The sequence below is a fragment of the Acomys minous genome (genome assembly GCF_964271855.1).
Source record: "Acomys minous genome assembly, chromosome: 1".
Classification (NCBI taxonomy): Eukaryota; Metazoa; Chordata; class Mammalia; order Rodentia; family Muridae; genus Acomys; species Acomys minous.
The window spans coordinates 58,843,988-58,986,232 of NC_140483.1; the positions used below are offsets into that span (position 1 = coordinate 58,843,988).

The window sequence follows — 142,245 nt, forward strand, 5'->3', positions numbered from 1 at the left end:
GTTATTGTTGCTAGTCTTTTATGGTGCCCAATTTATACACTAAGCTTTATCGTAACTGTATGTATGTATGTAGGTATGTATGTATGTATAGAAGAAAATGTAGTATCGCCAGTCTTCTGTACCTGAGGGTTCTGTACATGCAGATTCGACTAGTTGTGAATAAAATCTTTTTTAAAAAGCGCATTAGTATTTAATTTACATAGGATTTTTTCATCTTCATTCCCTTATAGTCTCTCATCTATTCACATGGCTTTTATATTATATTAAATATTATAAGTAATCTAAAGATGGATAATATACATAGGAGATTGTGTGTAAATACTTTGCTATTTTATTATGGGAGTTGAACATCCTGGGGGAAGAAAGCAGTCTGGAAAATAGTCTTCCATGAAAACTGAGAAACTGTAGAAAAGGGTCATAATAATTATAGCTTTAGTTATCCAGTGGTGGGCTTGTAATATACTCTTCAAGAATAGTAGGAGGAGCCTACTGTAGCTAAAATGATTGCTGTTATTCGGTGCTTATTACATGGGAGGCGCTGTAATGGCAACTTTGCATACATTATGCTGCTTGCGCCTTAGAGTATCCCTGTGAGGGAGGCAACCTCATCATCATCTACAAGTGAAGATGTGTCCAGAGATGCTCACAGGAAGCAGAAGAACAAAAAACATAATATAGGCATCACAAGTTCATACAGCCACTGGTGGCAGGGTAAAATACAGCTGCAAGCAGGAGGCAGAGAACCAACTCACCTTGGTAGATGGCAGAACACCCAAGGCTTAGACAGCGCTTGATCAAACCGTGGCCTTCGGCACTCAGGAAGTGCTGAGCCTTCCCACCGAGGTGTGGATACAATCACTGATTTCCTGGTGAAACCCAGCTCTGCAACAACCAGTCATGCTGAATTTCAACCTCCTGTAGTTCTAAACATGCCTCCTCAACAAACAGAACCCAAGTGGGTTTCTCTGTAGCTCACAGATGTATGCTCAACTCAGGACGACCTGTCAGGTCTAGTGACAATGAGCTGTTAGTCTGTGGATGAACTACATCTCCTCCCCGCTTTAGTCTCTGATGAGAAGCTGCCATGCAAACCGTGGCCAGACCATACAGAGCTCTTACCTACATCTGCAGCCGCGACTCCAGGAAACCAGCTCCAGCCTGAGGAGCCAGCCGGCTGTCAACTCTACGTCAGTTTGCTAGATCACTCTCTCATCAACAATCTTGCCAGAGAATAATCCTTGTAAGCAACTGGCTCCAAGTGACCAATTTATTAATAACTGACAAAGAAATCCCAAAACACAATTTCTAACCAACCACACGGGACACCCTGCTTAGACTTAGATCTCCTACAGCTCCCTCAGGCCGACTGCTTCAGCGCAGAGCACATCCCATAGCGTCCATTTTTTCCCCCACAACAAATCTTCTCATGCCTCTGCCCACTCTGGAGTTTCTGAGAAAACACAGTGGATGGGGGCAAGCTCTGAAACCATAGCCTCTCCCTGTCTTCACCTGGTCAGTCTACTTTTGTTTGAACCAGTTCTACATGGCTTTAAAAATTTTTATTTTATTTTATTGAATGTTCATCTTCAGAAAATTCATTTATTTTATTTTATTTTGGGGGGTTCTTTTTTCTTACTTAAATAATTATTCAGATTACATCCCGATTGTTATCCCCTCACTTATATCTTCCCATTTCCCACTCCTTCTCTATTTCACTCTATTCCCCTCCTCTAGGTCTGTGACAGAAGGGGACCTTCTCCCCAACCATATGATCACAGCCTATCAGGTCTCATCCTGGTAGCCTGCTTCCCCTTTCTCTGAGTGCCACCAGGCCTCCCCAATAAGCAGAAGTAGTCAAATAGGGGGCACCAGAGTTCACGTCAGAGGCAGTCGCCACTCTCTCCACAATTGTGGAGAATGCGCTGTCCATTGCCTAGATGTGAATAGGGGGTCTAGGTTTACTGCATGCATTGTCCTTGGTTGGTACAGCAGTTTGTCCAGGCCTCCCTGGGTCCAGATCCACCAGCCTTGATGGTCTTCTTGTAGGGTTCCTGGACCTTATGGGTCCTTCTGTTCCCCCATTGCCCAATACCAGTCTCACCTGGAGTCCCAACTACTCAGCAGGGGATTGGGACAGATGCTTGGACTTGCTACTGGGACTCTACATTGCTCTCTTAAAGTGAAAGTGGTAGTATTAGTGAGTCTGGATTTGTTTTCAGACATTGGATTCTACCACGTCTGAGGCATCAGAAGTGTCTGCTGTCATCGCTGCCTTCCACGGCCCAGAGGAGTCTATCCATCCAGTTCAGGACCTGAAGAGAGTGTCAATGGTCAGGCAGGCCGGACTGATGGCCCATGCTCTGGATGCCTGGAGGCCTAGATTAGTTTCCCTCTGGTGAGGGGGCAAGCTCCCTCTCAGAAGGCATGGTGTCCCAAAGCTAGGAAGGAGGGCCAGGGACTGGTGATTCAAACAGTAGGAAGGACCTGCCCTCATTTAATCAACATGGCTTTGAGGAAAAAAAATCCTCTCTTTTTTCAAAGAGTCAGGCCTGTCCAGTATAACTTGCTCTAATGTGTGTGTGTCCTTCTCGGTGCAGACAGACAAGACTTTCATTTCCTTGCTGGACCTTCATTTCCTAGAAGGTCAGACTGTGTTTTTCCCTGAGATGTTGAATCTTTCCTATTCCATCTGGCTTAGCATAATTCAGTACTACACTCTCAACAACTGCCAGATCCAACACTAAGAAAGGACAGTGTGGGATAACAATTGAGATGCAATATGAATACATTAATAAAATATATTAAAAAAGAAGGGACAGTGTTTGAATAGAATATTAAGATGTAAACAAACAAACAAACAAATAAAAAAACCCAAAGCACCCCCCCTCTCCAAATTCAACTATCTTTTTGTTTGTTTGCCGAGTAGCTTGACCTTAGGTAGAAAACCCACTTTGCTTTGCAGACAGCGCGCGCAGCACAGCAAACGGCAAAAGCGAGATGAATACAACCACTCCCTGTTTCACTGGAAGGCCAGGAGAGCAGAGGTTGCACTCACCTCAACCCTGGTGATAACGGTTGAGTCAACACTTAACGGGAAGAGGAAGGGGCAGAGCTCGGAGGCCTGGAGGCCATGAGTCAGGAGAGCCCGCACACCACTCAGAGTGCACTCTCTGTCTTACTCAACGTTAGAACCAGTCACAGAGACTGTGCAGATTAGTTCAGATAGTACTTGGGTTGCAGAGAGGGAAAGTGACTTGTCAAAGGTCGCACAGTAAAATTGAGGCAGAGTTGGCACTAAAGTTAAGGTCCTTGTGCTTCCAATAAATTTAACCTCATTTCTATTCAAGAACAAATTAGAAACAAAGATTCTCTGCATTTGCAGAGGACATTCTTCTCTAGGTTGAGTGGCCAATGAAATCTGTCAAAAGCCACAAACATAAGAAGTCTTGGTAAAGGCAGGCAGATCGCTGTGAGTTCAAGGCCAGCCTGGTCTACAAAGTGAGTCCAGGACAGCCAAGGCTACACAGAGAAACCTTGTAAAAACAAAAACAAAAACAAAAACAAAAACAAAAAAGTCTTGGTAAGATGGGAGCATATAAGATTCATGTATAAAACCCAACTATATTTTCACATTTCAGTAACATACTAATGGAACTTGAAATTAAAAGAATAGAAAAACAAAAAACAAAAAACAAAAAATCAATTGCTAATCGCAATGGCACCAAAGCTTCAAATAGTTGGGGATAGAGATTTGAAAGAGCTTAATGGCTCAGCGGTTAAGGATACATTATGTTCTTGCAGAGGACTAAGCTTGATTCCCAGAATCTGAGTTGGGTAGGTGGCTCATAACAGCTTGTAACTCTAGCATCAGGTCATCTGATGCCCCGTCCTGACCTTTTTGGGGCACTGCAGTCATGTGTACACACACACACACACACACACACACACACACACACACACACACACTAAAATTAAAATTAAAATAATGAGGCTGGAGAGAAGGCTCAGTGGTTTAGAGCACTTACTACTCTTGTAGAAGACCCAGGACCAGTTCCCGGAACCCACATCATGCTCACAATCATGTATAATCCCAGTTCCAAGGATTCTGATACCTTCTTCTGGACTTCTGGCCTTATGTGTAAACTCACACAGGCAAACACATATGCACATAAAATAAAAATCTTTTAAAAATCTTTTAAGTTCAAAGGATCTATTTTCTTCATCTTTCTATGTGTGGTAGAGCATGTGCATGTGTGTGGGCTCACATAGGCGGGAGTGCATGTGTGTGAAGACCCCAGGCTGATATTGGGAGTCTTCCTCACTTGCTCTCCCACCTCATTCTTTGAGGCAGGGTCTTTCTGTCAAACCGGGAAGCTGCTGGTCTGGTGGCTTGTTCCATTAGGCAGTGTGCTCTGTGGCTCCCTCTGTCCACTTTCCCAGGCTGTCATTTGCAGATGGGAAGCCACACTCACCAGGCACTGTGTGGGTTCTGAAGCTCTGAACTCTGGTCTTCAAACTTTCACAGCAAACACTTCAGCTGCTTAGCCCTCATTTGGGCCCTAAAAGTGGTACTGAAATCTGAAAGCAATTGTGGGGGAGAACCGTGTCATGTTCATGAGCAAAAAGACTCAGCACCACAAGAGGTCAAAGTTTCCCAGGTCGACCGGTTCAGTGCAATTACAGTAAAGATTCCAGATGCCTCTTTTAGGTAGAAATGAATAAACTAAAAACTTCTGAAACAAAACACAACAGGTCTAAGTTGTATGAAGTGCTGGAATTTGAAGAAGAACAAGACGATACGGTTAGTATTTTCTGACCACCACCTTACGCGAAATGCTGACAACCAAGGCAGTGTGTGAAACTGGCATGAGGCTAGACAGACACAGGGCACCGGGACAGGCCAGGAAATTCAGGGAAAGGGCTGTACGTATATATCCAATTAATAGTCAACAATTAATAAGAAATGGTGTTACAATAGCTGTGGCATAGGCCCTTTCATCCCAGCATCTGAGGCAAGAAGGTAGACAGTTCAACGGAGCCTGAGGTACAGTGTGAGACCCCGTTTAAAGAAAGAAAGCCTGAAAGGAAGGGAGGGAGGGAGGGAGGAATAGAAGGAGGGAGGGAGGGAGGGAGGAAGGAAGGGAGAGAGGAAGGCAGGCAGGCAGGCAGGAATAAAGCCTATCCCAAGTGTTGAGGGGGTATAGAAGAATAGGAACGGCCCTACATTGCTGTGGGAGACGCGAAGGGGACAACTGAATATCCATACAGAAGGAACGGAGATTCATACTTCATTCCACACAATTCCAGTCACACTGGACTCTAGCTCTGAGGGTGCAACCCACAGCTGTAAGCCTTCTTAAATGAACCTTGAGTGTTTTGAAACCTTTGTGGACTTTGAGCTGCACACATGTGCCTAGATGTGACACCGAAAGCACAAGCCAGGAGTGAACACACCCATAATCCGGACTTCTCAAGAAAATAGAAAAATCAACTGTCTGGAGAATCTATTTGAAAACCCTCGATTTGAAAGAACTTACGTCCTAGAAATGAAGTAGTCAAAATTCAATGATTAAAAAACCAAAAAACAAAAAACAAAAAACAAAAACAAAAAACAAAAACAAAAAAAACCCCAAAAACCAAACCAACAGTGCAATAAAAATTAGGCAAAAGATTTGAACAAATCCCAAAATAGATAACCCGATGCCAGCGCAGAGCACACAAGAGGCACTCACTATTGTTTCCATTTACGTAAATGCAAATTTAAACCACAGTGAGATAGATGACACGTTCCTCCTATTAAAACAGGATTAAAAAGATTGTCTAACTGGATGTGGTGGCATAGGCCTGCAATCCTGGCATTTGGAGGATGATGTAAGAGGGTAGGCAGTTCATGAGCTGCTGCCTGAGACCCAGTTTTAAAAGGAAGGAAAGAAAGAAAGGACAAAAGAAACAAACATAGAAAGATTGCTTATCCAAAGTGTTGAGAGAGGTCTGGAAAAACAGACATGACCCTACACTGCTAGGAAGTGGTGGTGTGGGTAGGGGGTGGGAGGTAGAGTGGGGGAGGGTTGTTGTAATGCCCAAAATTAACCTGTAAGTCACTGTAACTTCCTGGAATGTTGGGAGTTGTAGTTCTTTAAAAAAAAAATAACAAAGCCTAATGGGAAAGAATGGTGGTCTATAGGTTTGTCCTTAAAAGCCCCAGCAACACGTGGCTTGAGGCCATTCTAGCTGGGAAGTTCTGGGGAATTCCTGACCAGAGTCCGTTCTCTTAGTCAGTATTTACTGTTTAATAAAGCTTGCCTAAAATTGGACCCAACATGGGGGAGTTGGTTTTCCTGACGAATCTCAGGATCAACAATGTGAAGGGGACAGCTACCTCAAAAAATCATTTGGTGGTGTTCTGTGCAGTTGGCAATGGTAGTGCTTTCAGTTTTGAATATATCCTAAGTTTATTAAGAACGTAGCAAGCAAAAGTAAAAGCATAATTAACAAGTAGCAGATAGAGGGAAGGCAATAGACAGCAAAATCCAATTGGCGGCCGACAACACTCAGGGGAGAAATTGGAGTAACCCAAGTGAGACAGCGAACAAAAGGCGACTGGGAGCTTCCAGGCACCCAGCAGAAGCAGAAGGAGAATGTGAGAGTCCCCCCCTACCCCCCACCCCTGGGAAGACAGTCGGGGTTCCTTTCTGGCATCTCTGAGCATGGGCTTCCAGCCAGCAGTTCCCCCTGCGGGTATTTTATATTGTGGAAGAAGCCGTAGTAACTTCTGTTGGAAGTGGCTTACCTCTGAGCTGTTCTCAGGGTCACAGTGTCTTCACCCTAGGGCTGCTCTGCTGTACTTCCTTCTCTCCTCAGAACACTTAGGGGCCCGGCTTGCCCAGGTTGGCAATCACCAGAAACGAATGTGATGGAGCCTGGGACAAAAGGGCCCTCCTTCTCCCTGTGGTCTGCTTTCAACAAACTTAGACAGCATGCGGCAATTTATCAGCATGATATATATTATGGACGGTTTCTCTAACAGTCAAGCAAACCTCTTCCACACCACCAGCCACTCACTTTCTAAGTATTCATCCAAGAGCAGACGCTTGCATCTGACTGCTTATTTCAGCTTCATTTTTAATCACTAATTATCAGAAACAACGTACATGCTCATCCACAAATAAATGGTTAGGCTGCAGGGGTGTGTGTGTGTGTGTGTGTGTGTGCGTGTGCGTGTGTGTGTGTGTGTGTGTGTGTGTGTGTGTGTGTGTGATCATGATGGTGGTGCAGGTTCTATAGGGCCTACCTATGTTAAAACTAATCAAACTGTATGCTTCGAACATGTGTATTACATGACAATTATAACTCAGTAAAACTGCTAGAAACAGCACAACTCAAGACAAAAACCGCAAGCTACTGGGGTGGTATCAAGACAACCGAGCTGTGAATCTTTGAGACTTTGCACATACGGAGGCTGGATATGGGACATAACCAACCAACCAGGAGACAGAACTGTGATCAAAAGAAGAGGTAGGGAAGACATGGAGAAAGTGTGATTGTGAGAGATATAATCTTCAAAGGAACTCCGACAAAAGTATGTACAATAAAAGACAAGATTGCTTCGTATAATAGTCTTGAAAAGGAACTGTAAAAATGAACAACAAGTTTCAAATTCTAGAACTAAAACCATTCAGAACTTTGGAGTCCAATGGACGAGGCTGAACTGAAGATCAGGTGTAAATAAGGAGAGAGTGAACAGACAAGGACAGAGTCCATGAAAATATCTAGAAAGGAATAGAAAACAGAAAAAAAAAAAAGAATTATACGAAAGACTTCATCTTTGAAGATTAAGAGTGCCCTGTGCTCCTCCATGCTCCCATCACCCATGTCTGTGGGAAAAGCACACATGCCAGGTGAACCAGCCCAACACCACAGAACCGAGGCCCTTGAGGGAACACCAACACTCCCCAAAGCTGGCTGAAGGTGAATGTTAGAGCTTCAATGTGAAATGACCCCATCCGTAGTCTCATGTCCAGCTGTTGGCCCTGTTTGGAAGGGTTAGGAGGTGGGGCCTACCTACAGGAGGTCACCCCTCTCTGACTTACCACAGCTAGGAACTTGCAGAGCGAGGGATATTCAGACAGAGTGTGACTTCATGGTCTGCGTGTTTTCCATGCACTCTACTGTCTCCTGTCTGCCTGGAATTGGGGCTGGAGGCCTAGGATTGGTTCCAGGTAGTGCCTGGTTTAGCTCTGTGAGTTTAGGATAGTTAACTAAACCTTGCATTGGCTTCTAAATCCAAATAGGCAAACATGGTCCATCCGATCTGTTTCGCAGGGTGACGCTTATTCTGTAACTGTTGTGTAACTGCTGGCTTATTGGAGTAGAGCAGAGACTCCCGCCCACCCTCCCACAAAGAAATCCTGCCAGTGGAGCGAGGCAACACTGACTGAGTTAGAAGGCAAGCAAAGAACTTGAACTCTGGCACACCTACGGCTCAGACACCCACAGACATCACGCATAGAAGCATACAGGGGCCAGACTGAAAGGGGCTTGGTGACAGCCTTCATCTTCAAAGATGAGTTACCATGAAAGAGAAAAGAGTTTGGCATGGCGGTCTTGATCCAGGAATAGGAACCAACGCCACCGATCCTGATTGTCTTAGTCACTGTTCTATTTCTGGGAAGAGAGATACCATGACCAAGGCAACTCTCATGAAAGAAAGCACTTCAACTGGGGCCTTGCTTATAGCTTCAGAGGCTTAGTTCATTATCACCTCGGTAGGGAGCATGGTGGCGTGCATGGCCCTGGAGCAGTAGCTGAGGGCTACATCCTGGTTCGCAGGCACAGACAGACAGACAGACAGACAGACAGACAGACAGACACACACACACACACACACACACACACACACACACATAGACAGACAGACAGAGACAGAGACAGAGAGACAGAGAAAGAAAAACAGAGATATAGAGAGACAGAGAGAAATACTGGGCCAGGTGAGGGCTTTTGAAGACCCCAAAGGCTACCCTCAGTGGCACACTTCTTCCAACAAGGCCACACCCCCTAATCCTTCTAATCCTATCAAGTCGTTCTACTTCCCAGTGACTAAGCATTCAAATATATGAGGCTATGGAGAACACATTTCTTACTCAAACCTCCACACCGGGCCCAACTGCATGCTATAGTGCACAGGTGTTGAGTATAAATGGGGAAGTGGTTTCACTGACCTCTGAAACACTGAGCTCAAATTCGGTGTGCACCTGGCCTTGGGACATCAGCAAGGTGGAGAGCCCAGCTCCATCTTCACCATCAAAGGGGTGGGGGGTGGCGAATGGCACTTAGAATAGCTGCTTGTATTGGCCCCAAAGCACAAGCAGGTCCATGGATTTATGAGCACCATACTATCGGGAATTCTCCGAGCAGATAGGGTGACTCGGCATGAGCCTGCTGTATTAAAAAAAAAAAAAAGAAAAAAGAAAAAAAAAAGATAAGACTACAGAAAAACTTCATTTTTCATGTTTTGTATTGTTTTTGTTTTTCGAAACAGGGTTTCTCTGTGTAGCCCTGGCTGTCCTGGAACTCACTGTATAAACCAGGTTGGCCTCTGCCTCTGCCTCCTGAGTACTGGAATTAAAGACGTGCACCACCATCAATGAGCTGATTTCTATATATGTAGTGTGTGTGTGTGTGTGTGTGTGTGTGTGTGTGTGTGTGTGTGTGTGTGTATGTATGCCTGGGGAAGCTAGAAGAGAGTGTTGAATACCCTGAAGTCAGAATTACATGTGCTTTAAACCACCGAGACAGCTCTCCAGCCCCTCAATTTAAAATTTAATCACAGGCTACACAAGTTGTTCTAGTTATTATTATTATCATCATCATCATCATCATCATCATCATCACCATCATCATCATCATCATCACCACCACCACCATCACCACCACCACCACCACCATCATCATCATCATCACCACCATCATCATCGCCATCATCATCATCACCATCATCATCATCATCATCATCACCATCATCACCATCACCATCATTTTATTGTGGGAAAACATTCACTGGAGCAGATGACACAACTAGATCCAGTGTGCTGTGGAGCCATCTCCAGGGCCTGGGGTGAGGGGGTGCTTTCCTTTCCAGTCAGGAAATCCCCAGTGGATGAAAACAGCCTCTCCTCATTTCATGGGTAATGGCGTTCTACAAGTTGAAGTCTGCATAGAGAAACTCCCATCCATGGCTATTTCTCATCAATTCTTTGCTTTCCTAGGTCTGATCATGCAGATATGGGCAAAGGCTAATGCTAAGGAGCCATGAGAAAGTGGGAAAGTTATTGCCTATGAATCCATCAGAAGGCTGCATTTTGAGCCTCCTATGTGAGACTTTCAAGGTACAATCTTCAGTTTCTCTTGTTCTGGGGCGAGAACAGACCTGCTTGGCTTTAGCCTGGTTTTCTTTGTTGGTTTTAAAATCCGTGGTGTGTGTGTGTGTGTGTGTGTGTGTGTGTGTGTGTGTGTGTGTGTGTGTGTCCCTATGTCACTGTCACCATAGCAAAAGGCTCTCTCCTGTGGATCAGCTTGCATCCTTCTGCCACATGCTGTGCAGCTGTTGTACTCTGTGTAGCCCTGAGTGAACTGCGTTAGCAGCTGCTAGAACCCCCTAAGTGGTCATCATCATGCTATGTGACCTCATGTTGCTGAGTGTAGCCCTGGGCACTGTGCTCCAGGAGAAACCTGTGCTTTCCACTAAAGGAGAAATGAAGAGTCTCTGACTCACAGCCATGTATGTTAATAGTGTACGGAAATACAGGTTTACTCACAACAGAGCCTAGGTCTTCCAGATCTTGAGGTGCAAGACACACCTTCAATCTGGGCCATACCTTCTTCTGAACCATGGGAGAAGGAAGGTTTTGTTCCTTATCTGCTTGACCTTGCCTTGCTAGCACACTCATTCCTTCAAGAGCATTGGAATCTACTTCTTCAGGACTCCAGCATATAGAAAAGCAGCTAAGATATCCTGGATGGTGGGACTGAGCAACTATTAGATTCTTGATCTTTCCGTCCACAGGTAGACATTTTTAGGTTAATTGGACTTTGACCTTTCAATCATTCCAATAAATTTCTAATATATATTAATTTCTGGTTATATATATATATATATATATATATATATATATATATATATATATATATATTCACTCCATAAGTTCTGAGACACTAGAGAACCCTGATTAACATAAAATTTTGTATGTAAACTTTTTATAGAGAAACAGAAGCCAAGGATTAATTTTTTAAGAACCTGGAACAGGCATTTAAATTAGCCAACATCTTCAGTATACTATCACCTAAAGCTCCTGAAGCCTCTCCAGCCACTCCCTCTCCTGGGAGCTAGGAGAGTAATGACACCCCACGGCATAAGCTATACTACAACTTTAAAGAGATTAATGCATTTGTTCATCTTGATTCACCAATTGTGCATGGCAATGGAGTTGGTGGTCTTATATATTAAGCTTTTAAGTTTAGAAAAATAAGTAAAATATTACTGCTGGTTGGTTGTTCTTAATTGATGGTGTTCTTAATTGATGGACAAATTGATAAAGGAAACAACTGAGCTCTGTGTTAAAATTAATTAACCTTAGAATTTGCTGAAGGACAACAATGAACTCATTAAAGCTGACCAGCTCCAGAGGTGCATAAACAATCTAAGGATTTCTAAATGAGCCCCCAGAAGATGATCATCTCACCAGCTTGAATTCTGGAAAATCACACCAAAGCCCTCCTTCCAAGTTTGACTGAATTACAGCAAAAATTGACATTTCAGACTTAGAGGGTGTTTGAGCAGTCTCTTGTGTTGTTTATAGCACTCTGAATTCATTTCCCAAAGGCAGAGTTGAAATCCACTTAGAGACTTTAAGAGTGTTTCAATTCTTTCTCCCTCTGACATCCCTTCTGCGTTCCTTACTTTAGGGCAACTTCTGCCGCAGTAGCTATCACTGCTCCTCTTTAGTAGCTTATTACAACAAAATCGTGTCTTACTTTTCCTACCAGTGTGACAGTTATTGGCATGGAAGGCTGGCTTGTTTTCAATACTCAGGACTCGGGATGAGTAAAAGCAGGAGAGGTCAGGGGACTTTGGGCATTGGCTCCAGCTGGGACGGCATGCGTTGCCAGTATTGTCACACTGCCATACCTAAGTGCAATGCATAGTTTTCCCTGCCAATTTAAAAAGAGGAGATTTGTAAACTTGTGGGAACAAGTGCAATGTCTGTCCCACACTCATGCGGATAGGAAAATTTTAAATGTATCCTTTAAAGTATCCTTTTAGTTAAATCTGTGACACAGTTGCCCTAAGTTACCCAGGCTGACTGGGAGCTCACTAGCGGCTCATCCCCACTGCCACTGCTGTGACATCTCCCCTGTCTCCTCTTTGTTTTCTAGCTCACTCTGCTCTACTGTAAGGTGCAAGAGTAGACATGAAGATATCTTTTTCTACTGAGCCAGATGTTGCAATCTCAGGAGCAGCACAGAAGGGTAACTTCCACCAACTGGAAAAGTAAGCAACTTTGAAGAAAGGGAGTTTACTGTGTCCCACAGTTCAAAGGGTCAGTCCATCTTAGTGGGCAAGTCAGAGCAGCGTGAGCTTAAAGCAGCTCCGCATTCCATAGCCTCAACTAATAAGCAGAGAGCAATGAATGTGTACTGGTTGGTACACAACTTCTTCTCCTCCTCCTCCTTCTCCTTCTCAGTCCAGGTTCCATGCCCAAGAAATGATGCTGACCTCCTTCAGCTCGGATCTTTCTACCTCAATTAATCCAAACAAGATGCTCTTTTACAACTATGTCCAGAGGTTAACTCTTCCTTCACAGGTGTGCCTGGAGGCTTTCCTCCTAGTTGAGTAGAGGTCCTGTCAGGTACACAGCGAAACTAACCATCACAAGACAGGTCCCTCTGATAGGGCTCACCCTCACTTCAGCTGCCGTTTGCAAGTCCAGGCTACCACTCCACTTCTGAGCCAACACCTACAGATTGGAGGCCTTCATTAGGGTCTCTGTCTTTTTATGGAATCAGTCACAGAAATCAGGAAAGGAGTTTATTTACTAGATCACTAGCTGGTAATTCTGTAATTCTGTCAAGTGGAAGAGATACCTAGGGAGGAGGCATGAGGGAAGGTGCTCAGAGCCTCCACGACACTACTTTCTGGTGTCTGCAGGTTTTCCCACTGGGAAACTCCCCGAACCCTGCCCCTTGGGGTTTTTCATGCAAGTTCCATTGCATAGGCATGAAGTGTTACCGTCTGGGGCCCTGAATGGATTTTTCCCCCTTGCCAGTTAAAGGATTAAAAGGCGGTTAGCAGCAGCGGAAATCTCACACAGCAAACGGGAGCAAACAGAAGCAGCAGATGAAGAAAAGTATTTATTCGCAGTGAGGAAACAGGTGCATGCAGCAGACACACAGAAGAAAAGACCCTCCTTAAAGCAGATCTGGATTGGGGAAGTAAAAAAATAACACAGCCAGGCCTGGGGGCTTTTAAAGTCTCGGAAGAGTTCCTCCCCTAATTTAGTATTGGTCAATTCGAAGAAAGGCAGGATAACTGATTGGCTCCCAACTGCTGTGTAACCATATCCTGCTCCTGGCTTGAGCTGGCTGAGCCTGTTCATCAGCAAGGGACCATTGGTAGAAGGAAAACCCCACAAGGTCTTTGTTTTAAGCTGCCAGGCTTTCATCTCAGGTCAGGAGAGTGAGGAAGAAGCCAGCCACCTTGGAAGATTACCACTTTTACGACCTAATTAGGGCCTGTCTCCCTGTCTATATACCTGCTAGGAAGTGTGCCTAGCTCCGAGGGACCTGGGCATGGGCCCTGAGTGAGAAACTCAACTGTCAGGTGCTCTTTCTCCCCAGAGGTTCACACACAGGCTAGAGGGCTGAACTTCAGTTCTCTAATGACCTGGTTGGTTCCACAAAAACAGCCTCCATCCCAAGGCCTATCTCTTCCGGTATCATCAAAAGAGACAACTGTCATGTCAGGGATTCCAAAAGGTTCTTTAATGTTTGTAAAAAAATTTTTTAATGCCAGAAAAGAGAAGGGATGATCACACCAGTCATATGACATCCCCTGGCCCACCAGTGCTGACTAAACTCCGGTTACATAACCAGAAGGGAATTCTGAGGTGGATAAAACTCAGGGCCTGGAGAGATGACATTGATGATACAAAGATGAGCGGTTGTTGTCCATAGGAGCAAAGAGAAGGGGAGGCATTGCTCCCCGAGAGTCTAAAGAGTAACTTGTAGGAGGGGAGAACAGATGGAACACAAGATTAAAAAAAAAAAAGGGGCACTTTTTGACTGATCTTAGTGATTAGGAGAAGGAGATATATATCTCATTTCCACTGAAGCTTCTCTTTCTTTCCCCTCCCTCCCTCCCTCCCTCCCTCCCTCCTTCCCTCCCTATTCTTATTCTTTAGAAAAAGCAACTTGGAGGTGACTTCCCTCACCTGTTATAGCACAGGATTTCATTGCTTTAAAATGTGTTTAGAGTCTTGCAACCTTTGCCACGCTGCAAGTTGAGACCGTTTTGGTTATCCCCATTTTGGTTATCCCCGACATAAACAGTTTACTCTTTAGCATCCGTTCGCCACACCGATTCCACCCCCCGCCCTCCAGCCCTGGGCAACTAGTCTGTTCTCTGGCCCTGCTTTGCCTTTTCTGAACACTTCACATGACTGCTACTGTAGCAGTTCTAGCATTTGGGAACCCGAGGGGGCAGAAACATTAAGAGTTTAAGGCCAAGCTTTTTGATCACTTCCCCCTGGAGGGACTGCCTTGCCAGGCCACAGGGAGGGAGAATGCTCAGTCCTGGTGCGACTTGATGAGCTGGGGTGGATTGGAAGTGGGGCTCCCTTCTCTGGAGGAGTAGGGGGAAGGGGAAGGGGGGAGAGGGAGCGTGGGACTGGGAGATGAGGCGGGATGGGACTATGACCAGGATGTAAAGCGAATAAATTAAAAAAAAAAAAAAAGAGTGTAAGACCAGTGTGGAAACTTAGCGAAACTCTGTTTAGAAAGAGAGAAAAGGAGAGGTGAGGAGAGGGGAAGGGAAGAGAAGAGAGGGGAGGGAAGAAAGGAGAGGGGAGGAGAGGGGAGGGGGGAGAAGGAAGGGGACAAGAAGGAAGGGGATGGGAAGGGAGAGGAGGGGAAAGGGGGGACAGGAGGGGAGGGGAACAGGAGGAGGGGAGAGGCGAGGGGAGGGGAAAGGAACAGAGGGTAAAGGGAAGGGAGGGGAGGAGAAGAGAGAAGAGAGGGGAAGTTGAATAAAAATTCAAGACTTGCGCTCTTGCCATAGTTCAGCCGAGACAGAGCAAAGGACTCACAGGATGCCCACGAGTGCCACATCTATTTCCCATCATTGGGGAGATTAACATCTGCCTTAAAATAATGACTAAGCTCAATTCATTGGAAGAAAAATGATGACATAACTTTCTCCTATCTTCTGACTTTCAAGAAATTCTAATTAATGTAATCGTTACTTCCCTCTTGAAGGGCATGTTTTGTTTGTTTGTTTTTTTTCACTCACTGGAAAAGGGTCAGTTAAGGTTTATTGGGCTTTTATTGCCTCCTGAAGCGGAGAGGAGTTGTTTTCTCCTCCTTTGTGGCTTTAGAGGAACTCAGAGGGGGCATGAAATGGGAGGCGACTTACTGTCTAAGGCCTCTGGAGAGCTATGCAGGACAGCACTAGTGGTGTTTAGGGTGACATCATTCTCCCTGGGGGGCAGGGCAGGCAGAACCTGTGTCCTGTAGAAGCTGAGCAGCTCTCCCAACCCACCCATTCCACCACACCTCAGCAGCACAAGGACAGCCAAAAAATCTTCCCAAACATTACCCAGAGCCCTGGTGACAAAAATCACCCACCAAGAACTCTGGTTTAGTTCTTTCTCCCTCAACTTGGACCCCTTGGTCCTAAATGGTTTCTATATGGAAGACATAGGGACATGCCCTTCAGATGCTTGATGTAGTCACTTCTCAAAACATAGTGAAAACCACCTTGAAATGAGTGTTCTGACATGGTAACTTCAGGACAGTCTTGGCACTGTGCAGCTCAATCAACAGGTGTTGGTGCTTGCTCATGGACCACACTCTGGGTCAAGACTGTGCTCCACCCTGTCCCCGTGGCCCACTGGGGCCTCTGGTCTGAAGATGAGGACAAGGCTGAGGAAACACTTCAACAGCTCACATGAGGAAGCCAGGTCTGCTGCTGCTGCTGGAGGCTATAGTCGGAATCAAGGGGTCTGGACCATAGTCTCTGTTTTCTCTTCTTGCCTTCCTTCTCAGGAAACAGTATAATGACCAGCTCACCTGAGACTGCACTCTCAGAATTACATGCTTCCTTCCTTAGACAGAGCCATGCCTGTACCCTGGAGCCCTCTGCCTGTAGTCCAGCCTTTTGCCCAGGACCAGCCTGGTTCATCTCCCCGCAGCCCCTCATCCATTAGTAGATGGTGAGAGCTGCAGCAGGCCCTTGTTTCTCAGCTTCCTGCCTTGGCTGTTGCTCCCACTTCCTCTTTGTCTATTGCTTCACTTCTTAACCTGGCTTCTTCCTCCAAAAGTGGGAAGTGGGTTTTAGGAACAGTGCAGGGATACATGGAAAGTAAATTATGGCCTAGTTTTAGCTTCTCAGGTATGGGTTTCTTTTTTTTTAATCACAACCAGGGGAAAATTATTGAATTATTTTGAGAGGAGGAAGACTGGTATCCTGAAGGAGGGAAAAAGGAGTGTGGTAGAGTCTCACCAAGACCATGACACTCAGCATCTCCAGAGACAAGAGGACTTGAGCAGGGAACAGCAATAGGAGCGCAGGCTTCTGGCCAAGGGTAAGACACAAAGCAAGACGGCCTGTGTGCGGTGAGAAGTGTGGCGCTGTTGCAGCAGGGTCACATCCCCAGCTGGGCCAACAGTCTGTGACTTGTCCTGTCCCCTCTTCTCCTCTCAGCTGGACAATGTTATCCTGTTTCCTGTGTTACTCTGCTCCCCATTTCTTAAGGAGATGCTTAGATGGAGCAGGAGAGTAATACTTAACACAGTGTGGCAAACTTTCAGCACAGTGCCACAGAGTGCAAGCTGTAGGCTTTGTGGGCCCTCTGGGCTCGATTGCTGCTATGTAACCTCTGCTGCCTTTCCAAACCAGCCCGACGAAGTGTGGCTGTGTCCTACTGACACATATTCGAAATCAGAATTTCACATACCTTTCTCCCCCCTCCAACTATCACAAATTAGCCAGGAATGCCCTTGAACCTCTGATCCCTCTGCCTCTACCTCTCAAGTGCTGGGATGGCAGGCATGTACCACTAGGCGTGGTGTTGTACTACTGTCAAAATCAAATTTTGTAGCTGTAGGAACCGCGGTTCTCAGAAGCCGGGAAAATCAGTCCCAGGTCTCACCTCACCTGAGGGCTGATGCTTGCACTTCCCCTATTGTCTAAGAGCGAAGGGTGACGAGGCGGTGAAGTAATTCTGTAAGGAAGCATGACCAATTTCCCTTCCTCTCCCTTTCTCTCCTCCTCTGCCCCTCCCTGCCAGACCCCTTATATACAGTTCTCCAAGCCTTGCTTGCCTACCTGTACATGTGAAGTCACCTCCACAGCGGAGACAGGAGCTTTCTACCTACAAGAATGCCTTCTTCTGTCAACGAACGCTGAGGGAGCTTGCCCAACTCTTCCTGCCACGTAAACTACCAGCCACCTTCAAACAGCAGCCTCCAGCGTCACTTCAGGACCCTAGGTGAGTGGCAGGCCTTCCTATATACCCTCTGCTGGGAAGCACTAAGCTGCTGTCTGGATTGGGAATAGGGGCTTAAGGGCAGATTGTCACACATCAACCCTTTGAATGTTTATATAGGGGGAAAGCTGCTTGAGAAGTTGCTTATGCCAACTCCAACTTAACACCAAGAAGCAGTGGGGTTGGATGGGATAAAAAAAAAAAAGTCCAGGGATGAACTTCAAGAGAAGCTGCAAAGCCTATAGCATCTGAAAGAAGAGAAGGGGAAGATTTTTTTAACAATGAGTTCTGCCCTTGGGCACCTGTCCTTAATCCCAGGTGTTAATACTCTTTGCAAAGCCAGTTTCTCTGTCAACTGCCCCTCCTCTCCCTCCCAGCCCCCCTTCCCTCTCTGAGCTCCCGTCTCCCCCTGAGCTCCCCTCCCCCCTCCCAGCCCTCCTCCCAGCGGGGCCCCCCCAACCCCCCCAACCCCCCCCAACCCCCCCAACCCCCCCCCCCCCCGCCCTTCTTGGGTCAGAAGACAGTTTCTTTAGGTGTGAGGAGGGTATGTGAATAAGAATGCTCTTATATGGTTGTAGAGGAAATGGGGCAGGGGGAAGTGCAGAGGAGAGAGAGAGCCAAGCGGCGGGGTGTGGAAAACAGTTCTCTGTGGTAGTCATGGGGTCAGGCAGGGAGCTGACTCCTTCTGCCCGTCAGGCAGCCATTCCTAGTTGGCACTTCAGAGAAGGCTTTGAAAATGACTCACCTGGAACTCCAACCCCTCTTTCTGGTTTCACTTACTGGAAAGATCCATTCTTAGAATTAGGAGTGAGTCTGCCAACTGAGGTGGCAGACTTGAGTACGTGACCCAGACTTGCCTCCTGTGCCTCTCCCTACTGGGCCATGGATAACCCTGGGCTACCTTGCGTTGAGGCATGAGGGCTGCTTGCCTTCTGGAAGGAGAAATAGACCGGCTTAGGTCAGCCAGGTGACTCAAAGGCAAATCCTAGAAACTAAAGGTGAAAGCGAGCTCTTTCTCCTCCTGAGTTGAGACTCTCGTGAGGTACTCCCGGATGAACTTTTCTTCCTCCTTTCTATTGGTGGCCAGGAGACATGTGATAGGGAAGGAAGAAGATGCAGGTATGTGGAGGCAGATGACTATGGCAGGGGAAGACAAAGGGATAGCACCAGCTGCAGCTATGCAATGGGAGGAGGAAAGACCCTTGCTCCGTTCCAGTGCACCTGGCACGGTTTGCGGTGTTCTTGTCCGCATCTCGCTTGTCTTGGGACTTTTTTGTTGTTTCAACGGGACGTCAGATGCTGAGTAGCTTATAAGGAAAAGATGTTTGTCTCACAGTTCTGAAGGCCAGCAAGTATTAAGGGGTGACATTTGGTTCGGTCCTTTTGGTTGGTAGTCCCTAAGCGTAGTCTGCATAGTCCTAGACATGGTAGCATGTGACAAGAAGGAGTGGACAAAGCAGAACGGAACTGGCTTTCACAAAACACCTGCTCTAAGGCTATGCCACCAGCCAGCAATCCGCACATTCGTGGGTTTACTCAAGAGGGCAGAGATCTGGGAACCTAATTCCCTCTTAAAGGTATGTAGAGATAGGCTCTACACACCTCACAGGAGGGAAGGAATAAATGTGAGTTTTGGTGGAGCCATTCAAACCACAGCGTCCCTCCAGCTGTGTGCTCTTAAAGGGGGATCTGTAGCAACCTTGGGAGCATTACTTGAGGGTGTGAAGTTCCAGGTCAGAGGTTGACTTCAGGGTGAATCCTCTCTTTTCTCAGCAGGAGCACTGGCCCCTTTCTTCAACCCAGATGAGCTCAGGACTACAGATTCTCCCCTGCCTGAGCCTCATCCTCCTTGTCTGGAACCAAGTACCAGTGATCCAGGCTCAAGAGTTTCGATTTGGACCTTGCCGTGTGGAGGGGGTGGCTCTCCCAGAACTTCGGGAGGCCTTCTGGACTGTGAAGAACACTATGGTGAGTAGAGGCTTAACTTGGCCCCTTTCATGGTGCTCCCCGCTTCCCCTCCCCCGTGGGGGAGGGCACTTGTTCAGGATTGTGGTTCCCTTTTTGGCTTGCTTAATCAGTTTCAAACAGAAGAACCCTGATGGGTCAGGAGGCTCAAAATGCCCCCTGTTATATTTGAGGAAACTGAGGCTCAGTCCTCTGTGGCCAGCCTCCAGTAAAGAAAGTAGAGCCTAAAAGGGAGGAAAGGAGCTCCCGCGTGCTCACCCTGGGTGGGCTCTGGCTCTTATTTCGAGGGGCAGGAGGAGAAGCAGGGCTTGGGAGAGTCCCCCAAGAGCAAGAGACAGCTCCCACAGGCACCCTGTTTCCATCTGCTTCCCATGTGAGCTATGGGGACGAGCGCTACCCTTTGTGGCTCCTAATGCTGAAAGGCTTATTTCCTCCTGTCTTATTTGACCAAAGGAAGCAAATGTCCCTTCTCAAGTCTGTGGTCAAGGCTCTAAGAAGCCCTGGGGGTCCATGTGCCCTTATGGGGTGAGTAAGCTTAGTGGTTTCCTGTAGGCCAGACCTGGATCCCTTTCCCAGGATCCAGCTCGTGATGTCACTTCCTGGGTCCTCCTCTGGTCCCTCCAGCCTCTGAAGTTTCGTTGAAGGGATAGATTTTGGAGTTGGGGATAGTATATTAGCCAGACTGGCTCCTATGAAGATTCCCTAACCTGGAGACCTCTTTTCTTTCTGTTCCCAAAGCAAACTCGGGATGACGTCACAAGTGTCCGGCTGTTGAAGCCACAGGTTCTGCAGAATGTCTCGGTAATCAGTGGGGAAGGGGATAGATCGCCAAGGGGGACCGATGGGAGTCCTTCCCTTCTGCTCTGAGGTGACCCTACCCAGGGCAGGGCTGGACATGAGGCAGGCTAGCCTCTGTCTGGGGTTATTTCTCTGTGCGTACGGGGAGGTGGAAATTGAAGTCTATAAATAGCATTTTCCACTAAGGCAGACACTTGCCAGGCATCTTTCTTTTGTTTCTGGAAATGCACTGAGCACCCGCTGAAGTGAGCTGGCCTTCTACTCCCATCCTTTCCTCTCACCTGGTACTATCTTCTTCCCATCTGTCTAGACAGTCTGTGAGCATGAACAGACTGATCCTTGAGAGGCGCCAAGTTTCAGGAGCAGAATAAGCCAGGTAGCACTTGCTGCGTTCTAGGGCATCAGGTTTCTTACTCCTTCCGGCCAAGTTCCCTCTAACTCACAACCACAAAGCCCAAGTTCCAACGCTTGTCAAGACCCATCGTGTCAACGCAGCCACATCTACTATAAATCTTCCCTACTAGACAAAAGGGACTGTCGTCTGGGCGGGGAGCCAGGCTAGTACCTGGGATGGCTGTGTTTCCTTGGGTGGGTAACTTCTTCCTGGGGTCTGAGCTCCTGCTGCGAATCACCAGCTGCCCCACACGACTCCCTACCATCCCTTCAGAACTATCTAGTGCCACCATCATTTCCAAGGCGCCATGGGTAGTGCACGGGTTTTCCCTTTAGGGCCAGGATTGTCAGAGGCCCTCGGTGATTTGCTCCTTCCCTAGGGTGCCGAGAGCTGTCACCTCGTCCACAGTCTGCTGAGGTTCTACCTGAACACCGTTTTCAAAAAGTACCACAGCAAAATAGGCAAACGCAAGACCTTGAAGCCATTCTCCACTCTGTCCAACAACTTCGTTGTCCTCGTGTCCAAACTGCAGCCTAGTGTGAGTAGATCGCGGCTGGAGCCTGGGGAGTGGTGTGCTTCAGACTATGCCCCCGCATTTATCCTGGAGTCTATTTCCAACAAAGAGTCCTGTGTGTCACGGGAAAAGGCTATGGGCTCAGGTCTCCATCTGCCCTGATCAGAAAGGAGATCCTTACAAGGTGTTCAACCTCTCCCTCCGGGCTTTGGTTTTTGTCATCTATAAAATGGGGGTGACATTTCTATCTGTAGAGACATCTACCTGTAAAGTAAAGATACAGCCTTGCCGTATGCTGGGAATCTGATCTGGCTCTGGCTTCCTTGAGAGTGTAGGACTCAGCTCAATCCTCATAGGATCTGGGAACCCTGCCCTGTGTCACCAGGACAAGCAGGGGGCGCAGGAGGTCGGGGGAGGCATTAGCTTCCACTCTGATCTAACTTTGGGAATACTTTTTTTCTTTCACGCAGAAGGACAGTGACATGCTTTCCACTAGTGAGAGTGCACATCGGCGCTTTTTGGTGTTCCGAAGAGCATTCAAACAGGTAAGGCCAGGAGCGGGGAGCCTGCCTACCCAACGGAATCAGGCTAGCTCGAAGAGTCACAGGGGACTACCCTAGACACCTGACGCAGCACTGACTGTAGGCACCTCCTTTGTGCTTCTATCAGACCTACCTGATCTAGGAGAAAGATAGGTATATGTGCAAAAACAAGCATCTGTTTTGCATAAGCCAATGTCAGTTTTTCCCCCCTGTTAGTTTTCAAGTGGAAATGCTATTGCATTTCCTTACAAGTCGATTTCACAACTGAAGGTGTTCCTTACAAGAAAGCTTTAAAGGTCCCTGGTGTCAGGATTGAGAAAGAAGGTGGACAACACTCCCTCAAACACATCTGCTTAGTTTCCACAATGTACAAGTGGTCTCGTTTATGAGTAAAAGACATAGAGAAATATATGACATCGCTTTAAATTAACACACCAAAGGAAATCCAAATTGCAACCCCACTGCCCTCACCCTCAAAGGAAAAAAAATCTTTGATTTTGGATCGCCATATGGAGAAGCAGACATGTCAGTCTACAAATATGTGGAGGAATGCAAACTTGGACTCGTTTCTTATCCGCTCAGCGAGTCTACCCCATCTTGTCCGGCCCTTTTCCTTTACTCAGTGGCCTCTTTGTCCTCACCCTGGAAACAAGTGCACATAGATGGGGTGCAAGTGATGGGTGGAGCCATCTAGCAGGGGATTCGGCTAATCTGGAGTCAGGTCTACTTCAGGCAAGGCATGCTGCGAGGAAACTATTGTCATAGGTAACATACCTGACCCCCAACTCTCCATCTGCTGCAGATGGACACAGAAGCAGCTGTGGTGAAAGCCTTTGAGGAAGTGGATATTCTCCTGGCCTGGATGCAGAAATTCTACCAGCGCTGACTGTCAAGCAGGATAACTTACGCCCTCGTTTGTTCACTGTGCCGTTTTAAGACGTAGTTCGTGCCCATGCAGCCCTGGGGCACTTTAGGCTCGTGGCCACGGACCCCATCGTTGGCTCAGGCTTTCTCTTCAGACTTCATCTTTAGCAAACGACAGTGATGGAAGGCAATTTTGGATGCTGTGACTATCCCACAAGGTGCATATTTATTACAACCCTATTTAATTATTGTCACGGTTTCAGAGGAAACCATATTTATTTGTAAGGCTGGGGGTTCCATGAAGGCAGCGGAATGTAGCAGAAGCCCCATGTTTCCACCTTATTTCCTGTGATCTGCACGGGGGCAGTGGATGGTTGCTCAGTAAATATTTAAACTGGACTGATTTTTGATTGTTTTGTCTGTTTCAGATTATTTGGGAACAATGAGAGATGAGGGAATATAAAACTAAACTTTAGTGCACAGAAATCATGCAGGGAAGGACAGAGCGCTGGCAAAGGGCACTGATTTGAGATTTTATTTATTCTTCTATGTATGGGTGTTTTGCGTGCATGTATGTCTGTGCGTTGCACTCATGACATGCAGTACCATTGGAGGCCAGATGAGGGTGTCAGATCCCCTGGGACTAGGGCTAAATGCAGTTGTCAGCTGCCATGTGGGTGCTGAGGATCGAACCCAGGTGTTCTGGAAGAGCAGCCAGTGCTCTTCACCTCTGAGCTGCTGCTCTAGCAAAGGATCCCGATTTGAAGAATGAATGACGAACGCTGCCATATGGGCTAAACCAGAGCAGCTTTGTACCAGACACGTCACCTTATCCCTGATTTCCCACCCATCCCACTCCCTTGTCTCCAGGTCCCCCTCTCTGCCTGCGGTGCCATTCGTTCTGTATCTGTTTGATATGGTGTGTCAAGCAGATGGTGACACTGTACTTGGATGCACTGTCCACCCTGTGCTGAGAGTCCCTGCTCGGACTCAACTCAGGTAGCCACCCCATTCTACGTTTAGGAAAGTGTCCAGGAGCATATGCTGCATGTCTAGGGAAGGCCCTTCTTCTCCGAGGCAAGAGCCGCCATTCTTTTGCCTCATGCTATGGTTGAACTTTGCAGCTGGTGTCAACTCAAAAAGTGTCTCTGAACTTTAGATAAGAATTATATGTAGAGGTGGGGGGGTCTCCCTTCTTCCAGCATTCTGGTGCAGATCCTCTCACACTGTGGGATCCCCCAGGGTGCTTCTCTTCCGTGCCTTGCTATGTGTTGTCTGGATGACAAGGGGAGTGGGTCTATTTCTGAAAACAGGGAGAGCTGATAGTTTGGCATAGCTGAAACAGATCGACGTTAAGATACCAGGATACAGAAGAGGGTAGGGAGACTTTTTACAACGGGGAGATGCTGGAGTCAGGATACCTCTACCAAGTGATGGGGAGTTAAGGAGGATTCATGCGTGTGTACATCACAGATACCAACAAAAGCCCAATTCTGAAAATTTAGAATAAATCATCATATCAAATAAGTTACCCTTTCCATGAGACTCAGGAAAAACAAACGCTCATATGCCCTTTGGATCAGTGGCAACCACCAACCATGATGCCACATGAGCTAGGGTTGAGGCAACAAAGGCCATGTGACCATAGATAGTGATAAAGCACCTTTGCAGGTCCCATAGGCTGTTAGGTGATACAGAAAGGACCGGAGGCATCATGACAGATGAATGCTCTGCATATCCAGAGATCTCCCAATAAATGCAGGGGGCTTCAATGGGGTGAAAAATTAGCTTGTAATTGACCATTCTCAAGGCATTCATGTTGGGGTATGGGACCCGGAAAGTCAGGGATCCTACTAAGTGAAGGTGCTAGAAATCAGCAGACAGGCAGGATTCATTGGCATGAAGGTCTGGGCCCTGGGGCATAGTCGGGGAGACGAGGCAGGCCAGGAATATTGACGTAATCATCCGAATCCGCATCTTCCTCATTGACAGCAGGAAGCTGCTGGCCCAAGCTCACGTACTCACAGCTCATCTGCAGAGATGGGGTCTGGGGCCAAGGAGCTTCAAGTACCTGGGAGCAACGAAAGGAGTGTCACCAGCTCTGGCTGGGTGCTTTAAGCACCTGTTGGGTGGATTTCCACTGCAGGAAATGAAGGACCATGGGCATGACTACCAAGGCCACAAAGATGCGGAATCAGCTCAACTCCATTAAGTGGGGGCCAGGCCTGGGGTTTTTTTCCCAGGGTGCAGTTTCACCGCAAATAACTGGGAACCGCTTCATTCTAATGTGGGCAGGATATGCTTTCATGGGGTTCAGAATGAAGTCATAGGGCCGAGCAGGAGTGTGAAGGAGGCACAACTTCAGAAGGCTCCCTCCCCTCGGGGGATAAAGGGATATGACATGTGAGGAAAACATGCATCTTCTCAGGCAAATATTCAGAGGTAGCATGACTCATTTCTTATACCCCTGTAAGGACTTGGAGAAGCCATGACACAGCACAGGAGTGCATTCCTGAAAGGGGCTGGGTAGCAGAGGAAAGAGGACTGCAGGCCACACGGGGACTATGGCCGCTTCTCTTCCCCAGAGAGATGCTTCAGGACTCTCCCTTGACGGCAGTTAGTTCTCAGAAAGACAAGGCTATGTCAAGAGGCTGACAGGGCACAGGCACTGTAATACCCACAGCGCATGGCATGGCAGAGACCGTGATCAGTCATCTAAACAGAAGTTCTAAGAACTAGAAGGGCTGTCCTCTGAATGCAGGAAGCATCCGTTTAAAGGAACCTCCACATTTTAATATTTTACCCAAGAGAGAAACAGCAGAAGCTCGTTTGAAAAACACATCTCCCTCCGAGGGTCTCAACTTACTTGGCCTAAACAAGAAAAGTATTCACTATGAAGATGGTTGAGCATCTGAGGCCTATTTAACCCTAGTTGAGGGAATGAGGGCCTCGTAGAAGGAGGCAGGGTTAGCTTTCGGCAAGGGGCAGCCCAGAAGAGGGTCTGTGTGAGCCTAGGGGAGCCCCACAATAAAAGTCTGGCTTTTGGGTAAAACAGACAGGCTCTGCTGGGCCATTCAGTCCCAAGCTTTGACGACTGCTTGTTTGGTTGGTCGTATGTTCTGGGAGGTGAGAGGGAGGACACATTCAAAAGGGTGGAGGTAGACTACAGGGCTAGGTAACAGTCTTCCGGTTTTTAGCCAGGCACTTGGTCATTTAATCAATGTATTGCCAGCTGTGACTGCCTGACAGCTAAAGGCGAGTGGAAATGAGATGTGAAAATTCAGGGCCATGGGCCTAAAGAAGCAATCGTTGCTGTGAGTAGAAGTCAGAACTTGGTTCTGGTGGCTGAGTGCTGACCAGGGACCGGAAGAGGTGGAATAAAATGTGCCTGGGTGACTGGGTGGATTAGGCCGCTTCTTCCTGTCACTCTGGTTTGAACCCTGACTTCAGAGGAAAATTGACTTCTATGTCTTGGGCTCTGTATTTTGGGGTCTGTTGTATTTAATTAACTCACACTAAATCACACACACACACACACACACACACACACACACACACACACACACACACGGTGCCCTTATTAATTTTTTTTCATGACTACAAAACCCAGTGTCTTAGACATTGAGAATGCATAAAGAACGCTTTCTTAATTTGTGGAAACAAAAGGACACATCTGTTGTCTTGAATGTCTGCATCTCTGCCCAGTCACTTTAGATAAAGCCTAACGGTCACGTTACTATTACTTCTTCTCATTTTAAGAGTTGTCTAGAATGTCCTTCCTCACACTGAGGTAAAACTGTCAGGGTGGCTTCCACCCCCTCTAGCCTTCTAGAAACCTAGCGTCCTTTTTACATAGTATTCACTATAGAGTTACCGTTCCTACTAGACTAAAGCCATCCAGCACCCATTTGTCCAAAGAGAAATGCTTGGCCTGGTAACTTAAGGTAACCTCAGATCTTGGGAAGTCAGCCTCCAGAAGGCCCAGATACAGGCAGCTGGGGGGACCCTGGCCAGTGAGAGCACACTAGCCTGGCTGAGCCAGGCGGAGCTTACCTGTGGCTGGGCAGAGGACACTGAGGCTGGGATGCTGAGAAGTGGAGCCTCCGGTGAGCCTATGGGGGCAGAAGAAAGTTGTGAGGGCCGGGCCTCTCCAGGCCTGGCCGCCACTTGTCCCTGGTGCCCTGCTGGCACCAGTCTCCACGCACGCCTCACTCGTGTGTGCACTCACCCACGCTGTCGGGGCCCGGTGCGCGCCGTGGGCAGGCGCTGTAGATGTTGTTCTGCGAACGCGGTCTCTGCGGAACACCTAGGCGCTGTGCACGGAGTGGGCGGGATGTCTCCCGGCCGCCGCGCATCCTCATCGCCAGTCTGCGCCTGGAGAAGGCTTCAGAAAGTCACCGGAAAGAGAAAAGACATGGCATCAGATGCTGATGGCCACCCGCCTCTTTTTCCCTAGACTGAGGGCTACACACATCTATGATACTTGTCATTGTATGGCCTATGCATACATGCCCAGGGTGCAGAGCACCTGAGATGGAAAGGCATCCGGGTTCCCTAGGAGTCCAAACTGAACCTGAAGTCTCTGGGCTCCTTCGGTACCTCAGCTCTCCCAAGCCACGCCCAGAAACCTCAAGCGCTCACCTTTCCTCCTTTGAATGGCTCTTTTTACCATCACTCCCAAAAGAAGCAGCAAAAGAAAGCCCAGGAAGGTCGGAATCAGAATGTGAAATTCTGGGGTAGAGATGTGAAACCCTCGGTCTTGTCTTCCATACTGTGGGTCGTGGTGGGGTGTTCTTGACCGGGAAAGAAAGAGGGAGAGAGAGAGGGGGGGAGACAGAAGGTAAACGAGAAAAGGAAAATTAAAGACTCACCCTTGTGTGGCCACCGTTTTTTGGAGATGACTCAGAGTTGACCCTTTGTTAACGGAATTCCCTCCATCAACCCTCAAAGAGGTTTGGTTATGGGGTCAGGAGTCTTTGGTTCAAATTCAAGTTCCTCATTTTATTGGTTATATGGTCTTGAGTTGAGTCTTAGTTTCCCTGACTGAGCCTTATTTCTTTATAAATAGGAATCATAAAACCTGCCACAACAAAGGAGGTAGAAGGAATTGGAGGCCCCTGGTCCATAGCAGGGTTGGATACGGCTCCTTCGTTAGAAACCTTTACACAGTTAGACTTGCATTAACCAGGCCTGGACATTGCACATTTTTATCTGCTTAGCATCTTAAAGACACTGCGCGGTGGCAGGCACATGGTTGACTGTAAAGAAATGTTTATTACATGGATTTCTGAGAAAAAAATGAAGAGTCAGTCCTGTTTTCACTAAAACCACTTAGATTTTATTGCCTCAGTTCCCTCACTTATAGGATCCAAATGATTCTGAGATTTTTTTCAAGACAGGGTTTCTCTGCATAGCCTTGGATGTCCTGTACTCGATTTGTAGACCAGGCTGGCCTTGAACTCACAGATATCCGCCTGCCTCTGCGTCCTGAGTGCTGGGATTAAAGGTGTACACCATCACGACTGGTTGAGAGAGTTTTTTTTCCCCCTTACTAGTAAGTTTGTGTTTGCTCAGACAAAATACTTGTGGGTTTTCTTGAGCACGTGCTGTAATGCTGCCCCCTAGTGGTTCATTGAGGTCCAATATTTAGGACAATGCTAAGCAATAGAAACATTTGTCACATGCAATTTAAATCGTGTTCGCAGCATTAGGAAGGAAAAGAAAAAGATGAAAGTAATTTTAACGTTTAATAATTGGCGATTGGCATTAATTACTTTATATAAGGTCAGAATTAGGATGTTTCACGTGCATTACTTGTTGGTGAGAGTAATGCATTTATATATCACACTCACAAAGAGAGCATCTTTCAGTGCATTTACAGAGACGAAGCCATGAAGGGTGCAGGACGACTCCAGGCCCTAAACACAAAGGCTCTTACCTTTGCCTATGAGGTCTGGTGTGGTGGCTGTAGCTGGCCTCTAGGGGGCCGACTGCTTTCTGAGCTGAGGTCTTCGGAGCTGCGGTAGCAGGTGGGAGGGCTGGGGACTCCGCAGTTGTTATTGAAGACGTTCTGGAAACTCTGGGATGGCGGGTCACTGGCGTGATGCTGGAGGGCTGGCGAACTGAAGGGACCTCAGTCCTTGGAGCTGGTGTGGTGAGTTCAAGAGAGAGGAAAGACTACGTTAGAGGTATACCGTGTTCTCCCGTCTCCAGAGTCGCTCCTTCCCTTTAGCCCACACATACTACTTTTGTAGTATTCCTTGTGGTCTGATGTGCCTTTATAGCATGCCATCCATACTGAAAACATTCAGGCATGCTTGTTTCAAATGTCATTTTCTCCCGGAAGCCTCTCCTGACATCACAGGCAGAAGTGCACCCCAGAAGCACATTCTTGAGGGGAATACATTGCTTTTTGTGTGTGTGTGTGCTCATCTATTCCCTGCCCCCTACCCCCAAGTTCCATCTCTGTGAGTCACACTCATGGAACTACCATCTACCCAGTTACACTGTTTCTCTTGAGCCAGGCAGGGCCTCTTAGTGTAACAATGTTCAATTAGTGTACCCAATTCATCTGGTATATGTTAAGATGCAGTGGAAATGTTAGTATAATAGTCATCTTTTAATTGCCAAATAGAGCTGTTAAAACCACTAGCTACCAGCTTAATGACCTCTAGCTGGGAACAGGCTGCCCAATCTTGGTTTCCAGTTATTCATAAAGGAGCTGGGGTTTGTGAATTGGGCACTTTGTAACTTGTGGTGCCACCTGGTGGTGCTATGTGACTCCTTCAACTAGGGACTGGAGTCCTAGCTGTCCTCTCTTTTATTATTATTTTTATTTTATTTTTATTAATTTATTCAGATTACAACTCATTTGTTATCCCATCACTTGTATCCTCCCATTCCTCCCTCCCTCTCGCTTTCACCCTATTCCCCTCCCCTAGGTCTATGACCGAGGGGGACCTCCTCCCCCACTATATGGTCATAGGCTATCAAGTCTCATCTCGGCAGCCTGCTTATTCTTTCTTTGAGTGCCACCAGGCCTCCCCACCAAGGGGACGTGGTCAAATATGGAGCATCAGAGCTCATGTCAATGGGAGTTCCAAGATGGCGGCGCCTATCATGCACAGAGAAGGTCCTCACTTAAGGCAAGGACAAAAGTGTGGGAAAGCCATTTCTGCTTGGCCAGCCACTCTGTGAGCTGAACAAAACATCTCTCCCCTTTCTCCTGCTCTTGACTTGAGGACTGACCTTTGGATGTGAATTCGGAATAACTGACATGGTCAACCACATCGAGCCAGCTGGGAATCTGCTGCTGCAGAAATCTGTGAGACCAGATTTCTGGTGGAGGCTCGGACATTGGTTCACCTTCCAAGAACGGTTCATACTCTGTTAGCGGGAAGAGGGATACACTGGTGATCATTCGGGAGGGGACAGGACAGGAAGTTCAAGTAGAAGCTGGCTCAGCCAAGGCCACGAGGAAATGAACACGGGCCACTGAGAGCAGAAAAGGAACTGGCCTTTCCCACCAGCACATCCAGCATTCCCTATAAGACCACCAGGCTGTCGGCATTATAAGCTGCTGAACCAACCATGCCCATGTTAGGAAGTTGCTGAAAAGAGAAACAGCCAGGGTTAAGAAAAAATGAAGGACCCGGCCATATAGTAACACAGGTGGACTAGATAGATATAGCTTGGTCACTAACTGTTTCTTATTTTTATCTATCCGAGACCTTTCACGAGGTAATGGCATAGGACAGTTGTGGCCTTTCTTCGAATCTCCTCAGCCTCAAAACTTCTTCCCTGCCTGATGTTTTCCTCTCCACTCACACCCCAGGTAGGATGGGCAGCACACCACATCCGTCTCATTCCTTTCGTCCGCTGTGGCTAGACGTTTCTTGGTCAACAGTGAAGTTTAGCTGTGTTGATTTGTGTTGTTACTGGCCCAGGTACTACGGCAACAGCACAGGACAGTTATAGTTAGATGCTGGTCTCAGTTTTCCTAACTGGGAATGTGTTCTGAACACCCACCATTATGGACGTTCAGGGTGATTTTCCGGGTCTTGCCCCGGTCTGTGTTTATGCCCACACCACAGGCATAGATTCCGTTGTCATTTTCAGTCAGCTGTGTCATCTCCACCAGGAAGAGATTCTCATCCAAGCACGGCGTTAGGGTGACTCGTCTTTCATATTCCTTCTTGACAAAGCTGCCGGACACCACGGTGGTGCATATTCTAGGGTCAGTCATCTGTCGGCACAGATACATCCTCACGGGTATTCTAGGGAGTGGGCACTCGATAGTAATAGATCCGCCCCACTCGGCGTCCAGCTGTACTTCTGGGAGGACTTTCAGGGACCCAGACACTGCAAGGAGAAGAGATGAATGCAGAAGAGGCCCCATTATCAGACGTATCTCAACTTCAGCCACATCCTCAGCCTCACGCATCTCTCCGATCCTAGCGGTGGCCCCAGGCCACTTCACACTCATCCTTAGATCTAGCGATATCCTTGACCTCAAACCCAGCTTCAGGCCTTCAGGGATTTCCACCTGTTGAGTCATGTTTAGTTTCTTCAAGGTCCTATTCTCATTTGGGCGTACTCTGTGCGCATCCGACGTCCTCAGCCTCATAATTAAATCTGAGACTGTAAGGACTTGGACACAACTACAGTGCCTACTCCAAAGAGAAATAGTATGCCTGGAGTGACCCCCCAATGGCACACAACCCCCAAGTGACTTCAGCATGGGGGTGAAAAAGGTGACACATGCTTATAGCACATTTTCCTTTGGAGTTCTTTTTCTCCTCAGGTCTGTTCATGTACCCAGTCCTCCTTTCAACTCTATTAAACCTTTCAACCAGTGTGCATTGGATGCCTTTCATGTGCATCCCTGTCTTACACAACAAGTCATGACAAATTACACCAGCAGATAGCTACCATAGCAGAATGTAATAGATTCCATGAGAGAGCCAGCTCAGGGCTCCCTGAAAGGAGCGAGCAGGAGCAGCTGACTCAAGCCACTGAGGGGATGGGGTCCCTGGAGGAAGGCTTTCGAGAGAAGTGATGTCCAAGCTGTGCCCTGAGGGCAACTGAGAAGGTGACACTGGTCACTCGTGTAGAGAACTCACGGGAGGGAAAGCTGGGGTATGCGTGAGTGTGAGTACACGCCTGGGAGGGAAGCGGATCAGGGAAGGAGTGGGAACTGTGGGCCGCAAGTCCCTGACCTCAGAAAGCAAAGGGGGATAGTGTAGTGTAACCCAGCCCGCTAGAGGAGAGGGTAAAGCCACAGATGGTGACGTAAGTGGGTCCCAGCAAGTGCCTCCATACACTGAGAAGAGGGTGTCCTAGTTACTTTTCTATTGCTGTGATAAAACACCATGACTAGACAACTTCATTTGTCTAGAGCATTCCATTTGGGGCTTGTGATTTCAGAGGGCTAGAATCCATGACCATTGCTGTGGGAGGCATGGCGGCAGGCAGGCAGGCGTGGTGTTGAAGTGGTAGCTGAGAGCTTATGTCTTGATCCACAAATAAGAGGAAGATGATGCTGAAGAGAGAGGGACAGGGGAGGTAGCAAAGCAGTGGTGTGGGGTTTTTGAAACCTCAACGCCCACTCCCAGTGACACAGCTCTCCCAACAAGGCCACACCTCTTAATTCTTTCCAAACAGTTCCACCAAATGAGGACCCAGCATTGAAACATATGAGCATATGGGAGGGGCATTCTGATTTAAACCATCACAAGGGTTGATAGGGTAAAGTGGGCATGTGTGTGTTCAGGTGGGCCTGGAGGGCTACGGCGGAGAAGCAGAGGGCCTTTCAGATAACAAGAACATGCTGTGTCCAGACGGAGACATGAGAGAACATGGCAGGGAAACCTGCTGGCGTACAGATGTTCATCTACAGACATTCTGAATAGCTCCAATGAGCTTAGTCAAATTAGTTAAAAAAAAAAATTAGAACATCAATGGGTTTAGGGGTTCTAGATTTGGTTATTTCTGGCAGAGGGGAGTGTTGAAGGGTAGGGAGGTGGAAAAAAAAAACCCATGAGCTAGAGGTGGGGGTTAGGTGAGGGTGGAGAGGCGCTGGAAAACATCCACTGGAAATGTTGAGATCAGAAAGTTGAAGCTATGTTAACATGCTAGAGGGAGGAAGAGGCAGAGAGGGCTCAGCCAGGAGCACGGGGTCTGCTAAGGAGCCCTGCACAGCACACACAAAGCCCAATACGGCTAAAAACTGATGCCAACAGAACTCAGGAGATGGTGTCACTCCTGGACTCAGCCAACGGAAAAGGAACATAATCACAAAGTTCCAGTCAAGGGTGAAGACCTCGTCCAGAGGTTGAGAGAATCATAGAAATGACCAGATTCCAGGACAAACTAACAGGTACATCTGTGGTTCAGGACTACAAAAACAGGCTGCCAAGACAGAGAGAAGTCGGGTACAATCTCGTAGTTTAGAAGTCTGAAGTGCTGTTGTTCACGTGAGTCATTCAGGGGGCTTGCAGATGCCTGTAAGTAGTCTTGTCCTTGGGCGGGCTGGCTCCCTATGTCTAGGCTGGTGCTGGGACCTCACCCTCCTTAAAGGAACATTCCAGATGCCATTTTTTTTTGGCTGTTTAAAAGTGACTCTTGGGAAGAAAAGGGAAGAGGGAGAAGGTATCTAAAGGACCCCACCCATTTGATATTAATGTTGTAGAGGCAATTAAGTGACATCTAGTTTGTAATCTCTAATTTGGCTGGACAACCTCTAAATTGCCGGTAGAAGAGGAGGAATGATGTAGTTTGGAAAGTCATTGCCAATGTATAGTCAGACGAAAACACATGTCTGAGATGCTAATTATGTCCCCTCGCTTTTTCATGGTGCAAAACGAGGTGAAATAAGATGGTAGGGCCCTGAGGGCCGAGGACACACTGGAGATTCTCTAAGTGGGAGTGGGATTCAACCCAGTGTGGAGCAGAATGCTTGAAAAAAAAAGGGAGACCCCTGGCTTGAGATTCTACATTTATTGAGAGGCCTATAGGCGATGAGTGTGTCTGTGGGGCAGGCATTCTCTCTAACTGAACCTGCAGCTCACCCATTCACCAGCAATCCTGGGTGTTCTCTTGTTCCTGCCTCCCCAGCTCCGGGCTTGCAGGTGCACATCGCTGAACCTGGCTTTTTATGTGAGTGCTGTGGCTCTGAACTGAGCTTCCCAAGTTTTTGTGGCAGGCATCTTGTCTAGCTATCCAGCCCCTGACCGTAAAATTTTAAATTCCATTTAAAGGACGAGAGGGCTGGTGAGGTGGCCCTGAGGTGGCTCGGGAGGTGGAGGCTCTTGCTGACAATCCTGGCCAATTTCAGCTTGATTCCCGGTGCCCATGTGATAGAGAAAGAGAACCGGTGCCCTCAAGTTGTCCTCTGACCTCCATATGCATGTGCCCCCCCAGATAGACAAGCAAGTAAACAAACAAATAAACGTAGTAAAAAAAAAAATAGAGCCGGGCGTGGTGGCGCATGCCTTTAATCCCAGCACTTGGGAGGCAGGGGCAGGCAGATTGATGTGAGTTCGAGGCCAGCCTGGTCTACAAAGCAAGTCCAGGACAGCCAAGGCTACACAGAGAAACCCTGTCTTGAAAAACAAAACATGACCTCCAGCAGCCTATGTGTGTACGGGCCTGGCCTCAGCATCCCATGCTGACCTCCAGCAGCCTACGTGTGTACGGGCCTGGCACTTGTCATTAGTTCTGCTCCAGAAATGGCTTCTGTTTTCTTTCACAGGACACCCTTTCAGCTGCAATCTGATTCTCTTGCTTAGAATATCTGTCTGCAATGATCCCCTCTTTCTGTTGCACCGTTGGCTTAAACCTCTCTTCAGCACTGTGATGTCGCACACACAAGGCCTGGTATTGGCACCTTCCAGGCCCTCAGATGGTGTTTGCCTCTCCTCGACCTTTTCCTGTTTTCTTTCCCAAATGCCTCATCAGATGCCTATCCTCTCCTTCACTTTCTCTTTGATCAACTTCCATCAAAAGTTTGTCTCTAAAAGTCCACCAAAACCGCTTTCATCCAGTTCAGCACACTGTCCTTGGTGCTGTCTCTGGTGAGCACTTACTTGTTTGGCTTTATCTCACTGGTCCCCTTTCGAGTGTTTGACCCCTACCCCGCCTCCGAGTTCTCCTTCCTAGCCCGGCTTTTTGTGCCCCCCCACTGTGCTGTTTCATCATTGCTGTTACTGTGATGGCTCCTACATCCTCACCTTCACCTCCCTCTCAGAGCTGGGCTTCCACAGCGTTTGGGACCTGACCTATTCTTTCTGTCTTCACTTCTCTTCCCACACTAGATCATTTGCTCTAACCTTTCCATACAGAGGCTGATAGGTTAGATTTCAACTAAACACTTTTTATTTTTTATTTTTGGTTTGTTTGTTTCTAGTCTTGTCTGAGCTCCAAACTCAGACCCTTGGCCCTTGGACTCCATTAATCATCTAAGATAATATCAAACAACAGCCAGGAGAGGACTCCCCATCTCTCTTCCTCCTCATTCATAAGGGTTTTCAGCCTTGGGAAATAAAACACACCATCCAAGCGCTGAAGCCCAAACTCATTCTCACGTTAACAAATCAAGATTAAACTGCTACAGGTCCAGGGGGATGGCTCCATGGGTAAAACTGCTAGCTAGACAATCCAAGTCCAGTCCTTGAACCCATGTAAAATGCAGGAAAAGTGTCTGTAATCGCCTCACGCCTATGGTAAGATAGGAGGTGGAAAAAAGAGAATTGCCTGGAAGTTCATAGGCCAGCTTAAAGTATGTAGCACAGCGGCAGAAACAGTGAGAGAGATCCTGCCTTAAGTCACAATATGTGTATGTATTCTTATTAGTAGCCTAGATAAAAAAAGATTTGAAGTTCGTATCTCATGATATTGCCTTGGTTCATGAGGGAAATTCCCACAGGGCTACATTTAATATGGGTCTATAGTTGTACTGAGGGCTAGGGCTAGGCCCACCCCAATAGTTGTAGGTGCGAGGGCAGTAGTAACAAATAAAGGCCAAACAAACAAATAAACTAGTTATTTGAAGTTATTATCGAGGGCTAGGTTGCTGCAGTGCTAACCTAACACACACACACACACACACACACACACACACACACACACACACACACACACACACCCCTGGGCTTGAGTCCCAGTCCTATATAACTAGGCATGGAGGCCCATGCCTTTAACTCTAGCTGTTGAGATCCCCTGCAAGAAGATCAAGAATTCAAGGCCATTGTCTGCATAGGTCATTAGGAGCCAGCCTGGGATACAGGAGGCCCTGTCTTAAAAACAAAAAACAAAAAACAAAAGAGAAGTCACAATAAACTGCTAATTAAAATATTTTGTATGTTCATAAGTCCATATATTCCTTCTCCGTTGCTTATGGCACATGTGACCTCCCTCTGGGCAGCCTCTACTTGGTGCCTACAGCTTTCCTCATTGATATAGAAATGTCCTACATTTCTGGAACCTCCAAACCCGTGGAGTCTCCTCTGATTTACTTTCACACCTACACCTGTCCTCTTAGGGTCTTCATATAGAAACCCCAGCCCCGCCACACTTTGCCTGGCCTCAGAGGCTATTTGAAAACTAGACGATGGCCTTCGTGAGCCCTTCACTCTTACATTTTATCCATCTGCAAAGGCAGATGCATGTGGACAGTGCCAAGTCCTGCTGTAAGCTGAAGACGTAGTGTGGTTTCTTGGACCACAGCTAAGACAAGATCTGTGTGTCCTTAAGGATAAACCTGAACAAGCGCTTCCCAAGGTGGCAGCATTCTAGTCTTATGCCCCAAAGATTCTCATTTCAAACGAGAGTTTTTCGAATGAGTTTTGCATCGCTCCACTCTCTGGTTGGAGAGCGGGAACCGTTCACTCCATGCAACGTTCCTATTGTCCCCTTGCAAAGTCTGAGGTTTCTCCTTGTGCTGGCTAGCTTATGTCAACTTGACACAAGCTAAAGTCATCTGAGAGGAGGGAACCTCAGTTAAGAAAATGTCCCTTAATATTGGCTTGTAGGCAAGCCTGTAGGGCATTTTCTTAATTAATGATGGGTGGGATAGCGTCCATCCCATTGTGGGTGATGCCATTCTTGGGCTGGTGGTCCTTGTTTCTATAAGAAAGCAGGCTGAGCAAGCTATGAGAGCAAGGCAGTAGGCAACATGCCTTCATGGCCTCTGCGTCAGCTCCTGCTTCCAGGTTCTTGCCCTGCCTGAGCTCCTGTTTTGACCTCCTTTGATGATAAACAGTGATGGGGAAATACGAGCCAAATAAACCCCTTTCTCCCCAACTTGCTTTTTGGTCATGGGGTTTCATTGCAGCAATGGAAACCCTAACACATTCCTTAATTGTACCAGTCTCTTAAAGAATCCTAGCTGCTTTGGCTGGATCCATTTTGTCTTTTCCTGTCATTGTAGCCTGTGCTCTCACCAGAATGGATCAGTTACCTTCTGCTTATTCTAGACCTTCCCTAGATCGTCTGCTGTTTCAAAATTCCTCCTGGAGACTAGGCCTATAAACTGCAAGCTCAGGTCTCTCACAGCAGTAAACCCACTTCTTGGTAGCAATTTCCTGTATTAGTTACTGTTTCTCATTGTTGCCACAAAATGCCTGACAAGGAGAAACTTCAGTGAGGATTTGGTTCACAGTCTGAGGGTATGGACCAGTGGTTCCCAACCTACGGGTCATGACCCCTTTAGGGGTCAAGTGGCTGTTTCCCAGGGGTCACCTAAGGCCATCAGAAAACACATGTGTTTACATTGTGATTCATATCAGTAGAAATACTACAATTATGGAGTAACAATGAAGATGATTTTATGGTGCGGGGGGGGGGGTCACCCCAACATGAGGAGCTGTATTAAAGGGTCACAGCGTTAGGAACCCTGAAAACTGATACAGACCATCATGGTACGGAAGCTATGGTGGCAGAAGTGTGAAACTGCTCGGTCACATCTCCTGGTGGATGGTGGCGGGGATCAAGGAACAGAGGAAGGAGAATCCCAGTGCTCCTCGGGCATTCTCTCTCTTTTTTCTCTTTATTATGATCTCAGTCCATGGGATAGTGCATGCGACGTCAAGGTGTGTCTTCTCCCCTCCATTAATTTTCTTCAGAAACAGCCTCACAATCACGCCCAAAAGGAAGCCTGACTAATATTCCAGTGTTTCTTAATCCCCAGAATTTCTCAAGTCCCAAGCAGAAGATATTATTGATAAACTAAATAAGATAAGCACACTGTATGTTTGCGATAGACTGTGAAGAGCCAGTTAATGGGTAAACTGGGATGTTCCCATGGCAGGGACAACCTGAGAGAGGGCATGGTAGCCGAAATCTGTAGTATGTGTTCAAAGAAGAGTCCCCTTTTCTCTGGACAAAGGTACAGGGGAGCATGGTGAACTTGGAATATAAAAGAGAAGAGTGCGTTTAGGATGGGGGCCAATGAAGGGCATTACAATGTTAGAGACGCTTAGGACAAATGTGGTAACTGGTTTGTATGGCAACCAGCGATGTATAGCAGGCAAGGCATTGGGCACATTTGTATTCCAGAGCTTGGAGCTCATTCAAGAGGGATGCCCGGTAGGTGGCTGTAGGTAGGGATAAGAAATTTAGGGAAGCAAGGTGATGGTGGCGTGTGCGCCTTTAATCCCAGCACTAGGGAGGCAGAGGCAGGTGGCTCTCTAAGCTAGAGGCCAGCCTGGTCTACAGAATGAGTCCAGGCCAGCCAGGACTATCATACAGAGAAACCTTGTCTCCAAAAACAACAAACACAAACCAAAAGAAAAATATATAGGGACTAGGTTAAGGAGTCTTCATCTGAAGTCGAAAGCTGCCCATTCAAGAGAGGAAAAAGATCTAAAGAAGGAGAAAATGTGTCCACAAGAAGAGCAAACCTTGGAGACACACATTTTACGATCCTGTATTAATAAGTGAATATTTAAGATATATGACACCTTCAACTCTTAAAAATTTAACATCTGTCCTGCGTGGAAGTCTGGAAGAAGGTTTCCTGAGTGGGGAGGGGCCAGAACCTCCCAGATCTCCATCTTTCTGCCCCGAGTCCTGGCTGCGGCTGAGTCTGTCCAGAAGCATCAGAGCCAGAGATGGCTGGCAATTGATTGCCTCTGGCTAACTCAAACCAAGCAGTTAGTCTGGAGTGTTTCCCCATAGCACTCACCTGGCAGGAAGTAGAGAAACCAAAGCCAAAGGTCCATGATTCCTTGGAGGTCAGATCCCATCCCAGAGGCCCCTGGAGTGAGGCTGAGACACACCGATCACCTGGGAGCCTTCTCCAGCTGGGTGCTTGAAAGAGATTCTGACCTCTGAAGGCCTTAAAATGAGGAAACGATCATCAGTCTTGTTTGCTAACTAGCCTTTGTCTAAAAAAGAAAACACCAGCAAACCACAGCGGAAATCAAGAGTTGAGAAATCATGTGCGGCATTAAAAAAAAACAACAACGAGTGATCAGGTTTCAAAGGGCCTCTCAGAAACTCGAGACTGGAGTAGCTAGCTACTAGGCTTTGGCCCTTCGTCTCCAAGGGACCTTCTAGGATTAATATGAACTGATTGCTTTTGAGCTAGAGCCACTTGTTTTTTCCCCCAGCAACAAAGGCTTTGTGGACCAAAGCTGGGCTTTGAGTCACCAGTTAACCTCTGATGGATACTTGTGAACACCTACTATTTGCAGTGATTTTTAACCATGGATTTTTGAGCACTTCACTATTTTTCCCTGAACTTTATCTAAAAAAGCCAAATGAAGGCGAGGCGGCCTCCGGCACCCGACCTTGCAGAGTATCATTTCTGAGATCTTCGCCACAGCTTGCCCAGCACCCCGGTTATCTTTCAGTCTGCGTTCTCTCACAGTGGTCTCCCAAAGGGGCTTCCCTCTGGCAGAGGCACAAGCCACTGGCCAATAAGCAGAAAGGCAATGCTAGGAAGAGTCAGGTGTGACATGTCACATAGCAACGCTGCCTGAAGTGTCAGCAGCCTGGTAGAGCCATTCTTCAGGACACCCAGAGGCAAGGGTGAGGCCCATGGATGGAGAAGAGAGAAACGAGGCCTGGAGGGATCATGAAAAACAACTTTGGATTCAAGACAGAACGCTGGAGGGTTTGTCCAGGCTCCATGCTCATTAGCCTCGGGCAAGCTTCCCTGAGCCTGTGTTCTTGCTAGGAACTTGGAGATGGTCATTTGCCTTGCTTGGTGCACAGCAGAAATCACTGACGTGGAAATGCTATAAAAGCCCTTTAACATGGGCTTTATAGCTTTATGGCCTTTAAGATATGGGAAGCTGTAACATATTAGAAGAGGATTCCCAGGCTTTCCTTGGTGGTGGTGCGGGTTCATTGGTTCATTTGCCCACAGCAGTTCCCAGGGCCCCTAGTCTAGGCTTCCCAGCCACTTGCGCCCACACTATTTTAGGATCATTGGTGGCCTGGCTGCCTGTGCACCACTCCCCACTCACGCCCACACACCAGATTTGTCACATGTTCTCCAAAACACAACGCAACAATGTCCTCAGCCCTGGAGGTTGAATGTGAGCTCGCAACAGGTGCAGAGGAAGAGGAAAGAGGAAACGTGTGGGTGTGGGCTGCCTGCCTCTGTCATGCCCTTCTCTCTCCAGGACTCTACTAGCTAAGAGCAATCGGCATGTGATGTCCTCCAGCCAACAAATAGGCCAAGAGGTCATAGGGCAGTCTCGGGCTTCTGTTTAGAGGGGCTGACTGAGGGCAGTTTCAACTAGCATCAACGTCAACACTTTCTTACTGAGAGAGCTAGCTGGGCCCTCCGTTTACTTAGCTAGATGGCTGAGATCGCCTTAGAGTCCTGGGGTAGGTGAGAGGAATGGAAGGAGAGAAGGGAGGAAGGAGGGAGGCTATTAGTGACCATGCAAGGTGTGATGGTGGGCATGGTGGGTGTCAGTGTGCTGTGAGGTGTGAGGTCAGTGTCCTGTGCAAATGTGCTGCATGTCGTAAGTAAGTAGGTTCTGTGCAGCGTGTAGGCATGTGATCTGTGTTCTGTGATACGTGGTGTGGCATGTGATGTGTGAGTGCATGACGTGGCATGAGTGTGTATATGTCATTATTCTGTATATGTGTTACATTTATGTAGTTTTTGCATATCTATAAAGTTCAGGAACTGGCTCTGTGCTTGAGCCAGTGGGTCTGGGCTGAAGACATGTGGGTGACAGGACAACATTTAACATGTTTAGCCTTTAAAAGGGATTCTTTTAAAAAAAAAACCCATATGAGGGTAAAAGCAAGAGTTTGTGTTTGGGGCTGGAGAGAGGGCTCAGAGGTTAATAGCATTGGCTACTCTTCCAAAGGTCCTGAGTTCAATTCCCAGCAACTGCATGGTGGCTCACAACCATCTATAATGAGATCTGGTGTCCTAAAGAATTTGTGTGTGTGTGTGTGTGTGTGTGTGTGTGTGTGTGTGTGTGTGTGTGTGTGTAAAGAGGGAGAGAATGAGGGGTTGGCTCCCTCCTTCTCTCTTTCTTTCTTTCTCTGAGAAATGTTTTCTCTTTGTAGCCCTGCCTGTACTGAAACTCTCTCTGTAAAGCAGGCTGGCCTTGAACTTAGATCCACCAGCCTCTGCCTCCAGGTGCTGGGATTAAGGGAGTGCTCCACCACCCCCCAGCTACTGTGGTTTTCTTTATCTATTCACCGAACTAGTTTTAGTTTGAGGCCAATCTACTTAGATATCAAAATAGCCAAGGAAGCTTATTTCATTTGATTGACAGGTTGACTCTGATCTTTTGATCTCAGGTTCTTTGCCAATGAGTATGGTTTTTGTTTTGTTTTGTTTTGTTTTGTTTTGTGTGTGTGTGTTTGTTTGTTTGTTTTTAGATAGCAGATAGTTGCATTGTGCTTCTTATTGCACTCAGATAGCCTGAATTTTTAAATGGGGCATTTGTGTTAAAGGCTGGCTTTTGAGAGATGTTTGCTAGTGCTTATGGCTTTGTTGGCTGTTGTTCTGGCTGGCTGGATTGTTGTTCTTTGTCTCATGTTCCTGTTAGTTTGGTTATGATGGATTCTTTCCCATCTCTGCTTTGCTCGGCTATTCATTTCATAAGATCATTTGCTTTTGTGAATGTTTTTCTTTTAGTGTGTTATCCAATTAAATATTTTTCTGGGGGGCGATTTAAAAATTATGAATGTATATGTGTGTGTGTGAAAGTGTATGTCACATGTGTATGGGTGCCTGTGGGGGCCAGAAGAGGCTGTCGGATGCCTTGGAGATATAACTGGCAGTTGTAAGCAGCTAGTTGTGGTGGGAACTGAGCTTAGATCCTTTGGAAGAGCAGGTATGCTCTTGGCAGCTGGGTCATCCCTCCAGGCCCCTTTAAGTATTTTCTGAAGTAGTAGCACAGCTGTCGTGAGCTGCTCTAGTTTGCAAACGTTCTTATTTCTTCCTCAGTTTCAAGAGATAGCTTTGCCGGACGTCGCCATCCTGATTGGGATGTGTGTACTTGCAGTGCACAGTACAGCCGTTCGTCCGTCCTTTCCAGCTCAGTGTTGCTGGTGGTAGATCTGACGCTGTTCTGTTCTGTTTGCCTTTGTAGGTGGCTTGGCATTTTCCTCTTACAGCTTTAACATGGGTTCTTTGCTTTGTAGTGTTGACATCGTGACTCTGATAATGTTGGGGAGAAGTTCTTCCTATTTGGGTCTCTAAATGACTCTTGTGTTTGTGTGTCTGTTTCTTTCTGTGGATTTGGGAAATATCCTCCCATAAGTTTATTGAAGGAACTAAATTGTTTTTAGATTTTTACCTCACCCTTTTCTTCTTTCTTGAGGATTCTTGGGTTTGGTCATGGTGACCAACTTTTCTTTTGTGTATCTGAATGGATTGCCATCTTTAATTTGTCCCTTGATAGCCTTTCCACTGCCCCTCCCCCTTCTTATCACCTTTGGGGCTTTGTTTGATACTTTCCACTGGGCTTTGTTTGATTGATTGCCTCTTTGATTCTCAGCATTTCTTTTCCTTCTTTCTTTTATATTTCTTCATCTAAGTCATTTAACGAGATAGATTTCTTATAGCCACACCCTCATCTCCTCCTAGAAACAGTGCTCTGAAAGATGCTTTCTGGTCTAGCCAGAAGACCTTCTTGGGATCACTGTTGCTCATATGAAAGACTCCCAGCATTTCTATTTGGCGCTTTCTCAATCTCGAGCTGAAGTTTCCCTGTATTTCTGCGTGTTATCTACATCGCTCGCCTTTCTGTCTGCTTCACTAACTTTCTGTTATAGGTCCTGTGCTCACTTTCCTCACTTCGCTCATCTGCTTATTTGAGTCTTTTATGTAGTTGCTGATTCTTTAAAAAGTAGAACTCTGAAATGTATTTTCCATCTACCATTGCCTTTGGTTTCTGGTTTGGGGAACTGTGATCTTGTGGTTGTTTTCTTATATTTGTTGGGTTTTTTTCCCCCCATGATGATTGTGACACTTGGTTGTTGTTGTTGTTGTTTTACATTTTGAACACTTTTTGTTTGTTGGTTTGTTTGTTTGCAAGTCCCCTCTGGTAAGCTGTTTTTGCTTGTGTTTATGTTTCCTGAACTATTTAAAAGGGATGCCGGCTATGGTAACAGATATAAAGACTTGGCAACATTCTTGGTGTGAACTTGCATCAGTGGGTGCTTGGTCCTTCCCCTGTGTTTTCAGTAGGGTTCAGAGTCAGTGGCACTAGGGTACTGACTTGGAAAAACATAGTTAATAGGTTTTTATAGATAAGTGAATTGGTAACTAAGAAAAAAAAAGTCAGAGGAAATAAATAAGATGTAAAAGGAATGGGAAAGGAAAAAATACAAAATTTGAAAAAGGGGATAAGTGTGGTTTAGAGTGACAAGAAATAATGGAGAAAATGTTCTAGAATAGGTTCAGAAAAGAAAGGATGTGTGGTGGCACACACCTTTAATCCCAGCATTCAGGGAGGGTTCGAAGCCCAGGAAAAGCCAAGGCTACACAGAGAAACCCTGTCTCAAAAAAAAAAAAAAAAAAAAAAAAGGATAGCCATAAAAGCCTATTTAGATAAGACAGAAGCAAAAACAAAACAAAACCAAAACAACTAAGCAACTAAAGAACTGAAGCAAATATTAAACATTAAAGTTAAACTGCATGGCATGGACTCGTAGTCCCTGGTTCTTTGTGGTTGGGTTGAACACTGCTCCCCCTACCCCTCGGTCATCGTTTACTGCGCCCACCTGTTGCAGGTGGGTTACGGCTTCAAACAAATTAGATCAGTATGCTGCCCCTCCCGAAAGGGGCTGTAGGGAGTCTCCTTTTTCAGCTCCCTGCCTGTGCGCTGCAGCTTCATCTCCAGTGTGGATGCAGGACTTCCTGTGGTGGGGCGTGGAAGGTCCACCCACACTTGGGCTCACCATTGCTGCCGGGCCCTCTCTTTCTGGCACATTCTGGCTGTTTTAATTCCTCTTCTCTGACTGCTTTTTGCCAAAGAATGTTTGTGTCCAGTAGGCGCATTTTGGCCAGGGTCAGCACACGGCTCGCAATCCTACCTTCTCCCTTGCCTAGGCAGTGGTCCCGGAGCTAGCCGCCCTCAGCGTACTTGCAGGGAGTCTCAGCTTAAGGCTCTCACGTGGTACTTTTACCGCAGTCGCCATAGCCCTGCGTTGTTCTGTCCATCTTTCTGTTCATATTGTGTCTAGCTCCTGTTTGCAACTCGGTGGTCTAGTCAGTCTCTCTTCAGCTTGTCTTTCTTACGGTAGCCGAGTTCCGCCGGAAGCAGTGCCTCCTGGGAGCTACCTTCCGCTGTCTCCAGCCTGGCGTGAGCACTGTAGAGTGGCTGTGTGCCTGCCGCTGTTGGCTATTTTACCATGATGATTTTCTAGATGTCACCATGGCTTATTTCTTATTTTCCCACTGCCCTTTGTGTATTTCTGATGTTCTTCTGGTCTTTCTCTCATAAGACTTCTAGTCACGTTTATCTCTACCCTTCTCCTTCACTAGGGCACATAGAGGCAGCGACTCCTCTGTCACCATACCCAGAAATCTTATTTATTTATTTTTGAGACAGGGTCTTTCAATGTAGTGTAGGTTGGCCTGGAACTCACAGCATTCTGGCCTCAACTTCCTTAGTGCTCTGATTATAGGCATGTGCCATTACACCCAATGACCTTGACAGAGACTCTCTTGACTACTTGTGGCTCATATGTCTAGGTAATCTTTTTTCTTTATTACTACTACTACTACTACTACTGTATTTGGTTCATGGCCAACTTGGCACCATTAGTCTCAGTCTTATACTTTTTATCTAGTGTGCCCCTTTCCCACTTGAATAGTCCTATTTCTGAGATAATCCTTCCTCCTCCTCCTCCTCCTCCTTCTCCTTCTTTAATGGTCCAGCCTCCCCAGCACAGGTAAACATTTCATGGAAGCTTGGGTTGGGGTATACTACACGTTTCTTTGCCTTGGGGTCCATTCCTCATCATAAATGCTTCATCTCTAACCTCATATTAGTGTCTAGTGTTCTTCAAAGAATTGTTCAGTCTTGAGTTTTAGAAAGGTCTTAAATGGTTAGAGATTATTTCAGTTTACAAAGTAAAGTCAACTGCTACACCAAATGTCTCAGAATTGCTAGGTAGATCTTGTTAATGTATAGTCATATTAGTATGTAACAGCCTTTCAAAGAAAACTAAACAACCCAGGCAAGGTTTCCTTGTCATCAGATAGGTAAGTAACTTTCTGAATGATGGTCGTTGCTGGTTTGTTTATGTTCATCAATCTCACAGTTGATCGTTACTCTGCAGGGATGCATGCCATCCAAACAAAGCACAGGTCCACTTGTGACCCAGCTTCCTTCTTGTAAGGACTTTCTGGAGAGAAGAGGGCTTTCATGTCCTGCATTTACTATCACCTATTGATAATATAAGTTGGGAGTAAAATGGCATGGCCTGTGGCTTTAATGACATTTCTTGGTGTCTGAGTGCAGGGATTAGGGTAGGTCATGTGTGAAGAAGGCCAGGATTGGGCTTCTGGCTATTGACATGAGTGCACACATTGACTCTCAGCTTCTGTTGCACGTGGAACCCTCCAGTGACACTGCAAGCAGCATAGGGACTGGCGTGGGATGAAGATCATATTATGGTAACAAGTGACACAGCTTACAGTTAATTATGTCTCTTCTGGGATGACTTTCTATCATTACCAGAGAAGCTAGATCTGCATCCCTATGACACAGAAAGAAGACCTACTTCCTCATTGTCCTCTCTGCCCCTTTTTGCCTGGGAGGGAATCCAAGACTGATCTAGGCCAGGGACAGGGAACCAAGGCTAAGTACTGCAGTTGGGAGCCCAAGCAGAGAGCAGAGGAGGACTGAGCTCACAAGGAAGAGCCAATTAGTTGGTATCTGTCCCCAAGGGAAGACCTCTTCAGCTCAGCCTTTGTGGTGGCTGAGCTTGTTGGCTTGAACACATACTCTGGGGCACACGTAGGAGCTAAGGTGTGGGGAACAAATGCAGTCTGAGCCTCCTCAGTAACAATCATAGACTTTAATTATTAATGGACATTTCTGATTTGTTGATTTCAGCCTGTAGGTGCTGGTTGAAGTTCAAAGCTCAGAGAGAGACAGTCTTAATTTGACTATTGGGAAGAACAGCTGCTCTCAGGCTCCATCTTCTTCTTGTCTGCTCAAAACTCTCCAAATTTAAGAGGTTGAGAGTATCCATTCCCTTATCTAAGGGCCACATGAGTGACAGGAAGGAGAAAGGTGAGACCAGGGAAAGATCCATTTGCCATTTGTATTTTCTCCTCCTTGTCCTCCCTCCTCTTTCTCCTCCTCCTCCTCTTTGTACTCTTCCTCTTCCTCCTCCTCCTCTTTCTCCTCCTTGTCTTCCTCCTCTCCTCCTTCTCCTCCTCCTCCACCACTACCACCAAATCCTTCTCTTCTTCCTGACTTAAAACAAGGCCTCATGTATTCCAGGCTGGCCTCAGACTCCCTGTGTATCCAACAATGACCTTGAATTTCTGATTCTGTTTCTACTTCCTGAATGCTGGGGTTGTAGGAGCACACCACAGTGCCCCTTTAACTCATTACATTTCCTTTTACTTTTCTTGATGTTAAAGTAAAGACCTCTAATAAGAGCAGAGGTCTTGAAGACAGATCCCAGGCCAAGAGCCATGACTTGTCAAATCTAGTTTGACACTAGTTTATCTCACTGGGTGCCCTAGAGAAAAATCTCTTCCCATGTGAGAACCATGGTGCCCTTATGTCTTGCTTATGCCTTAGACTGCAAGGATTTCTTGTGTTGCCTATGAGATCTGTCTAGTGAAAAGACAGAATCTGGGAGAAGATGGTGTCTTGTCCAGTGATATTTGCAGAAAGACTGTGGCCTGGCCTGCCTCTTAGCACTTAGGAGGCACTGGGGTTCTAGCGCATTTTCAGCTGTGTCTTTTGAATCAGGATGAGAGGAAAGGAGAGACGGAGAAGAGGAGAGTTATACTGACATCCCATCATAAAGGTATAAAGAGGCTTCAGGTGGCTCTCCCTCCTGAGATGAGCTCCTACTCCGAATCCTCTTCTCTCGGAGATGTCTCTCAGGTCTGGCTCCTTAATTCCACCTTAATCTCTCAACAGAGAAAAGCTGCAGGTCAGAACTCCTCACACCTTCTCCTACATGGGCACAACTAGGGCAGGCTTGGGTCACTGAGGAAAGGCCCAGCGCACCTCTGAGAACAGGAGGGAAAAGCCTAGGTGATGGGTAAATGCAGGCTGTGAGTGGATCAGTGTGATTCTCCAGTTGATTGTCACAGGCAGGGGTAGGCTGTCAGTGCTGCCTAGACTTCCTTGGGTCCATCATGGACCTGTGCAGCGATGTTGCTGGATTGGAGCAGGAATGCTGAGTAGGCCATGTCAGCTTCCTCCTTGGATGACTAGGGAGCAATAGGAGAGGCATAAGATGGCGGGCTAGAGGAAGGACACACACACTTGATGTTCGGAGTTCACCTCACCATATCTACTGGAGCAAAACACACGTTTGAGACTTTGCTCTTAGTCCAGCCCCCATCCTCAGCAGGAAGACATCAGTTTTAAGAAATGGAAAGTTGCAGCCTCTAAAAATAATCTCCCACTGTCTCACTCCCCTTGTATGCAAAGCAGGATGGAACCACCTTCTGTTTGTGGGCCTGTCCCCAGAAGCTATGCTCTCGTAGTCCACAGGCAAGGTGGCCTAGGGTGTTGTCAACCAAGGTGTTCTCTTTCTCCACCACCCTAGACAGGTAGCATTTAGCACTGTCCACATGGTAGGGACTCAACTTTTGGACTTCACTTCCACATCCTGATTGTGCTAAATGCATGATCTCAGGTGTCATAAGGAGGAGCAGATATGGTTAAAAGTGTCAGTAACCCCAGGATTAGGAGCGGAGGAGCATCATAAGGAGCCTTAGGAAGGCAAGAAAGGAGGGAGATTTGCAACCCAGTGGCAGGAGTTGCCTCTCCTGGGGTTTGGTGATTCTGCTTGGGGTGGGAAAAGGCTTCTAGCGATGACCAAGATGCCCACCATGAATGAATATCCTCCAGCCTCAGGAGAAAGGACAGTCCTGAGGAAACTCTGAAAGGAGGATGTGTGACCCATGGAAAGGCCATAGCTCAGGAAGACCACCCACCTAGCCCCCCCACCGTTAGCATGTGACCCTCTGCCTGTGACCACATCTTTTGCAGGCTCACAGCCTACAACTGAGTTCCCCTCCTTACTTCAGCGGTATTGGCCAGTACCCACAGCCAAAGGAAATGTCTCCTCCTCAGAAAAGTCCTCTCAAATACTGTATTTATGCCATTTCCCCTGTTGGGGGAGCCAGTCTCCACACGGGGGCGGGGTGGGGGGGTGGGGGTCATTTGCCCTGCTATCCAACTGCAGTTTGAATTCCCTGTCATGTAGTGAGAGATCTTTCTTCCTTACCCTCTTTGCTTTCTTGGATTCCTCTGGCTCAGTGGCGGTCTCAGTGGTAGTCACGATTTCTGCATGGCGAGAAAAAGTGTTCTTAGCCCTAACCGATCTCTGTTTCTTCCTGGGTTGGGGCAGGTCCAGGTCTGCTCTCCCAAGGCCTGGGGCATGCTCAAAACACATACCGTCTCCTCTTTCGAGGACTGTTTCCTGAGTGTCTGGAGAGGCCCCCAGGTTGTCATTGCCTCCCAAATCCCTGGAATTCTGGAAGTCTGCCATGCTAATGTCTGTCCTGTAGCTGCTGATCGACATCCGGTCTGTTTGGCAGAAGAATCAGAGTGGGGGTAGGGTCATGGGTAAGAAGAGTAGGGAGCAAGGAGATTAGGGTGTGTTGCTCTCCCTGAGAGGACCTGACCCAGGCCTAGGCCCATGGGATACCAAGGGGTGGTGCCTTTTGATGCTTACCTCCAAATTAAAATGAAAATAGTCTGACTCCCTTTCTTGGGTGGTCAAGACTCTAGGGCCTTTGCAAATCTACGACTCAGTTCACAGAACTCCATTATAGCTTAACTCAGCCCTGTGCCGGGGTTGTTAGTCTTGAGCCACAAGGAAATGGAGGAATGGAATGGGCTACACCCCAGTCACTCAGCTGATTAGCTGAGCTGGAGGTGGGGTGGGGTGCGTCCTGGGTACTCACCTACATTCTTCCTGTGCCGGACTCTTGCCACCCACACAGCCACAGCGCCCACTGCCAGCACCAGACCCAGGGGCACCATGGTGGATAGCAGCACTTTGGAGCTCCCTTGTTGTCCATCAGCACTACAAGAGGGATCAAGTCAGCCCATCACCGAAAGGGAGCTGATCAGAATGTACTGGGAGGCTGCCCCAGCCAGAGTTCCTGCCATCTATCTTTTTGATGCAGTTCTCAGTTCTGTTTTGCTAAAGACAACCCCTGCCCCGCACCACCCCCATGAACCGGCAAGGCAAGGACCTGATTCTCTATATTCCAGGCCTGAGATACTGCACTAGGCAGTCCCATCTATGAGAGAAGGGCTGTGCTCCCTCCCCTCCGCTGACAAGCATTAGCCAAGGCTGCGAGGACTGACCATCTGCTGGTCTCTATCACACTCTGCTACTTGGTTCTAGTGGTCCAGACTCGGGGCTCAGTCTCTGGAGTGTTCTGTGAGTGGGGAGGTCTGGCGGGTGGGGGAGGAATCTACTCACCCGCCAGCGTCCGCAGCCGCTCTGTTCTCAGGAGCTTGGTCTCCCACACTCTGTACCTCCTTTTCCTCTGCCATGAGCCTGGGGTTCAGAACGACATTGTTCTCCTGCTCACCGGCACTGGATTCCACTACCTCTTCCTCGGGAGCAACGTTTGCAGGTACCTTTGCATCTGTTGGGCTGACATGGCGTGGCGCTGAAACGGATGAAAACAAAGCTGGTTATGTTTTTTTTTCTCTCTCCCTGTGTTCTTATATCTGTGAGTTAGGGGGGCAGTCACAGGGTGAGACCTCAAAGCTACCAAGGAAGGCTGAGGCTAGCGGTAGACTTAATAGTGAAGACCTCTACTCTAGGCCTGCAGATATTATTTCTACTCTTCCTGCTTCCATACCATGATTACCTCTGCCCGACTCTCTACCCTATGGCCATCAAGTTCATTTCCATGTCAAAGATCTATGAATCAGATCCACCCATCACAGCAGGTTCACAGGGAAATGTTCACAGCACCAAAATCGTGTTCCCAGGAACAGAGTGAGACGGGCCTTCCTCAATGGCTTCTATGAGCCATTGCTGAGCAATGCTGTGCTCAGACTTCCTAAAAGGCCATCATGATACAAGACATCTTCTATGACAAACAGAGGCTGGGCACACAAATCTACCAGATGAGTTTGTATTAAGTATTGTCTGTCCTCTTTATCCTTTTGGTGTCAGGAACTAAACCTAGAATAATGTGCATGTTAAGCATGTACTCTAATCCAAGCTGTACCCCAGATCCGTGCCTTACTGTTTTTCATCAAGATGTAGGTACCAGAGCATCCTTTGAGAGCACTCTGGTGCAGATGCAGGAGAATACAATGTACTGATATGAACATGACTCTGAAATCGCTATGTAGGATTTCCGGATGGAGAGGGGGCTTCACTCTGGTTTGAAGGGCACCTGTGAGACTCTTCATAATACTGAGATTAAACAGAAAAGCCACTACGATTTTCTTCCCTACTCTTATAGCAAAACCCCAGGATTGTCGTTGATGGAGAAGCTTCCAGGCAGGGACTTTCTGATAAGGCCTGCCCATCGGGTGCTATTGGGTGCAGGCGCTCACTGCCCTTGGAGACTCACCCCCTGTCCTCTCTTCAACTGCTACATAGATGGCTGTAGTTTCTCCATAGGCCTGGCCTTGTTTCAGCCCACACCAGTACCAGCCTTCATCTTCTTTCTTGACTGGGTCCAGGGTCATGGAGACGATCCGGTCACAGGTCACAGAGGCCTGGCGGGCACCTTCGTCATGGCTCGGCAGGACGTGGCAGCCTTTATTGGTCCACTTGCACCAGTATTTCTCTTGGGAGTAGAAATTGCATGGGTAGTGGCAGGAGAGCGTGAGGGCCTCTCCTGCTATAGCGGTCACGTTCCGCGGTGTCACCTCGAGGTTTGGCTTCCCTGTAGTTGGGAATCAGGAAGATAGAGACACAGAAAGTGAGACTGGGAGCTGCCCACAGGGGAAGGAAAGTGGTGGTTTTGATATGTTGTGAGCGTTTCCCCCCTGAAGATAGCATTGCTATACACCACCCGAGTACATAAGAAGCAGAAGGCTATGCTAACGGGTTACTATTGATGACCACCCTATCAGTCCAGAGTTTGATGTACAACTACAGCCTTGCTCACTGGCTTCTGTTTGCCTCCCTCACTCTCCTTTACTTAGTTACATTTGGGGGGGGGGCGGGGCTTAGTACAAGGAGCCACATTCAATATTCCATCTATCTACTGAAAATGAGCCCAGTCTTTCTGATATCAGGAAGTGTTACAAAGGATGATTGAAAGGACACAGGGTGCTGGTCACAGGTATGGAAATGCGACCTCTGGCCAAGTAGGTCCTTCCTTTGGCCCCCATGGATGGAGGTGGCATAGAAGGAAAGATGTCTACGGCATGAGACTGCTGCTGTTAGGATGGCCTTCAGCCTCCTCCCTCTACCTGATCCAGGTCATCAGTTCTCACCTTCAGCAACCTGGAGTTCTATTGTGGATCTCCAGTTAGAGTCATCGGTGAGGCACCAATAGAAGCCAGAATCCTGGGAGGTGAGCTGGTTGAGGATGATAGTGTAGGTACCAATGCCTTGCCCATCAAACAGGGCCAGCCGGCCCACATACTCTTCTTGTACCAGCCCCTGGCTCTCCACAAGCACCGGGCAGTGTCCATTTCCATCCCCTTCCCAGCGACACCAGTACTTGAGGCTGCTGCTTTCCTTGGGGTTGTAGGGACACACGAAGGCCACAGAGCCTCCCACGACACCCTTCACAACAGGACGACTAGCGGGAATGGTAGATTCTGGAAATACAGATTGAGATCATGTGAGAGGACAGAAATACCCAAAGAGCCTTACATGCCCCGGGAAACTTCTCTCCCCATGATATCCACCATGGAGAGAGGAAAGTTTAGACAAACCACCAACCCCTCCTCAGAATATGAAAACTATTTTATTTATGTCCGAATCTATAGCTAGAGTCTGGGGGTCAGAGTCCAACGACCCCAGTGTGTGTATCTCCTTCCTCTCTCCCCATTCTAGTTCTCAGCAGGGAACAGAAGACATTTAAGAGAGAATATTGAACGCTTTTCTTCAGCTTCTTATAAAATTTCCATCTAGATAATCATTCAATCTGTTTCTTAGCTTATCTTTAAAAAAAAAAAAACCCTGCTCACTGTATTGTACCTAAATTAAGAAAACATATTTGGGACGCGTCTACTTTAAAATATAAACTAAAACTGGGCTGGAGAGATGGCTCAGAGGTTAAGGACACTGATTGCTCCTCCAGAGGTCCTGAGTTCAATTCCCAGCAACCACATGGTGGCTCACAACCATCTAATAATATCTGATGCCCTCTTCTGGCCGGCAGGTGTAAATGCAGGCAGAACTCTGTATACATAATAATAAATAAATACATTTAAAAAATATATATATATATATAAACTAAAACTATGTGGTATGAGTTTGTTAATCAAAAACCCCGAGAGTCATCCTCCAGCGTGCAGAAGCGAATGCAAAAACGCAGAGAGAGCCCATGGTGACTGAAGGTGTCGGGGATGTGATGAGGACCCTCAAAGAAAAGTCATAGCGCGGGTACTCTGAACTTCAAGTGCTGGCTTGCTGCTTCTCATGAGGAGGAGCATGTTCCCTGTGCTCTAGGGTGAGAAGGAGCAGGGAGGGGGTGTTGAGTCATTCTGCCCCACCGATGGCTGGGGGAGGTGTGTAGCTGCTACGCCAGATGTGCCGAGTAACGAATCACCCTAAGAGCTGTGGGAGTGGAATGTTTAGATGTGAGGTGTTGCCTTTCCCGGAAGCTTTTAAGTCAATGTTTTTCCATCTGAGCATGAGGCATGTGGCATGCAACTTGTTCTGGAGTTGGCTGGGGAGGAGAGGGGACATGGCTCTGAAGCCCGTCTAGTGATCATGCCTTCAGCAGGGGCTCTACTTTCCATATTCTTGCTGCCCAGGGATAATCATCCATAGGTCCTCAGTAGCATGGGAGGATACTTGGGAACGGGTGCCAGGCAGACAGAGGCTGCATTTTCTAGTTCTCCTGAACTGTCCCTGCCCCCGACACACATCGTACTTAGTTCAAGACTTTCCGGGTGAAGGTTTACTGCTGACTGACATGAATGGGCATTAATGACTATAACAGAGGAGCAAGCTAGTGCCACATCTGCCATCCCATGCCTCCCCACTTTGCTTCCCTCCTGGAGGTTCTCACCTTCATTGATAAAGAGCTGCCAAGCCTGGATGGGCGAGACTTCCTGAGGCTGAGTGGAACTGTTGGCCCCACACAGGTAGTACCCTGCGTCTTCCTTCCTCAGGCCTGTGATCAGCACACTGAAGCGGCCATTGTCATCTCTTTGAGTCAGCAGGACCCTGCCCTCAAAGGCTGGATCCCTCTGCCCCAGGGTGTTGATCACCACATCACAAGTTTTGTTGTTCTTCCGGCACAGATATTTGGCCTGATCTGCCACCTCTCGGCCCAAGGCACATTCAAAAGTCACAGAGGACCTCAGGTCTTTATAAACCAGCTCTGGTTCAGGCTCTAGCACCTGGAGGTTGGCATTCTTTTTATCAGCAGTAGGATCTTCCCCAGCCTGGCAAACATACAACCCAGCATCACTGAGTCTGAGGTGAGTAATGTTGACACTAAAGGATACCTGGCTGGTCCCTTTCATAAAAAGTGTGGCTCTGCCCTTATACTTAGGGTTTACGTTCTCAGTAGAGTCAATGACAAGTTCGCAGGTCTCGCCTGTCATCTTACACAAGGATTTCTTGCTGTGAGCGTTCTCCCGTTTGAAAGGGCAGTCGATGGTCACATTTCTGCCCAGGTCCTTTGTGTAGACGTGAACGTCAGCTGGGAGCTCAGGAGCTGTGGAATTGAGGACAGGAGTAAATTATAATTTTCGTTTTGTAACACGGGGCCATTTTCTATACCCAGTGAGGGCTCTGGGTGGCCCAATGACCTTGGATGCCCTCCTCCCTAGAGGAACGCTGTCAGAATTTTTCTGTTGGAACTTACCCAATGATACACCAAAGCAAAGGCCTCTAAAACAAATGTTTTACTTTGATTTTTTTCTCCTGCCCTTTTGTTTTTCATGCCATTCTTCCCAAAGGCAAGCCAGAAAACTCAGCATACCACTTCCCAAAGGAGACCTTAGGAACCCTGACCTCTTTATCCCAAAGCTACCCACAAACCCTAAAAATATTACTTTAACCTACCAAATTTTCTTTGTAACCAGGAAGAAACTCTTGACTTACTATTCTACATCAAGGTCTTCACTGCTGTGTCTGTCTCACCCCCCAAAAGAAGCATTACAGCTGGGGTTCCAGGAAAAACTTGAACAGATGGGCCTTGCTGGGTTTTCCACTCAGGTTACTACCACTAGCTCACACTTGTTCTGTCCTGTTTCATCTCTGTACAGCCACCCACCCGTGCTTCATGGAACCCAAGATAAAATCAGATCTTTCTATGGCCCCTGTGAAGTTTCCTATGAATGTAAAACTTCAGTAAATGAGGTAAGAGGCTGGAGACATGGGTCAGCAGTTAAGGGCACTGGATGCTCTTCCAGAGGACCAGGGTTCAGCCCCAGAACTGTCTCCAACTCCAATCCCATGGGATCTGACGCCTCTTCTGGCTTTTGAGGGCACCAGGAACACATGTGGTGCACAAAAATATACGCAGACAAAACACTCATGAACATAAAATAAATAAATTAACGTAAAAACCAACTTGCTTAAATGAAGCTATGTGTTCTCTTGTTACCCTGTCTTTTGTTGTGAGGGTGTTGGCTGTGGCTTTTATGAGTAATGACAGCAATCACCCATCCATCTCCTCCATCTTCCATGGGTCAGGCTGACTTTCATCTCCATTGGAAGGTTTCCATAAGCTGGTACTAATTTCTCCCTTCTCGGTGTCCTCCTGAAAAATCTTTATCAGTTATTATATCCACTTTATATACCTCTATAGATTTCAGGGTGTAGACATTTGCTTTTTTTCTTTTTTCCTCTCTCTCTCTCTCTCTCTCTCTCTCTCTCTCTCTCTCTCTCTCTCTCGTAATAGCCCTAGTTCTCCTGGACTTACTATGTATACCAGCCTGGTCTTGAACTCATGAAAATTCACCTGCCTCTGCCTCTCGAGTGCTGGGATTAAAGGCGTGTGCCACCATTTTCTTTACATTTGCCCTCCCTGCTTTGATGTGCACAACAACTGATTTTGGTAGGGGCCAAATTAACATGTGTAGAAACGAACAAGATTGAGCATGAATTATCGAAAACCAGTAGTGAAGCAGAGCCGGCTGTTGGGATGGTCCAATCAAAGCCTTTGCTCCCAGTATCTGCAATATTCTCCTAGAGATGTAGGTGGAGTCAACCGAGAACACCTGCTCTCCCCCTGCCCCTCCCCCTGCACCCCAGCTCTTAGTAACCTGTGATGCTGTGCCTCACCACGAGCATAGAAACAGCCTTCGTGTTTGGAATACAGTTGATGGCGCCCATATCCCAAAGAGCAATGCTTCAGAGCCCCTCCACATTTCATTCCTGGGGTTTTCTCTTTTCACTTTCTCTGAGCAATCAGAAGTCCCCTCAGTGGGCACCCTTGTCAGATAGCCATTTTCTCCCTAGCTTCTATTAGCTACAGCAGGTTTGTTTGGAGGCCCACCTCTTCAGGGGCCTAGATGTCGGTCAAAAAATTCAAATTCATGCTGATAATTCTAATAGACTAATGTATCTCACGAAAATCCCACTGATAAAGGAGACTTCCTTGGCTGAAAGCCTCAATGTAAAGGAACATTACGGTAGGAGCGTAAGGAGCTTTAAAACTCTCTTGGTGCATTTTCTACCTCATCGGATGTTATAGATGCTCTATAAGCTGATGACGTCGCTGCTCCAGGGTGTGATTAAGGGGAAGGTGTTAGTTGTAGACATGAGGGAGAGAATAGGCATAGGCATCTGGAAAAGTACAGAGCAGGGAGAGAGAGAGAGAGTGGTAGACTGAGCGTGACCAGCAGACTAGGAGAGAAGCCCGGAGCAGGGTAGAGTGTGGATGGGGGTGAGGCAAAGAAAGTCTGAATCAAAAGGAGGGGACACAGCCCAAATAGCAGGGATGAAGGAGAAATGAGTAGCTGTGGGGCGGGAGTGAAGCCCGTGAGCATGGGAGCTGAAATGCCTAACAGGTACTTGTAATGCTGAGGGAGCCTGGAGGCTGGGTTGGGCTGCAGCAGACTAGTAGGCACCACAGGTAGCCGTTTGTCCCTTCTGTCAGTGGTAAGGGAAATGGCTCCTTTGGGGGAACTGGCTTCAAAATTCCTATGGAAACTGGGCACAGTGGCACAGGCCTGTAATCCCAGCAGCACTCAGGAGGCAGAGGCAGGCAGGCGGCTCTCTGTGAGTTCGAGGCCAACCTGGTCTACAGAGTGAAACCAGGTCAGCCAAGGCTACACAGAGAAACCCTGTCTTGAAAAACCAAAGCAAACCAAACCAAGCAAACAAACAAGTTCCTGTGGAATGCTGGCTTTTATCTGTCCTTCTGAATTTGGGGAAAGGGAGTTTCTTTTGGATGAGACAAATATCATGTCTCAACTCTATCAAATACAACAAAAGCTGTCCTCCTGTACCCGTTTAAGCCAAAGAAGCTTGTTAGAGACCCAGAAAATGAAACATTTCCCCCATTTCTCCCAGATATGCCTCATGTCTTGATGTTCTATTGTAGAAAGTCTTTGCCTCAGGAGAGAGGAGGCTTGAGACGTCGTGTCAGGATGCCCTTCAGTAGAAGGCATCGCCTTCCGGCAGACTCTCTCATAGTACCTAAGTTGGTTTCATCTGCTTTCTCCAGAAGCCCAGGGAGACTGGATTCTTACCCTGGCTGACCTCCAGGCTGATGTCAAAGGACAGGCCTCGGTTACTGGTGCCCAGGCCACACTTGTAGCTTCCAGTGTCATCCTGGGTGAGCTGTTCGACGTTGATCGCAAATGTGTTGTTCTCTGGGAAGTTGATGAGGGTGGCTCTGCCTGCGTACTCCTTGGAGATGAAACCATTTGAGGAGATGAGGGTTGTGCAGAGACCACTGGCTCCTTGTCGGCACCAGTATTTCCGGGCGTGCCGGTTGACAGAGGTGGCTGGGTAGTAGCACGTGATGGAGACCGATTTACCTTCCACTGTACTCACATCCTGGGGACCAAATATGGGGCTTTTTGTGGACACCACTGTGGAGACAGAAGACAAAAATTCTAAGACGTGATGGAGGAGGCCAAGCGGCCTGAAAGGATCCACTTAGCTCACCCTGAGGAATGAAAATTTCTAGTTAACGTGTACTCTCTAGTTATTGAAACGATACCACAGCCATACAGCATTGTATTAAATAAAATGGTTGTTTAATTATAATTTGGTTCAATTTGAATTGTAATGTGATAGGTAAATAAATTCAATTTTGCATCTGCTCTAAAGCTGTTGGCCTCTGACCTAAGTTTCTAAAAGCTCTGACACTTTGCCTCCTTCCCTAAGTTGTATAGTTCTTAGGTTTGTGTAAACACACTTATCGCTATACTTTCTGCAGAAGTGGAGTGATTGTGGCGTTTGCCTTTAAAATCCTTTCCCCCCATCCACTCAGGTGAAGCACATTTCTGATTTGGCTTAGAGATAACTGCCCTGCTAACAGAAATAATAAATTTGGCTAATTATAATCTGTAATTGAGTTGTTGGTCTTTTGCTGTTGGTCTCAAACTCCACAACTCGGGACAGACTTGGGGCTAGGAATCCAAGCAGGGGGCAAGGCTGAGGCAGGCTTGGAGACCCAGGGGCACCTGAGACCATGGCTACCACAGATGAAAAAGTCACTAGTCAGGGTCAGGCCCTGAACTAGTACCACAACTTAGAGTGAACAGCCCTAGATGGGGGCAAGTGCTTTTATGGATTTAGGGGCCCTGGGATTAGGATTCCTTAGACTATGGCTACTGCAATTTTACAGACTGAAACAAAATGGAAGGACTGTCGGCTGATGTGTGCTCAGGACAGTAATGATTAGTGAGTTGTTCTAGGGAGTCCTGACATCTGGGGGGCACATGGGGAAGGTTGAATGTGATTGTAGACTCACTCTCCAGGGACAGAGGAGATGTTCCCTGTACCCCTGGGGTTTGTTTTTTGTTTTTGCTTTTTTTTTTTTTTTGGACATATGAGTGAAGGTATTCAGTGTATGTCTGTGGCTGACTCCCTCGGACTGTGTAAATGCTTTGTCTTTGTAGGTTTTTTTTTTTTAAATTTGTGTTTGGTTAATTTGTATTTTATGCTGTGCTTGTAAGTTTTGTTGCAGAAATGTGGAACAGAGCACAGACCAGTCTACCTTGAGCTGCTTGCTGCCACACATTCAGGGGTTCTATGAGGCCGACTATGGAGTTAAGAAGTTGTTTAGAAAGTTCTGCATTCTCTGTGAACTAGAATCCCCCCCCCCCCACTTTCTATGTGGGATGGCCAGATGTAGGGCCCTTCAACTCCAGAATTTCCAAGAGAAGCTGGCAAGTGGTCACAGGGAACCTTAGCCATCCAGACCAGTTTCCTTATATTGATGGCTAGCTCTCCCTCATCCTTGACCTGTCTCCATGGCTGCAATGTGCCCTTAAACAAGGCTCCTCTGTTTTAATTATCAAGTCAATAAGTCAAAAACTCAGTCAAAGACTGAGTAGAAGCCTAAGTAAAATGCCTGAACTCTCTGTGCTGGCCCCTGTGGGAGAGGATTTTTCCACTGCCTTATAATACATACAAGTCCAGGATCCAACTGCGTCTGAGGGGTACCATGCACCATGCATTGGCAGCCCCGAGACTCTATCCTGCCCTGCCCTCACCTTCTCATACTTGGAGTGGGCTAGCTTAGCAAGCACACATGCTAGCCAAGCAAGACCCCAATTGTTATACCTCTTAGAGAGGCACCCCCTAGTGGGCTCCAACCCCAGCCTGCGCAAGGAGTTTGTGGGGAGCAGAGGCCCACACCGCCTTCTCTATTTTATGTTTCTTTCTCGACCAGTTACTTATGTAACTGGAAGACTCAGAACCCTCCCTTCTCTGAGATTTCTCAGACCCTTATCAGTCTGTTGGAAACTATTTTCTTTACCCACCAACTCATCTGCACTGATTGTAGGCAACTTCTAGGTACCATTTTTTTTTTAATGCTGAGAGAGGGATAGAGTGATGTCTGAGGCCAGGAAGGCTGTGATGATAATCAGGGAAGATGCAGAAGAAAGAGCTGAGCAAATATTGTCCTCATCTTTACAAAGCTGGGATCCAAGATAAGGGGGCACCATTGCCAGGCCTTAGTGACTAGAACAACAGCAGCTGCTCCAACTAATCTCTCAAAGATATAGGAGGTTATTTAGAGAAATCAGAAATCTTCTGCTGGGTTCCTGGAGCACCTCTGGGGAGCTTACCAGGAGTTTAACTCTATAGATCTGATGTCCCCTGAAAGCCAGCTCCATATTAATATTGCTTTTGTCATTCATCAGACCCAGGTATTCACAGGAAGTTGCAGAAATGAGAAGGTCTTGATGGGATGAATAGGCCACAGTTAGAAACAGGTCAGAAACTTTTAACATAGAAACCCAGATGAGAAGAAAGACAGAAGACTGGCCCCTGTGTTCAGATTAGAGGCTGATAAGATCCAAAGGGTAACCACCTTAGGTGATCAAATCAGCCTTGATCCAGATCGGAGAAAGGCCAAGGGGCATATCATAAAGAAAAAGTAGACTGGAAAAAAAATGAATGTCCTAATTGCCATCAGGAAAGAGGGACAAATGCTCATTATGACAGGAGTGGATTGACAAGAGGGGACTCCATACCAATGATCCCCCAGAAGTCCATGGTCACAGGAGAAGTAGGGGGCAGACTATTGGTTCCTAGTGGATATGGACACAGCCTATTCAATGCTAATTCACCCCCTAGGTCCCCTTACTAAGGAAAGACCCACCATCCAAGGGGCCTCAGGGATTGGAACCTGAGAGGTGGACCTTGGACAAGGTACTGTGACTCATTTTGTTGTTGTTGTTGTTGTTAAGCCACATTTTTCTGAACCCCATGATTGGTAAAGACTTGTTGAGAAAACTTGGCGCCACCATCATATTTAATGAGAAGAAAGAAAGCCACTCTGGACCCAAGGAGTCTTTACCCAGTGATCCGGTGACTTGCCCTTTGTTAGAAGAATATAAATTGGCAGAAATACTAATGAGGGACTAGGAACAGATGAGCCCCTTCTAACAGAATCAATGCTAACATTCCCTAGGGTGTGGGCAGAAACCTCCCCTGGACTGGCCTCACACCAGCCATCAGCTGTTCAGCTCCTGAGCTCAGCCTCGCCTATAAGAGTGAAACAGTTCCCTGTCTCCAGAAAGCATGTCAACTGCCTCAGAGATGCAGGTATTTTGGTTCCCTGCCACTCACCTTGGAACTCTTTTCTGATCTCCGTCATTAAGGCAGGCACCAAAGACCATTGTACTGTTCAGATCTTACGCGAAGTAACTAAGAGAGCGGAAAGCATCCCCAGACAGTACCAAATCCTGGTGCTTTGCTCAGCCTACTGGATCAAGGAAAAACTGTATATACTCTCTCAGCTCTGACACAGCCAGTGAACCAGCAGAGGAGGCCTGTGGAACACCTGAGCTGCTTTAGGCTTGGATCTTTCTCTACCACCTCTTCCCTGGCCTGACACAGCCAGTGAACCAGCAGAAGTGAGTTGGGCATGGGCCGCCACTCACACTAGCTGCCATCCCAACAAGGCCTGTGAGACACCCCAGGAGCTTTGGCCTTGGGCCTTTCTCTGCCGGCTCCTCCCTGGCTTGACTCATCTGGAACACAGCCTGTGAACCAGCAGAGGAGGCCAGTGGGGCACCCGAGCAGCTTTGGGCTTGGATCTCTCTCCACCTGCTCCTTACCGACCTGGCCCATATGGGACACAGACAGTGAACCGGCAGAGGTGAGTTGCATGTGGGGCCACAACTCCCATTAGCTAGCTACCATGCCGAGGAGGCCTGTGGGACAACTGAGCAGCTTTGGCCTTGGATCTTTCTCCACCCACTTCCCACTGTCTCAGCCCTCTGGCACCTGGGAGCCAACCAATATTTGCCGTTGAATGAACAGACCCTGAGTCAGGAGTCAGCTGCCATTTGATCTGGACTTGACTACCCACAGGGGTTTGAGAACTCCCCTACTCTGTTTGAAGAAGCTCTTACTGTGGACCTGCTTGAGTACTTCCAGGGGCCTCTTGACTGTTGCCTTCTTGCATTATGTGGATGATCACTAGGCGCACCCTCGAGGAGTGCAAAGAAAGCCACCAAGGAACTACCTGAAACGCATCAGCAGCTGGCCTACTATGTGTCTACTAAAAAGGCCTGATTGTGCGCTAATAAGGCAACTTGTCTGGAGTATTTCTTTGGGGGTAGCAACAAGAGGATCCTGTCTTCAGTCAGGATTAAAGCTCTTCTGAATATCCTGAGCCACAGGATGAAAGGCAGGTGAGAGAATTCTCCATTACAGCTGGATACTGCGGACTATGGATGCTCAGCTTTGCAGAAGGAGCAAAGCCATTATACCAGACTCTTGGAGGAAATGCCCCCCTGAGTTGGGAGGGCAAAGAAAAGGTGGCGTTCCAACCCAAAAGCTCAGGGAAGCCTGATGCCAGACTCAGTGCTTGGGCTACCTGATGTTGATAAGCCCTTCCACTTGTTTGTGGATGAATGGCATGAGGAGGCACAGGGCGTACCAACTCAAACTTTGGGACCCTGAAGAAGTCCTGTGGCCTGTTTGTCTATGTACCTAGACCCTGCTGCAGCAGAATGACCAGCTTTCGTCTGGGCCACTGGGGCCACAACGGTATTGTTAAAGGAAGCCGATAAATTGACCATGGGACAGGAAGGAGTTGCTTGCCACTGTCTGCCCCTTCCCCCACACCTTCCAGGAGCCTCTGAGCACTGGATGTCAAACACATACCTTACCCATTATGAAGCTCTTCTTTTAGATGCACCCACGATCAAATTCTTACCTTCTCTAGGGTTAAACACAGCATCCCTTTTGCCTGACCCCCAGTGAACTATGATGAAGTCATCAGTCCCCTGCAAAATGGACTATAGGACCTCTGAGACTACATTCTGGGGAAGACAGACACAACCTTGTTCATCTATGGAAGCAGTTATGTATAGGGTGGGTTCAGGTATGTAAGAGGGGCTGTAGTGACACTCACAGAGGTGATCTGGGTGCAACCTCTTTCTCAAGGGACTTTACCCCAAAGGCAGAACTGGTAGCCTTAACCCAGGCACTAAGATGGGGAAATAGCTGTGCTGTCAACATCTGTACCATAGCTGGTATTGCCTTTGCCACATGCCCATGGTTCCTTGGTCCAGGAGTGGGGCCTGCTGACCTCTACAGAGAAGATAAAAAATAAGGAGATCTCTGCTTTCCTAGCAGCTTTGTTTTTGCTGCCAGAGAAGCTTGTGATTACCTATTGCCCGGGATTTGGTAGAAACACAAGGCAACAGATTGGGTGGTGCTAAAGCGAGAACCACAGCCACAGCCAGTGGGGCCACCACAAACATTAGGGCTTCCATGTGTATACACAGTGAGGGAGAAAACTGGGCCAGACAGTAGGGGTTCACTAAGACTGAAGACTGATAGATGCTTTCAGATGGGGGCCCCATCCTACCAGAAGCTTTGGGATTCATCCCTTCTCTCACAAGTCCATCAGAGTATATACCTGGGATTGACCAAATCAAAGGAATTAATCAGAGACAGGTACTTTCTGTGCCACGTAGATGAAAGGGTTGAACCTATTATCCACTGCTATGCCATCTGTGACCAGATGAATCCAAGAGGAGTCAAACTAGCACCTATGGGTGTTGAGAAAGAGGGATTAATCCCAGAAAACACTGGGAATTGGACTATACTGCGGTTACTCTGCGTTTACAAGTTTTTATAGATACCTTTTCAGGATAGAAGGCTTTCTCACAAGGTCAGAAACAGATAATGTAGTCACTAAAAAGTTACTAATGGCGCTTATTTCCAGATTTGGCCTCCTCCCCTCTTTGGCCTTGTGTTCCGGGGCAAAGTTGCCCATTGAATAGCTACAACTCTGGAATACATTGGAAATTACCTTTCACCTGTGGAGCCCAGAGCTCAGGACAGGTAGAAAATGCTAGCAGGGCTACTGAGATAGTAATTCAATTCTGGGAAGAAACTGGCAAGAGGCGGATAGAGCTGTTTCCTATCGCTCCTTTTAAAATCAGGTGTCCGTCCTACCGGGACAAACGCCACCATTTGAATAATTCTTGGCTGCAGCCTCCACTTATTCCTGCAAAGGGAAGGCCACGGGCTGTTGAAGTGTCTAATTGTTCTTCCTCAAGCCCTTACAGGCATCATAGCAGACAATCCGAGACATGCGGAGTCCTCTATCACCCGGAGGTTCCAACTCCGGAGACTTGGTGTGGGTCCATTGCCTGCCCAGCAGAAGCCTGGAACCTTCCAGGAAGGGGCCTACAGGTACTGTATCAACCTTCACTTCAGCAGGAATCAAAGATGTGACCCATATGATCTTAACCCAATGGGAAATGTAGTCGCTAAGAAAATTCCATTTCATACAAAGCAACGACTTTAGTAGCTGTTGACTTCTTATCTAAATTCCTTGTCCACAGAGGCCCCTCTACCAGAGTCCTGCTCTCAAAAGTAGGAATATTCTGTCCTGTCTCTGATTACCAGTGCTTATCAGGCCATTTTTAGACAATGCCTTTTGTGTATTGGCTCTGTGTGACTGTGTCTCACGGGGATACACAGTTTGTGAGGGACATCGCTGTGGGTCACTCTGATATCAGTGACTCCATGGAAAAGGGTTTGAGCTGGAAGTTGGGACCATCAGACCTACCTGGGAAGGCAGCTAATAGGACGCTGACCAAGAAGAACCTCATTGCTGGTGGCTTCCAAGGGGGCTCTGCCATTCAAGTTGTCTTCGTGTGTGAGATGCTGAAAGACAATAACGGAAGGAGATGAAGTTTCTCTCTGACACCTATTTGCTTTCTGTACCCAGGAACTGTTGTAAATCCTCTTGAATAAGCTAAGAAATGCATGAACAGTGCTTCCTTACTGCTAAGACTCTCGGTTCTCCCACCCCTCTATCTGCTTTCTCTCGTCTACAATAAAAGCCTTCCTCTCAACCAATAGGCATTCTTAATTGCTTCAATAATTATAAATACCTTTATCTTCTTTTACCTAAGCTGCATGTTCCTTTGCACTACTGATATGGACGGCATTTCTTTGACGTCACCCAGGATGCCGTATTGGGCACACTGTAACACGGGCCCCTTCTTTCTGTGTCAGTTCCCTTCCCTGTATCCCTGGAGGTGGAGGAGGCTGACCTGGGTTTGGGTGAATGATGAGTAAACTGAGACGGAGAGGCACTTTAACAATTGTGGTGTTTGGAAAGGTATACAGAGGCTTGCAGCTGTTCCACGAGGGTTTCTGTGAGGATGGGCAGAGTGGAGCTAAGGGAATCTGAGCCCTGGCTTGTCTATACTGTCAGTCTCTCCTTCTTCAGATTCTCACAGTATGCTTAGACTGGATGCCAGAATGCCTTTGTTTATCAAAGTCTGTCTTTGATATTGTTTGTATAAACTGACAACATGACCTCTCCATGGAATGGTTAAGAGGAAGGTTTTTTATTATAGGAGAGAAAGGGGTGGGGGTGGGGGAGGGGAGAGAAACAACAAGAATAATAGCGAGGTTATAAGGAGAAAGAGTAGCTGGAGGGCGTTTAGGGGCGGGGAGGGGTGAGAAGGGTAGGGTGCCAGCAGGGACTTTGAAATGTGTCACAGGGACTTGTGACAATGAAGGAGCCAGCATGAGCTTTGATACGCTAATAGGCACGGAGGGTAGCATAAGTTCCTTCTGACAGAGGGAACGGGAACGGCTCCTCTTGGTAGAGGGAGCCAGCTTCCCGTGTCGCCCAGGAATGCCGACTTTCATCTAACCCCCAGGAACCGTCCATGTGGTCCAGGCTGAGCCCATTTCTGGGTGTTTGGATTGCCCTTTGGGAGTTTGAGGAGTTACATTTCCTCTGGAGCTGACATTTTTCATTTGAGTTTTACCAAGTACCCTTGAAATAATACAGACAGACAGACAGACAGACAGACAGACAGACCCACAAGCAATGAAGAGATTGAGATGATGCGTTATGCTCAAGGCTTCTAGTGATTCCATTCCAGGGTCAGAGACAAAATCTAGATGTTTTCATCTTTCCTGCCAGTTGAGTTCCAGCAGGACAAAGATGGAGAATCCAAGCAGCCCATGTGGACTTTGTACACAGTCCAGGCTACAGAGGACTGAGGCCTGGCCCATGGTAGGCTGTACTATCTCAAGGACCCAAACTATACCGTAGATTCTAGGGCCTAGAGGAAAAAGGGAAGAGAGGGGAGTCCCCACTTTCCAACAGACTTTGAAGACTTTGCTTGACTTTAAACTTTGGAATGGATTTGATGGAGCTTTTAAAGGAGAAGAAAAAACAACCCAATGTTAATAGGCCCTACACAGTAATGAGCACCCATAAAGATAAGGAAACTGTGAGCAGGAGGCAGCCTGGACACTATGTCTTCTCTGCCTGTCCCTGACTCCTGCTGTCCAGGCACTTCCTTCACTAGCTGAGCCAAAGGCAATAGAGTTGTTTATCTTGGTTATTTCTTTTCCTTAGGGGAATTTCCCAGCAAGAAACCCTTCTATTTCCTTGTGGAGATAAAGGTATTCTGTTTCTCTAGTTCTCTGGAAGAAGTGAGGGCATGGGGTTGGGACATAGGTGTCAGATGGCAACTAAAGGCTTTTTTTTTTTTAAACTGGGGTTAATGGCCCATGATTTCTTACCAAGTGAATGATAAACTCCTGGAGTGGAGCCTTAGCCAAACTCAGCCTAATTTGGATGTGATCAGGTGCTTGCGGGTCATCTGAGTGGCTAGAAGTTTCCGGGTAAGAGCTGCCATGAGGCCTATCTGCTATGTAACGGTTGGGATGGGTGGCGCCAAATCCCAAGGGACGTGGCACCTGCCCCTTGTGCTGGTCCGGGGTGCAGTCATGGGGGGAGGGGGAGGAGAAGGCCAAATATTTCCAGCTTTTAAGAGCCTAAACTAGCATCTTTTATTCTCCTTCTTGTCCTTGAGTCTAGAAAAGCAATCTTCTAATAGCCACGAGGCAGAACTTGGTCTTTTCATAGGCTCAGCTGGGGTACTACCCTCCTCTTGGGGGGTTGATGGCCTTTCCAGAGAACCAGGTGCCAGGCTCCCCATAGTGGGGGACCTGACTTTTAGCCAGAGCTTATCATCCTTTTTGTGACACATTCAAATGGCTATCCCAGTCAGTTTGCAAGCATGGAGACAGGTGTGTATCTTCAACTTTGTGTGTAGCTCAAAAATTGGGTGTGAGAGCATCCGGGTACTTCTATCTGGTGAGAAAAACCAGGGTCACCATGAGGAGAATGACAAGAGCCAACACCCAGGGCAGATGTTGGGCAGGAGATATTTTGAAAAATGGGGACTTTCCTTTGCCTAGAGCTACAATTTAGATCCTTCCTTTGGTAAGGGTTTAAAACATTTTTGCCTCAGTCAGACTTTTCCCAAAGTCCAGGCAATCCAGAGTTCATAGGAGCCTCAACAGCAGAGTTGAGTTGAAGAGAGGAATTTAAGAAGGGAAGGAAAGAGTAAAGCGCTTACTTGCCCCACCCCCACCCCAGCTGTTTTGCTAAGACCCTTTCTCACGTGGTTTAGGGTATTGCCTATTGCCTCAGGAACCCTGGGGGTAGATTCGATCACTTTAGTGTTGCAGACAGAAGATCTAAAGCCTAGGGATTCTTAACCCCAAGACCTATATCAGACAGAGTACTGGGACCATGAGTCTATTATCACTTCTTGCATGAGCCCAGAGCTCAGTTCTATGGGGTTATAACTATTCTAGAGACCTAGCTTAGGAAAGGCCAGGTTGTCCTGACTCCTAACCTCTCCTACTAGAGAGCCACATTTTGCCTGTAAACAAATGGCTTCTCTTGCCTTTTGATAAAGTGCTTTACAGCACCAGAAGGGCCCTCCTCAACACTGAGACAGGGTCCTGATCTGTAGAAACAGTTTGGTTCCTCTAGAGCAGTGGTTCTCAATCTGTGGGATGTGACCCCTTTGGGAGTCCAAGAACCCTTTTCACAAGGCTTGTATATCAGATACCCTGCATGTAAGATACTTACATTATGATCACAACCATAGCAAAACCAACATTATAAAGTAGCAATGGAAATGATTCTATGGCTGGGGTCACCACCACAGGAGGAACTGTATTAAAGGGCCGCAGCATTAGGAAGGCCGAGAACCACTGTTCTAGAGGGTTGACCTTGGGGGATATTTTATAAGATCAAAGGCTATAGTGTAAAGACCCATAGCCTACACCAGGTCTGATGTGATTGTAGCCTTTTGACTTTGAAAACTTTACCCTCCTTTGTCTGGGCACCAAGAGTCTTTTCCCTGGCAAGGCCTACTCTTGTCCAGCTCACTAGAGGACTCCTTATACTCTTAATTGGCTCAATAAAGTGTGGTGATTTATAACTTTCTCGAGTGAATTAATTTCACTAGTGTATGTGCACTGAAACCAGGGTTGAGCTTTTTTTTTTTTTTTTTCCTGCTGATGAGGCCGAGATGTTCCAGGTTGTTTGCAGTCCGCTGGGTTAGTTTCTCAATATAATTCTAACCGATATCCCCAAGCTTGCAGATTGGGGCAGAAGTATGGGCCGCAAGGGAGAATAAAGTTTATCTCCTTATAAGCCCAGTTTCGCTAGGTCCCCATTGGGTTAAAGTGACTGCTTTTCAGCTTTTAGGACAAACCTTTGTTCATCTAAACTCCACTGTGCCTCCTTGGGGGAAGAGACACCTGGGCCCGGGTCTTAGCTCGGCTAAGCTATCTATTCTTGTAACCCTGAAACAACCCAGCGTCTTCACCTCCCAGGAGAAGGTAAGATGGGATGCTCAAAGCTCCAGGGGCTTCACGGGGGACAGAGGACATGAGCTAAGATCAGAAGAAGCCAAGTGTCTGTTTCTAACAGCCTCGGCGTATGAACTTGGAGGAGTAAGTTGCTGTGGCGTTAGGAAGACTAGCGAGGGCTTTCTTTGCGTTTCTCCTTGGCCTGACCCGCACGGTCGGTCCCCTCTCCCGTTCCAGGAGCAGCCCTGTCTAAGTCCATTTGGGACTGTTACTTTGTCTCTCACAGACCAAGAGTTGAGCACAGAGTAGCGTGAGCTTGGAAATTGTCACATGAAGAATGGGGTTAAGGATGGAAGAGAGCCTGGGTGGGTGGGGGTGTCCAGGATTCCCTTCTATCCTGGGGTATAAGGAGCATTCTCACACTTGCGTGGAAAACACCAACGTGATGTTTTCATCTATAAAATGAGCATATGCGTTTCTGAGTCTTCTAACTTGAAAGGTGAGTGCCTTTGGCCCGGCAGAACATGGAGAAAGACAACAGAATAATATGTGCTGACACATTTTTAGTGACATCAGATGTTCTCCAGCCAAAAGAAGTCACAATAACTCTAAAGGGCAGGGTTGGGTGCTGCCTGTGTACCTACCCTTCACGGTAGCTACGCACTGGGCTGAGTGCTAAGACCGTTTACTTTTCCACTTGGCTGTCACCTCTGTCACTCGGGGACTGGGCCAGCTTTAGAGAAGAGAAGAAAGGTGTCCTTTCCTCCCCACCCACCTTTCACGAGAAAGTCAATTCTCTTGAAGAGTTGCTTGGACCTAGAGGTGGTGCCATGAGATCTTTCTTCCTGAAAACACTAGTTGCCATTTATTTAGCACCGGGCATGAACGGGGAGTGTTTCCCTTGTTTCCCGAATCTGGATGTATCCATGCCAAAGCCCTGTTACTGCTGCCATGCTGTGTCACTGCCAGTGAGCCTGATATCCTAGCTTCCTTATACCTAGAGTCAGAGAAGAGGAGGATGTGGATCATGTTTTCTGCTGAACCTAATGTATAGGTTGAGCACATCTTATCCAAAATGCTTAGGATCAGAAGTGGCCTCCATTTTAATTTTTGAAATATCTTCAGATATGTGATAAGGTATCTTGGGAATAAGACCCAAGTCTAAATGTATCCTGAAGGCAATTTTATACATATTTAATGTGACTATGTTTTAGATTGACGCCTATTACCTGAGGTCTGGTGTGGAATTTTCTGCTTGTGTAGTGTTGGCTCTTAAAATGTCTGGGTTTGGGGCATTTCAGATTTTAGAATTACAGTTTCAGGAATACTCAACCTGTAACTTTATTTGTTTGTTTGTTTGTTTTTGGGGCAGAGTCTCTCTATTTTGCTGAACTCACCACGCTGCCGTTCTCCCACAATCCTAGCCCCACAAGTGCTAGGATTATAGGTATGTCCCAGTTGTATACATTTTTTCAGTTAAGTGGTTTGCTTTGCTAGGTGATATATAGGAGTATTTAAAACCATACCAGAAAGGCTGTAACAGCATATTGTTTAGACCTCCTGGGTGACTTTACATCATTTGTATAAACTCATCCAGTTTTCATTGCCTCAGCTGTGGTGCGGGACTGTAGTGTCTGCCTTTCCCAGCTCCTTGGTGATTCGGGGTAGGAATGAGATAAAGCTGTGAAGTCCCAGAGTGAGCCGGTTTACTTTACTGAAGGGAAGCCGAAGTGACCAGGCTTTTTGTGAACGAACCTCACAGATCTACAGGTGCGCTATGATGCCATGAAGCAGATGGTGGTGACAGAGCTAGGTCCAGTCCTTTGAGATATAATGCCACATCCAGGCCAGGCAAACACATGAGTGCAAGGTTCCAGATACAGCTCAGAGCCGAAGCCTCTGTCTTCAGCTACCAGAGAAATGCCGTCTACCCAAATCTCCGAATCTGGCACGTCCCTCTTTATACAGTAAGACATCTCTAAATCCCTTAGCGGCAGGGGAAAGTGTTAACAAAAACTGTCATTCAAAATATGTGTGCCCCCGCTGCCCCCAGGTGTGGTGGCAGTTGCACAAATGGAGCTGGTGCAGAGGGTGAAGTCAGGCTGCCAATGTCCTTTTGGACCGGCTTTGGAATATTGTCAGAAGGGATAAGGCCAGGACTGATGGCTGCCTGGGTGCTGTGTTAGGGGGGTACATCCCAGGGCTGCTGCCTGTGCCTAGAAGGTGCCTGTGCTCCCCCCTTAAGTCTATTACTCCCCAAGGACACCGTTTTCCCCATTCAGAGCAGGGCAGAACAACATCACAATGCATACTTGTTTCTAGTGGCACGGATCTGTGGCGGCAAGTCTGGGTTGCAATTGGAAGTGACTTTAAAGCCTCATAGAATCCCAGAAAAAGGACCCGAGTGTGGCCTCCTTGGAAAGGCAGCTGAGGCAATGTGTGTTTTTGTACTATCTGAACCCAGATCTGCCTGCCGCCCAGTAAGTTCTTGAGTAATTGGACTAAATTATGATGCACCAAATCGTTGCAATATTGCTGCACTTCACACATATTTTCTCATTTGAACCCACTTTGACCTGCAGTGATTAGTGTTATTTTTAAATCCTCATTTTGCCGATTAAGACTGAGGCTCAGAAAGATTAGATACTGTGCAAGGTAGTAACTGTAGGAGGATAAGGGAATTTGGGGACTAAGGGTAAAAGGGAGTGCTGGCAACACACTTTTCTCACCCATGATATTCTGCAGGAAAAGCACAGCGAGGCATGCCCATGCATGTGTCTCTACTCCCTTGTGGCATACAGGCACACAGTATGCCCTGTTTACCTCACCCTCTCTGTGAGGCTGGGAGCTGGAGGGCAGGGGATCTTCAAAGCTAAGATCCCAAGGAGCAGCCTATCCCAGGATCCCAGGCAGCACACTTACTTTTAGCCACTTCCTTCTCTCCAGATGATCCAGTTTCACAGGCTGCCAGTCAGTGTGTGCCCCTTCCCTTCTAGAAGCTTCCAGCAAGGCACAGGTTACTGCTGCCAGAACCGAAACTGCTCTGTGCTTGACCCGCACCTGGCTCTTAAAGGGCCGTTGTCCCACAGACAAGGTAGCCAGCCCCGGAGCACGTGACTCCCACAGATCCTTGCTTTCCTGGCTGGCTCCTTTTGTTCTCTCCCGTACTTGGAGAGACTGTGCCACTCACGAATCCTCCATTGTTGCAGCTTCAGGATATGGGACTGGATGTCCCTTACTGTTTGGCCACTCGCCCCCGGTCAGTAGGGATTGCTCTAGTCTCATGACTCCCTAGCACATGGGAGCCTGAAACGCCACTCCATAAGCACCATCTGCAAAGTTTCCCTTTTCAGCCTAGAGTTTCCGGGACCGTGGCAACTATGCTTCTCCCCTTTCCACCCCGACTCTACCTGAGCTCCCTGAAGCTGGCCTGAATGGGGAGCTGTGTCAGAGACCCCCCGACTTGGGACATTCAGAGGAGAACTCCCACTGGCTGAGTTGAGATAGCAATCTCCTTCCTCACTACAATGAGTTAGTCCCCGAAACTCTCCCAGGTCATGATCTATTTGGGTCTCCTAGGTGTTCCCCAGATGAGCACAGGCATCATGTGCCACACAAATGAAGCCCATTGTCCCCATGCCCCCATGGGGCATGCCCCCATACCCTCACAAGCTCCCCCTTGCCGTTGAAGTTCTATACACTGGACTGGGCCTGGGCAGGGCTCACCGGCTCTTCCAGGAAGGGGAAAAGGAGACACAAGGGCTAGAGAAACCAGAGGGTCAGACATGCCTGCGATCTCACTCACGGCCACTAACCCCAATACAACCACAGCTTTTCATTGCAAGAAAAGAAACTATGTTTTATTATGGAGCTCAATGAAAGGTCATAAATCCACAATCTTGATGCAGAAGAAAAAATAATTATAAACACTTCCAGGAAAGCCCAATCTAATCCAAAATGCTATTTCAGATAGGGTTTCTTTTTCCATTTGTCTTTTTTCCCCTCTTCTTAGCGGCAACATTGTTGCCGGCAGTGGGGAGTGGTGTTTGATTTTGGTCTTGGTTTGATGCACTGTTCTTCAAAAAGACAAAGCGGTTCTGTGAACTTTCATCCTTACTCATTCCAAATGCTCTGGGTTCACTCTTGAGGCTGCTGCTTAGTTCCTTCGGTGAGATTTCTGGGCTTCTTGACCCCCCCCCTTTGCTCTTCTTCTGGCTGCAGAGTGGACAGGGCCATCTGTAGCTTCCTGAGGTCTCTGAGAGAACCTTGCTCCTCCAATGCCTACACATCCTTTGAACTGCAGAACTCTCTTGGGCAGTGGATAATGGCAAGGCTGTGGACCACTGGCAGCTTAGAGAGAACAGGCAGTGTTCAGCCCCTTGGCTCTGGACTTTGTAAACTGGTTCGTTAGACATTGTTAATCTCTCCTCTACTGGAGCTCAGGCTCAGAGCAACGGTGGCAAGCGGGAGGTTCACAGAGACACACTCATAGCTGACTTCTCTTTCTTCCTTGTTAGCAATTTCCACCTTCCTATTCCAGGGTGGTGGATGGATGTCAGGAGATGTGGGAGGAGAGGGAGATGAGTAGGTACAGAGATGACACAAACCAGTCTCTGCCATCTGAGAGCTCCTTACGCCATTTTCTGTTCTGGGTCTCCTCCTATTTAAACTCAATAGTTAAGGTATTTGTAGGATATGTTTGCTTTTCCCAAAGCAGGGAACAGCTTGTGTCTAGTTCTCTGGAATGGAGTATATTCTAAGGAGGCTCCTGAGTACTTACACAGACATTTAATGAAGAAAGTGTTGAGGAGAGGGAAGGAAACACACCAGCTAAGGCATCACTTCTTTTGCTGCCTGGAGGTGGGGCCCAGACTCCTTGCCTTCTCCATAACTCCAAGATGGTGGGTTGCTCTCTAGATCACGTACTGCGTGGTGCATATTCCCAGTGGGGCCAGAAGTCTTTAAGCAGACCGTGTTAAACGCATGTGCCCATAGAGAAACATCCTCGGTCCCCACATACCTAAAGCCCATCTCTCCCACGTAGGGATCCGGCTTTGGGAAAGAGGAAATATAAAAGTAGAAGCCAAACGAATAAACAGGAAGTAAAACTCCTGTGGCCACGTCTGAGTTCAGCCACAAGCTGGTGGTGTGAGCACAGTTATCGGCTTCCTCCCTCACAGGGTAATTTCCCTCTCTAGAACCCAGTGAGTGACCCCTGGAGCCAGCTCGGAGGGAGGAGAAACTGGACCACAGTTAGGCAATTTGTCTAATGTTCAGCTTCGTAATAATGACGACAAGAATGCTTTCCAAATCTTACTTCATTTGCTCAAGTCAATCCTCTTCTAGAAATAAGAAAATATGACCTATTTTCTTTCCTTTTCTAATCTTTTTTTATTCTTTACATATACATTTATGTTATTACACATATATACAACAGATTACCTATAGCAAGAAGAACCATGACACAATCAGGAATTACATAAATCTTACATTCTTAGTGTTTTGGCTATTTGTATTTGATAGCCTTGGAGAAAACATCTTTCCTATCTTGGTGCATCTAAAATTCTGAATGTAAATCAATCTCCATCACATCTTGTCATTATCAACTTAAAACATCTATCTAGACCTAAAAACATCTTAACCCCTAAACAACTAAGCTTCATTGTAAAACTAAGCTACCTGGTCTACAACTCCATCAGAGACTTGAGAAGGAATGCCGGAGTGCAGGTTAGTAGCTTTCTAAATTAGAAGATGACAGAGACAGTTTGCTACCTGAATAGTCACCCAAAACTCTCTGTAATGTTGGAGCATCTTCTTCAGCCTTCTGGCCCAATATATTTGATAGACACGTTTGTGAGGCAGAAACTATTGAAAGTACTTGCTTACTCTGTTTTGGCAGAGTATGGCCATTGACTCTTCCTGCATCCAAGCTTGCCCTTTTTTAGGCAGAGAATTCTGTCTATGGTAGAAAGGAGGACATTTTGCACAGTGGCTTGTTTGCCACATTTGAAGCCATCTCCATAAGGAGGTTCTTTGATGCTCATCATCCTCTTGGGGGTAGGCTGGGTGTTGCCAGGAGCTAACCTGTCTCATAGTCAGTGAATCTTTAAAATAATAAAAACATTTTTTAAAAAAATGCCAAATAAAATATGACCTATTTTCATCTTGTGTGTGGAGGATCAGAACCACCGGATCTGAGCCAACACACCTGTGTCTTTAGCTTTGGCTCCATCTCTAACTTGCCAGATCACTTCCCCTGTAGGCTTGCAGGCCTTACATAATTGAGTGGGCACAGCTGTTTCCAGTTCTAGGCTTCTGTGTGTCAGTTGAGCACTGTCTGCTTTTGTTGTGGGAGCTGTAACAAGCAGCCCCACAATCTTAGTACCATTACGCAACAGAAACATATTTCTCTTCAGTTCTGAAGGACAGAAATCCAGAATCAAGGTGGCAGCAGGGGCCACCTCCTAACAAAATCTTTAGAGGAGTATACGATTCTGGTTTCTTCCAGTTTCCAGCGTGATGTTCTTTGATTCACAGATGAACCTTCCAGGGTCTTCCTTCGTAGTCACTAGAGTCATTATGTCCACTGCTTTTATGATGACACTTACCACAGCATTTAAGGGCCAATGACGTACTCTGGGAATATTTCATCTGATTATACAGAATTTACTTTTTATCCACAAAGGTTGGTTTCATAACTTCAGCCACACTTACAAGTTTCTGGGATTAGGATATAGACACAGCTTTGAGAATAGGTCTGTTACAGGCATGTACTGTGTACCACAACTTGTTAGAGACCCGGGGAAACTGGAAATACGCAGAAGTGTGTATTGTTGTTCCCTTGGGGTGAGTCCTCGCTCACATACCACACCGTCCCGCACGAGCCAGGAGGTAAAAAGCATGCGGAGGCAGTACCACCTGTGAGGAGGGGCCGGCTCTGTACTTAGACTGTCCTGGATTCATACCCAGGTCTTTCTATCTGTTAACCAGGAACCCTTGGACAAGTGGCTTAATGTCTTTGGGCCTGCTTATCCTAAATCCATAAAGGTGTTATAAAAATTACCATGGATAAGGGCTTATACATAGTATGTCACAAGCACTATGACAAGTGCTTCTCAGTCAGTATCAGAACTGGGGCAGAACAGGGCCTCAGCGCTAGAGTCACTCTGCACTAAATAACAAAGAGCCATGGGCACAGATGTGGGATGAAGGAGATGACAGAGGCAGGCCTAAAACCAAGATCTTTCCGCGTTGGATTCCTGCTACTCTGCCCCCCCCACCCCCCCACCCCCCGCTGCTTACCAAAGCCTTCACATTAAGGATGAACATTTTGAGTTACACTTTCATGGACAGCAGGCAGGGGGTGGTTTCCATTTACCCCTTTGGTTGGTCTAGTGGATTTTAGAAGGTCAAAGCCCATACAGATCCAACCTTGGGGATTCATTAACTTGATGCTCTAAGTGTTAGGATTCGGATTCAATCCGCTTACTTGTGATGTCATCACTTACCTGACATGGGGGAGTGACCCCGCCCAGGGCCATATAAAAGAACAGACCCTCCATGTGGCCTCTCTCTCTCTCTCTCTCTCTCTCTCTCTCTCTCTCTCTCTCTCTCTCTCTCTCTCTCTCGGAATCAGGGGTGTGAGGAAGACGCTGAATGCTTGCCATCTTTATTCTCTACTGGTGGCCTTTCTCTCTCTATATGTCCGCCTAACAGGCATCTGTGTAACAGGCATCTGTCTTTCACATCTGGCAGGGGTTGGCCCCGTGATTGCTGTAAGGTGAATGAAAACAAGACTGAACGGGTGAAGTGCTGTTTGCCATCAGCTCTGCTCCCATCTGTAGGCCTTTAGCTAAGTCAATATTTAACCCTGGTCCTGGAGTCAATGTTTAATCTCAGGACAGCCAGTTCTATAATCCCGCTTTTCCTACCAAGCCGAGCGTATGGACAGTTTGATATTAATCACTGAAAAAGTAGCACTGAGACAGTGAATCCACCAAGACTAAATTGCATCCTCTCCACCTTTGGAAAGGTTATCAGCTGTTTAGAATTACTCACTCCACATCTGCAGATAATGATACAGTTTGTGACCTGGTGAGAGAATGGTGCTCCTTCTCCTTGTTTCTGCCTGGGCTTAGTGGGGAAGAGCATGGGGTGGGATTGTGGCCTCTGTTTGTCTGTCTGGCAACCAGAATGCTGCTAGCTGGTGACAGACTAAGTGGCTCCTTGTTTTGAATCAGAGAGAGAGAGAGAGAGAGAGAGAGAGAGAGAGAGAGAGCGAACTGAAAAAGTCCAGCCGGCTGATGTTGAGCAAGTTTGCTGAAAGGTGCTGAGCCTAGACTAAAGCCTAATTTCTCCGCCCCCACAGGCAAGTCTTCCTTTAAACGGGTGAGCAAAATAGAAGGGAGGTTGATTATAAGCACCCTCTACTTGCCTGAATACTGGGGAGGGATGTATAAAGTGAGGGCATGACTGCTCCAAGGTTTGGCTGAAGAGAAGGTTTTTATTGTAGATATGAGGGAGGGTAAAGCCAGAGGCATCTGGAAGAGTCCAGAGCAGGGAGAGACAGTAGCAGAGTAACCATAACTGAATGTGGCCATGAGGAGGGGGCGGTAAGAGAGTACAGAAGAGGGGGAGAGAGAGAGAGAGAGAAAGTGCAATGAAGAGAGAGAGGGGCCAAGAGAGAGGGAACCAAGAGCCATGAGAGAGCTGAAAGAACCAAGAGAACACATGGCAAAAAGGTCAGGGTTTTTTTATTTTTATTTTTTTTATTTTTAGGAATGAGAAGCTGAGGAAGGGAAGCCCGGGAGTGGAGAAGGTTAGGGTAGGGGGTCTAGGTGAGAAGGGCTGAGGGAAGCCAGGATGCCAGCATAGTCTCTGAAAGAGGCATTCACAATGCTGAGAGCACCTGGAGGCCATCGCGAGCTTTGATACGGTAATAGGCACCACAGTCAGCCATTTGTCACCAGTTTCCTTTGGACAGGCAATTATTTAGTGGCTCTGTGAAGATTTGCCTAAAGATCTCCAGACATGGAGTTTGCCATCTGGAGGTATCATGCCAAGGAGGGAGAAGGGGCTGGCCAGCAAAGAGGTGGGGTGTGGAGGAGTTAAATAAGGGAAGAAGACTGTTGACAGCGTAGCGGCTCCAATATTAGATGAGTCGTGCCCAGGCCAAACATGCATTCCAGACTCGGGGTTTTGTTTTGTTTTGTTTTTGTTTTTTCCTGCCCAAATGAACACCCGAGTTACCTCTTCAGTGACCACCGCCTGCTGTGTGCTCACCTGATTACCTAACGTTTGTCCTTCACCGTTTGCAGAGCACTGTTGACTCCTGACAAGTCAATCAGAGAGTACACAGGCATAGCTTCTGGGGCCCGTGGGATGGTGGCACTGTGGGACCCTTTATCATCTGGGTTGAGAGAGAAGGGAAGGAAGAGATTGTGGCAGGGCCCCTGAGGGGGGAGACTGTGGACTGGAGGCAGCCTTTGTGGGTACATAGAGCAAAGCGGAATGCAAGAATATAGAAATGGAAAGTTGGCCATGACCCAACAAGGTCTCACTTCCCCTCTGGGGATCTCCCCAGCTCTGAGAAGCTTTGAATCTACTATTCCACTTGTCAGGAACAGGTGAACAAGTCTTTTCTGAGATTAACAAACCACCCTCCACCCCCATGCTTGGCTAGGGAGAAGGAGGAAGAAGTTTTGAGTAGACATCCAAAGTCAACAGGTGAGTGCCAGGTGACAGGGCCCAGCCCCTCTCATAAGCCACTAGGGTCCCCTGAAGATTGGCTGTTTCCTTGTTCCTGGTCTGGGATGGACCTGCCTGTAGCCCAAAGTGTGCCATGCAGGCTGACACTGGGAAATAAAAACAGCTCCTGTAAAACCCTGCAGCCTGTGTCCACTGGAGCCTGAGTGTTCCCAACTATTAGGAGAATCTTTCTTTCTGGTGTTGAATACTGTCAGTAATTTTTGATCTGTCTATGCTACACTATGGTGGTCGGGAGCTGGTTGCATCTTTTAACTAATTTATCTTTCTTGTGCCAGGTTCTAAAGGAGCAAATTTTATAACCTTTGCCTGCTGTTTTGCTTTGTTTTGGTGTCTGTCTGTCTCTGTGTGTGGGGTGTGTGTGTGTGTGTGTGTGTGTGTGTGTGTGTGTGTGTGTGTGTGTGTGTGTGTACTCTTTGAGGCAGAGTCTCGCTCTGGAGCCCAGGATTTGCTCTACAGCACAAACTGACTTTAAACTTGTAGCAACCCTCCAGGTTGAGCCTCCCATATCCTGGGACTACAGGGAAAAGTCACCACATGCAACTTCCTTTGCCTGAACTTAACCCAAACCATCTGGGCAACTTGTTCAATACCTTCAGATCTAGTACCCTGGATCCCAGCCCCTCCCTATTCTCTAAAATACTCTGAATCTGATGGCAGGAATTTGCAACTTGAGAGAAAGAAGTGATCCGAAACGAATGCACAAGTGCGTACCTGCTTCAGAGCTCTAATTCCCATGGGCCTCTGGGGCTTAGGGGTGGAGTCTTCCTGTGGCTGACATCTCTCTGATGGGTTTCACCAGACTACTCAGAGAGTGGACAGTTTAATTGTGCTTCCTGCTGACAGTGAGGGGAGCAGGAGGCCAGTGCCTGAAGCCAAGCTTTGGCCCTTTACGAGCGGAGAGTGTGGTGATACTGGTGACAGAGTTCATTTCCAGTGTAGAGCCTCCAAAGTGCGTTTGTCAAACTGTGAACTCTGGGGTATCTCCACAGTGGAGGATGCTCAGAAACTCCTCATCTGTTTGGCTCGTGCATTCTAGTGTGCCTTTCAGTGGAGGAAGCTTCTTTGCTGGCAGCTGTGAAATGGATTCAGTATCTCTCAGACCATCCTAGGAGAGGTGAAAAAACCACCACAGGAGTGCTAGTGGTCATACAGTCCGGGGGTCTTGAAATAATTCAGTCTCGGGGTCCTGATTGGGTTCATTTTCTCTGCTAGTTAAAGGAATTAAAAGGCAGAAAAGTCTGAAGGTCTACAGGCCGCAGCAGAGAAATCTCAAGCACCGCAGACAGAACCGACAGTTGAAAAGGCATTTATTGGGGGTGAGGAAGCATGTAAGTGCAACAGACACACAGAGAACAATTCACAAACCCTGCCACTTCTCTCCTGGAGCGGGGGATTGAAAGACTCTGAGGAGTCTTCCTCCCCTCATATAGTGTTGGCTATATACGGTGGTTGATTGGCCCCAAACTGTTGTGTGACAAGCCCTGAGCGGGCCTTGAACTTGTTGATCCACTCCCTCAGCAGACAATCTGCTGGCGGGAGATGGAAGCCTACCAGGCCTTTGATTTAAGTGGTCAGGCTTTTGTCTCTGGTCAGGAGGGTGAGGAAGAAGCTGGCATCTTGGTGCTTTGCTCCCTTTATTAGCTAGCTGCGGCTTCTCTCCCTACCTGCCTGCCTGCCAGAGAGTTTGTCTAACTCCGAGTCTGTCAGCAGCATGCGGTGAGAAGCGTTTATACCGAATTACCTGGGGTCCATGGACTCTCTTAGAGGTTCTTGACGTTTGCGCCCCACTGAGCTCAGACAAATATCAACACTAGTTAGTGATTAAAGAGAGCAAATGGACGGAAATGACTGTGCAACTTCTCACACAGGAATCTCAAGGAGAGAAGCAAGCAACCTCATGAAACTCTAAGTAGGAAAAAGACCTGGCCAGAAGACAAGATCGCTGTCAGGTCTGGAAATGACAGGCTCAGCTGCGCTGGGCTGCTGGAGGATCTTGGGAGGGTACTGTCGGCATTCCTCGGGAAGCCATGTAAGTGTTTCTGTCCACCAGAGAGAGGTCCCTACCTACCTCCCCTTCCCCTGGAGGATCAGAGAGCCCTATTGAGCTGTAACTATGGCGCTTACCAAAGCCCATGCTAGCCCCAGGCTCCTTAGCCCTATTCACACTGACTTGTTATGCATTTCAAAGTCAATGTTAGCCTCCTGGCCCTTCTCACCTCCTGACTCCTCCTCCACTGGGCTAGCTGGCAGGCTGCTGCTGTGCACATGCTCCTCTCTTCCTCATAACTGTCCTGTATACAAGGGCAAAGTTTTCCCTTACCCCAAGCCCAAGCATGCTAGTTTCACTATTCTCTTTTGCTCTTCCCTGCTGCCCTGCTTCTCGAGCTCTGGCATGTCCAGTCTGTTCCTCTCTCTCCCTCTCCCTCCCTCCCTGCCTCTCTCCCTCCTGCCTCTCTCTCTCTCTCTCTCTCTCTCTCTCTCTCTCTCTCTCTCTCTCCCTCCCATTTACCTTCCCCAGTCATGAAGTGGTCATTTCAGTGGTTTTTTTTTTTACTGTGTCCTTGAATACAGCTATCAATAAATACAAACAAGATGCCAGAACAAAATAGTAGTGCTCAAGGACAGAGGCTGCAGGTGGGCCATGTCTCCTTGTTTGCCTTTTCCTTGGAAGTATGAGATGTTTCCTCTGAATGTCGGTTTCCCCATCCATAACATGGGAACGGCCATAATGGCCTTAGAGACGTGGCATCTAATGCACATAGAACGAGGCTGTGTAAGCAGAAAGAGGAGTGTTGGAGAGCTGTGCCCAGCTGCTTCACTTTCCGAAAATCAATGACATCTCTCAGTCCTGGAACGGAAGTGCCTCTGATTCTAGCCTGGTAAGGAAGGGTTCCCTGCCCCTCACTTCAGTAGGCGGCGGGAGCATGGTGCTAGTGAAGTTGACCTGCTCTATGGGGTTTGTGTCTGGCCCTTTAAGCATGGCCCACCCATTCATGTTGGTCCGTTGGGCCATAAAGGACCTCCTTCCGTCTGCTGGCATCTGCTCAGATCTTATTTATTCCTGCCTCTCTCTGAACTCCAGGGCCAGAAACTGATCTCCTGCAGCTCCTCCTGGTGGATCTCAGCTTCCTCTGAAACACCTCTCCTTCTGGAAGCTTTCCTGGCTCCATCATCACCTTACCGCAGAGACCCATCCCTTCCTGTTCCCCTCTCCTAGTAAGATGGGCAGTCCGACAGGACACCACAGCTGCTCAGTTGAGGACAAAGAGCATCCAAGCAGTTCAGAGGAGGGAGAGGTTCCTACAAGGGGCAGCAGCAAGTTCCTGAGGAGACAGGTCTGATCTTTCAGGTCAGATCTATATGTATATACTGTCTTGTGGAGTCTCCTGGCTTAATGCGGGCACTGCAAATTATGGTTGAAGGCCAAAGGCAGCTCTCTATTTCTGTGAAAGTTTTGCTGGACTGTAGACTAGCCAGTGGCTTGTGTACCCTCTCTGGCTACAGAGGTGGAGCTGAGCGACTGCCTCAGAAGCTTCTGAGTTGCCAAGTCTAAGATATTTGCTGTGTGGCCCTTGGAAGAAAAAGTGACCCTGTCTTGGCTTAATGGATTAGCTTCCCCCAATGAATCATCTAAGGAGATGCAGTTCCAGGAGATTGCTTTGCTAAGCATAATAGTCCAGCGCACATCACATCTCTGCTCTCAGTTATTCACCATTTTCCTCTGGATGATTAATGCTTTGAGAAGCCCTGAATTTAAGAGTCTGTTAGTTATGCCAGCCAGTGATGGGGCACATGTTTAATCCCAGCACTCAGGAGGCAGAGGCAGAGGCAGAGGCAGAGGCAGAGGCAGAGGCAGAGGCAGAGGCAGAGGCAGAGGCAGGTGGATCTCTATGAGTTCGAGGCCAGGCTGGTCTACAGAGTGAGTTCCTGGAAGCCAAAGCTACACAGAGAAACCCTGTCTTGAAAAGACAAGACAAGACAAACCAAACCAAAGAGAAAAAAAAAGATTAACCTACAATTTCCCAAACTTCTTTGAGCTACAGTTTAATTTTCTCTGACTACCTTTTAATATCCCAAAAAGCCGATGTCTTACGGAGATTCCTGGTAAAGGCCAATTGGTTAGGCAGACCAAACAGCTGGAACTTTTGACTGATTTCAGTCATCAGTAAACTAAGTGGTCTTGGCTGAATTATGTACTTGGCAGAACTGCTTGCTCATTGATGGAAGGTGGAAATAGTGGCTTCTCTGTCTCTCTTACTGGTTTCTCAGGCAGGCTGAGATAGTGGACCCTAAGTAGCCTGGAGTGATGGCTGTGGTGCAATGCAGCTTTGACAAGCTTTGCTTTGCTGATGTTGCAGTGGTGAGGTGGAAAGACACTAGGCCAAGGCCTTACACTCTCCAGTCTCACTCTGATTTCACTAGCTTGGTACCTGAGTGACTTCAAACAAGTGACTTCTTTCACTGGGCCTCAGATTCCTTCTACATGAGCGGCTTTCAGCCTTCCTAAGGCCGTAACCTTCTAATACAGTTCCTCATGTTGTGGTGACCCCTAGCCATAAAATTATCTTCATCACTACTTCATAATTGCAATTTTGCTATTGTTACGAATTGTAATATAAATATCTGATATGCAGAATATCTGATGTGTGACCCTTGTGAAAGGTTCATTGGACACCCCAAAGAGGTCAGGACCCACAGGTTGAGAATCACTGTTCTGGATTAAGCATCTATAGCTCAGAAGTTCTGTGTTTCCACCTGGCTAGATGCATTTGATCTGCCAACTTATCTAAGAAATGTCTCTCATAGGCCCCTCACTGCTCTTGGCTTTCCTGGTATAGTATCTGGGGTCACAATCAGATATGAAGAGGGATTTCTAAAGGACTTAGATGCCCCTGACAGCTTAGAGGGCAAGATCAAGCCTTCTAGAAATGCCAATGTTACAGATCTTAAATTGGTATTGGGACTTTTCTTTTCCCCACATCATTTGTTGCTCAATGCCTGTATTGCCCACGCACAGATAACAGCTCACTTGCAAACATATCTGACAAAGAGAAAGACCAGATGGGGCTCCTGAAAAGATGGTACGGTCAGCAGAGGGCAAAATTCCCCAACAAATATGGGTTTTCATAAAACAGACTCTACATAAAATTCTTCTCATTTGTCTCGTTTTCCACTCCTAAGCCGTTTCCAGATTTGTCTACAGTCTTTGATATCAAAGATTTATAAACAGTGGAACAAGAGGAGATTGAGGATGAGAACCTAGTGAAAAGTACCCTCTCCTTCCATCATTTAGGAAAATCCCAGAAAATCTTGACCCAGCCAAAAGATCTACAGTATAGTGAGGACAGGGTCAAATGGGGAGATACCATGTGAAGAGTAGGTATTCTCCCCGATCCACTGACACGGTCATCTAGTGAACTCTCAAACAAAAGGGATGGAGACCCTAGGGGATTCAGACCTCTTGTCCAGGCAGATCCCTAGTGTCCACCAAGTTCATGCCATCCACAGCCAAACAGTCACGAGTGTTTAATTTGCTGGAGTCCCACTGGAGATGTAGTGAAATGGGTAAAGCACAATTACTGCCCTTAAGCTCTGGCTGTGCTTGCTCAGGTGAGCCTGGTATATGAGGATACTATTGAGTGTGAGCAGCAGGCTTAGTACTAACAGGCACAGATAAGGAGGGGGACTCAGGGAGGCAGTGGTGACAGCACAGAGCTTCTCATTTTCCACACTGCCAAGAACGGAGATTCTGTATTCTCTCTTCTCCCCCCTCTCTCTGAAAGAAAAACTTGTAAGGGGCAGCAGACTAGGCAGTTAAAAGACAGCTAGACCATGACCCCTTTCTGGAAGCTTTTTTTTTTTAGTCATTGTACTGTCACCTTTAGCTATGGAGAATGCCTGGCCCTCTGAGGCCTAAGTTGCTAGGCCCCTGTGGCCCCAGGTGGAGGCTGAACTCAGTTAGCTAGTCGCCATGTGGGCGAAGGAAAGTGAGAAGATGCTGAAGAAGCCAGGGAACTGTTTGGTCTTGGTCCTCCTTCCATGGTGACTGAGCTGTTTATCTTCCCATCCTCAGGGTCCTGGGTCCTCCAGGACAGTCAGGCTGGCTTGAGTAGGAGGAAGGTCATCCTGCCACAAGTTTGTCCTCACATCAGGGAGCTTGTCTGGTAGGAAATGTGTCATTTGAATTAGAGTGATTCTTGGTACCCTTTCTGCCTCCTGAGCTGCAGAGACACAGAAAAAGCTGTGAATATTCTGGGGGTGGACATACACACTGATTTGGCTCCCCTAAGAACCCAAGGCAAACTTCTGGGAAATTCCCAAGATGGAAGTCCAGTAGCTGGACCTTGGGACCATAATAATTGGTCCAGAAGAGTTGATTCCTGGCCCTGAGAACCATAGCCTCTCCTATTGGCTCCCAGAAAGCCGCAATCTCTTCTCACCAAGACTGCACACCATGGCACACTCACACTGGGAGTCTGCATCCCTGGCACGTTACTCTGAGAATAACGCAAGCTGTGCAGAAGGGTACCCATGCAGCCTTTGGCCGCAGGGCTTGTCTGTTCTCCTATGCCAGGGTTGCCAGTGTGGTTCCATGCCTACGGTTAATAGTTTTTTGCCATTCTCCAAATCTCCTTAAGCCAACAGATGCCACTGAGGCAAAGGTGTAGAGAGAGTTTTAAGAAGCCACAACCAAGCATAGTTAGATGGTTCGGAGTGGAATGTATCTTTTCTACATCCAAAAGTGGGGCCACTTGGTCTTACCCTGACCCAGCCCTGGGGTATCAGGTGGAAAGAAAGAGCCATTTCTTTCCCTAGATTTGGGGGTTACTTAAGCTCAACTCACAGGTCCTCTCTCTCCAGACGCTCCTTTTCAGTAGGACCAGAGCTGCAAGCAGAACCAGGGCCAGCACGGTGAAGATTGGAGTCAGGATCCAAGAGTTGCTTTCTTCACCTGTGGAAGCACTGGGGGAGGGATGGGGGGCAGGGGAGAGGAAGGGGGAGGAGGAGAGGGAGGGGGAGGGGAAGGGGGAGGATGAGACAAGCACAGAATCCAGCAGGTCAGAATTAGATGGACTATTAAGACTATGACAGCCTACCTCTCTCATTTCACAGAGGGACAAGCTGAGTCCCAGGCTAATTGGTCACCCCTGTCCCTGTAGCTGGCTCCCAGCAGAGCTGTTTTCCTCAGCTCCTCAGGCCCCAGCCCTTTGCTGTTCTCCACCCTCCTGGGCATGGGCCACAATGTGCCATATTGAGAAAGAAGATGAATTGGAGCCAGGAAGTTGGCCTTGGCACTTGGCTCTGTCACAACTTTGCCTTGTGCCTTCAACAAGTTATTTACTTTCTCAGGAGTTTTGCTCCCCACTTTGAATGTAAAGTCCCGAGGGTCCCAGACTATTATTTAATTGTGTCATTTGGAATTTTGTTTGCAGCCCACTGGAAACCCTTCAGATAGCGTTGTCACAGCACAGGCTCTGAGGTGTGGAGGATGGTAGCTGAGGCTTAGATACCCCATCCTACCATTTACTAATTTGTAGCTACAAAGGGAAAGAGGGCAGCAGGAAAAAAAAAAAGGTCTGGCCAGGAAACAGGGCAGATGTGGGTCCCCAAGTCAGAGAAGGGACCCAAGGCTTACCTCTTCATGGATGACCCCTTGCCAGGGACCCACGTAGAGCCCACTGCTGAAAGCTGGCTTTGTGTGGAGGGGCTACGTTCTTCAGCAGTGTTTTCTAGGCTCCTGTCATTGCTTCCTCCCCCAGATGCCACCTCCATATGTGTAGTGTTCCAGGTCCATACACTTGGAGCAGGGGGTGACCCCTCCTCCGTGGAGGGCAGCATTTGTTGTTTAGAAACCTCTGTTCCCTCTTGTAGAATTTCCTGGGTCACATGTTCTGAGTGCAGGACCGGTGGTCTTGTGGCTCCCGTGGTCTTCCTGGGTGTGTCTGGAGACGTATTGGCCTCTGTTTCCTCCTGTGGCCCAGAAGCCTCTAGAGTTGTGCCTTTCTTCCTACCCTCATGAGCGCTAACACTAGTCGTTACTGAGTTTCTGGAGCCCCATATCCAAACGCCCTGTGTCGTACTGAATACACTTCTTGGTTTTTGAGCTGGACTCTCCAGAGTGGAGACTGTTGCCTTGATAGGGTCATCCTCTCTGCTGCTTATCCATGGAACCATTGTTGAAGTTTTTCTTAGGGTTTGCCTTCCATTGGCTGAAGAGGTAGTGTTGCTTATACCTATAGTTGGAGCTCTTGGGCTCCATCCTGAGCCTAGGTCTTCTAGACGCTGGGTGACTTCTGAGGTCCATCTGTTGGCTGCTACAGAGGCTGTTCCAGAGGCTGTGATGGGCTCAGTAGAAGCTGGAGCTGCCGCATAGGTGGTGTTGGAAGGACCTGTGTGTTGGGGGAAGAGAGAGAGAGGGAGGGAGGGAGGGAAAGAGAGAGAGGGAGAGAGAGAGAGAGGGAGAGAGAGAGAGAGAGAGAGAGAGAGAGAGAGAGAGAGAGAGAGAGAGAAGGATTTCTTTCTAAGCTAAATGTTTCTTAAGTAGGATGCACCTCACTAAGAGATGCGATGTGATCTTCTGCTAATAAGTCAGATAAAATTTGAAAAATGAACATCTCCACGTGCTTCTGCTCTTTTGCAAATATTCACATTTTATATTCTGATTTCCTTCCCTTGGGCTTGCATACTCCCTATCTGGCTACCCAGGAGCCTGTGGCACTACTCAGCAAAGGAGCAAAGGAGCCTCCGATTGCAGCAGACAGTTAGCTAGCCTGCAGCCTTCAAGGGATATATATACTCACCAGAGAGGTCAAATTCTGGATAGGTATTCTGCAGAGCAGCCTTTACGGGGCACCGCCCCTCCCCCCACCTCATGCCTCCGTGCCTCCAGAACAGAGACTTGGGGCTGTCAGATGGCTGCAGAGGGATCAGCAAGGGGTTGCTACAGAGAAGCCTGGGTGCAGACCTTCAGTCCTCCCAGGTAGTGCTCCATAGTGCTCCTTTCTCCTCAAGTCAGGAACCAGGGCAGTCACCTTGTCTGGCTCACAGCATTTTTGGATCTTGGCTCAAACATTCATTGTACAATATTCAAGGCAGGAAGTACTGGCCAGAGACCTTACGTGTATTCTGTTGGACACTTCTGAAGATGACTTATATCCAAACCAAAAGTCTGCCTCCTAGAGCCTTTCTCCTACTTCCCCTTTTATTGCCCAAGGCTTAAGGCTTTCTCGGGCTCTGGGCCTTCTCTTGTACCTATTTCTTTTGAACTTAGGCTTTACAGAAACTGGCCCATCAGCCATCAGCTGGCTCCTACCTGAGGACACAATCAGGTTCATGCTGAAGAAGAGCATGTCATTCCGGTCTCCTATGCCGCAGCGATAAAGTCCCGTATCATCCCGGGACAGCCGGGACAGCCTCACCAGGAACAAACCATTCTGTGGAAAGTCAGTGAGAGCCACACGCCCACGATAGTCACGGTGAGTATAGCGGTTGGTGGATGCGATGGTGTGGCAGACCCACAGCGGAGGCCGCAGGCGGCACCAGTATTTCCTTTGATGCCTGTTGACGGAGGAGGGGGCATAATGACAGTGGATGGTGACGGCTCCCCCAGTCTCTCCAGACACCAGCCTCGGGCCTCTCAAGGCATTTGCATCTGCAGGCAGAGAAAATAGCCAAAGGAGAGGGAGCAGTGAGGACAGTCACTATTAAGGGAGTTAGTTAGGAACCCTGAGTGCCAGAGACCGCAGCTGTAAAGGTGGCCCGTGGAGCTGAAGAGCGAGCGTAGCCACTGAGGAACTGTGGACACATAGTGTCCTTTCCTCTGAAGACAAGAGGCGTAGTCTACTCCACTTGGCTGGTGCAGCTTCTAGATCAATGGCTGACATTTTCCCATGCTCCCCACTTCTCTGTAGATCAGGACATTGAGCACACATGAACCACAGTGGGTATGAGAGCCCAGGTGAGAAGGATTGCAAACATACCTGCTTTGGCAATATTTAGGTGGACCTGAGTACGTAGAAGCCAGCACGAGGGGGACTTTAATTTGATAAGGCATAAGCAGAAACAAAGTTTATTGTTTCACTGACCTTTCACACTACGCCTGTGGACTTATCTGCTCTTTAGTGAGACACGAGGCACCACCTTGTGTATAGTAGATTTCACTGTCTCTCTTGGCACACACGGTCTAATCTAGTCCAGCCTAAAATTATGTATCTAGCCTGATGTGGTAATGGGCTGAAACTTGTGTCTCCTTTAGCTGAAGGCTTTTCCTTTGCTCCCACTAGCCTCGGAGACTGTCGTGGAGGGGATGTGCAGATTGGATCTCCTGTTTTGCTTTCTTCTGTGGCTTCCTGGACTGGCACAGGGAAGGGAGCTGTGGTGCATGACACCGCGCTTTTGTGCGTGGCTAATGTTCAAAGTAGCACTGCCCCTTACTCTCCCTCCCCACATGTCTGACTGAAGTTCCCTCCTGTGGGAACGGCTTCTTGTTTTGTTGGCTTTTTATAGCCACCAATAACAACCCTAGGACTTCCAGCTGTTTGTTCTTTGAGACTTACTTATTTTTATTAGTTTATGTGTATGATGGTTTTGTCTTCGTGCGTGCCTGTGCAGCACATGTGTGCTGGTGCTTGAAGAGGTGTTTCGCCTCCGTGTGGGTGCTGGGAACGGAACCAGGGTCTTTTGCAATAACAAGTGCTCTTAACCACTGAGCCGGCTCTCCAGCCCTGCTTCTAGCTTTTTGCACCTCTTTTTGTGGCCCACAGTTCCCTCTCTTGGCGCAGGCCGTGACTTGGGTCGGAGGATGAACCCTTTGTCCTTCTGTCTAAAGAAACATGGAATATAGTGAGAAATTTGTTCGGTCACTCTAGTCATTCCTTCCCTCACACGGTTTAGCGTGAGAGAAAGTGGCCCATTGGTCCAAAACACTTCTTACACTAAACTCTTCAGCCTTCCGAGGGTTTTTGCCCTCCTCCCCACTTCCCTTAGAGGCCAGGACAGCTGCCTGTTGGGCTATGGTTGAAACCAGCTCTGTAATTTCTTCCTACAGACTTCCAAAGTCCCGGCTGACCGTTTTGGTTTGGGGTGTAAGTACCCGGTAGCTTGCTCTTTGTTTTTAGGACGTCTGAACCCAAGAAAGTTGTGACCAGTACCCCTTTATCAGGATCAGTTGAAGAATGTACGGACCCCGGTACGAAAGGAAGACTCAAGACACCTTGTCCAAATTCGTATGTTTCGAGATGAGGTTGAGCATAACAGCACATGCTGCGAGCTCATCACGAGGCCGAGGCAGGAAAAGGGTTGAGTTAGTGCCAGCGTCAGCTACATAGTGTGATCTGCCTCAAACACAGACAATACCCAACTCACAGGGGTACAAACCGGCATGTCTAGACATCAGCACCTGGTTTAACCAAGCTACCTGGGTAGAGGTAGTGGAAACCACCAAACAAGCCATTTCCTCTCTCTCTCACACCCTACAGCATCAGATGAATGAACAGGGACTGATGCTTAACTGTCAGTATCCCGTAGGCCAATGAAGTGGCCTAAGGTCCATCCTTATGAACCGAACCACTCTCCCCTCCCCAGGGTGCTGGCACCAAGGAACACTGAGGTGGCTACGGAGGCTGGGGGGCTCCCAGCTCTCCTTCTTCCCACAGCATGGAGATAGAAAGAACACCAAAGAGGGAACTCAGAACTTGGTGCAGCTGTGTCAGAACCTCACCCCCCAAAATGTAAGCGCTCCGCTGGGGCAGCCCAATGCCAAATCTCTTCTACAGGTTTGAACTGAACTTGTATCAGTGCAGCTCTATGGGCAGGGTGGGGGGTTGGCGGGGGGACTTAAAAACCATCCCATCAAATAATAAACATCAAGCTGGCATTTTAAAAAAATCTGGTGTACTCTTATCACACTATTCGCTTTTGTCTGTTACTGTTAGTTTAAACATCATTTTAAAGAATTTGTTTTACTTTTTAGTTATAAAATATTCTCTGTGTATGTGATAATATAAAATAGTCTTGCTTAGTTTGTACATTACTCAGTTGGATTTTTAATGGTTTTCTGTATGTTTCTCCACTCATTTTACTAACTGGCATTCTTTAATCTTGTTCCCACACACAACTCGCATGCTCTTTTTCCTTCCTACCTCTTTTTCTTCTTTGTCTCTTTCTTATCCCTCCTCTTTAATATTTCTTAGGTGTAACGTTCCAGAACTTTAACAAACTCTTGAATCTGTTCACTCTAACAGCATCCCAACTTTTTCCTTCCCAGCTACTTTCCACCTTGTTCTTTTCAATGTTGATCTATTAATAAAAAGAATTTCTATCCTCATCCACCCCCATTTCCTCTGACTCCTAATCGTAATAACTAAATCCGACAAACACCTTGTTCATTTCTCTTTCAACAGCTGCTGACGTCATTGGCCGCTGTTGTTACCGACCTGGTGTGATGTTTGTGTGGTAGACAAACGTAGTTTCCGTGGCTGTTTCCACAATCAATACAGAGGCTGAGGCTGGCATCTTGAGTTCCTGAATTGAGGAACTACTTCTGAATTTTGCACCTCAACTCTACCACAACCTAGCCCCATCTGCACATGGCAAATACTTCAACCAAAAGAATACTATGAATAAAAAAAAAATCCAAGGGATGAAATAGCCCCAGATATATGAATCTTAGTATAAGAAACATGAGAAATCAAGGCTGTATAACTCATCTAAAAATTACTAATCCCACAGTAATTGTCCAGTCAGAGTGAGCTAGATTAAATGCTACATAAATAATTCAAAGAATGTTTATATTAAAAGAAACTAAAGGAAAAAAAAAAAGAACCCCTGAATGACTCTCATAAGAGCACAAAAAAGGTAAATTGAAGTAAGGAAGTCAATACAAGATAGAGAAGAGAATTCTATAAAGAAATAGAAGCACTGAGGAAAAACCAAACTGAAATGCAGGGATTGAAAAACATGACAGGGATGTGGAAGGTCTGTGGAAATCCTCATCACGGGAATTGGAAGGTCTGTGGAAATCCTCATGACAAGAATGGTCAGGAGACATGAGCTAGAGACACGGTGGGGCCCTCCACCAAAGGCAGGGGTGGTTAGTGCATGACTATCAGGGGTATTTACAGACATCTGGGACATCACAAAAGATTAAATTTAAGAATCACAGGCTTAGAAGAAGGAGAAGAATTTTACTTAAGGCACAGAAGACATTTTCAGCCAAATCAAAGCAGAAAATTTTGAACAATTAGAGAGATGCCAGTCTAGATATAGATACAGATTTAGGACACCAAACAGATGAGATAAAGAAGAACTCCCCTTGTCATATTGTAATTAAGCTACTAAATACACAGAACAAAGAAAATACATTGCAAATGCCCGAGAAGCATTCAGTCACATATAAACGCAGACCTACCAGCATAACAGATGTCTCCATAGGAACTTCAGAAGTCAGGAGAGCTTGTAATAATATATTTTCAAGTCTTGAAAGGTAACAACTGCCAACACAGACTGTGATGCTCAACAAAGTTATCCGTCAATGAAGGACAAGGAAAAATGTTCCACAATAAAAATATGCTAAAGGCAGCTTTATTACTAATAGCCAGAAATTGGAAACAACTTAGATGTCCCTCCAACAAAGAATGGATAAAGAAAACGTGGTACATTTACACAATGGAATACTACTCACCTATTAAAAATAAGGACATTATGAAACTTGCAAGCAAATGGATGGAACTAGAAAAGGTCCTCTTGAGTAACCCAGACCCAGAAGGAAACACATGGTATGTACTCATAAGTTGACATTAGCCATAAGGTACAAGATAACCATGCTATAATCCACAGACCCAAAGAAGATAAGTAACAAAAAAGGGCCCAAGGGAGGATGCTTAAATCTCACTCTGAAGGGGAAATAAAATAGACCTTAGAGGAAGATGGAGGGAGGGAACTGGGTGGGAAAGGGGATGGGGAGGGGAATAGAAGGGATCAAGTGTAGAGGGGACTGAAGGAGAAAGAACTGAGAAAGAGACTAACTGAAATGGGGAGACAGAGGGGGTGTACCTCTGGGATAAGCCAGAAACCCAGGACAAGAGAATCTCCCAGGAATCTATGAGGATGACCTTAGCTACGACTCCTAGCAGGAGGGGATGTGGACCCTGAAGTGGCCACCTCCTGTAACCAGGCAAGACTTCCATGGAGGGATGGTGACACTAATCCAGGCATAAAACGTTCAACCCAAAAGTTATCCTGCCTATAAGAGGTGTAGGGATAAAGATGGAATGGAAATTGACCAACTGGCCAACCAATGACTGGCCCAGCATGAGACCTAGGCCATGAGAGAGAGCCAACCCCTGACACTATTAATGATATGCTGCTCTGCTTTCAGACAGGAGACTAGCACAACTGCCCTCTGAGAGGCTTCACTCAGCATCTGATGGAAACCGATACTGAGACCCACAGCCAAACATTAGGTGAAGCTTGAGGGATCTTGTGGAAGAGTAGGAGGAAGAATCAAAGGAGCCAGAGAGGTCAAGGACACCACAAGAAAACCTGCAGAATCAACTAACCTGGGGCCATACGAGGCTCACAGAATCTGAACCACCAAAGAACATGCATGGGATGGACCTAGCTCCCTACATATATGTAACAGATGTGCAGCTTGGTTCTCATGTGAGTCCCCTAACAATTAGAGCAGGGGCTGTCCCTGACTCTGTGGTCTGCCTTTGAATCCCTTTCCCCTAACTGCCCTGCCTTGTCTAGCCTCAACAGGAGAAGATCCAGCTAGTTCTACCTCAGCTTGATATACCAAGGCGGGCTGATATCCACGGGAGGCCTCCTTTTTCTGAGGAGAAAGGGAGGATAGAATGGGGGGGGAGGGGAGGGGAGAGCCAAGGACTAGGAGGATAGGAGGTAGGGGAAGCTGTAATCAGGATGTAAAGTAAATAAATTAATTAAAAAAGATAATGAAATTTAGATAACTATATTTGGTAAATTCAATAACAGATGGAATCAAATATTTACTTGGAACTTGTGATGATAAAATAGGAAGTCTAAGTACTATAGTTAGGTATGAATTGAATCCATAACCAGAAAACTATCCTGCAAATACATTTTCTGTGTTCATAACATTGTATCAATAAACTTTATCTGATATATGAATAAATTTTATTTGATATATGAAGAGAAAAATTGGAATTATTAGTAGATGTCTTAAGTGTCCCTAAACTGTTGTAACTCAATAAAATGATAGTTATAACAAAAATATTCAAAGTTCATATGTGCATATCATTATTATTATCATGTCTATATTGCTGTTAATAAACAATTTGAAGATACCACTGCTCTGGGCATTCCTCTCACCGGTCTCCTCAGGTCATGTAGAAGGACAAATGTGTAGAAGTTATATATGCTGTTTTCAAGGAATATATTAGATTTTGCTTTGAGAAGGACTATTGATATAATTCTAATGAATGTTTTTGACACACCTAAAACAAAAAAAGATAAAAAAAATATGCTAAAGGAATTCATGACTGCTAATTCAACTTAATAGAAGATGCTCTTCAGATGGAAGAGAAAGCTAAGTGAGGCCCCAGGAAAGAACAAAGTACTCTTGAAAAATAATAGTTAAGCAAGAGAGGAATACGAAAAACAACCAAGGGCAACAAATTCAACTGAGTTTGACAGGAATTAGGGAGCAACTCTCCATTTTCCATAGAAGATGGATTAAGACTATCTTAGTATAGGGAGAGGATGGAAAAGGGTGTTGGAAGGTCTTGGAAACAAGCAAGTGCCGCTTTCTAACATTATCAAAAGGATACAGGAGGCCATGTCATGATGATTGAGGGAGAAGTCCTCAAGAGGAGACTTCAGTTCTGAGCATACACAGAACATGGGTGCCCCAGTTTCATAAAGCAAATATGCTATATGTAAAGACATAGATTTGACTCTAGCACATAAGAGTAGATGACATCAATACCCTAAATAACAGGTGGTCACCCTAACCAAAACAAACAAACAAACAAACAACAACCAAAAAACAAAAACAAAAACAACCCCCAAACCCAAAACAACCAAACAAAAAAACTGAGAGAAACATCTGAGCTAGATGAGGTCAGAGGTCAAATGGGTCAGTGGATCTGGCAGATAGCAGTAGAACATTGCATCCAAACATGGCAGAGTCCACATTCTTCTCAGCTGCCCAGTGTTACAATGTTAGTGTACAAAGCAAATCCTAACAATATAGGAAAATTGAAATAAGTTCTTGTATTCTTTATGAATAAAATAGAATAAGCTAACATCCAACAGCCAAACAACCACAAAATAGACACAAGTTCTTGGAAATTAGAGGACACATCATTGAATGATGAATGGATCGTAGAAATAGAAATAAGGGGCCTGAGAGATGGCTCAGCAGTTAAGGGCACTGACTGTTTCTCCAGAGGTCCTGAGTTCAATTCCCAGCAACCAAATGGTGGCTCACAACCATCTGTAATGTGATCTGATGCCCTTTTCTGGCCTGCAGGTGTATGTGCAGGCAGAGCACTGTATACATAATAATAAATAAATCTTAAAAAAAAAGAAATAGAAATAAAAAAGAATGTAAAACAAAATTTGTTTTTTGAAAAGATAAACAAGATTAACAAACTGTTAGTCAAATTATCAAAAAGAAAGAGACCAAATTAATAAAGCTAGAAATGAAAAGGAAAGTGTTACAAAACATACTAATGAAATATACGTTATTAGTACATACCTTAAAAGCATACTTAATTGGAATCCAAAAGCACACTTAATTGTAATCCAAAAGAAATGAATAAATGTCTAGATTCACATGAATGACTTATCAAAAATTAAACCAAAAGGAGGAATTGGAGAGATGGATCAGTGGTTTAGAGCACTGATTGCTCTGTCAAAGGACCCGGGTTCAAATCCCAGGACCCACATGGCAGCTCACAGCTGTTTGTAACTCCAATTCCAAGGGACCCTCACACTGACATACATGCAGGCAAAACACAAATGCACATAAAATAAAAATACATAAATTATAAAAATTAAACCAATAGGAAATAAACAATCTAATATATCTATAACAGGCAGTGAGGTTGAAGAAGGGATAAAGAACCTACTACATAAATCTCTATGTAATTAGACCTAAGGCCTAATTACAGGACAGTAGCAACCATAAATGTTTTGTATCAATACCACTGAAGGATTAATTAAACAACATACTCCAAGCCACATCATAAAGGTTACTGTATTACATTTTATCATTAAAAGACAAGAAAATAATTTTTTTAAAGACAAAGATAGTAATCATCATTAAAATTATTATTGCTAAAATGTTCACACCCTAGATCTAAGAATTCTTGTGTTCTAGAGTCAGCACTTTAGATAGTCTGCCTTTGCTGATTGAGGATCTTTGATTGACTCTTGCGAGACACACGATTTTTCATTAATACCAAGGTTAAGAACCAATACTTCAAGTGTTCGTGTGGTGAGTTACTAACTGTAGCTCTTGGCTTCCATAATAATGAAACGATTTGTTTATAAACTAGTCAACAGTGAGAATTAAAGAATGGGCTGGCATTTAGGATTAACTCACTTGAGAACCTTGTCATTAATTCTCTGATTCTTGGTGTGTGTGTGTGTGTGTGTGTGTGTGTGTGTGTGTGTGTGTGTGTGTTGGGGTGTGTCCCACTCATCTCCATCACTGCCCAGTGGTAGTATATTGCTATGACTTCCACTGCAGGCAGTGGTGGAGTTGGGAGTGATGCAGCTGAGGCAGGCTTTATAGGAATAGGACTTGGTTTGACAAAGGGGATCTGTGGCCAGACAGAGGAAGAGGAGGGGCTGTACCTATAAAGGAGTTCTTCCAGCAGCAAGGGGGTGTGGACGCCGTGTCTGTTTCCATAGTGTAGATATGGGTCCCAGAATGGGGAGAGCGAGCCTGCAGCCATCTGGAATGGGGTCCTCTGTGTAGAGGGGTCATGGACGAACCTGGGTGAAGAGAGAAGCTGAGCCACCAGGGGCCACCAAATGCCCACAATGCCATTCTCAGAAGCGTGAAGTCAGCTCCAATCCCTGCCCCCAACACCGCCTGGGGTAAGAGAGCAATCCTCACTGGGCTCCTGCTGTCTCTGAAGATACTGGATATTAAGTGGCACAGCAGAAGTGGGGCTGGGGGGGGGTTGAGGGGGGAGGACAGCCAGAGACTACACACCTCAATGTTCACAGAGCCTGTGGGCGTGTAGGGATGTGTCTCTGATGATTAAAGTACTGACCATGGAGCAATTGAGTTTAGAATACATGAGACATAAAGTAGACTGTTACCTATGTGAACATAAGGTCTTGGGCGATCTGAGGGGTGGTGACGTTAGAGTTCTACACCACACATCAGACAGCAGTGACTCTTGGTTCACTCTACTTGTTGATGAGCCAGACATGGCCAGTCAGTCCATTTTTAGTATCATCACAATACTTTCACTCATTAATGAATTCAATAATTTTTTTTATTTTTTTATTTTTGGTTTTTGGAGAAAGGGTCTCTCTGTGTAGCCTTGGCTGTCCTGGACTTGCTCTGTAGACCAGGCTGGCCTCGAACTCACAGCGATCCTCCTGCCTCTTCCTCCCAAGTTCTGGGATTAAAGGAGTATGCCACCACACCCGGCTCAATAATTATTTTTGTAAAACAACCTCCCTGGACTAGAGTCTAACTAATAGACACGATACACACTATGTTCTTCAATTATGATCATAATAAACTTTAGACATCACTGCACGGGGAAAGGATCATTTATTCTCTTGCCTAATCTCCACCGGGCCTGCCTCAGCACACCAGGTTACAGGCACTGTCAGGACTGGATTCTAATTGTCCTCAGTTATGTCCATATACTAAGCCCTTCATAAATATGCATTAAGTAAGTGAATAAGTGCATTCATTTAAAAAAAAAGTCATATAATTCCTCTGTATACTGACTTTCTCATGTGTAGGATAGGGGCGTCTCCATTTTTATGTTGCTAGTGCTGGGTCTGGCACTTGTAAAACCAGTGGAATCGAAGCCTGTAATATTTGTGTTTCGCATACCTGGGAACCTTGAAACACTCTGTAAACAGATAATTTTTAGTCATCCATGTCAATGAGAGCTGGGGTGGAAGTAGGGGCCTAGGTGGTGTGTGCGTGGGAGGGATTCCAAACAATGACTAGTTATTTTTGAGCTCGGCATTTACAGTCTCTGACGCTTCTCAGCTCCCGCCCCCACCCCCACGCCCGAGCCCAGATCCACAGGGCATTCTGTTTTGACTCCCAGGGAGAGAAGACACTGATCTGCCTGCTTGGTCCTAGCTCACTGCCGTATCTCCAGCGGTCTGTGAAGCCTGGCTCTGGCTTGTGTTTGTGGACTCACCACGGAGCAGGCAGAGTATGAGGAGGAGGAGTGATTTCCATCTTGTGCTCAGGCTGGTAACCTGCAACCACAGACAAGAGGCCAGAGGGAGGCATATGAGAAGCTAGAGTGAGGGGCGAGGGGGTGGGAGGATGGGGGTCTTGGGGGCTGGAGGGTATGGGGTTCGGAGGAGCGGGAAGGGAGGCTCAGGGCTGGGCACTCTTACTGTAGAATCTGTTCTCTCTGGCAGCTGGATAGTGCTATCTGATAGGTAGGGCCAGAGAACTGCCTGCCCTGGGTAGTGGGGCTCTCTGGAGCTGCAGGTGAGGTTACATGTCATTTACTCATGAGGGTTCTGTATTCAAAAGAGGCAAATCTACCCCGCCCCCCACCCCGTGAGGTTCCAGCCCCAGCATCCACTCCCCAGGGAGGAGCCCTGAACTGGCATGGGTAGTGCAGAGTGGAAAGAGTTTAGGAGCAAAGTTCGAACCGAACCCGCGAGGCTCAGAAAGGCCAGCCTAAGGCTTCTGACTTGTCTCTGGGGAAAGTCAGCAGTTCTGAGTAACCGATGGACACTGCGTGGGGTAGAGCATCCTTGGGATGCAGGATTTCCCTCCTCTGTCTCTTCTCGTTCTTGCCTCCTTCCAGAGGGGAGTTATTTCTTTCAGGGGGGTAACCTTTGGTTACACTGAGTTAAAACTAAAACCTTCACTCTGTTGACAGTAGGGTGCTGGTCTGTTTCTTCTCCATGGTCTCTGAAAGCCCTTTTGGACCCTCCCCATCGGCGTTTGACCTTTTCTAGTCTACATTCTCCTACTGGCCTTGGCAGCTCACTGAAAGGGGAGCCATGTCACATCTTTCTACTTTCCAGCTCTGAACCCAGATCTAAACAGAGTGTGAATCCTGTGGGCAGCTAGGAGGAACGAGCCCCGTGCTGTGTCAGGGAACCCCAAAGGGATGACTTCTCAGTGATTAAAAGGACTGAGATTGTACCTCAGACACATCTCAGTTCTCTGAGGATTTTCATGGGTGCTTGGCTGCAGTTCTCTGGACCCACACACAGGTGCCATTGTTTTGTTTTGTTTTTAATGTGAATTCGCACTTTACCAGTCTTAAGAACGAACAGTTGCGCCAACTTTAAGTAGGTGGCTTGGCACACAGGCAAGGAAGCCTCTACACACCCAACTATACCACAGAAAGCCACTGGCCAGTAGTGCAGGATCAAATCAGAGGAGAAAAGGCAATAGGAATGAGAAGACAGCAAGCAGGAGAAATCAAGAGCTCAAGGAACACAGGAGATAAAAGAAAGGGAAGGGAAGAAAGGAAAAAAGAAAAATAGCTCTAGGCTAGGCTCCTTTCACCTGTCACCTGGCTTGGGTCTCCTGAGCAAAGTCTACTAGAGCCTTTGGCTGCCCTACTTTCTTGGAGACCAGAGTGGCTGGTTTGAAAGGCTCAGCTTCCTTACATTTTTGAGCTCCATCCCCACCACAATTTAGTGTGTTTCCTCCCCTGAGCACCGTCAAGGGCAGCCCCTGCCCTTCCCTATCTTACCCCTGACCTCTCTAGGCTCTCCCAGGGTGTGGCTGCACCTAGTGCCCACTTTGATTAATATTCACCGAGTCCGTGTTTGCTGCGTGGCTGGCATTCTGCCAACCCCAGGCCACTGTTTCCAAAGCGTTGAGTCCCCATACAGCCCATATGAAGGCCAACAGGCTATGCTATCCAGATCTTCTGAAGCCCACTGGTGTTTCAGGGGCAGAGCTGCCTCCACGGGGCAATGAGGAAGCACAGTGTGTGTTAAAATAAAATGTCTCCTAGTTACTTCTCAGTCTTTATCATTCAGTGGCATGTCTCTAGTCCCCCTCTTTGGCAATGACCTTCGGGAATCTTTTCTGCAGGGCTTTGTTACCCTGCAACACAGAGTTTAGCATCCTGTGGCCCCTGAGTCCTGCCAGGAAGCACAGCCACCTCCCTTTCATCTTAGGCTGATGTGCCTGACTTCCATGCCCTCCCTTAGCATCTCTGAGTCTCACTTCTCTTCTATCTCCATCCCCATTCCCTGGAATGCTCTGGCACATGCAGAAGGAAGCGCACAGCATCACCACGCTTGGCTTTGCTGGATGGAGGCTGCTGGTGGACCCTGATGCTTATTCCCCTCCGCTGCAAAAGACTGGCTTTGCCTGGGTGGCTATGTGTTCTGCATCTGTGCTGGCTCTGTCTTACCCAGGTCTCAGACACAGTATACCTTGCTGCAGCCAAGAAGAGGGTAAAGCGAAGATATGTAGGAGCCCGAACTCCTGAGTCTTCTCTGGCCTTTGGAAGAGCCTACCTGTTCTAAGGAGGACCCCAGAACACAAGCCACACTTGCTGCTGCTGCTGCTGCTGCTGCTGCTGCTACCTACTACCTGTTCTTAGAGCAGGACCCAGATCTCCAGAAGAAAGCCATATTACCTTTTGCTCTCTGGGCTTAGGTGGGGTGTCTTGGTCCATGTTAGTCCCAAGCAAAATCAACTTGGACTTTTTCTTTTATCTAAGGAGATGCTGGTGTTTGTGGGGTGGGTGTCTTCTGGTGTCCTTTTCTGAATCTGGAGACTGAGAAGGCAGGATGATGTGTTAATAGCGGTGGGAGCGAGGTCTGGAAGACTGAGGCTTCAGAAAGGAAGCCATATGCCACTCACCTCTATGCCAGTTGTAACAGGGTCCCTTTGCTGGAGTTTTACTGGTGAAAGAAAGTCAGTTCTGGTCTCTTGTCCTCACTGTCACTTATTTCTTTGGAACCTTCTCCAGGGCTGGTGACAGTAGCTCCTCGGAAAGCAGATCGATCCCCACCTTTCCTTCTCTCATACCCCGTGCGAGGTACCAGACTTTTTAGGGTGCCCTATCTCAGCAGTCTACTTAGCATGAGTGATGTAACCACCTGATCAGGAAAGAAGGGGATTTCAGGGTTCAGGAGAGGAATTCCCCCCAAAATCTAGTCATCGGCTGCTGCCCTACTGCTGACCTGGACATTTCAGGTTCTGTGGAAAAGGCATTTGAGGGGTTTGGTTCGGTGACTTTAGCTTAAATTCATGGTGGGGTGTTTACTGATATGTGTCCTGAACAAAGAACAATAGAACTAATGAAATGGTCTTTTAAAGAAAGAGAACCAATGCAGCCTAAGCAGATGATTCACTTTAAAAAGCACCAGTATTTCCCCTTCGGAAACGGTCTGCGGAGGCTCTTTTCTTTGCAAATGACAATGTTCCTACGACTCTTGGTCTTGGATTGGCACAACCTAAGCACTCGAAACAAAGGGGCTCAAAAGAGGAAGAGTACGGCAGGCTGGGGCTAAGGACCCTTCACAGATAATGGGCCAAGTCAAAAGGCCCTTCTTCTTTAGAATGAACTCAGTTGGCGCTTTGCTACATACCATGAGCAACATGGGCTGTTGTAGAAATTACCCAAAGCTTCCCCAAGTGTGAGGACATTAAAGTAGACATGGGGTTCTTGGAATTTGGCTCCCTCCCTCTCTCTCTCTCTCTCTCTCTCTCTCTCTCTCTCTCTCTCTCTCTCTCTCTCTCTCTCCCTCTCCCTTTGTGTGTGTGTGTGTGTGTGTGTGTGTGTGTATACACATGTGTGCATGCATGTGCACTGGTGACTATGACAGCCATGTCTTGTGCTATTCCAGGACTTGGCTTGCACAGGTTCCTGCTTGGTTCCCACTCCAGAGCACCCGATCCTCTCTGGTAGGCAATAGCCTCTTGCATAATTTGGAATACTGTTAAATGCAAGGGTTTTTTCTCTGCCTGCCCTAGCTCCCAAATAATGACACAGAGATAGTTATTAAACGCTTCAGACATAACAGGTGGGGTGGAGACTCAGCTGTTCTAGCACCGGCCTAGCCTACTTGGCACCATGTGGCCCGTCACCTGCCATCTTAGTCTCGCTCTGGCACCTGCTTCTTCATCAGTGTACTGATGGAGACTCTTCTCTGTCTCTGTCTGTCTGTCTGTCTGTCTGTCTGTCTGTCTGTCTCTCTCTCTGGTCCATACATGGGGTTCCCCTCTTTCTGCCCGGGAATCGTGCCTCCTAATCCTGCCTCATCTTATTGGCCATCATATTTTTATTTAAAACCAATCAGAGGGTGATGGAGGACAGTGTTTATCAAACATTGACACAGGGGATGCTTCATAACAATGCCAATGCCAAGGGCCAGCCTGAGATCAGCATTTGAACAATACAAGTCTAATCTTTACACACACTCCGACAGAATACACCTGCCATTTGTAAGAGGCGCCCTCTTAGAAGTCGGACCCTTGAGGAGTGTGCAATGTGAGAAACTGCACATGGCCCTGTCTTCAGAGGTTCCTCCCTAGAACTAACAATTCTCATGCAGGCCACAGTGAGGGAGCAAAGGCCTGGCTTCTCCTCCTCTTCTCCTCAGGAAACATCTGTGTTGACTCACATCGACTTTGAAGCCCTGTCCTCTTTACCCTCAAGGTTTTTTGTGGGAAAGTAATATGGGCCAGATTATTTATTCTCTTTAAACCTTATTTTCCTGATATGTTAACCAGCTCCTGCCTCATAAAGATATCATGCAGAATAAATGCAAAAAGGTGCAATAAAGTCTCAGGAAATGTCAGCCACTGCTATTGTCATTAACTTAGTTTATGACAGGGGGAAGCAGGTGTTTTATACTAACCAAATGCTTAAAATCTTCTCGAAGTTTTCATCTGTTCGTGGATCCCCCGATCCCAGCTTCCTTCCTTCCCCCCTTGTCTCCTTCCCTTCCCCCTCTCATTTTGGTATTTGAAAGACTAAAAATAAGTAGTTTAAGAATGTTAATAAATTAGATGTGTGTCTTAAAGGCCACATCACACTTTCATTTTATAAATGAAGTGCATTAGGGAGTGAGCGTCTTCAGAATTTAGTCCATTTTGCAAGTTGGAAGACTTTGTGGCTACTAAAGACACAAATAGTTGCATCACACCGAGCTACTTTTCAAAGCACAGCCCCAGAGCCAAGATTTTCTGGCTCTGAAATTTTATGGGCGAGAGAACTTTGTACTGGCTCCACTGTGGGTGTAACTGAACTTCCTTGCCCAGAACAAACTCTGTGGTGGCTCATTCACATTGGCTTTTACTGTATTGTGACCCCCTGCGTTCAGAATGAGGCTAGATTATCTCATGACTATATATTAACCCCCTTCTACCTGCTCCTCCATCCCTCAAGGTCCCAGTTCTAGTTTTAGCAAATGGCTGTATTTGATGAACTCATTCACAAGATTCAAAATTAGCAAACAGAAAGCTCAGCTCTGAAACTCACAATGGAGGGCAAAGGATGGAGGCACTTAGGGCTATGTGTCTAGAACTTTTTCTCTCCCTTGCCAGTCAAGACTTATATTCCTGCTGCATTATTAGTTGGTGCTTTGATGTTCTCTCTCCTGCCCTCGTTATCCGCTGGGAAGATACACTTTCCCTACCTGTCAGTGTATCAAGAATTGGAAAACCAGTTCCATCACTACAAGTCCCGATCAACTACTCAGAAATTCACAAAGGAAGTTGACCTATGAGACTTGTCACCACTCCAAATAACAACAGAGGCAACTGTTTGGATAGCTCAAGTACTCGTTTTATAGTGTCATTTGTTAAATTTTTACAACTGCCACCATCATTTAGCTGATAGTAGAGATTGTGACCCAGCAATATTCAACTCTGAAATCTGACGGCATTCCAGAGGCCGTTAGGAGAATGCTGAGGTAGTTTGAGTTCCTGTATAGTCTGCCCACAAAAGAGCAAAGGATCTCAGGAGAGCCTTTCAGGAGTATGAGCAAGCTGCCTAAAACCTCCTCTGTATTCACACCAGTATGCTTGATATGGGTCACCAAAAGAAACAGCCCATAGCTCTTACCACCTTTCCAGAAGGACGTGAATCTGGGAAATGAGAGGGATGTTCACACTGGTTGTAACTATTTGGTTAAGATCATAGATCTAATGATGGCCCTTGCAAAGTGGAAGGGGCTACCCCGGAAGCTGATGGCTTTGTGGAAGAATGGAGCTATACCAGCGATTCGATGTCTAACTCCGTGGCTGGCAGACATTTGATAGCAAAGGAAATACCATAGAACTGGGCTTGCAACTAGGTGTTTGAGCACTTGCCTAACATGTACGAGGTTCAAAGTTGCATTCTCCGTACCCGCAAACAGATAGACAAGCGATAGCATCAAAACAGTAGCTAACTCAGATGACCTTACTTGAGTGCCGTGCAGTTTGTTAGGACCATGCACAGACACCACCAGAGGGTGGGATTGCCCTGTGCCAGTGCTGAGTTGCTAATGTCTTAAGATGGCTGATGTTACATAGCCAAGTCATTGTGCTCATTTAGGGGCTTGCTGTGTCTTTCTCTGTGTTCTTCTCTTGAGGTAATTGCCTGTACACATTTAGCCTACTTCCTGCTCACCCACCTGCCTCTATCCCATCTGCTACACTTACTCCATGTAGGCCACTGTACATATTTAATATAAATCGGTGACCAGAAGAGGACATCAGATCCCCTGGAATTGGAGCTACAGTCTACCGCGAGCCACCTGGTGGAGGAGCCAAGAACTGAACTGAGTCTTCTCCAAATCGGTGAGTATTCTTAACTGGTGAGCCAACTCTCCCCCATCAGGCTACCTTTTGTTTCACGTAAAACAGATAACCAATCACAGTATCTAGAGCTTGATCCATTGGAAGGACTTTCTTTGTCATTGTCCTCTAAGCTTTACTTCTTATAGTATGTCTGCTGTTCCTTTTCAACTTGACCCCACAGTCTAAATTACATAATCTCTGTACCAAGCCGGGACTTCTCTCTCCTCTGCCATCCTTTGTGTGCTCTCTGTGTTAGGAAAATAGATGGGAAGAACACTGGGTACGGAAAAGTTTACGTGGGGTATGACAGGTAGAAGATGGAGAAGAGAAGGGTGTGGAGGGAGGAGTGGGGAGGATTACTCAAGACTAAGGATGGATGAAAAGGCCATACAGAGACCCACTTGTTTGTAAGCTAATGAAACTATATGATGCTAAGGAAGAGTTTGAATGGAGGTGCTCTGTATGGATGAACAACACTGTTCCTAGAAGCCACAGGTCATTACATGAAAACACCAGTGTCAGCTGTGGGATACCTTCCTATGCACGTTTGGTCAGGGGAGACATAAGGGGTACCTCCCATAAGTGTAAGTTATTTGCTGTTGCCTTTGGTTATTCAGTAGAAGTGGATGGTAAAACTGTTGCTGGAAATGTCATACACGTTGGTCGTGGCTTATAAAGGAAACAGGCAGTAACCAAACTAGAAGCTTCTTCCCTGATAGCCAGCTCTGATGATGGCAGAAGATGCTATACAGGCTGTTAAAGGAGAGAACTCATTAACAGTCTTGCCTAGCAGAGGCTCCTGAATGTTACAGTATTGACCTGCCAGGCAAGGCGTGCCCATTGGTGCAACAATAACACAAGTGTTATGGATCTTACCAACTACTCTCAGCTTGTATTTGAGGCCCATTCCACAGGAATCCATGTCTGGTACTATAAACCCAGTCAAAAGCCCATGCTTTGGGAGTGGATGGCTGGATCATAGGCCCTAGAGAGGAAAGCTACTACTGTTGCTTCGTTAAATAAACACATTGTCCAACTTCTTTCTAAATATTTTTATTTATACTACTATAGATGGTTAGTGTTGCTCTCAACCTTGGCCAGAGAAGCTTCTTTGCAGTGTGCAGCAGTTAATACAGAGACTCATAATTGATCGAAGTGCTAAGAACGAGTGGCTGCTGAGGGTCCATTCTTAAGCAGGACATCTGAATCTCTCCCTCCGAGGCACGGGGACGGCTGTAGAAAAGAGAGTGGAGATGGGGAGGAATGCTGGGAAACATTGTCTTCTGACTATGGCATGGAGAGGAACTTGTTGGAAAGAAGAAAGGGTTCAGCAGGAATGGGGAGGGAAGGAGAGAGGGAGGGAGGGAGGGAGGGAAAGAGAGAGAGAGAGAGAGAGAGAGAGAGAGAGAGAGAGAGAGAGAGAGTGTAAATGATCAAAATACATTAAATATGTAAGAAATTGTGAAATATTAATAAAAAGTATAAATGAAATAAAAGGAAGATAAATAAGGAAAGAAAAGAAGAAAGAGAAAGAAAGAAAGAAAGAATGAATAAATAAATAAATAGTATACTTGTATGACCTTTATGGCAGAAGAAGGGACATTTGATCAGCTATGGTAGCTGTTGCAGGGTCTAGCTACTCAGGCTATTTGTCTTCCCAGGCCTTTGTGTTCAATCCCAGGATGTATTGCTTATAAGTTATGGTGAGTCGCTGCTGGGCTTGCTTGACCTGTGTTTTAGCAGGTGTAATAGCTTCCAGCTCATGATTGACGTGCTCAGAAGCATACTCATTTGCTGCTCTGTGTTCAGGCATCATGTCTCTACCAAGGCTCAGTATCACGCCATGATCCAAGTTCAAAATGCATATGATTCTGTGCTGCAGATGAACTCCTCTTGCAAAAGAACCACAGAAGAATGTGTGGCTAAGTCTTAATTCTCCCACCGGGACCGTCATGAGCATTGTATGTTCTTGACTACCACCTGTGTACTTTGATTGCCAAATGGAAAGGTTGCTTACAGCTCAACCTGAATCTGCTTCACAGTGTTTTCCTGACCTGGGCCTCATTCTGTGGAAAAACCTTTCATGCCAGATGCTGTGTGGAAGACTGTTTCCTGACCAACAAGGTATAGAAGGCATATTGTTTCCTTCCTTGTGGTAGAGGTTATAAGATAGATTAAAATTTTTTTTGTTTACTTTGGTAGGGAATTCTAAAAGACTCATTGGATCCCTGAAAACACCCTCGAGCTAGTATGTTTGTTATGGCTAGTCCACCAGAGATGACCACTCAGACACAGTTTGTAGTCAAGTGAAAGTCTGTTACAGCTGGCTGAAAGTCCACTCAGGTATTGGGGGGACGGAAGGACCTGGGCATGTCTCTGACTAGGTGTGTCTCTGAGTATTGAGAACACAGGGTTTTTTTTTTAAAGCAGAGACTGCATGCTGGCATTCTACTCAGAAGCTGCAGGTGGGCTTTGCAGAAGTGAGCAGTTTGAAGCATATGGTTTTAATAGAGGCTAAGATAAGCGGTTATCAGAAGAGATGGTGGGGCTTTCCACACAAGCAATCTAAGTTAGCTAGGCCATCCTAATCTTTGCTTTCTAGACTAGAGTTGAGCAATTTTCCATGGGATTCTCCATCAAGGAGATGAAATTCCAGTTAAACATGAAATGGCCTCAGAAAGAATACAAGATGGAGGAACCTCTGCACTGTCTTGCCCTGTCACTGGTTCTTGACTCTTCACTTGCCTCCCATCCTCTGAGCCATGTGTATCTTACTAAAGCTGCCAATGTGGTAGCTACTTCCTGCCCATGTCGCTGGAGTTCTTCAAAACATCTGGAGGAACATATAGATTATTTGGGGCTATATTATAAGAGAGGACAAAGAGGTTATGTAGCTCTGACACAAAATTGAAAATATTTATAGTCATCCATATATATGAATGCCAACAGCCTCTAGTCTTCTCTGGAGACAACAGCAAAGAAGGAAATTTACCAAGTCATGGCATGCCATATACCTAAGAGCACAATGGTGTGCCCGTGGGCGATAAACAGGTGCTATGGTGAAGGAGAAACTACTATTTGATTGAGTTTGTGTTATTGTTCAGAGTCCACCTAGTCTTTGTAGGAAATAGTTGTTGAATTTAAGGGTGACATTGTGGGAGCTCTCACTTCTGTGTCTTTTAGAAGCCTAACAGTGGTAATAATAGCCAGATTTATCCCCCATGAGATCTCGGTCTGCACTTAACAAAGATGGGGCACTTTCAAGGGCTTCATCTGATCCCACTACAGGTCTTAAGCCACAAGCCCAGGACCCACTGGTCCAACTGGCAGCCACATTGATTCCAATCACACATTCATCCCATGACTAGAACCAGTTGGACCGTGGCCAAAATTTTATTTCCTGACCCTAGTAGGAATCCTCTATTTCATGACGACAGTGTCCTTCCCACTAGCTTGCTCCCTTCTTTCTTTCTATTTTAAAATATTTTAATTTATTCTTTGAAAAAATTATACATACATACAATGTATCTTGATTATACTCAACCCTGATCCCACCTTTCTTTCACAGATTTTTCTAACAAGCATTCCTCCCATTTTCATAGCCTCTTCTGTTTTGTTGTTTGGTTTTTGTTGTTGTTGTTGTTTTGTTTTTTTGAGAGAAGGTCTCTCTGTGTTTGCCTTGGCTGTCCTTCACTCACTCTGTAGACCAGGCTGGCCTCAAACTCACAGCAATCCGCCTGCCTCTGCCTCCCAAGTGCTGGGATAAAAGCTGTGTAGTACCACGCCCAGCCTGTTGTTTGTATTTTAATAATCAACTGAATCTGCCTAGTGCAGTGATTAAAAAATAAGATGCCAGGCAACAGATATGATATGGAGAAGTTTATTATATAAGCGTGGGAGAGCAGGGAAGTGGGGGGGGGGGGGCACGAGAGAGAGAGAGAGAGAGAGAGAGAGAGAGAGAGAGAGAGAGAGAGAGAGAGAGAGACAGAGAGAGACAGAGACAGAGACAGAGACAGAGACAGCAAGAGAGAGGAAGGAGGTAAGAGAGAGGGAGAGGTAAGAGGGGTTAAGAGAAGAGAGAGAGAAGGACAAGAAAAAAGCAAGAGAGCCAAGAGGAGCAAGAGAGGGAGATGAAGTGGGATTTCCCTTTTTATATCCTAGGCAGCTGGCACACCTAGTGGTGGGCAAGTAATGATGTCATAGGTTGCTAGGCAGATTGGAGGCACTATGCTAACAGTGCCACCTGCATAAACATGGACAATCTACCAACGGCTATACTCCTGGAAAAAAAGGTCCCTCCCCACCCCTCAAACAGCCATCAACTGTCAACAGCTTCTCTCCTAGGGCTGGGACTTCATGGGTCCATTTCCCTACCCCACCCCCTTTCTGTGCTGAATCTTGACCGGCTTGTTTTTGTGCAGGTCTTGCATAGGTAACCACAGTTGCTATGAATTCATGAGCACACTAGCCATGTTGTGTCCAGAAAACAACATTTCACAACACTCCTTCCATCCTCTGGCTCTTATATTCTATCTTCCCTGTCTTCAGTGATGTTTTCTGTGCTTATAAAGGGTTGATATAGATGCTTCACTTGGGGATGAGTGCTTAATAGTCACTTCTTAGCGCTTTGACTCATTATGAATTAACCACTGAATTAACCACTGCTGACTACAAAAAGAAACGTTTCTGAGTAAGATTGAGAACTGCATTAGCCCATGCCTAGAAAGTAGTAGGCAACATAACCATGGAATTCCTGGGCCTTTTTATGGAAAAGGATCATCTGCTAGGTCTTGTGAACTGAAGTTCCCAGAAAAAGAGCTACGCCATGATAAGCATTTTATAAAGCTAATCAATTAGAGCTTGTGTATTATGGAATATTGAAACATTACAGGTCCAGGCTAAGTTTACAGTAACAGTATAAACTATTTCCTGTGGAATTATGCTTAAATCTAAACACTTTGTGTTTGGTTATTCCCGTAGCTGTCAGGCCAGTATTGCATTTAGTGGACACACCTTGCCTGGCAAGTGACTATTGTAGCACTCAGGGTCCACTGCTGGCTAAGTCCACTGATGGTTTTTCTCCCCGGGCAGCCTGCATAGTACCTTATGGCACCATCAAAGTTTAGCTTCCAGGTTAATTCCAGCTTGATTTCTCTACATGCTATGATCAAAGTGTGGTGTATTTAGTAACAGATTCTTAGCTTTCAGTTATGGTAGACAACCAAGTTACTAGCTCATTTCTTTAGGTTTTTATGAATAGTGTACTTCTTGGACCTTTTTATGGAAATGAATCAGCTGGTATGTCTCGTGAATGGAAGTTATGGGGTGGAGGTGGGGGGGGGGAGGGAGGGGAACACACCATATTAAACATTTTATAAAGCTAACTGATTAGAGCTTTTTTAAAAATGGAGCATTGAAATGTTACAGATTTAGAGTCAAATTACTTTTGACTATCATTAATCCCTTTAGCAGACATTCATTGTAACTATTGTGTAAAATCTTTGGAGACGCATTAACAGATGATTTGCGTCCCCACCAACCCACATGCCAAGCATTTCAAACCTATAGCTTCACTGTAGCTTCTAACCTGATTTTGCCACCAAGGTGTTCGAAAAGTGTCTTGACCTATGACTTTTGTCCTATAACTGTAAAAAAATATTTCCACAATAGAACATTTATTTGGGGCAACCCAAACATATGCTTCTGGACTATGGCCGCTGATATTTGGCTCAAGAACAAACTATATCTTGCTCCCTTTGAGGTAAGAACTGTGTTTTGGGTGGTATATTATTGTTGCTGCTCATGTCCCTAAGCAGTTTCTTTCTTCTTCTTGTCCCTGCTGGATTGCACTAGCATTTCAACTTCATCTAGTTTGGATCCTTACTTACCCTTCTAGGAGAAAGTTGAATCATCATGTCACATCATCTTCTAGGTCCTTGCCGGTGTCATAAATCTTGGCTCTATGGGAGATGCTGCCAACTCAGTAAGTTCTTATTCTCCTAGTTTGCTATCTAGACTGGTCAGGATCCAGCCGTCCACAATCTCCTCTTATTCCACTGGAGTATGCTGTTAGGACTTGCTGCTCACTTGGAGTCTAAAGTCCCTTTCTTCCTTTTTCAGACATGACAAGTACCCTATCGGGTTATGCAGTTACTTGATGGTAGCTCTGAAGGGCACAATGCTGGGGAGATGACGTACCCTGTGTTGTTTTAAAATGGTGTAGAAATAAAAGAGTTGGGAGGGAGTTGCTAGCTCTTCTACAGGCTTAGATTTGGAGAACTTGGGAGTTCACAATTTGAGAGGATCATTCACCCAGATAGCCCCACCAAGCTGTAGCATTTTACTTCTCCCTAATGTTTCCATTCTCCTTGAAATTCAGCCTGAGTATTCTACGGATGAGAAGGGACAAAGCCAACTGTCCTATACAAGAGGTATCCTGGCTTGCTTTTTGTTGCTGTGATAAAACACCGACTAGAACCAACTTGAGGCAAGAAAGGGTTTATTTGGCCACAGTTCATTCTGAGGGGAGTCAGGAAGAAACTCAAGCAGCAGCCCAAGCAGCAGAAACAAACACCATGGAGGAATGTTGCTTATTGGTTTATTCCCCCATGGTTTGCTCAGCTACCTTTTTTATAATCTCTGCCTACCTGCTCAGTAATGATGCTACCCCACATCAATTAGTAATCAAGAAAATGTCTCAGATAACCAGAGACTAGATAGCTTAGAGACCTGGGATAAAGCTAAACACTACTGATCTAAGTAATCATCATCATCATCATCATCATCATCATCATCATCATCATCATGACTCTTAACAATATTCTGCAATATTCATAGATCAGTATTTTATTTAGTCATGATCAGAGAAGCAGATGGGAACAGATGCAGAAACCTACAGGCAGACATTACATGGAGACCAAGTCTACTAAATGGGATGTTTCTATCCAATCCATCCCTCATAGCTCAGGGAACCCGAGGGAAGAGAAGGCAGGAAGTGTATAAGAGCCAGAGAGGATGGAGGACACCAGAAGAACAAAGCCTTCGAAATCAACTAGGAAAAGTTCATATAAACTCACAGAGACTGAAGCAGCAAGCACAGGGCCTGCATGGGTCTGCACCAGGTCATCTGTGTATATACTATAGTTATTAGCTTAGTGTTCTTTATGGAACTCTTGAGTGTATGAATGAGTAGGTCTCTGATTCTTGCGCCTGCTCTTGGGACTCTTTTCTTTCTGTTGATTTGCCTTGTCCAGTCTGAATGTGATGGCGCTTGCTTTGTCCTTTTATATTTTATTTTGTCATGTTTGGTTGTTATCTCTTAGGAGCCCATTCTTTTCTAATGAGAGATAGAAAGAGAGTGGATCTGGAGGAGAGGGGAAATGGGGAAGAATTGGGAGGAATAGAGGGAAGGGAAACTATAATCAGGACAAGTTGACAACCAAAATATCTACCACAGGAGGCTGTTAGTGATTTGCCAACTTGTCTGAAATCCTACTCAATTGGCAATAGCTAAAAGATGTCAAGGACTATTCCTTACCAGTACCAAAGCAAGCAAACATACTTCGCCTCCAGTGATGGGGATTTTCATTCTTATTTAAATTCTAAACAATGATGAATGTTCCCGCTATTACCTCCAAGCTCTACATTGAGAAAATTACTTAACTCGAGAAGGAAAATTACTTTTATAAATTGCTACTTTAAATTCTTCATTTCCCTGTGGGTTTGTCTCTCTTTTTAACCACCTGATCATAGAATAGATATGAAAACCCACAGTTTTATTCAGCACTTACATAGTCTTAAAGAAAAAAAGACTTCTCAAGGATTAGAAAAGGTAATGGTTCAAAGTCTTAGGAAAGAATGTTCAATGACTCATAAATTGTTATGGAATAATAAGATAGGAATCCTTAGTTTACTTACATCACAATATATTTAGAGGCTTAGCTTTAGAAAGTGGATGGCCTTAGTTTGATTACCTCCAGTGACAGGCAACTGAAAGCCACTAATATCTTCATGTATAGGTTTTAAAAAAATTCTGATAAATATTTAATTCATTTTAATTCCTACCTGTTGATACTACTTGTGTCTTTTGGAATGAGAAATACAGAATTAAATCTATTTGACCCACACCTACCCCAGCAGCCTTTAAAATAACTAGCATTTTTCTGTTTTCCTGAACATTCCCGTTCCTCTGGCTGAAAAGATGTTAAGTATTATTGATGTGAGTAGCCATGTTGATTTTTTTTTGTCTGCTAAATGTCTGCTTCCATCCATAATCTAATTTTAACCTTATAACATTCATAAATCACTACTTCTCTACCTACTTTAATGATTAAAAATTGGATGGCATGCACCAGATATGAATATGGCGAGATTTATTTGGGGAGAAGGGAAGGAAAGAAGAGTTGGAACCTGAGTGGGCCATGAGGGAAAAGAGAAGAGAGAGACAGGAAGAAAAGGGGCGCCCTTAGAGAAAATGCAGGAGTGAGAGAGGTAAGAGAGAAAGACAAGGTAGGTTTGCCCTTTTATATCCTGGGCAGGGGCACAAACCTAGTGGCTGTCAGCCTGTGATGATGTCAGACTTTGCTAGGCAGCCTAGAGGCTGGATGCTAATATGCCAACACCTACTACATGGGTAAGGATGCTGAAGCTTTAGTCCCTCGCCGTCATTTGTGTTGCTCCTTTCTAAATGAATCTGTTTGACAATATAGCTTTAAAAAACATTTTGGAATTTCTTGTGTGTGTGTGTGTGTGTGTGTGTGTGTGTGTGTGTGTGTGTGTTTTAAAGTCAGGCACTTGACAGTACACACATGTATGTTAGAAGAAAAACTTTGAAAAATGAAAACCTGCTGGAGAACCGTGACAATAATCAGAGATGGTAAGTTGAGATAGGAGTGACAGTTAGCTCAAAGCTAAAATGATATCCTCTTGGTTCAAGAGGAGAGAGGAGATCTGGGGGGGAGGGGGAGGGGGAGCGGGAGGGGGAAGGGGAGGGGGAAGGAGGTCCTAAGTATTTGACAAGAAAAGCTGTGTACCAGGCACCATGCTTGGTGCTGAGAATACAGAGTGAACAAAACAGATACGTCCTTTCTATGGTGAGGCCCATTGTCTGGCGGGGAGAGGGATTCTAAGCCAATCAGCACTGACGCGGAAGTGTACAAATGTTAAGTGATTTTCATATTCTAAAAACTATTAGGAAGGCACAGCAGAAGCCTCCAGGAAAGTGACCTGGGACAGGGCTGACACAAGAGAACATTCTCTGTGACCCTGAGGACAGGTGGCCACTCTGACCCCAAGAAACTCATCTCCTCAGTGCAAGTCCTATGCTCCATGAGTGGCCAATTGCACAGCCCTCCCTTGCTGTGCCTGGAGTAAAAGTGAAACTGGAGTTTAGATGGCCCCCATAGTATTGAGGAAAGGAAGTGGGTGGCCTGAGAAAGGGAGATGGAAAGGGGGCAAATGTGGGGGGGGGCGAGTAGATGGCCCAGTTATTAGACCAAAGAGAATCCTAGACGCTTGTGCCAACAGAGTTTGGCACAGTGACCTAGAATGCACACCGACTCTCCAGCTAAATACCACGGTAGCCAGCAGCTCTCCTGTTGCTCTCTATGCTTTCATTCATTTTCTTTTCACAAAAACTAAGCAGAAAGTTAAACTAGTCCATGTAACGATAACTAGTCCACCGACCAGTCCAGCTGGTCAGTTATTGGGGGGCCGAGGGGGGTCGCAACCTGTATTTAAAGAAATGGGCGAGAGAGAGACATAGAGCTCAAGCGAACAGTTGCTTGTCAAGAGCCATTTATTGAAGGTAATGGCAGGCTTTTTAAAACCTGCTTTAGTGAGGGCGGGGGTACGCAAGGAGAGTAGTGGAAAAGTACAAAATCTTCTGGGTTGAGCCCCGGGAACATTAGCAAGGGGAGGGGTCTTCCAGGTGACACAAAGCAGGATATCTCTGTGGTTATCTTAGGATCAGATCGCTGTCTTCTCAGGACTAAGCCGGATGCCTTGCATACCTAATGAGTGGCCCAGCAGGATGTTGGCTGCAAATACTGAATGGGTGGGGGTCGGCCTCAGGCCTTTTGGTCCCTGGCATCTTCACCCCTTTTGTTTATTTTGGCCTGAGGGAGACCTTACAGCCCAGCGAATGACTTTTAGGAGGTCACCAGTCATTGTTACAGGATGGCGGTATATTTGAGAATCACTATTGTCCAAGTGTTTCAGGACAACAGTTATTCTGGACCGGCCAAATTCCCAAGGAAAGGGGGCCTCGCGATGGCCTGAGCCTGCTAGAGGATCGATGCTCAATCTTACCACGCCTATGGTCTGTCCTCCCACCAAGGACCGACCGACGTCTGATAACCGAGACTTATTCGATCGCTCCGTCTCTGACTTACCAGGCACTATCGCGGGTCAGGTCAAGGTGGGCTCAGGCCAAAAGATATAGGGGAGGGCTTGCACAGGTTTACCAAAGGCACCGAGGGCACAACCAGGCTCACCATCCAGCATTCTGCATCCTCGGGAACTGCAAAGGCCGCCCATAGGAACTGCAAAGGCCGCCCATAGTTAACCGACTGAGGCGTAGGTGAAATCTCCTGGATGGAAATAGAAGTCTCATTTGAGTCCTCAGTCTCCAGGCTGCGGTAGTGAACCTGGATATTCTTGGTGGCAGCTTCAACCTGACTTTTAACAAACCCTGTAAGACGGTTTAAAGTCCATGGGCCAAAGGATAATAGAAGGAGAACACCAACGAGGGGCCCGAGCAGGGTGAGGAGAAGGGTAGTAAGCCAGGGGGAGGCAAGGTTAGGGTTGGGGAAATTCCCCCTTTCAGAAAATTTAAAAATGAGTCGGGGTCATGAATAGTAAAACGGGGAAGAAGAATAACAAGGACACACCAGTCTTTGGAGGAAAGGAAGGTAGGGGCATAGACGATCGAGGTTAAACCAGAGGAACAAGCAAAATGGGTGTTATTTGGCGCGGGAATGTAGGGGAGGGAGAGGTAGGGAATGACAGTCTGGGCGCGAACGCCGCTGAGGGGAAGAGGAGGGAGCATATGGGGACCCAGGAGGCAAGTTCCTATGCCGGAAACGGACTGGAGGGTAATGCGATTGTCGGGAGCTAAGCCGGTGAGGGTGGGGTAACATTAGTAAAGAGCAAGGTGGAAAGAAGAGCAATACCCTCATAAAAGGGCGGGGAGGGGGAGAAACACATCCAACATTCAGGAAACGACAAGGAGTCATTTTTAAAGGCCCATATGGAGGCATTTGTCAACTGGAGAATAACATCAGCCGAACTGGGGGGGGCCCACGGGGAGGGTAGGTCGGAAGGGAGGGGGTGAAATGGACCGAAGGAGGACGTCCGAGGGGGTGGGCGGGGAGGGAGGCATGGGGGTGGCGGGTTTAGGCGGGGGGGGGGGGGGACCAGGAGCAGGAACGGGAACAGGATGATGGAAAATATGATTAGGCCCAACCACTGCAGTGCCCTTATTGGGTACCTTTTTCAGGAGGTGTAACCTGAACGTAAGTCCAAAATCGTACTCTGATTTATAAACACGGAGGCCCCATTTAAATCCACGACCCGTCCAACTGGCACGTTTACCGGGCTCAGTGAAGCGAATGGTCAGGGGGTTGCACCAGCCATTGGTGACTGAACGAGCTGCATTGCAAAGGTCTTTAACGGCCTCACCATAGGGCTGAGGATGAACCCAGGAATCAACAATGATGTAGTCCCAAGAAGAGGATGGCTTCCAGTACGTGTCGCCAGTGGTCTCACACCCCCAAGAGGCACAGTAAAAATCTTGGGCCCCACCACAGTGGTGGTTATCAGGACGGGGCCGATGAGAGGGTCCCGGGCAAACATAGAGTCCTCCGGCCCAAGCAATCCCATCCTGGTGTAAGGTTTTGTGGAGCATGATGCGTTCCAGGTCATTACGGCAGCCGGGGCTGGGACCACCAACCGAGCGAGAGAAAGGGGGGCGTCTCCTCGGGAGCCTTAGGCCAAAAAATGTCTTTCACGCCCCAAGAAGAGGGGCCTCCCAGGGCCAGGGCACAGAGGTCAACCTGTAAATCGGGCCACTGGGGGTTAATGCCCTGAGAGGAGGAGGAATTAACAATATCTCCCGCTTGGTTAATAATGACCCAGGTAAAATTATAGATTGTATAAGGCTGAGGTTGGCGCAGGAATGCGGCGAGAATCACTTCAGGAAGGCAGAGGCAAAGGAGCGACGCGGTGAGTAGCAACATGATGAATCGGCGGTATCTTTTTTATCCTAAAAAAGAGCACAATTACATCTTTTCCTCAGGGGAGTTCCCTGGGAGAGGGGGGTTAAAAGGTTTGATTAGGCGCTCAGGTAACCAGCGCGCATTTTGTTCTTTTTGATCATAAATGCAGGCATGACCTTTGCCCCAAATAAGGACTGGGTCGGGTCCATGCCATTGGTGGGTCAGTGGATCCTTCCACAGAGCCTTGGCATAGGTGGAGGAGGTGGAAGAGTGCCAAAGGTGATCGGCCGCCGAATGGCCAAGATCATCCTTTTGTAGAAAATTTAGGACGAACAATGCATGATTGAGAAGCAGGCGAGGCCCTGCTGTAGAGGGATATAGGATTCCTTTGGGAAACTGTAATTTATTAAGCATTGTTTTAAGTGTCTGGTGGGCCCTCTCGACAATTCCTTGTCCTTGGGGATTGTAAGGTATCCCCGTAACATGTTTAATCTGCAGTTGGGCACAAAAGGACTTGAAGGCAGAGCTTATATACCCAGGGCCGTTATCAGTCTTTAAGGTAAAGGGTTTGGGGGCAACAGTAAGGCAATACAAAACATGATCAATAACATCTCTAGTAGACTCTCCATCGTACAATAAGGCAATACAAAACATGATCAATAACATCTCTAGTAGACTCTCCATCATACAATAAGGCAATACAAAACATGATCAATAACATCTCTAGTAGACTCTCCATCGTACAATAAGGCAATACAAAACATGATCAATAACATCTCTAGTAGACTCTCCAGCGTGCGGAGAGGCGCAAATAAATCCACTAAAAGTATCTATAGACACATGAATATACTTAAGTTTCTTAAAAGAGGAAAAATGAATAACATCTATTTGTCAGACCTGTCCAGGCATGAGGCCACGAGGGTTGACTCCCGTATGTGGCTCGGGAAGAAAGGTGACACATGCCTGGCATTCTTTAACAATAGCCCAGGCTTGTTCCCGAGTGATGGAGAACATGTGGCGAAGGCTTTGGGAATTAAGGTGGTGGAGGGCGTGAGCCTCCCTGGCCATAGCAACGGGGTTGCTGGCGGATGGAACGGCCAGCCCTGAAAGCAGGGGGCGCGTGGCTGAGTCCACCTGGGCATTAAGTGTAGTCAGAGGCCCTGGCAGGGTAGAGTGAGCGCGAATATGACCAACGAAAAAAGGCTGAGAGCGCAAAAGAATAAGCTGTTGGATACGGGAGAAGAGAGGGGAGGCATTAGTAGCAGGCTTAATACGAGGAACCGTCTCGAGGAGTGGAACAGAGGACGCGACATAGGCACTATCAGTATATAGATTAAAGGGAGTATGGGGAAGCAATGTAAAGGCGTGTGCGACAGCTTCCAGCTCAACAAGCTGAGCAGAGGTATGGGGGGTTTGTTTTTGCAGGATAGCTCCGTCCACAGAGAGGGCAGCAACCCCGGTAGAGGAGCCATCAGTAAAAACCAGGGAAGCTTGGGGGAGGGGTCTGGAGTGGGTGACTCTCGGGAAGATGACAGGTTGTCGCTGCAGGAATTGAATTAGTTTATCTGGGGGATAATGATTATCTAATAGGCCGCAAAAAGAAATACAGGAGACCGCCCAATCATCTGAATTTTGAAAAAGCCACCTTATTTGTGTGGCCGAGTAAGGCGTGATAATAGAGTGAGGGTCCCTTCCGAAGAGCCTGGTGGCCGTTTCCCGCCCCTGCCGAATGAGAGACGCAACCAGAGTGGGATAAGTAGGAAGGACCTTAGTGGAGGAGGAGGGGAGATGAAGCCAAAAAAGAGGGGCCCGTTGCCAGAGCAGTCCTGTGGGGGCAAAGAGGGAAGGAAAAATTATGAGCGCGAAAGGCTGGGTAGGGTTAGTAAGGGGAGGGGGAAGAGTGAGCAAGGTAGAGGAGGAAAAGGTTGGCGCCGCGCGGAGGAGGCCATCATCGGAATGATATCGAGCAGCCTCCTCCTCAAGGGTGGCAGCAGCATCCGGATCCAAGGGCTCATCTGGGGCCTGAGAAAGGAAAATGGCGGAATGGCGGGAGGCGCGTGAAGGGGCGAACAGGAGAGGTTGGCGGACCGGACCGGACAGAGGGTGTCCTTTTTGGGGGAAAAACAGAGGCACAAAGTGGTGAACACCCGCGTTCCATAGCGGAAATGGGGTCCTCATAGGTGGGAGGAAGCGACGGATAAAGACGGCGGGGGGAAGGGGAAGGATTGGACGCAGGCGCAGGGGAAAGATTTTTTAAGGGCTCCGAGGATGTAGGAGGAACAGAATCGGGGGGCATGTCAATGAGCGTAAGAGAGGAACCCTGCAGAGAGGAACAGGAAGGAACACGAGAAGGAGGGAGAGATTCGCGCAGGCAGAGTTCAGCCACGGAGAGGAGCTGCCTCTGTCCGCTTTCGTTTTCGCTGGACTCAATTATGTCCCGTATAAGGCCCCAATAAGAAAAAATACTGTTCGACACCGCTGTATTACCATCTTTTTTAATAAGTGCATTAAGCTCACGCCCCACCTTTTGTCACTTTTCAGAATGAATAGTGGGTCCATCAATCATGAACCAGGGACAGGTCTGGTCAATAAAAACAAAAAACTCAATCAAATGTTTCTTTTTTACCCTAATACCCCTCTCTCTGAGTACGTCCTTTAAGCCTCTTATGAACTTTGCTTCCTTGGACAGCGAATGGCCCATTCTTGAGATATGCGAACGGATGACTCACCTAATGACGAAGCCGGCCGGGCGAACTCGGCTGGTCATGAAAACTCCTGTGGACCGGTCCCTTAATCCGTTCGGGAAGAAACCCGCACCTCGAGTCCCACGTCGGGCGCCAGATAAGCTAGTCCATGTAACGATAACTAGTCCACCGACCAGTCCAGCTGGTCAGTTATTGGGGGGCCGAGGGGGGTCGCAACCTGTATTTAAAGAAATGGGCGAGAGAGAGACATAGAGCTCAAGCGAACAGTTGCTTGTCAAGAGCCATTTATTGAAGGTAATGGCAGGCTTTTTAAAACCTGCTTTAGTGAGGGCGGGGGTACGCAAGGAGAGTAGTGGAAAAGTACAAAATCTTCTGGGTTGAGCCCCGGGAACATTAGCAAGGGGAGGGGTCTTCCAGGTGACACAAAGCAGGATATCTCTGTGGTTATCTTAGGATCAGATCGCTGTCTTCTCAGGACTAAGCCGGATGCCTTGCATACCTAATGAGTGGCCCAGCAGGATGTTGGCTGCAAATACTGAATGGGTGGGGGTCGGCCTCAGGCCTTTTGGTCCCTGGCAGAAAGTTGCCAGAAGAACTTTATTTTACAGGCATGAAAACTGAGACATGGGGCATAGTTCAACTACATTTACACAATTTCACAAGTAGCCAAGAAGAGAATTTAGAGTCTTGTTACCATCAAAGTGCCCCTGCAGATCGCTGTACTCCAGTGAAGATTCAGGGTGATCAGTCTGTACATGGCTTGACTAATTTCTTTTCCGTTCAATATACATACGTGTGTGTGTGTGTGTGTGTGTGTGTGTGCATGCGTACCTGCGTGCATGCATGTGTGCGCATGTATGCCTCTGTATGTGTGCATGCATGTGCATGTTTGCATGTGTGTGCATGTGTGTGCCCTTGTGTGTGCATGCACGTGTGTGCACGTGTGTGTACGCATGTGTGTGCACATGTGTGTGCGTCTTACAGTCCTCACAGCCACCTCCATCCCTTAGTGACTTGGCCTTTTGGTGGAGACCCAGGGTCCCCCTAATTTATCCCCTCTGCCCCTCTCCTTCTGGCCCATCTCCATTTCTTTGTAACCCAGTGAACCACAGAAACACTCTAACAGGAACCCACAGTGGCCACTGCTGGCTGCAAACCAAGTAGGTGACCTTTACCTTCCTTCCTGTTTTCTGTTCTGTTCTCGCTAGACTTACCCTTAGTCTTGCTGCAACTCGTCCCTTGGGATTTGGCCTCTTGGTACAGACACAAATAAGGTCTCCCTAGTTCTTTCCCACTATCCCTTTCAGCTTTTCTTTGTGACTCCCACCAAACCACAATACAGCTTTGTATCAGGGACCCCACACTTGGCTGGGACTCAGACCCCATAGCTGCCACACAAAGCTGGGGCTCAGAGTGGGGCAATAGCAACCAAAGCACGAAAAACCCACTCAACCGAGATGAGAGCATATAGCTACACTTTAAACTTATAACTGCAGATGCCCAGCTACCAGGACAAAACATAAACATTAACAGCTATACACAACCATGTACCCCTTTCAGGAGCCAGAAACCCATTGCAATAGGCTGCAAGAAAAGCAACTTAGCTAAAGCACAAGACAAAGACTTCAAAATAGCCAATTATGAATATATTCAAGGACCATAAAGAAAATACGAGCAAATGTTATAATCAAGACTGTGAAAACGTAGACGGGAAACGAAACGGTGAAAACAGTTCATGGCATGTAGAATTTAAGAAAGAAGTAGCATCACTAAAGAAAACTCAAACTGAAATAACCATAGAATGAAAAACTCAGGATATCAAAAAACAAAAACAAACAAAAAACAAAACAAACTCAGAAGTAAGCCTCACCAACATATTAAAAGGCACAGAAGAAGAAAAAAAATTTCAGGTCTTGAAGACAAAATAGAAGAAATGGGCAACCAAATCAAAGGAAATGTTAAATATAAACAGACAATCAAACAAAACATTCAGGCATAAAGTATACAGGTAATTGTGGACACCATAAAAGGAAAACCAAACCTATGAATAGTAGATGTTTGGTCTCACAGGCTGTCTATATATCTAAAAATGAGCTCAAACAAGACCATATGAGGATTTCTTGAGTTAAATAAAAACCAGCATTCCTCAGTAACTTGTGAAACTGGTTCCCACCTGCCAGAAGGAGTCGTTTCCCTGACCTCTGACAGAAGAGACACATGGTTCTCCTTTGCCATGCACCTGTGGTTGCATAGCAACGCTCACATTAGTTTTCAGGCTCCCTCAGTCCCTACTCACAAGTACTTCCTATACATTTCAAAGCATAAGCTAGCCTTCCAGGCTCTCCACCTCCAAGATACCAGTTTGTTCTCTTTATACTGGCAAGTTCCCCCGCCTCCTCACTATTCTCTAGTCTAATGTATCTAGCTATCATCTCTCTATATCTACAAACTATGTCAACTGTCTGTCTATCTATCTATCTATCTATCTATCTATCTATCTATCTATCTATCATCTATGTGTGTCATCTATCTATCTATCATCTATGTATGTCATCTATCTATCTATCATCTATGTGTGTCATCTATCTATCTATCATCTATCTATCTATCTATCTATCTATCTATCATCTATGTGTGTCATCTATCTATCTATCATCTATGTGTGTCATTTATCTATCATCTATGTGTGTCATCTATATATCTATCATCTATCTATCTATTATCTATCTATCATCTATCTATCTATCTATCATCTATGTGTGTCATCTATCTATCTATCATCTATCTCTATCATCTATGTGTGTCGTCTATCTTTCTATCACTGTCCTCTTGCACTCTCACTTTTCAGTGTTCACTCTTCTCTTGCACATATCCCTGGCCATGTTAGGTCTGCTGCCCATATCCACCCTGCTTTCTTTTTCTCCTGAAGTTTTTTTTCTCATCTGAACTCTCTTTTATGAACAATAAAATCTTTTCCCTTAACCATACCATGAATTGGTTAAGTAACTAGTTCCTTTACTGCCCCCTCTTGTACAATAGCTATTACAGAGGAAGGAAAAGAAACCCATGTCAAAGACATAGAAAATATTTTTAACAAAATCACTGAAGAAAATCCCTGTGATCTTTAGACGCCTATCAATGTACAAGATCAAATAGATAGGTCCAGAAAAGAAACTCCCTGTTACACATGATAATCAGAACACCAAATGTACATAACAAAGAAAGAATAGTAAAACTGCAAGGGAGAAAGGCCATGTCATATATAAAAGTAGCCCGTTAGGGTAACACTTAACTTTTAAATGGAGACTCTGAAAGCCAGAGGGGCCTAGATTGAACTTCTACAATCTGAGAGATCACAGATGCCAGCCCAGACTATACTACACATTCTAAACTACCTCTGTCAATCATAATTGACACAGAGAAAAACATTTCACAATAAAAGTAAATTCAGGCATTTTCTACTTACCAATATAGCTCTACAGAAGGCACTAGAAGGAAAACTTCAGCCTAGAGAGGTTAACTGAACCCAAAAGGACACAAGGAACAAACAATTAATCAAAAGAGGAGGGAACACATCATCACAATAAAATAACATGAATTAATAAACAGTGCTCATAATAATTGTCAACATTTTTTTCAGTTCCACAATAAAAAGACACAGACTAACAGATTGGATTAGAACATATGATCTCTTAACTACTAAGCCATCTCTCAGGCAGTGGTGGCACACACCTTTAATCCCTGCACTTGGGAGGCAGAGGCAGGCAGATCTCTGTGAGTGTGAGGCCAGCCTGGTCTACAGAGTGAGTTTCAGGACAGCCAGGGCTACACAAAGAGAAATTCCCCTCACCAAAAAAAAAAAAAAAAAAAAAAAAAAAAGAAGAAGAAGAAGAAGAAGAAGAAGAAGAAGAAGAAGAAGAAGAAGAAGAAAACATGATCTATATTTTTGCTGTATCTAAGAAACACACATCATCATCTTAGGATAAAAGCATGGGGAAAAGTATTCTGACTAAATGAACCCAAGAGCAAGCAGGCATAGCTATTTTAATATCTGTCAAAGTGGACGAAACAAAAAATAATCAAATGAGACAGAAAAGGACACTACATACTCACTAAAGGAACACCTACTGGGAAGATACTATAATTCTAAATGTTTGTGCACCAAACACAGGGGTACCCACGTTCATAAAAGAAACACTAATGAGACAGGCAAGACAGTCAGAGGTTCCTCCATCTTTCATTTTTATTGAAGCCATTTCAGGTTTAACTAGAATTTTATCTTCTTGATGGAGAACCTCTCATGGAAAATTACCCAATTCTATTCTAGAACCTAAGGTTAAGATGCCCCAGATAACTTACCTCGCGCAAACCTGCCCTCCAGCTAATTGTTGCCTTTGCTTCTGTTAAAGTGCTTGCTTGCTCAAAATCTGACCCCCACAGCTACAGAGTGAGATAACCAGAATATGATTTTTGCCTTCAAAACCTCCTTACTCTAAATGCTTGGTGCTATAGACTCAGCTAGCTTGAATAAATGCTTTCATGTGCTTATAAAATGTGTGAGTGATCATCTCTGCTGGACTCTCCTTAATATCACTACAACTAAAAAAAATCACATATTGACCCTAACACAGCGATAGTGGGTGACTTTGTTACTTCAATCTCATCAATCGACAGGTCACCCCAAAACTAAACAGAGGAATGTTTGAGTTAGACAATGTCACAAATCAAATGGGCCTAATAGACATTTACAGAACATTCTACCCAAACACTAAAGAAAAGACTTGTGGGGGAACTGGAGAGATGTCTCAGAGGTTAGAGCACTGGCTGCTTTTTCAGCGGGCCTGAATTCAATTTCCAACAACCACATGGTGGCTCATAACCATTCACAATGAGATCTGGTGCCCTCTTCTGGCCTGCAGGCAGAACACTCAGCAGCTTATTGAACTTCTTCCAAAATTTACCATGATTTAGGACACAAAGAAAGTCTCAACAGATGCAATAAATGGAAATGACACCAGTATTCTATCGGACTACAATAGATTAAAGATGGTTATCAACAACAATAGAAATAACAGAAAGTATACAAACTCATAGAAGCTGAACAATATACAAATACATACAATTTGGGTCAAGACAGAAATAAAGGAGAAAGTGAAGAACTTTTAGAGCAGATGAATATAAAAACACAACATACCCAAACCTATGGGGCACAATGAAGGCAAGTTCATAGTACTGGTTACCTACATCAGAAAACTGGGAAACTTTCATAGTAATTAGTTAATGACACCTTGGAGCCTCTAGAAAAAAGACCAAGAAGAAATAACACCCGCCAAAAAGTATACAGGGAGAAATAATCAAACCCAGGACTGAAATAAATAAAATAGAAACTAGCAAAGAAACAGCATCAAAAACAAGGCAAAGAATGCAGAACACGAAGAGTTGATTCTTTGAGAAAATCAACAAGATTGACAAACCTTTAGCTAAATTAATCAAAAGATACACAGAAAAGACCCAAGTTAATAAAATTAGAGGTGAAAAGGGGTTCATTACAACAGACATTGATGAAATTCAGAGAAACATAAAGATATACTTTAAAAATCTGTACACCACCAAACTGGAGCGCCTAAGAGAAATGAATCTTGGCATATATGGCCTGTGAAGGTGAAATGAAGATAAAATAAACATAAATATAGCCATAAAGCCCAATGAAATAGAAGCAGTAATTAAAAACCTCCCAATCAAAATAAGCCAGGACCAGATGAATGTAGCACAGATTTCTACCACAACTTCAAAAAAGAATTAATGCCTACACACCTAAAAATGGAAACTGAAGGAGCATTTCCTAATTCTTTTTAAAAATTTTTTATTTTATTAATTTATTCAGATTACAACTAAATTGTTATCCTCCTGTTCTTCCCTCCCTCCCACTTTCACCCTATTCCCCTCCCCTAGATTTATGACCAAGAGGGACCTCTTCCCCCACTATGTGGTCATAGGCTATCAAGTCTCATCTTGGTAGCCTGCTTATTCTTTCTTTGAGTGTCACCAGGCCTCCCCACCAAGAGGAGGTGGCCAACTATGGGACACCAGAGTTCATGTCAGAGTTAGTCTCTGCTCTCCACATAACTGTGGAGAATGTCCTACTATCTATTGGCTAGATCAGAGTAGGGGTTCGATGTTTACTATTGCATTGTCCTTGGTTAGTGCAATGGTTTGAGCAGACCCCCCCCCCCCAGGGCCCTGATCCACCCATCACAATGTTCTTCTTGTAGGTTTCTAGGACACTCTGGGTCCTTCTATTTCCCCATCTCCTATATTTCTCTTACCTAGAGTCCCAGTGGGATGTCCTCACATCTGTCCCAATCTCCTGGTAAGTGAAGACTCTCATGGGATGCCTTTTGGGCTAGTGCCCAGTTATAAGTGAGTATATACCATGTGAGTCTTTCTGCTTCTGGGTTAACTCACTCAGTATGATCATTTCTAGTTCCATCCATTTGTCCACAAATTTCTGGATTTCTTTGTTTTTAATAGCTGAGTAGTATTCCATAGTGTAAATGCACCACAGTTTCCTTATCCATTCTTCAACTGAGGGACATTTAGGCTATTTCCAAATTCTGGCTATGATGAATAAGGCAGCTATGAACATGGTTGAATGTATGTCCTTGTTGTGTGGTGGAGCATATTCTGGGTATATTCCAAGGAGTGGAATAGTTGGGTCTTGAGGAAGCCCTATTCCCAATGTTCTGAGAAAGTGCCAGATAGATTTCCAAAGTGGTTGTACAAGTTTGCATTCCCACCAGCAATGAAGGAGTGTTCCTTTTTCTCCACATCTTCACCATCATGTGGTGTCACTTGAATTTTTGATCTTAGCCATTCTGATGGGTGTAAGATGGAATCTCAGAGTCGTTTTGATTTGCATTTCTCTGATGAGTAAAGATGTTGAGCATTTCTTTCAATGTTTCTCAGCCATTTGGTATTCCTGTGTTGAGAATTCTCTGTTTAGTTCTGAGCCCCATTTCTCAACTGGGTTATTTAGTTTGGTGGTGTTTAATTTCTTGAGTTCCTTATATGGTTTGAATATTAGACCTTTGTCAGATGTAGGGTTGGTAAAGATCTTTTCCCAGTCTGTAGGCTGTTGCTTTGGCCTGTTAACAGTGTTTCCTGCCTTACAGAAGCTTCTCAGCCTCATGAGGTCCCATTTATTAATTGTTGACTTTAAGGCCTGGGCTGTTGGTGTTCTGTTCAGGAAATTGTCTTCTGTTCCAATGTGTTCCAGGCTCTTCCCCACTTTTTCTTCTAACTGATTTAGTGTCTCTGGTTTTATGTTGAGATCTTTAATCTACTTGGGCTTGAGTTTTGTGCATTGTGACAAATATGGGTCTAATTACATTTTTCTACATGCAGACATCCAGTTAGACCAGCACCATTTGTTGAAGATACTATCCTTTTTCCATTGAATAGATTTGACTTTGTCAAAAATCAAGTAACTATATGTGTGTGGATTCATTTCTGAGTCTTCGATTCAATTCCATTGATCAACCAGCCTATTGCTGTGCCAGTACTATGCTTTTTAAAATTACTGTTGCTCTGTAGTACAGCTTCAGATTGGGTATGGAGATTCCTCCTGAGGATCTTTTATTGTATTGATTGTTTCAGCTATTCTGGGTTTTTTGGTTTTCCATATGAAGTTGAGAATTTATCTTTCAATGTCTTTAAAATATTGTTTATGTATTTTGATAGGGATTGCATTGAATCTGTAAATTGCTTTTGGCAAGATGGCCATTTTTACTATTTTAATTCTCTCGATTCAGGAACAAGGGAATCTTCTGATGTTATCTTCAATCTCTTTTCAGAGATTTAAAGTTTTTTTTTTCAAACAAGTCCTTCACTTGCTTGGTTAGAGTTACTCCTAGATATTTTATATTGCTTGTGGCTATCGTGAAGGGTGTAGTTTTCCTAATTTGTCATTTGTATATAGGAAGGCTACTGACTTTTTGAGTTAATTTTGTATCCAGCCAATTTGCTGAAGGTGTTTATCAGCTGTAGGAGTTCTCTGGTGTAATTTTGGGGTCACTTATGTACACTATCATATCATCTGCAAATAGGGATAATTTGACTTCCTCCTTTCCCATTTGGATTTCTCCTATAGAAATAGAAGCAATCATTGATACTCTCCCAAGGGAAAAAAAAAACCAGGGCCAGATGGTTTCAGTGCAGAATTCTACCAGACCTTAAAAGAAAAGCTAATACCAATACTCTTCAAGCTACTCCAAAAGATAGAAATGGATGGAACATTACCAAATTCATTCTATGAGGCCACAGTCACGTTGATACCTAAACCTTACAAAGACCCAACAAAAAAAAGAGAATTTCAGACCAATTTCTCTTATGAACATTGATGCAAAAATACTCAATAAAATACTCGCAAAACGAATACAAGAACATGTCAAAGATATCATTCACCATGACCAGGTAGGCTTCATTCCAGGCATGCTGGGATGGTTTAATGTATGGAAATCCATCAGTGTAATCCACCACATAAACAAACTGAAAGAAAAAAACCACATGATCATTTCCTTAGATGCAGAAAAAGCACTTGACAAAATCCAATAGCCAACATCAAATTAAATGGAGAGATACTCAAGAAAATTTCTTTAAAATCAGGGACCAAACAAGGCTACCCACTTTCTCCATAGCTCTTCAATATAGTTCTTGAAGTCCTAGCCTAATTCTTTTTTAAAGTTTTTTACTGATTCTTTGTGAATTTCACAGCATGCACCCTAGTCTCACTTATCTCCCATCCCCTCATATCCACCCTCTGCCCTTAAAACCTCCCCCCCCGCAATAAACACACACACACACACACACACACACACACACACACACACACACACACACAACCAAACAAAAATTAACAAGACAAAATAAAGCATAGAAAACACCTCATCATGAAAACTGTAGTGTCCCACAGTATACCCCTCTGCCCAGACATCTTTACTTGCAAATGTTCATTGCAATGACTCATCAGTCTGCTTGGAGGTCTCTGGCTTCTGCCGCATCATCAGTACTGAATCCTCACCAGGACTTCTCCAGGTTATCCTGTTGTTGCCCTCTGCCATAGAGATGCTGCAGCGTTGGCCTTTTCATGTGCCCAAAAGCTCAAAAATGATATAGCTTTTGGGGATGGGTCAATTCAAAGCCCTGGATCTTGTCCTGGGTAGTAGCTGAGTCTATCAGCTCACCAGATCTCCCTTGTTCACACCTCCAGGTTGAGCTCTCCAGCCCTGCAACAGCTAGGCCACCCAATGGTACCATCGGCAGAAGGCAGGGTCAGCTCATCCACTCTCACGCCTCAGGCTGCCTCACCTTCATCCACACCTCCAGAGCCAGCTGCACTGTGCTGCCCAGTCAAGGCATGAGGCCTACTCTCCCAAGTGTTGAAGCCTGTGAGGGGCTGGGACAGCTCTTCTACTCTCACACCCTTAGGGATGGCTCACCCGTGCCTTCACCATCAGGGTGAGATCCACTGTGTTGCCCAGGTGAGATGCAGGGCCCACTCTCATGAGTCCTACAGCCAGTGATGGACAGGGATAGGTCTCCTGCTCTCATGACTTCAGGACCAGCTCTCCTGACTTGCACAGGTGGTGAGGGGTGGGGTGAGGGGTGGGAGAGAGGGAGAGGGCATCTCACCTGTGCTTACTCCACCTCACAGCAGACAAGTGACAGGGCCAGCTCTTCCAAACTTGCACCCATAGGGCCTGCTCGCCTGCTCCCCCTTCACTAGGGCCAACTCTACTGCACTGCCTACGTGAGGTGCAAGACCTGTATTCCGGAGTGCTGCAGCTTATGAGGGTCAGGGCCAGCTCACCTGCTCTCATGACCCCAGGCCAGCTCTCACAACTGCCAATGGTGGCAAAGGAGAAGAGGGGTTCTAAGGGCACGAATGTGGGAGAGCTGACCCTCCGCTCTTCTGCCATGAAGTGTTGTGGGTGTGGGAGTGATGCCAGAAAATAGGGAGAGAGGAAGCCATTGTCTTCAGTTCTGCATCCGCTGCTGAGTCCACTGGGCTCCAATGGACAGTTCCAAATGCATGATCACTGAGACATCCCCGGTTGCAAACAGACAGATATGTGAGAGATATATTTGTGGGGACAAGAAATGGTAGATGGGGGAGAAGAAAGTGAAGAGAGGGCAGAGGCTGAGAACAATCAGCACATATTATATACATGAATGAGATTGTCAAAGAGCATGTTTAATTAATTAAAAAGAAGAGGAATACTAGAGGAAATCTGAAATATATTTATACCTACAGTTACAATTAACTCAAGTTTAGTTCTAAGTGATTCCGACTTAAAATGGGTCTTGGCGTTTGTTTTTTGTTTTTGTTTTTGCTTTTTGTTTTTGTTGTTTGTTTGTTTGCTTGTTTTGTTTTTGCAAAGTGCAACAGCTTGTCCATTTTTATTCAGGGAAGGAAAATTCCACCTTCCATAAGGACAGTTTTACTGTGATGTACATTTTTCGTGTCAGAAATTTTTTGTGTGTGTTTTTTTTCATACTGCTGCTGTTCTGTGATTAAATGGTTCTCAGTCCAACATGGGTTATCATAGAATAATGGGTGGGAACTGTAAAAAAAAAAATTCCTGTCTTATCATGTTTAGTTACATGGAACATAAAAGAGGAAGAAAGAAAACGAATGTTTTTCTATAAAGATTCAAAATGCACCAGAAAAAACAAGGCAGTCCTTTCCTCCATCTGCAGGCCAGTGTTTTCCTGCAGTCGTTTCAGGTTTCAAGCTAAGATGCTGAACTACTTGGAAGCTGGTTTTTGTGCAGCTGAGACAGAGGCTTTCAGCTCTTTCTTTACAATCATTTTTTTCTAGGGACTGATAAAGAAATATAAACAAAAGCGACACATCAACTTGCTCCTTATTAGGGCTACACAAAAGACGAACCCTAAAATCTCCGTGGCTCGGCATAGCCGACATTATCTCTCAAGGCAAGAAAACTGGCGCAGGTGGGAAGGGAGGGAGGGAGGGTGTGTGTGTGTGTGTGTGTGTGTGTGTGTGTGTAGAGAGAGGGGGGGGAGAGGGGGGGAGAGAGAGAGAGAGAGAGAGAGAGGGAGAGAGAGGGAGAGAGGGAGAGAGAGAGAGATTGAGCCCACACTACACGCGAGTGCTTGTGGGGTGGAAGCTGGAGTGAGGGGAGTGTTGACAGAGGCTGTCCTCCAACCCTTCTAGGAGAGACCAAAGCTCCTTCATCTCCATCACTGTCCTATCAAAACTTTCCCTACAAGAAGATCCTGCAAGCTGCCACAGGGTTTGCTCTGTGGCCAGCTGCTGCCTCCTTGTGTCAGAAAGCCTCCATGGCCAGAGAGACTGTGACTGAACAGATCAGAGCAAGCTGAGAGCTTGTATTGGGACAGCAGGTATAACTCAGGACTGTTCCAGGAGTCTTTTAGGGTCAATGCCACAGGAGTCTTTGCTGAGAAAAACCAGTCATTTCCCTATTTTTTTTTTACATTTCTTCCCAGCATGAATGAATCCTCTCCCTGAGACTGCCCTGGCCATCCTATGCCTCATACAATATTGATACTATATGAAAGACCGTTGAGATCTTCTGACACAAAGAATAAATGCAAATTATGCCTATTTAAAAAAGAAGACTTTCTGTGTTGTACGGGGGACAATGCAGATACCAAATACTGGTACAGCTTTATTTTGACTTTAAAGATACACTTTAAATCTATGAAGGATCAAAGAGCCCAGGAGGGAGGCCTGAAATGTCACTCTGCAGATGGGTGACAGCAGCTCAGTGGAAGACAGGCCAGAAGGAACTGGACAAAAAGCCTCTAGCTCTAAGTGTGGTGCATGGGAAGGAAAGGAAAGTGTGTGTCTATGACTAGGTTTAAATATTCCCAAAGACTTGGTGCAGAAAGAGACAAAGAGTAATTAAGACTGCTATTCAAAAATCAACTTAGCTTTCTGAGTATTTTTGGAATTTTAAATTAAAAGGTAAAGCCTAGAAAAAAACTCTCCCTTTCCCCATGTGTATGTATGTGTGTGTGTGTGTGTGTGTGTGTGTGTGTGTGTGTGTGTAAATTGTGGTGATGATTTCAAAAATGTCATATATGGGAAATTAAGGTAAAAGTTTGTATTAGAAATGACACTGATACAGGGGCTGGAGAGATGGCTCAATGGTTAAGAGCACTGGCTACTCTTCCAGAGGTCCTGAGTTCAATTCCCAGCAACCACTTCGTGGTTCACAACCATCTGTAATAGGATATGATGCCCTCTTCTGGTGTGCATGAAGACAGTGTACTCATATGCATAAAATAAATAAATCTTAAGAGAGAGAGAGAGAGAGAGAGAGAGAGAGAGAGAGAGAGAGAGAGAGAGAGAGAGAAATGACACTAATTAAAAATAGAGCATAGATCAAGGGAATGGCCAATCAATGATTGGCCCAACTTGAAACCCATCCCAAGGAAGAAAGCCAATCTCTGACACTATTAGTGATGCTCTGCTCTGCTTGCACAGAAGCCTAGTCTTCTGAGAGGCATCATTCAGCAGCTGATGGAAACAGATGCAAAGACCCACAGCCAAACAATAGGCGGGGCTCCGGGGAGTCCTGTGGAAGTGGGGGGCAGGGAGCCAGAGAGACCAAGGCTGCCACCAGAGTAAATTAACCTGGGCCAATGGGTGCTCACAGAGACTAAAGCACCATCCAAAGAGCATGCGTGGGCTGGATCTAGGCTCCCTACACACATATGGCAGATGTGCAGCAGCTTGATCCTAATGTGGGTCCCCCAACAAGTAGAGTGGGAGCTGTCTCTCTGACTCTGTTGCCTGCCTTTGGCTTCTTTTCACACAGCTGGGCTGCCTTGTCTGGCCTCAGTGGGAGAGGATGAGCCTAGTTCTGCTGTGACTTGATGTACCAGGGTGGGTTGGTAGCCATGAGGGGTCCCCCTTCTCTGAGGATAAGATGATGGGGAAATAGATGAGTGTGATGGTGGAACTGGGAGGAGAGGAGGGATGGGGCCTGTGCTCAGGTTGCAAAGTGAATAAAAAGTAATAATAATAATAATAAAAAAGAAATGACACTGAATACAAAAATTTGTCCATAGTATGGACAAAAGATGGCAAGATATTCCAATATATCAGCTAATAGGAAGAAAATCTTTCCTTCAGACTCCTATATAAAGCTTAACCTCTTTGCGGTCTGGATGTTCTGTATTAGCTCTTTTTCTTATGGTGTCTGGGTATGTGAGATTGCTCAGGTGTCACACCCTCATCCTTCCTAGACTCTGCTATCACCACTCCTGTGGTCTCTGACAAATTAATCTCTTCCTCACGTCCTATCTGGCCTGGTGAACTGAGCATCAAATAAAGACTCTCTCACACGTAACTTCCTAAGCAGTATTGGTCCTTTCTCTATTGTTGTCCATCCACTGATGCGCAGCTGGCAATAATTGAGTCTCCCTAGTGTTTTGTATGAGTAAGTCCATTGGAGACAATTGTCTTCAGGTTGTCCTGTGTGTGACACAGAATGAGTGAATAAAGCTGGGTGTGGTGGCACACACTTTTAATCCCAGCACTCTGGGAGGCAGAGGCAGGCGGATCTCTGTGAGTCCATGGGCAGCCTGGTCTACAAAGTGAGTCCAGGGCAGCCAGAGCTACCCAGAGAAACCCTGTCTCAGGAAAAAAAAATATGGCCGAATGGTTATATTACTTGGATTTTCTGCTTTCATTGTGCTTGTGTTGGTCTCATCTGCTCCCATGTCCTACACATCAGAGACCGAGCTGTGAGAGACACTCTGCTTGTTTAAAAGTCTTTCTCAGTTCAGTAGTTGAGGTGCCGAGTATCCTCTGTACTCTTATATTGGTCCAGCATCTCATGATGACTCACAGATTTTCCATTCTTCTCTATGGAGCATCTGACCCGGAGGTGTCTTCCATTACTTCTGGCACGTACTCATCTTTCTCACTCCCTGACTCTTCCCGCAAGGTTCAGGCTTTTGGATCCCATAAAGGGCTCTGGAGAACAGATATAATCTGTATTCTCCTTTCCTTTTGTGTCCTTAGCTATAAGAGATGGCAAAGCAACACCTCCATTTCATCCCCTTTGCTGTCTAATTTGCCTTCTCCTTTTAGAGGCTAATGTGGATGATGCTAGTCACATTTTGTTTTCCCATTGTAATTCTTCCCTTACAGTTCGGTGTCAGTTGCACAAATCATCATACACAACAGTGGCCATACTGGGGCTCTTCCTGCAGATGCTCCACTCTTAGTTGCATGCCTTGATAGCTATAGCCAGGACCATGCAATTCACTCTCCCCAAGCTCATCTTCGGTTCTCTCAATCCCCATTTGGGTGTCAATTATGTTGTGTGACACTATTCCTGGGGAGGCACGGACACTTGTCTATCCACCTCAGATAGGGAACCAATGGCAGATCAAAGTAAAGACACCACCAAAGTCAAACTTGGTGAACCAGTTAGTTATTACTAGGATTCCTTGCAGAAGCAGAAATGACTCAAAGAGCAGATACATCACCAAAAGCTCACCCCAGCACGGCTGATGGCACATGAAAGCTGGAAACCTGGAGCCCATTGTACAACTCTTTAGGGCAGCTGGACAGGTTTGAGAGTGTCTTTTCCAAGTTGCTCAGTCTACCTGAGCCTCTTCCGGGCAGCCGGTCTGATCTGCCTCTGCAGGAAGGTTGGCTGGTCTGAGAGTGTCTCTCAGGCAATCCTTGGTCTTTAATATGCTTGGGGAGGGAAAGCCGTAGTGAGTCTGTTCAGTTTCAGGGATTTCCTGAAACTATTGAGTTGTTTTCTGAATTAAGGGGCTTCCCCACAGGGTCGAGTGTTTCGCCTTCCTCTAGAACACCCAAGATGGACTGTTTAATCTTCAAGGATGTTATTGAACGGCACAGGTATTGACTTATTATCTTTTTTCCAGTCTCTCTTTTAAAATGGTCTCACAAGTTGTTGAACTGTGTGGAACCTCTTCCTGAAAGACCAGTCCCTCCTCCAGCTGGCGCTATTTTCCCCTCCCCTCAGCATGGGACTCCTGTAGGAATTTTAGTTCTTTGGAGTCCACTGTTTTAATGATTTGATAGCCAAAGGCAGGGCACGATATCTCTCTTTAAGGGTATCTTCACTTCTGTTAGGATGATTACATGAGCGCTGCCTATGTGTGTGGATGAACTCACATAACAGGAAAAATATCAAGTTACTAACATGTTAGTGACAGGAGACCCAAGGAATGGATGTAGGAACCTTTTATAGCCTGATACAGAAGCACACTTATTACAGAAGCACACTTACACTTCAAATTGTACAAAGGGATCGGCATGTGCTTTATAGGCTTAGCCCCTCCCCACAGCACCTCTCCTAAGAAGCCCCCTTTATATCAAGACCAGTTCCCAAAGACAGCTAAGCAGAGGATAAGAGCAAGCTGCTGTTACAAAGTAGGTTTCACCTGGGCAAGGTGGTGCCTCCTCCAATCCAGCACCCATGTGAGAGAAACAGGAAGATTAGGGTAGCTAAGCCAGTGAGGCACGATATAAAGAAAATTATTATATAATAGCTATACAGCTATCTATTTAGAATATACCAAAAACCAGAGAAGTTTACCTTTACCTCTGTCCTTTAAGGCAAACACATTGAACGTTTCAAGGTTTATTTGTCCTCCATATTTCCCCACAACACTGGAACAGCCTGTGAGAACTTGCTCGCATGTTTCCTACTGAACCCAAATGGCTACATTTTCTTTCGAGTCCTTCAAGTCCCCGTAGGACCACTGGAGTGGAAGTTTCGGTCTCTTTAAAAAACTCAGTTATGTCATGTAAACAGATTTTTGTGTGTGTGTGTTTTTATCCCAAGTGTGGGATATGAAGCTGCTTTTAGTTTGTCCACAGCTGATACCTGCCTTGTGCAGCACACAGAGGAGTGTGGGTTTTTCTAGCTGCAGTTCGTAGAATTCTGAGGATCTGAAGAGGGGTATAAATACCAAATCCCAGAGAGGAGGAGGAGGAGGCTTCAAGAAGAGGCTTTGAGGAGATGGTGGAGGAAGAAGAAGGCTCCTGGTTCATTTGCTATTTGCTGGATATCCTGACGACTGAGATTAGTATTGCCCCAAAGAACCTGATCACCCTCACCAGCTGGAAGTAGCTCAAGAGAACTCCGCTCCCTTCCCCCATCTTTCTTTCCTACCCTAGTGTTTGGGGGTTACTGGAAGGGAGGTAAAGGTATAAGAGAATGCAAATAAAATAGATTAAAAGGGTGCTACAGACCACCCCACAACCAATTCCCCGTATCATCTACATCTCCTGGGGGAGAGAAAAACTTGCCAGAAACATCAGAAGAAAGATTGACATCCCGATGAAGGTGGTGATGTCAACCCAAAGACTGAGTGGTTGCTGACACTCATCCATAAGCAGGATGTCTCCCCGAGGCTCAGGGAATATCATGCAAGTGGGAGTGGACAGCATGTAAGAGCCAGAAGATGGGGGAGTTATGAAATGCTGTCTTCTGTACGTGACATGGCCATAGCACTCACTGCAGCTAGAGTTAACCATACAAGAGTAAGTGAACACGGTCAGTGGACATTCCAGCAGGCAGCACTGATTGGAGGACACAGAGGTTATAAAATCAAAAGGGGAGAGAACATGAAGGGGGAAGGGAAAGACTTGCCGGGGTGGGATTGATGTAATCAATATACATTGTATACATGTATGAAACCATCAAATAATAATAAATGTTATTTTAATTAATTTATTAATTACTCTATATCCTGATCACAGCTTCCCCTTCCTCCTGTCTTCCCAGTCCTTCCCCCTCCATTCCCTACCTACAGCCCCTTTCTTTACTACTCAGAGAAGGGGCGGGCCTCCCATGGGTATCAACTAGCCTTGCCATATCAAGTTGCAGCAGGGCACAATGCATCTTCTTCCACTGAGGCTAGACAAGGCAGCCCAGTTAGGGCAAAGGGATCCAAAGACAGGCAACAGAGTCAGAGAGAGGCCCTTGCTCTTGCTGTTAGGGGCTCACATGATGACCAAGTTGCACATCTGTAACATATATGTAGAGGGCCTAGGTCTCTCCCATGCATGCTTTTTGGTTGGTGGTTCAGGTTCTGTGAGCCCCCATGGACCCAGGTTAGTGGATTCTGTAGGTTATCTTGTGATGCCCTTGACCTTTGTGGCTCCCTCACTCCTTCTCCACACGGACCACAAGAGTGCCCAAGCTCCACTCAATGTTTGCCTGTGGGTCTCTGCACCTGCTTCCACCAGCTGCTGGGTGAAGCCTCTCAGAAGAAAGTTGTTCCGGGCTCCCGTCTGCAAGCATAGCAGAGTATCATTAGTAGCATCAGGGGTTGGCTCTCTCTCATGGCATGAGTCTCAAGTTGGGCCAGTCATTGGTTGGCTGTTCCCCCAATGTCTACTCTATCTTTATCCCTGCTCATATTGTAGGCAGGACAAATCGTGGGTCGAAGGTTTTTGTGGCTGGGTTGGTGTCCCCCATCCCTCCATTGGAAGTCTCGCCTGGTTACGGGAGGTGGAAGTTTCAGGTTACATATTCTCTCTCTATTGCTGGGAGTCTTAGCTGACGTCACCCTCATAGATTTCTGGGAGTTTCCATTGTCCTAGGTTTCTAGCTCGTCCTAGAGATGTCCCCTAACACACACCGACTCCAGTTCTCTCTCTCTCTCTCTCTCTCTCTCTCTCTCTCTCTCTCTCTCTCCATTCTCCCCATTCTTGATCTTTCCTGTTCCCCTCTTCACCCCTTTTCCCCCTACCCAGCTCCACCCCTCCTTTTACCCCACCCCATTTCTATTCTGTTTCCCCTTCTCAGTGAGATTCAAGTATCCTCCCTTAAGCCTTCATGTTACTCAGCTTCTTTGGGTCTGTGGATTGTAGCACAGTTACCCTGCACTTTATGGCTGTACTCTGATAATTTTTTTCCCCGGGGAAAAATTTAAAAAGGGTCCATTAGATGGTTATTTTTTTTCATTGCTTTTTAAAAATTCTTTTCCAGGGAAGCTCTGTTTTGTTGAGTTTTGGAAGGTTTTCCTTTTATCTAACTGTACTACCTTGCAAGGTGAGTTACTTGGATATGTTGCCTAAGTAACTTGCACAGGCCGCTAGGGGGCACCAGCTGGCAGAAAGGATTTGACAGCTTTGCTAGGTAATGTTCAGGTTACTTTTGGTTAGCGTATAATCTGGATGGCAGCTTGTTGGCAACCTGGAGTACTTCTAGAGAGTGTGCATAGCTTAATCTAATGGCACTTGGAAACAAGTCATTTTACGAGCTCTAGACAAGTGAGTCACTGTTCTTTATTTCACTTTATGTATATGAGTGTTTGGCCAGCATGTATACAAATACACTATGTGGGTGCCTGGGGCTCATGGACTCCAGAAAAGGCTGCCAGGTCCCTCTGGAACTGCAGCTGTACACTGCCGTGTGGATGCCGAAAACTGAACCCAGGTCCTCTGAGTGATCAGTACTCAATTTTTATTATTTGATAAAAATGGCAAATGTGCTCTTAGTGCTGACAAAAGGTCCCCTGGAGCTGGATTTACAGAGGGTTATGAGTGATCACGTGGACTCTAGGAATCAAACCTAGGTCCTCTGGAACGGCATCCAGTGCTCTGAACCACGGAGCCATCTCTCCAGCCCACATAATTATTTTCAGCTGATCACTTAACATTCTTAAGCTCTAATGGTATGCGACAGTCATTTATCTATAACTGTGTCAAAAACTCCATTTAACAAACCTGACAGTGTCATTAAATGCTCAGATTTTTCTTTAATCCTCAGCTTCCACCGTCATTGCAGTGAGAGATCAAGGCTGGGGCCTTGGGACAGCAGTCTCTGGAGTGGGTTTTTTATTCGTTAATTAATTTATTTTCCACCCCAATATCTAGCGTATTTTACAGGTTGAAGATACGCAAAGCCTACTTGCAAAATAACCTCTAATTTCATGTGTGTTTTGCATACAACTTAAAAGATCACTATTGTTGTTGCTGGTATTAGACGCGAAGTGAAGTTGAACTGTTTGCCTCTGTGTTGTGTTGTGCTATATTTCACAAAACACTGAACAGGGGCCGGGCACAGTGGTGCCCCACACAGGTCATCCCAGCACTTGAGAGACGGAGGCAGGAGGATTTTGAGCTCCAGGCTGATGTGAGTGAGACTCTGTTCTAAAGGCAAACAAAACAAATTCAACAGCCAGATCACCTTAAAAACATCCTGTTAAACTGAGCGCAATGCTCAAAGGAGATGCAAGGTTGGTACCAGGCGTTGAAGTGTTTACTTTCAAAAGTAATGGTAAAAATGCTGTGAATCTTAGTACAAGGACTGGAAGACGTAAACAGTGCTGCTTTCCTTTTATCTTTAGATGGAGCCTTTATAGCCCAGGCTGACCTGGAGTAAATGATCCAGCTGCCTCTGCCTCCATGTCAGTCTGTGAGATGCTGTGCAGTGGTTCACTTTACAGTGGAGGAAATGCTGTCTGCTGTCATCCCCGTCCTTAGGAGACTGCCCCTCTGCGGTAAGTCAATGCAGGCAGCAGGTCGTGGATAGCGCCAGCGGAAAGATATTGTATTCACATTCTCAAAGCTGGGAAGTGAGACTTTTGGAGTAACATAGGTTTAGATGGGGAAACGATTGGTTGTCTAGTTTTGTCTACCCAGTTTACAGAAAGGAGGAATATATTGGTAGATTTTTAAGAATCAAAATGTTTAATTAATTAATGTCTGCTTTTGATGCTTCCAATAATAGATATTGACTGTCTCTACACTCAGAAGTACTCGAAGGCTGGCAGGATGGCTCAGCATCTAAAGCTTGACAGCCTGAATTTGATCCACTCTCAGAATCCCCATGAAGGTAGAAGCAGAGAACCAACTTCCGCAAGTTACCCTCTGACCTCCACTCACGTGCCATCCTCCCCTCCACATTGCACACACACATACATACACACAAGGGGAGGGGGAGAATATAATAAAATTTAAATAAAAAAAATCATTAGATTTGTAGCACTCATTTGGGCCTAAAAAGTTTATTAAATCAATGACATGATAAAAAGACTCTTTCAACCCTGGTTTGATTTGTCACAGACTGACTTGTTTATTGACTTCTATACCATCACCACAGCCAGGTATGAAACATTCCCCTGTAGGCCCAAACTGTAAGCTATTCAATCTGCCCCTTAGTAGTTAGTAATCAATTACTTTTGCTAATATAAATGATTCCACAGAATATCTGTGTCGATTCACCCTTTTTTGTATCCTGTGCTGATCTCAGGTGTGCATTGTAAAGGCTTCTCTGTGTATTTAATTAGTATTTCTTTCATTTTCTTTTTCTTTCTTTCTTTCTTTCTTTCTTTCTTTCTTTCTTTCTTTCCTTCTTCATTTTACATCCTGATCGCAGTCTCCTCCCCCCTCTCCTCCAGGTCTCACCTTTCCCCCTCCTCCCCTCCCCCCCCCCCGGCCCTCCACTCACCCCCCCCACCCCTGCCTCCCCTTCCCCCCCCCTCCCCTGTGACTTCTGCTCAGAAAAGCGTAGCCTCCCTCAGTACCAACTCGCCCCAACTAGTTAAGTCGCATCAGGACTAAGTGTCTCCTCTTCCAGAGAAGTCAGACAAGGCATCCCAGCTAGGGGAAAGTGATCCAAAAGCAGGCAACCGAGTCTATGTCAGAGACAGCCCAATCCCCCCAACCCCCCAACCCCCCACCCCACCCCCTGCTCCACTTGCTAGGGAGCCCTCCTCACAAGACCAAGCTGCCCATCAGCTGCATATGTGCAGAGGGCCTAGGTCCATTCCAGGCTCGCTCTTTGGCTGGTGCTTCAGTCTCTGTGAACCTCCAGGGGCCTAGGTTAGTTGATGCTGTTGGTATTCTTGTGGAGTTCTTGTCCCCTCTGGGTTTCTCCATCCTTTCCACAACTCTTCCACAAGATTCCCCAAGCTCCCCATAACATTTGGCTGTGGGTCTCAGCATCTGTTCCCATCTACTGCTGGGTGGAGCCTCTCCGAGGACAGTTATGCTAGGCTCCTTTCTGCAAGCATAGCAGTGTCATTAATGGTATCAGAGGTTAGCTCTCTCTTATGGGGTAGGTCTCTACTGGGGCCAGTCATTGGTTGGCCGTTCCCTGAATCTCCACTCCATCTTTATCCCTGCACATCTTGTAGGCAGGGTAAATTTTGGGTTGAAGGTTTTGTGGGTGGATTCTTGTCCCCATGTTTAGGTTCTTTTTCCTTTATAAATAAAAATAAAATTGCATTTTGTTTGTTATTTGAATAAAAATAAATTAAAACTATGGCATTAAAGATAAAACTGACATTTGTAGCTTTCATTTACATTAGTTACTCTGCTATATTTTCTCAGTGATTTAAATGACTATGTAAATTATTAGAGTGATTGTATACATTATTTGGTGTTTGGTTCATACCACTGAAAAAATAAAAGTTTTCTATTTTTTAATTATTAAAGATTTATTTATTTCATCATTTTGTGTGTGTGTGCATGTTTTGCTGCCTGGTGCCCTTGGAGGTTGGAAGAGGACATCAGATCTCCTGGGATGAGAGTCACAGATGGTTGTGAGTGGCCATGTTGGTGCTGAGAGTCAAACCTGAACATCCTCTTCAAGCTCTTCAAGAGCAACAGGTGCTCTTAATCTCTGAGCCAGCTCTCCAGCCCCCCAAACTCTTATCTTTTTAAATTATCATATTAACTAGTGACCTGCTGAAAGCTGTACTGCAAATCCTGCCTGATCTAAATAAAACAAAATTAAGATATCCTAAAATGATAAGAACGAAATTAGAATGCTGCCAGCACCAAACCTATGTGGTTTTACTTTTGTTTTTGTTTGAGAATAAGTTTTGCCTCCCTGGACCCTGCTAATGATAACGTCACCCATTATCCCACCTAACAGGGCTGAGACGCTAAGTCAAAAGAGGCTCCTTGGCTTAAGGGATGAATGGTTAAGTTTCTTCAAACCTCAGTCTTTTGAACACGAGGATTATGTGCCACCCCTGATGCCTGACGTGGCATTCTCAAGGACAGAGTGGAGACTGCAGTAGAGGTTTCAGCTGCGCATTTACTACAACCGTTAAGAAAACGGAGTAAAGTAGCCAAATGTAAAGATGACTTTAACAAGAAATGTATAAGGTTTTCACATAGGAAAACACACATTTTGGAGAGAAAGATTAGAGAAGCTCTCACTGAACAGAAAAACCATATGTGTTCCTGTTCCCACCAAGAGCAGGCTATTGGCACACTGGAACTTCTATCGTGTTGCTCTTGGACTGCCACTCTCCATAACCTTGAAAAATAAACGTTTGGAGATAACTGATAGATGAAATGAAAAGATAGACAAGTGTGAATACATTAATAAAGTACACATTTTAATACCTCAAATATTTGGACATTGCGTACTAAAGTATGCCATGAAGAGAAGGAAAAAAAAAACACCCTCAAACCAGGAAAATGTAGGGCCGGGTGTGGTGGCTCACGCCTGTAATCCCAGCACTCAGGAGGCAGAGGCAGGCAGAGCTCTGTGAGTTCGAGGCCAGCCTGGTCTACAAAGTGAGTACAGGACAGCCAAGGCTACACAGAGAAACCCTGTCTCAAAAAACTGAAACAAAATAAAACAAAACAAAACAAATAACAACAACAAACCCACCACCACCACCAACAACAACAACAAACCAAACCAAATCAAACCGAACCAAACAAAAAACCCAAGAGAACGTGTTTGCAACATTTAGCTGCACCAAAGGCAAAATGTAGTGAAACTTACTACAGGTCAGTAGGAAAAATAAAAACAAAGCAAGATTGCCAGAATATGTTTTTGAATACCTCAAATATTTTGACATTGCTTACTAAAGTATGCCATGAAGAGAAGGGGAAAAAACTTCAAATCAGGAGAATGTGTTTGCAACATTTAGCTACAACAAAGGCAAAATGTAGTAAAACTTACTACAGGCCAGTAAGAAAAACAAACACAAAGCAAGATGGCCAGAATATATTTTACTTCCCATTAGAGAGAAACTCAAATGGCCCCAAAGCATGTCTAAATAAATAGACGTTACCTGAGGTTTACAAAGATATGATGTATATGGTAGAAGTTTATTT

The 142,245-nt window shown here is 46.2% G+C and overlaps 4 protein-coding genes and 1 long non-coding RNA gene across 6 annotated transcripts; 2 read left to right on the forward strand and 3 right to left on the reverse strand.

Moving 5' to 3' along the window:
* The first annotated feature begins 17,683 nt into the window (after positions 1-17,683).
* IL24 (interleukin 24) lies at positions 17,684-23,651 on the forward strand. Its single transcript, XM_084772062.1, has 6 exons — positions 17,684-17,762; positions 19,533-19,727; positions 20,463-20,525; positions 21,296-21,454; positions 21,901-21,975; positions 22,775-23,651. Exons 2-6 carry the CDS (start codon positions 19,563-19,565, stop codon positions 22,856-22,858), a joined length of 546 nt encoding a protein of 181 aa, XP_084628188.1. The 5' UTR covers positions 17,684-17,762; positions 19,533-19,562; the 3' UTR covers positions 22,859-23,651.
* Positions 23,652-23,951: 300 nt separating this feature from the next.
* On the reverse strand, positions 23,952-44,373 carry FCMR (Fc mu receptor). 2 transcript variants are annotated; one of them, XM_084778627.1, is made up of 9 exons: positions 44,356-44,373; positions 39,020-39,172; positions 30,865-31,197; positions 30,085-30,222; positions 28,775-28,994; positions 27,478-27,629; positions 27,065-27,220; positions 26,890-26,948; positions 23,952-24,907 (listed from the first exon to the last, which is right to left on the reverse strand). In XM_084778627.1, the coding sequence occupies exons 2-9, from the start codon at positions 39,078-39,080 to the stop codon at positions 24,728-24,730; spliced, it is 1,299 nt and encodes a 432-aa protein (XP_084634753.1). In that variant the 5' UTR covers positions 39,081-39,172; positions 44,356-44,373; the 3' UTR covers positions 23,952-24,727. The 2 variants fall into 2 exon arrangements, with proteins under 2 accessions (XP_084634753.1, XP_084634754.1); XM_084778628.1 differs by lacking the exon at positions 44,356-44,373 and having other exon boundaries at positions 23,954-24,907; positions 28,775-28,982; positions 39,020-39,255.
* Positions 44,374-46,327: 1,954 nt separating this feature from the next.
* PIGR (polymeric immunoglobulin receptor) lies at positions 46,328-71,529 on the reverse strand. Its single transcript, XM_084778500.1, has 11 exons — positions 71,368-71,529; positions 64,370-64,467; positions 57,342-57,686; positions 53,702-54,355; positions 51,951-52,280; positions 51,077-51,394; positions 49,963-50,155; positions 49,436-49,557; positions 48,924-49,055; positions 48,754-48,812; positions 46,328-47,728 (listed from the first exon to the last, which is right to left on the reverse strand). Exons 2-11 carry the CDS (start codon positions 64,440-64,442, stop codon positions 47,633-47,635), a joined length of 2,322 nt encoding a protein of 773 aa, XP_084634626.1. The 5' UTR covers positions 64,443-64,467; positions 71,368-71,529; the 3' UTR covers positions 46,328-47,632.
* Positions 71,530-79,509: 7,980 nt separating this feature from the next.
* LOC311595723 lies at positions 79,510-91,861 on the forward strand. The gene is made up of 4 exons (XR_014778552.1): positions 79,510-80,242; positions 87,485-87,689; positions 89,261-89,942; positions 90,615-91,861. It is a non-coding gene; the product is annotated as an uncharacterized lncRNA (long non-coding RNA).
* On the reverse strand, positions 80,710-100,330 carry FCAMR (Fc alpha and mu receptor). The gene is made up of 8 exons (XM_084778545.1): positions 100,262-100,330; positions 100,035-100,175; positions 97,605-97,665; positions 96,058-96,198; positions 87,527-87,865; positions 85,850-86,603; positions 85,058-85,176; positions 80,710-84,434 (listed from the first exon to the last, which is right to left on the reverse strand). The coding sequence occupies exons 2-8, from the start codon at positions 100,071-100,073 to the stop codon at positions 84,283-84,285; spliced, it is 1,605 nt and encodes a 534-aa protein (XP_084634671.1). The 5' UTR covers positions 100,074-100,175; positions 100,262-100,330; the 3' UTR covers positions 80,710-84,282.
* Between the last annotated feature and the right edge of the window lie 41,915 nt (positions 100,331-142,245).

What these genes read in the sequence shown, in the direction of transcription:
- FCAMR (XM_084778545.1), bottom strand. Translation starts at nt 100,073, where the DNA reads ATGGACCAAGACACCCCACCTAAGCCCAGAGAGCAAAAG. An exon ending in CATACTCTGCCTGCTCCGTG is followed by an intron (nt 96,199 to 97,604) that starts GTGAGTCCACAA and finishes CTCTTCACCCAG; the next exon opens with GTTCGTCCATGACCCCTCTA. An exon ending in CTGGAAGAACTCCTTTATAG is followed by an intron (nt 87,866 to 96,057) that starts GTACAGCCCCTC and finishes CTCTGCCTGCAG; the next exon opens with ATGCAAATGCCTTGAGAGGC.
- FCMR (XM_084778627.1), bottom strand. Translation starts at nt 39,080, where the DNA reads ATGGGATCTGACCTCCAAGGAATCATGGACCTTTGGCTTTGGTTTCTC. An exon ending in GTTTCTCTACTTCCTGCCAG is followed by an intron (nt 31,198 to 39,019) that starts GTGAGTGCTATG and finishes TTCTCCTTGCAG; the next exon opens with TGTCTGGGTCCCTGAAAGTC. An exon ending in TGTCCTCTGCCCAGCCACAG is followed by an intron (nt 24,908 to 26,889) that starts GTAAGCTCCGCC and finishes CGTTGCTCCCAG; the next exon opens with GTACTTGAAGCTCCTTGGCC.
- IL24 (XM_084772062.1), top strand. Translation starts at nt 19,563, where the DNA reads ATGAGCTCAGGACTACAGATTCTCCCCTGCCTGAGCCTCATCCTCCTT. An exon ending in GGACTGTGAAGAACACTATG is followed by an intron (nt 19,728 to 20,462) that starts GTGAGTAGAGGC and finishes CTGTTCCCAAAG; the next exon opens with CAAACTCGGGATGACGTCAC. An exon ending in TCCGAAGAGCATTCAAACAG is followed by an intron (nt 21,976 to 22,774) that starts GTAAGGCCAGGA and finishes CATCTGCTGCAG; the next exon opens with ATGGACACAGAAGCAGCTGT.
- PIGR (XM_084778500.1), bottom strand. Translation starts at nt 64,442, where the DNA reads ATGGCAGAGCCCCCTTGGAAGCCACCAGCAATGAGGTTCTTCTTGGTC. An exon ending in GCGGCTGCGGACGCTGGCGG is followed by an intron (nt 49,558 to 49,962) that starts GTGAGTAGATTC and finishes TCCCTCTTGTAG; the next exon opens with TGCTGATGGACAACAAGGGA. An exon ending in AATCCAAGAAAGCAAAGAGG is followed by an intron (nt 47,729 to 48,753) that starts GTAAGGAAGAAA and finishes ATTGCTCCCTAG; the next exon opens with TCATCCAAGGAGGAAGCTGA.